Source organism: Lutra lutra, chromosome 1 (assembly GCF_902655055.1).
Source record: "Lutra lutra chromosome 1, mLutLut1.2, whole genome shotgun sequence".
NCBI classification, from domain to species: Eukaryota; Metazoa; Chordata; class Mammalia; order Carnivora; family Mustelidae; genus Lutra; species Lutra lutra.
The window spans coordinates 205,340,404-205,475,143 of record NC_062278.1 but is presented as its reverse complement, the minus strand read 5'-3'; the positions used below and the strand labels follow the sequence as shown (position 1 = coordinate 205,475,143).

At 57.2% G+C, this 134,740-nt stretch overlaps 7 protein-coding genes across 28 annotated transcripts; all 7 read right to left on the bottom strand.

The window, feature by feature from the left end:
• Nucleotides 1-4,917: 4,917 nt before the first annotated feature.
• On the bottom strand, nucleotides 4,918-39,234 carry PFKFB4 (6-phosphofructo-2-kinase/fructose-2,6-biphosphatase 4). 9 transcript variants are annotated; one of them, XM_047694747.1, is made up of 14 exons: nucleotides 39,091-39,234; nucleotides 30,345-30,461; nucleotides 30,099-30,195; nucleotides 25,972-26,038; nucleotides 23,231-23,305; nucleotides 22,811-22,867; nucleotides 21,990-22,183; nucleotides 19,386-19,593; nucleotides 18,629-18,775; nucleotides 11,754-11,858; nucleotides 9,892-10,021; nucleotides 9,723-9,785; nucleotides 8,754-8,818; nucleotides 4,918-6,671 (listed from the first exon to the last, which is right to left on the bottom strand). In XM_047694747.1, exons 1-14 carry the CDS (start codon nucleotides 39,152-39,154, stop codon nucleotides 6,612-6,614), a joined length of 1,449 nt encoding a protein of 482 aa, XP_047550703.1. In that variant the 5' UTR covers nucleotides 39,155-39,234; the 3' UTR covers nucleotides 4,918-6,611. The 9 variants fall into 9 exon arrangements, with proteins under 9 accessions (XP_047550703.1, XP_047550749.1, XP_047550678.1 ...); XM_047694793.1 differs by having other exon boundaries at nucleotides 21,990-22,111; XM_047694722.1 differs by lacking the exon at nucleotides 39,091-39,234 and adding an exon at nucleotides 35,348-35,528.
• A 1,466-nt stretch (nucleotides 39,235-40,700) lies between these two features.
• UCN2 (urocortin 2) lies at nucleotides 40,701-41,027 on the bottom strand. Its single transcript, XM_047694898.1, has one exon. The coding sequence runs from the start codon at nucleotides 41,025-41,027 to the stop codon at nucleotides 40,701-40,703; it is 327 nt and encodes a 108-aa protein (XP_047550854.1).
• A 2,437-nt stretch (nucleotides 41,028-43,464) lies between these two features.
• On the bottom strand, nucleotides 43,465-73,680 carry COL7A1 (collagen type VII alpha 1 chain). The gene is made up of 116 exons (XM_047694651.1): nucleotides 73,618-73,680; nucleotides 73,428-73,513; nucleotides 72,751-72,931; nucleotides 71,959-72,118; nucleotides 71,790-71,883; nucleotides 71,536-71,697; nucleotides 71,141-71,304; nucleotides 70,934-71,063; nucleotides 70,707-70,823; nucleotides 70,449-70,595; nucleotides 70,247-70,363; nucleotides 70,023-70,172; nucleotides 69,803-69,931; nucleotides 68,892-69,035; nucleotides 68,677-68,802; nucleotides 68,431-68,574; nucleotides 67,728-67,847; nucleotides 67,422-67,565; nucleotides 66,968-67,093; nucleotides 66,725-66,871; nucleotides 66,402-66,524; nucleotides 65,919-66,065; nucleotides 65,538-65,672; nucleotides 65,306-65,452; nucleotides 65,088-65,224; nucleotides 64,468-64,594; nucleotides 64,235-64,381; nucleotides 63,979-64,151; nucleotides 63,844-63,879; nucleotides 63,733-63,759; nucleotides 63,595-63,639; nucleotides 63,460-63,522; nucleotides 62,969-63,040; nucleotides 62,836-62,871; nucleotides 62,668-62,703; nucleotides 62,431-62,502; nucleotides 62,242-62,319; nucleotides 61,985-62,011; nucleotides 61,849-61,902; nucleotides 61,644-61,706; nucleotides 61,497-61,556; nucleotides 61,357-61,392; nucleotides 61,112-61,156; nucleotides 60,997-61,032; nucleotides 60,600-60,644; nucleotides 60,481-60,516; nucleotides 60,322-60,354; nucleotides 59,938-59,970; nucleotides 59,718-59,771; nucleotides 59,582-59,641; nucleotides 59,449-59,484; nucleotides 59,262-59,342; nucleotides 59,119-59,154; nucleotides 58,888-58,932; nucleotides 58,639-58,710; nucleotides 58,396-58,440; nucleotides 58,117-58,143; nucleotides 57,885-57,914; nucleotides 57,686-57,766; nucleotides 57,574-57,609; nucleotides 57,462-57,497; nucleotides 57,292-57,372; nucleotides 56,997-57,032; nucleotides 56,563-56,625; nucleotides 56,309-56,353; nucleotides 55,285-55,320; nucleotides 55,176-55,211; nucleotides 54,977-55,072; nucleotides 54,820-54,855; nucleotides 54,685-54,720; nucleotides 54,530-54,577; nucleotides 54,192-54,227; nucleotides 53,933-54,055; nucleotides 53,646-53,846; nucleotides 53,521-53,556; nucleotides 53,388-53,441; nucleotides 53,136-53,204; nucleotides 53,015-53,059; nucleotides 52,829-52,891; nucleotides 52,609-52,653; nucleotides 52,228-52,263; nucleotides 52,063-52,098; nucleotides 51,879-51,923; nucleotides 51,650-51,682; nucleotides 51,509-51,571; nucleotides 51,383-51,418; nucleotides 51,223-51,303; nucleotides 51,025-51,093; nucleotides 50,863-50,898; nucleotides 50,745-50,786; nucleotides 50,543-50,587; nucleotides 50,409-50,453; nucleotides 49,688-49,723; nucleotides 49,545-49,604; nucleotides 49,303-49,410; nucleotides 49,047-49,118; nucleotides 48,868-48,903; nucleotides 48,169-48,228; nucleotides 48,027-48,071; nucleotides 47,771-47,806; nucleotides 47,625-47,660; nucleotides 47,489-47,545; nucleotides 47,270-47,341; nucleotides 46,704-46,775; nucleotides 46,453-46,488; nucleotides 46,061-46,141; nucleotides 45,769-45,822; nucleotides 45,641-45,694; nucleotides 45,506-45,568; nucleotides 45,001-45,062; nucleotides 44,780-44,896; nucleotides 44,607-44,684; nucleotides 44,456-44,509; nucleotides 44,241-44,289; nucleotides 43,666-43,698; nucleotides 43,465-43,524 (listed from the first exon to the last, which is right to left on the bottom strand). Exons 2-113 carry the CDS (start codon nucleotides 73,510-73,512, stop codon nucleotides 44,458-44,460), a joined length of 8,334 nt encoding a protein of 2,777 aa, XP_047550607.1. The 5' UTR covers nucleotide 73,513; nucleotides 73,618-73,680; the 3' UTR covers nucleotides 43,465-43,524; nucleotides 43,666-43,698; nucleotides 44,241-44,289; nucleotides 44,456-44,457.
• Nucleotides 73,681-77,302: 3,622 nt separating this feature from the next.
• Nucleotides 77,303-86,059, bottom strand: LOC125080688 (cytochrome b-c1 complex subunit 1, mitochondrial). The gene is made up of 13 exons (XM_047694664.1): nucleotides 85,901-86,059; nucleotides 85,509-85,649; nucleotides 83,575-83,661; nucleotides 82,131-82,260; nucleotides 81,719-81,917; nucleotides 81,098-81,177; nucleotides 79,571-79,686; nucleotides 79,195-79,338; nucleotides 78,917-79,077; nucleotides 78,722-78,807; nucleotides 78,331-78,419; nucleotides 77,941-78,016; nucleotides 77,303-77,496 (listed from the first exon to the last, which is right to left on the bottom strand). Exons 1-13 carry the CDS (start codon nucleotides 85,967-85,969, stop codon nucleotides 77,432-77,434), a joined length of 1,443 nt encoding a protein of 480 aa, XP_047550620.1. The 5' UTR covers nucleotides 85,970-86,059; the 3' UTR covers nucleotides 77,303-77,431.
• An 8,807-nt stretch (nucleotides 86,060-94,866) lies between these two features.
• Nucleotides 94,867-96,877, bottom strand: TMEM89 (transmembrane protein 89). Its single transcript, XM_047694637.1, has 2 exons — nucleotides 95,424-96,877; nucleotides 94,867-95,057 (listed from the first exon to the last, which is right to left on the bottom strand). Exons 1-2 carry the CDS (start codon nucleotides 95,808-95,810, stop codon nucleotides 94,872-94,874), a joined length of 573 nt encoding a protein of 190 aa, XP_047550593.1. The 5' UTR covers nucleotides 95,811-96,877; the 3' UTR covers nucleotides 94,867-94,871.
• Nucleotides 96,878-97,019: 142 nt separating this feature from the next.
• On the bottom strand, nucleotides 97,020-107,080 carry SLC26A6 (solute carrier family 26 member 6). Of its 12 annotated transcripts, none has more exons than XR_007121446.1 (22): nucleotides 106,347-106,964; nucleotides 106,198-106,249; nucleotides 104,917-105,075; nucleotides 104,696-104,835; nucleotides 104,362-104,472; nucleotides 103,646-103,809; nucleotides 103,277-103,441; nucleotides 103,045-103,197; nucleotides 102,638-102,720; nucleotides 102,406-102,553; nucleotides 102,037-102,150; nucleotides 101,815-101,892; nucleotides 101,394-101,489; nucleotides 101,062-101,168; nucleotides 100,842-100,911; nucleotides 99,792-99,884; nucleotides 99,605-99,703; nucleotides 99,101-99,193; nucleotides 98,204-98,383; nucleotides 97,957-98,011; nucleotides 97,544-97,720; nucleotides 97,020-97,308 (listed from the first exon to the last, which is right to left on the bottom strand). XR_007121446.1 is itself a non-coding variant. In XM_047694552.1 (22 exons), the coding sequence occupies exons 3-22, from the start codon at nucleotides 105,033-105,035 to the stop codon at nucleotides 97,294-97,296; spliced, it is 2,220 nt and encodes a 739-aa protein (XP_047550508.1). In that variant the 5' UTR covers nucleotides 105,036-105,075; nucleotides 106,198-106,249; nucleotides 106,347-106,962; the 3' UTR covers nucleotides 97,020-97,293. The 12 variants fall into 12 exon arrangements, 11 of the variants coding, with proteins under 11 accessions (XP_047550508.1, XP_047550555.1, XP_047550514.1 ...); XM_047694552.1 differs by having other exon boundaries at nucleotides 97,544-97,680; nucleotides 106,347-106,962; XM_047694599.1 differs by having other exon boundaries at nucleotides 97,544-97,680; nucleotides 98,204-98,380; nucleotides 106,347-106,962.
• Nucleotides 107,081-107,464: 384 nt separating this feature from the next.
• CELSR3 (cadherin EGF LAG seven-pass G-type receptor 3) lies at nucleotides 107,465-134,523 on the bottom strand. Of its 3 annotated transcripts, XM_047694529.1 has the most exons (36): nucleotides 129,766-134,523; nucleotides 127,604-128,254; nucleotides 127,012-127,237; nucleotides 126,675-126,790; nucleotides 126,204-126,292; nucleotides 125,939-126,096; nucleotides 125,248-125,411; nucleotides 124,857-124,982; nucleotides 124,597-124,766; nucleotides 123,987-124,172; nucleotides 123,310-123,426; nucleotides 122,749-122,920; nucleotides 122,459-122,600; nucleotides 122,242-122,362; nucleotides 121,760-121,943; nucleotides 121,336-121,437; nucleotides 121,101-121,115; nucleotides 119,828-119,922; nucleotides 119,393-119,602; nucleotides 118,978-119,173; nucleotides 118,573-118,728; nucleotides 118,001-118,175; nucleotides 117,223-117,390; nucleotides 116,858-116,984; nucleotides 116,563-116,769; nucleotides 116,176-116,350; nucleotides 115,893-116,005; nucleotides 115,385-115,464; nucleotides 114,826-114,952; nucleotides 114,259-114,375; nucleotides 114,016-114,164; nucleotides 113,639-113,754; nucleotides 113,171-113,329; nucleotides 112,435-112,635; nucleotides 111,155-112,043; nucleotides 107,465-109,822 (listed from the first exon to the last, which is right to left on the bottom strand). In XM_047694529.1, exons 1-36 carry the CDS (start codon nucleotides 133,952-133,954, stop codon nucleotides 109,795-109,797), a joined length of 10,416 nt encoding a protein of 3,471 aa, XP_047550485.1. In that variant the 5' UTR covers nucleotides 133,955-134,523; the 3' UTR covers nucleotides 107,465-109,794. The 3 variants fall into 3 exon arrangements, 2 of the variants coding, with proteins under 2 accessions (XP_047550485.1, XP_047550491.1); XM_047694535.1 differs by lacking the exon at nucleotides 121,101-121,115 and having other exon boundaries at nucleotides 129,766-133,523; XR_007121433.1 differs by lacking the exons at nucleotides 107,465-109,822; nucleotides 111,155-112,043; nucleotides 112,435-112,635; nucleotides 113,171-113,329 and having other exon boundaries at nucleotides 114,259-114,335; nucleotides 129,766-133,523.
• Nucleotides 134,524-134,740: the final 217 nt, after the last annotated feature.

The window sequence follows — 134,740 nt, the reverse complement described above, 5'->3', positions numbered from 1 at the left end:
TATGCCTTCATCCAAACCAGCAGCCAATCTTGGCTCTACCTTCACACTTTAGGCAGAATCCGACTACTTCTCAAGAGCCCCAACACCAATGTCAAGTTCTCTTGCCCAGATTGTCACAGTGGCCTCTGGACAGGTCTCCTGGCCTCCACTCTGTCCCCCTGAAGTCCATTCTGAAGTCAGCAGCAGCCAGGGGGACACTTTAAAAACGTTCATCAGGGCGCCTGGGTGGCTCAGTGGGTTAGGCCGCTGCCTTCGGCTCAGGTCATGATCTCAGGGTCCTGGGATCGAGTCCCGCATCGGGCTCTCTGCTCGGCAGGGAGCCTGCTTCCCTCTCCCCCTCTCTCTCTCTCTGCCTGCCTTTCTGTCTACTTGTGATCTCTCTCTGTCAAATAAATAAATAAAATCTTTATAAAAAAAAAAACGTTCATCAGATCAAGTCACTTGGCTCAAAGTAGGCTCCTGTTTCCAAGGCCCCGTATCGCCAGCACCTCATGACCTCTGACCTGGTCCTCCTCCTCTTCACTCCTGCTTCTGCAGCCCCCCAGCGTCCCCTACGTTACTGGAACTTAGCCGGCACAGCCCACCCTCAAGGTCTCGCACTGGCTGTGGAATGCTTCCCAGCCTCCTCCAGGCTTTCAGTCACCTTCCAGTGAGGCCTTCGTACACGGCCTGTCCCAGCATCCTGTGAAGTGATTCTCTCTCTCTCTCTCTGATCTTGCTTTTTTTTTTTTTTTTTAATTTTATTTATTTACTTGACAGAGAGAGAGAGAGCTCACAAGTAGGCAGAGAGGCTGGCAGAGAGAGAGGGGGAAGCAGGCTCCCTGCTGAACAGAGAGCCCGATGTGGGACTCAATCCCAGGACCCTGGGATCACGACCGGAGCCGAAGGCAGAGGCTTTAACCCACTGAGCCACCCAGGTGCCCCTGGTCTTATTTCCTCACTGTGTCCACCACCATTAGAATGTCAGCTCTGTGACAGCAAGGGCTTGTCTGTTAGGCTTACTGCTCTGCCCCCATGGCTTAGCCCACGGTAGGCACTTGATGTGTTAGCAAATGACACGGGATGAAGAGAGATAGAAGAATGCAGAGGAATCTGATTACCACCAATGGCAGCCCCTCTGCACCCCCTGCGCCCGGAAGCAAGGCATCCTCCTCCGAGACCTCGTGAGGGAGTCAGTTTGCCAGGGGAAGCCGACCCTCCTGCCCCTCTTCCCAAACTCCTTAACATCCCCGGTGCCTTAAACTGTAGATGGGTTCCCACAGGGCACCTGACGGGCTCAGTCAGCTGAGCACCGTATGTGACTCTTGGTCTCAGGGTTGTGGGTTCAAGCCCCACGCTGGGTGTAGAGATTACTTAAAAATAAAATAAATAAAAAGATGGATTCCAGCATGTCTGGAGGTCTTATTACCAAGTCAAACCTAGAGGGGAAGGCTTACATATCAAAGGAATTGTAAGACTTTGTTACTTTACCTTGGTCACAATATGAAGAGTATGTGTGAGAAAAGATCCAGGTCCGGGGCCAAGGAGATAAGAACCGAAGTTTAGATGGGGCTGAATTTATCAACGCAGGTGCATCTGCCAGAAATCTGGGATTCCGTGTGCTGGCTTGAGCTACAAGGGGTCGTTCTGTGTATCTATTTGGCCAGAAGGAAAGCCGAGTCTCACTAAATGCAATCGAGATGCCGAAAGTTCCCTGGTCTCATGTAGAGGAAAGAATCCAAAGCCTCAGAAAGATTCGCTCTTCATTGAAAACAAATGTTGGACTGAGTTTCTCAGACAACTCACCCAGAGATACGCCCTTCTCTGTCGTTTAGAAGCTCGTTGCTGAGGGGAACGTCTTTCAGAAGTTTGTCTGCCAGGGCAGCTATAACACACCAAGTGGCTTAAACAACAGAAAGTTCTTGTCTCTTGGTTCTGGAGCCAAGGTGTTGGCAGGGCCACGCTCTCTCTGAAGGCACCGGGGAATCTGAATGAGGGCCCAGCCTACCTCAGTATGACCTCACCTCAACTCAGTACATCTGCAAAGACGCTATTTCTTTCTTTTTTTTTTTTAAGATTAATTTTATTTATTTGAGAGACAGCATGAGTGGGAGAGGCAGAGGCAGAGGGAGAGAATCACAAGCAGACTTGGTGCTGAGTGTGGAGCTCCACCCGGGGCTTGATCTCAGGACCCTGTGATCACCACCTGAGCTGGACACTTACCCAGCTGCGCCACCTAGGCGCCCCCAAAGATTCTATTTCTAAATAAGGTCACATTATGAGGTATCAGGGGTTAGATCTTAAATGTCTGAATTTTTTTGTAGGGGGGACACAATTCAACCTTTACTTACTTTACTTACTAGGCACTGTTCTCCATGTGGGGGATTTTTTTTTTTTTAAGATTTTATTTATTTATTTGACAGAGAGAGAGAGACAGAGGGAACACAAGCAGGAGGCCAGGGAGAGGGAGAAGCAGGCTCACCATGGAATAGGGAGCCCCATGCAGGGCTTAATCCCAGGACCCTGGGATGATCTGAGCCAAAGGCAGAGGCCTAACGACTAAGCTACCCAGGTACCCCCTTTTTATTATTTTAAAGATTTATTTAGGGGCACCTGGGTGGCTCAGTGGGTTAAAGCCTCTGCCTTCGGCTCAGGTCCTGATCCTGGGCTCCTGGGATCGAGCCCCACATTGGGCTCTCTGCTCAGCAGGGAGCCTGCTTCCCTTCCTCTCTCTCTGGTTGCCTCTCTGACCACTCATGATCTCTCTCTCTCTCTGTCAAATAAATAAATAAAATCTTTTAAAAAATAAATAAAGTTTTATTTATTTGAGAGAGAGAGAGAGCATGCACACACACTCACAGACCAGTGGAGAGGCAGAGGGAGAGAATGCCAAGCAGACTCCCCACTGAGCTCGGAGCCCAATGATGCAGAACTCAATCCCAGGACCCTGAGATCATGACCTGAGCTGAAGTCAAGAGTCAGATGCCCAACTGACTGAACCACCCAGGCGCGTCCTCCATTTTTCACTTTTTTTTTTTTTTTATATTTATTTATTTGCAGAGAGGTCACAAGCAGGCAGAGGCAGGCAGAGAGAGAGGTGGAAGCAGGCTCCCCGCTGAGCAGAGAGCCCGATACGGGGCTCGATCCCAGGACCCTGAGATCATGACCTGAGTTGAAGGCAGAGGCTTAACCCACTGAGCCACCCAGGCGCCCCTCCATTTTTCACTTTTAATAAAATAGTTTTGTTCAAACAACAACGTGCCCAGCCCCACACATGACTGGTCTAAGCCCAACATGCCAACACTTCCTTTGCCAAGTGATCACTGTATTTTCATTTATTAATATATAGTATGTATTTGTTATATTATAAACCTAACTCAAATGTTGCTGAAACCTATGTTGTTGTTTTTTTAAGATTTTATTTTTAGGGGCGCCTGGGTAGCTCAGTGTTGGGTCTCTGCTTTCGGCTCAGGTCATGATCTCAGGGTCCTGGGATCGAGCCCCGCATCGGGCTCTCTGCTCGGCAGGGAACCTGCTTCCCCTCTCTCTCTGCCTGCCTCTCTGCCTACCTGTGATCTCTGTCAAGTAAATAAATAAAATCTTTAAAAAAATTTTTTTTTATTTTTAAGTAATCACTACACCCAACGTGGGGCTCGAACTCACTGCCCTGAGATCAAGAGTCACATGCTCCACTGACTGAGCCAGCCAGACGCCCCTGCTAAAGCCTATGCCTTTGGAACAGCATTTCTTTCTATCCAAATGTCCTCTGACTCTAACATCCAATGATGGTCATTGTTTCCTAGCAACCCAAAATGCTATACAATTTTTCAATACGACAAAATATAATCCCTCTTCCTACGCTGTGGTAGAACGTTGGACCTGAAGAAAAATTCTCATAGTGTTAGATCTTATTCCTTCTGCTGTTGCTTTGCTATTAGAAGTCTTTAACATCTCCCAAAAGTGCTGAGGCCTCTCAGGTCAGGTGTCCACCCAGGACCTCAGTGTCCAGAGACGGGGGGAGGACCATCAAGCTGTCCCCTAATCTTGACCGCCAGGAAGACCATCGCAGCTGAAATCGCGCTGAACTGGGGGATGAAGGCCAGAGGTTTCTGTTACTGATCGTGACACAATTGGCAGAGCCATAGCTACTAGCAACACCGGACCTGACAGAAGCAGCCCGGCCACAGCTACCTCCATCCCGACACACTGGGAGAGGTGCAGATGAGCAGCCAACATGTCCAGCCCCATCGTGTCCACCGAGGAGCAGCCCTGCGACTTGCCCTCCACAGCCTGGCCCCAGGGCAGGAGGCATGCAGAGTCCAGTGAAGTCCTGGACCAGGGGAAAGGGAAAACCCTGCCCGTTACCATCTTCCCCAACCCAAAGGCAGGCGACAAAGGAAACAGGGCAGAACCAGCCAACACGCCCCCACTCACAACCCCCTGGTGCCCCTCCATCCTTGACCAAGCCCCTGGTTTCATCCGCTCCCCAAAGATGCCACGATCTGGGACCCATAATTTCCCCTTAACGGTCCTCCACCTCAGATGCCCCTTCACACATCTGCTTCCTGCTCGGGGGCGAGGACCCAGAATCCTAGGTTGGCCCAGAGAAAACTCGGCCCTGTCCCTGCCCATGGGCATTAGGCCCCAGGACTCACTCCGGGACAAGACAGCTTCCTCTCCAGAGAGGGGTAGGCATGGAAGTGGGAGCTGGACCGAAGATCCCAACACAGACCTATGAGAGACCTCAATGTGGGAGTCTTCAGAACCAGCTGAAAATACCTCAGAAATGGAGAGATGGCCACAAGATACAACCTTAGATTCTCATTTTTATTTTTTTTTAAGTAAGCTCTAGGCTCAACATGGGGCTTGAACTCACAACCCAGCGATCAAGAGTCACATGCTCTACTGACTGAGCCAGCCAGGCGCCCCAATTTTTTCTTTAAGTATTTATTGCAAAGAATGCTGGACACAGTGTGATGTGCAGCTGAGATCCACCATCACCCATTCCAAGGAGAATGGGAAAATGTCTTTGACGCAAGCACATGTGTCTTCGACACAAATGTTTTGACATGAGAACCGTCATGGCTAAAAGCTGGCAGCCAAGCAGTGGGTGGCTGCCCATGCAGAGAGCACTCCAGGCAGAGGTGGAGAGGATCTGCCCCAAGCGATACCATGCCCCCGACTTCCCCCTGCCCAATCCCAGTCCTCGTAACACTCTGGTCCAGCAGCTCCTGACTGCCCTCGCTGGTTGTGCCTTGCTGGTCGTGACTCGGCCAGCCGGTCCTGGAGAGGTGGGGACGTCTCAACGTACATGGCGCCAACCGAAGAGACCCACCATGGCCAATAAGCAAGCATGTCCAAGTGACCAAGTCATCGAAACTCGGGGGGACATGGAAACAAGGGCTGTGGTCCCCATGTCCCAAAGGCAGTGGCATGGTCCTCTGGTCCTGACTTCAGGGCTAGGGGCTCTGGCAGGCATAAGTCCAGAAGCTCCTGCCCCAGCCCTCCACCAGGTCTGTCCACGGCCACTGCAGTGCACAAGGCTGAGACGGCCAGCCAGGGCGGGGGCACATGTTCCCCTCAGGGGCAGGTGGTACCTACAGGCTACAAAGCTCCAGGAGGCTGGGAAAGATGGGCTGTTCTGCCAGGGAAGTTTCCAGGTACAATGTGGGCTCAGAATCCCGGACCAGGACCCAGTTGTGGACAGCAGGGCCTCGGACTACAGACCCAGACACTTCCTCACGCAGCTTCTCAACTTGCCAGCCAGGTCTCCTGCCCAGAGACAAGATGGAGCCCAGACCCCCTGGCCAGCCTGCCTCCCTGGGCCCAAAGGAACTCAGGGGTGTGTGACAGATGGCAGCCCCCCGGGGTGGTTCTCACGCCAGGCTCCCACACACGGGAAGCCGAAGCTGTGCCATCCTGGGAAAATCCTCCCCTGGGCAGGGTGCCCCCACCTTCTTGCCGGTCCCCTGCTCGGTCTCACGGGTGGAGGGCAGCGAATGCCAGGACAGGCTTGTTTCTCTGAATGGTTCACAGCAAATGCATTTCTCGGCCACCAGGGTCCACTCCTGTGTGGACACAGCAGCGACGGGGCAGAGGTAGTGAGGGGAACACAGTAGGGGACGGAGAGGCGGGATGGCAGCCTCTTCCTCGAGCACCTGGGTCGGCACAGGGAAGGGAGTTTGCACGACCACCCCGACTTCATGTGCTTTCACCGGGACAGCCATGGGGCAGGGGTGGCTTGGGCCCCCAGATCCCCCAAATGTTCCAGCATATGCACGGTCGAGAAGGGGTGACCACAAGGGCCGCACTCCCTGTGGGCTTCTGCTGAAGTGAGCACACGGCGCTCACGAGCGGCTCCGACATGAGGGCCGGGCCTCGGCGGCTCTCCAGTTCCCGGTGGGGCAGGATGGGAGGGGCACCCCTGGGGCAGATCCAGTCTGGCCAAAACTTTACAGCAGCCCATCGGGCACGGCGTCTAACCCTGTCACCATCGATGAGGAAGCAGGGGGGCCAGTGCATGGCCTCTGGGATGTTCCAGCAGAGAAACTGTCACACGGGCCAGGGGGCCTGTCATGACAGCACCGGCAGAGCTCAGTATCTGCCTGGGGGTGGCGGTGGAGGAGACACGGTCACTGGTGCGCAGGGACCGTGACGAGGGCTTCCTCCGGGGGCCTCGAGATGTCTACATTCTGCAAAACACACACACAAAACACAGAACGTTCACTCTGTGGCCAGAACAGATAGACACCCACTGTCCTGCTGTCTACTTTACTCATCACTGCAGTCTTCTAGGTTCACATACTCACCATCCCAGAGCCCTGGCTGTGGGACTCCAACCCCCAAATTTCCCTAAGAGCAAGGTGCCCAGGAGCCTCTCCACAGGTGAGTGGGTAGACAAGCACAAGAAGTCAAAGGAGGGGAGGAAGGTGCTTGGGTTCTGCTCGCTCCTTGCTCACGGGACCAGCAGTGCCCAGAACGAGGCCATCCCACCTCCTGCCTCAGACGTGAGGCAACTGGGAGGGAACAGTGGCTGGGGGCTCAAATCCTCACCGGTGGGGGCAGGGAAGGGAACCCCCTCCTGGAGGTGCCCACCTCCTGGTCTAAGTCTTGGTGGGCAGGTGTCTGATGAGGCCCCAGGAGCCTGTGTACCCCTCCTCGTCTGCAGCCTGCTCTGTCCTCTCAGAGCCGGGGTGCAGGGCGCCCTGGACCTCCCAAAGCTGTCAGCTACAGACGGGCCTCACCGAGCCACAAAGACCGGCCCCTTCCATGGCCTGCAGGGCTCAGGCCTGAGGGATACGGGGCCTGATACTTTCCTCAGCTCCATGAGACGGTCCTATGAGTCCCCCAATCCTGGTGGCCCATCTTCTTGATTGTGGGCCCTCACAACCAGCACCTGCTGAAGCAGGTCACCTGGGGCCACCGTGATGCACCCGGACCCACAGGGAAGAAGAAACGGCCCCCAGGGGCCCACCTCTGGGTTTGCTGAACCAGCCACTGCAAGGGGAGGGACAGGTATGACTCTGATGGGGGATGGGGCAGGCTTCCTGGGGGCCCCTTTCCCATCTCAGTTTGCTCCCAAGAATGGGCTATGGGCTAGGGCCTGGGGATCCTGCCACCTAAAGAGAACCTGTGGTCAGCGGAAGTTGGCCTCTCGGAAGGCAGCATGCAGAGGGGGGGCAAAGGGGCTGCCAGGGAACCTCTGGGTCCCACCCTATAGATGTGAGGTTCAGCCCCCAGTGCCTGCCGGGTCCAGGGGCTTCTCTTACCATCACCCTGTCAGTCAGAGAGGGCCCACTGCCTTCTGGACTTCCCTCAACACAAAGGGCCCCTGTTAGGACATGCCTTCCCCAGTGACCTATGCGGGCCAGAGGGGGCCTGCAAGCAGAGTCTCAGGACAAACAGGGAAGAGGCCTGCACGGTGGATGGTCCCAGTGAGGGGGCAGCGCCTTAAGAACATCCACACATCTCTGCTGGTGGGGATCAAGGCCAAAGGGCTGCAGGTGAGCAGCCCAAGTTGTGCACCTTTGGCAGGGACCCAGAGCCCCCCCCCCACACACCCCCTTAAGGGGGCAGCAGGCACAAATGAGACCCCAGGAGCCTTCTTGGTGCACCCGACTCCAGGAATGGGATCCAGAAGGGCCGGTCCAGCCCTTGGCCTCAGTGGAAGAGGTAAGCAATGTGGCAGAGAGACCTCCCATGGGCATGGAAAGGGGTTCTAGGCAATGGTTCCAGGAGCTTCTACCTTAAACAAGGCACTGGGGGAACACAGGGTCATGAACTGCTCTATAGCAGGACCGTCTCTGTCCAGCACCAAAACACTCTTAAACCTTTCCCCAACAAAAAGCACATACCATTTTAGTTTTTAAAGGTGCTCGAAGTTGGAAAGGATGCCCATGAGGCCTGAACTTGGAGGGGATCATGGAAGAATCTCCACCCGTCCCCTTGTAGGCCTCCTGCTTCCTTCCCAGCTGAGGTTCCCTCTCCCGCTGGCTCAGACCTCTATGGTAGGGCTGCTGGGAAGCCACCATACCCAGGGTCAGGCACTTCCTACCCTGGTGGCCCAGCTCCAGGGACTTCCCCAATCCCAGGGCAGCACCCTTGGGAAGGCCTGGTCCAGAGCCATGACCTTGCCCTGACAACAAGACAGCAGGCTTGGCACAGAACTCAAGTTCTCTCTGGCAGGCACCCCAGCTGGCTCTGGGCCTGGGAGATGCTGTATCTGGATACCCCTGGGAATAAGCTCACCACCCCAGCCGTAACCCCGTTGCTACCTGAGGCCTGTCCCGGTGCGTGTTCACAGCCATCACATTCAGGAATATGGACTCCACTTTACAACCTGCCAAAGGGAAGATGTAAATCCATTTCCCCTCCTGGAGCCATAGAGGGTAGAGGCTTCTCTTGGGTGGCAGTCCTGGGTGTCACAGAACAGGCAGCCATTCTCAGCCTCATCCAGTCCTCCCACCTTAGGCAGCTTTGGGGAGCACGTGAGGAAGGACAAGACACACCTCAGCCCTGTGTTTATCATGTGCCACCGTGCAACCTTGGTGAGAAGCCCAGACACCCAGGAGGGCTTCACCGAGGACACAAGCTGTCCACTGCCAGGGCAGAGCCGTCTAAGCAGCCCCAGGCCTGAGCTCCACATGTTATCGTTCCGTGAGCCTTCAGGGCCCCTGAACCACTCATACCCCAATCCACAAACACAAGGCCAAATCCACATCACACCAGGTGCTCCGTGCAATGGGCACGAGGGGATGGGCACACAGGGGCCTGACATCAGCTGTCGCTGGGCTTTCTGGTCATTCTCCCAAGGACACGACCCCTTGAGGGGTGCCTCGTAGCATGTGCTGAAGGTGACGAGTTGAGACCCAGGAGCTTAGGAGGCGGCCTGAAGTCCCTTGCAGGCACAATGAAAGGCAGAGGTGGGGCTCGAATGAGTCCGCCCTCAAGATACTCTGAATATTTTAAGGCCCAGGTCCTGGGGGCCATCGGGGTTTCAGAAAAAACCAGAAAAGCCCGTCATGCGGGCGGACGATGGTTAAGGATCGCTGGAAAGGCTCAAGTGGCCACAGAAATTAAAACAAAAAAAAAAAAAAGGAAACTAGGAAAGGCAGTGAGTGGACAGAGGAGGAATGAGCCCCTAAGCCCCTAAGGGGATTTTCAAGGGATCTACAGAAACATCATGGAGCCCCGTGGAAAGCCAGTGTCTGGCAAGCAGGCCAGTGTTCCAGAAGCTTCCTTACCGTAAGCCACAGGGGTCAGCTTCAGGACAGTGTGCAGTGGACACTTGAGGTAGGGCAGCTGCTCTGTGGACACAATTGGGCAGGGCTGGCACACCAGGGACGCCCACATAACAGTCCCTCTGTCTCCCTCACATACACACACCCCACCTCCCTGGGGGCTGGCCTGTACCTGCTGCCTTATCAAGGAAGTAGGCCAGGAGACAGCGCATCACGGCCTGGTGACAGATGACCAGCACATTCTCTTGCCTCTCCAGCTCCATGATGACAGGCTCGAGGCGCTGGACCAGGTCCTCGTAGGACTGCAAGGACAAGCAGGAAGGGTCCCTCAGGCCCTGCTCCAGCGGTAGTGATGGATATGTTCTTGGTAGCAGGCTACCTCCTCCCTCCCAGGACCCTCACTGTTTGGGGAGGCTATGGCTAGATATCCTCCAGCCTGGCACCCCGGCGGCATGGGCAGTGGGGGTGGGCAGCTCTGGGCTAGGGCCTGTCTCTATAGGACAGTGAGATGTCCAGCTTGAGAGGGAAGCTGGGAGGGGAGAAGAACTGGCAGTCTGGGAAAGAGAATGCATCCTCTAGCCCAGGGCCAGGTCCCAGGAGGACTGGAGGGCTGGGCTGGGCCTCAGGCTGCCAGCCAAAGGGGGCCATCTCCCTGCCTACCCACAGGGACCCCAGTGGAACCCCCAACTGCTGGAAACTGAGGACTGGGAATAGAGATGCAGCGCCCTTCCAGCCCACGGCAGATGTAACGCAGAGAAAGAACCATGGGGGTGGGAGGAGCAAAGACCCCCAGAACTTTCTGGAACATAACCCATCGGCATGCCTGAGGGCCCAGGAACAGAGATCCTCATGGTCGAAGTGCCCTGGGCCTCCCCTGGGTGCTGCGAGGTAGCCTATGAGGGAGCCCTTGGACCAACCCGTGGGCCCTAAGGTGTAGAGCTTCCCCTGGAGATCAAGCCCTCTTTGCACACAGTGAGCAGGCCTTCAAAACATTCAAAACACAGCCCCCCGCAGGCTGACAGGGAGCAATGCCCCGTAGTTCCCGGGGAATCCTAGATCAGTTCTTTCGGTAACTGTAATTTCCCTATTTCCCTGCTGTATTCTCAACTCTGAACAGGCAACTGCTTTGCTTCTTTCCATGGTTATCTGGGTTAGTTTCATTTTTTTTTTTTAAAGATTTTATTTATTTATTTGACATACAGAGATCACAAGTAGGCAGAGAGAGAGGGGGAAGTAGGCTCCCTGCTGAGCGGAGAGCCCGATGCCCAGGACCCTGAGATCATGACCTGAGCTGAAGGCAGAGGCTTTAACCCACTGAGCCACCCAGGTGCCCCACTGGGTTAGTTTTAAATCTGAGCTCTGCCTCACAGTACGATGTGGGGAATAATTAATGCTCCCCGGAGCCTTACTTTTCCTGAAGATAGTCTAGCGGCGGGGGGGGGGGGCAAGAGCCTGGCACCTGGGGTGGGGGGCAGCTTCTGCAGCTGTCCATGTATGTGCGTACATATGTGGGTGTCTTTATCTGGCCACTGTCCCAGGCCACCTCCCAGAACGGGGAGATACCCAAGTCAAAGGTGACTGACTTCTGACCTGGGCCCTGGGCTGAGGCAGGAGCCAGCCTGAGGGAAGGTGTCTGAGCACATGGCTTCTTGTGGCCACGACTCAACTGAGGAAGGTCTTCCTAGCCTGTATTCAGGGCCCTGTGTCTGGAGCCATGGGGAGGGCATGCGTGATCCCTGTGATACCCTGGGGAAGGGGAAAGGCAAAGATGGGGAACATCGGAGAGTAGGAATCTAACGAGTCTCAGAGTTGGGAGTCCCGTGCAGCCATGTCCATCCACCGCCAAAGGTGGGTGGGGACCGCGGCCTGGGTACCATGGAAGGGAAGTGGCAGAGATGACACACACACACCCAGCCTGGCCAAGCTCTGAGGTCAGGCCCCACCTGCTGCCCACGCAGCCTCCACAGAGTCCCCCAGGGGCCCTGGGGCAGACGGCAGGGGGCAGCTGGGGCTAAGCCCCCATATCCCACCTACCTCCCCCTTGGGGTACCGGTACCGGTACTTGTCCTGGTCCCGCAGGGCAAATTCCAGTGGATAATGATCTTGAATTTCTTCATAGGTCATCTCCTCACAGACACCCTAAGGAGATAGGGAAGTCGTCACATCTCCCATGCCAGGCCCGGGGATCAGCCCTGTGTTGGGGACGCAGGGGAGGGCAGGCAGAGGGGACCAGGTTTACGGGGCATTTCCTGGGCCATGGGGGCTCTCCCAGCTTGGAGCTTAGAATCCCCCTGGAAAGAGCAGGCTTGTGGGGACACTGACCAAGGGGGCAGCCCCGCGTTTGTAAAGAGCTACCACAACAATCTTTTTCATCCATCCAGTTTATGCCATAAAAATAAACAGGAATGTTAACTATGTGTCTTTCCTTGTGTCTTTTGTTCTCTGTGCTGTTAAAATATGTATTCTGAATTATAGATGTCGTACAAGCCATAAAGCAAGATTTCACTTGTATCCTTCGACACACACACACTCACACATAGTGTAGATTACCTTCTATAAATGCTATTTTTTTTTTAATCCAGCAAAGAACACTGGTTGACAACACATAAGTGTGGTTTAAGGGCCCCAAGAGGGGAAGAAGCCATAAAATGTCCTAATAAAAAGTTGCTGGCCTCTGCCTTTGTTCTAAGTTGTTTTCTAGACCAAGCCTTGGGGCAAAGGTGTCTATTAAGAAGGAAAAGCCAAGAGAAAAACTTTTAGCTGTAAATGTCTATATGGGGGGAAAAAAAGAAGAAGAAGAAAGATCTCAAATCAATAATCTGATCTTCCACCTTAAGATACTGGAAAAAAGAAGAGCAGGCTAAAGGCAGAGCAAGCAGAAGGAAGGAAGTAATAAAGACCAGAGCAGTAAAGGAACGTAACAGAAAACAGAAGACAAGGAAAAACGATGGAAGCAGAAGTGGGTTCCTTGATAAGATGAACAGAATTCACAAACCACATATTGACAAGAGAAAAAGCTCTAGTCACTATGATTAGGCATCACAGAGGAACAGGACTACCAAGCTTCCAGAACGAGAAGAGACTCTAAGGGGCTATTGTGAACAACTCTGTGCCAACAAATGAGATAACTTATGTGAAATAAGAAAATTCCGAGAAAGACAAACCATATTTGTTGAGTCAGATGTGCCCCTCCTGAAAGAGACCATCAAGTCCTAATGCATGGTACCTGTGAGCGCAACCTTATTTAGAAGTAGGGTTTTGGGGCATCTGGGTGGCTCAATCGGTTGAGTATCGGACTCTTGATTTTGGCTCAGGCCATGATCTCAGGGTTGTGAGACTGAGCCCTGCGTCAGGCTCTGTGCTCAGTGCAGAGTCTGCTTGAGATTCTGTGTCTCCCCTTTCCTCTTCCCCTCCCCCAGCTCACACGTGCTCTCTCACCCTCTTTCTAAAATAAATAAAACACATTTAAAAAAAAGATTTTATATATTTATTTGACAGAGAGCGAGAGAGCACAAGAGGAGGAGTGGCAGAGGGAGAGGGAGAAGCAGACTTGCCTCTGAGCAGGGAGCCTGACCCAGGGCTTGATCCCAGGACCCCAGGATCGTGACCTGAGCTGAAGGCAGACGTTTAACCAACTGAGCCACCCAGGGACCCCTAAAACAAATAAAATCTTTTAAAAAAAAGAAAAAGAATGGGGCACCTGGGTGGCTCAGTGGGTGAAAACCTCTGTCTTCGGCTCAGGTCATGATTTTAGGGTCCTGGGATCGAGCCCCACATCAGGCTCTCTGCTCAGTGGGGAGCCTGCTTCCTCCTCTCTCTCTGCCTGCCTCCCTGCCTACTTGTGATTTCTGTCAAATAAATAAATAAAATCTTAAAAAAAAAAAAAAGAGTTTTTTCAGATGTAACCAAGTAAATGAGGTCACCAAGGGTGGGCCCCAGTCCACTTACTAGACGTCCTTTCAAGACGACCAAGTGAAGACACAGAGAGACACACACAGGGAAGAAGGCCATGCGAGGACAGAGATTGCAGCTGTAAGTTAAGGAATGCCGAGGGCTGTTGGCAAGCACCAGATACTCGGTAAAAATATGGGCATTTAGGGGGCACCTGGGTGGCTCAGTGGGTTAAAGCCCCTGCCTTCGGCTCAGGTCATGATCCCAGGGTCCTGGGATCAAGCCCCACATTGGGCTCTCTGCTCAGCAGGGAGCCTGCTTCCCTTCCTCTCTCTCTGCCTGCCTCTCTACCCACTTACGATTTCTGTCTGTCAAATAAATAAATAAAATCTTTAAAAAAAAATATGGGCATTGAGAGTGATTCTAGTAAAGGCTCAGATGGAAGTGAAGCATGGTAGAGAGAGCTTCTATCATCTTAGAAATACATATATCCTCACGAGCATAATACTGCTAGAAATACGAATGTTGGGGCACCTGGGAGGCTCCATCGGTTAAGCAGCCAACTGGAGACTTCAGCTGAGGTCATGATCTCGGGGTCCTGGGATCGCGCCCCATACCGGGCTCCACACTCAGCAGGGAATCTGCCTGAGATTCTCTCTCTCCCTCTTCCTCTGCCCCACTGCCCTCACTCATGCTCTTTCTCTCTCTCTCTCTCTCTCAAATAAATATATAAATCTTTTAAAAAAAGAAAAAGAGGGCGCCTGGGTGGCTCAGTGGGTTAAGCCGCTGCCTTCGGCTCAGGTCATGATCTCAGGGTCCTGGGATCGAGCCCCGCATCGGGCTCTCTGCTCAGCATGGAGCCTGCTTCCTCCTCTCTCTCTGCCTGCCTCTCTGCCTGCTTGTGATCTCTGTCTGTCAAATAAATAAATAAAATCTTTAAAAAAAAAAAAAAAAAAGAAAAAGAAATATGAATGTGAAAAGTACTTCTGGTGAGGCCACAGAAGGAAATGGAAATGGTAATTTACTGGACACTAAAGAAAAGGCGATCTTTGTTAGAAAATGGCAGAGAGCTTGCTGAAGGATGTTCTACTGTTGGTAGGTTATAAAAAAAAAAAAAAAGGCAGATGATAGCGAGAGTTGGTAAGGATGCGGAGAAATCACCCCCCTCAGGCACTGCTGGTGGGAACGTACAAGGCTGTGGCCTGGCAGTTTTCCACAAGGTTAAATACAGAGTTTACCATGTGGGCCCGCAATTCCACTCCTCCATATACGCCCAAGAGAAAGGACAACGTGTCCACACAAAAAGCTGCACACGAATATTCACAGCAACATCATTCCTAGGAGCCCCCAAACGCATATCCCGCAAAAGCCCGTCAGCTGAGGACTGGATATGTCGTATGGGGTACATCCGTCCAACAGGATACGGGACAACATAACGGGATGAAGCTCGGACACTTGCTACCACACACATGGACCTTGAAAACATGCTAAGTGAACGAAAAAAAACACTAAGTCACACACAAAAAATTCCATAGTGTATGATTCCATTTATATGAAATATCCCCACTAGGCCAGTCCACGAAGACACAAAACAGATGAGTGGTAGCCTCAGGCTGGGGGGAGGAATTGAAAGGAAATGGAGGGATGGGGTCAGGGTTGCTTTTTGGAGCAATGCAATGTTTGAGATTAATTGTGGTTGTGGTTGCAGAGCTGTGTGACTATACTAAGAACCACTGAATTGTACGCGTTAGGTAGGTGAACCAGATGGTATGTGCATTATTTCTCAATAAAGCTGGTATTTAAAAAAAAAAAAAGAAAGAAAGAAACAGAGAAGGCCGTGAATTGTGGACTGAACTAAGGAAAAAAAAAACACCCCAGTGTTGAAACAGAAGGCTAGCCCAAGGCTGTTTACCAGAACCCAGGAAAAGAACAAAGATAAACACAGAAGAATGGTGACTAGATCACAGATATTAGGAAAACTGGAAAGATAAAGAAGAGAATCCTCCAGCATCTAGGAAAATAATCAGATTAACTACAAAGGGAAAAAAAGAAACAACTGGGGTGGCCTAAGGCTTCTGTGTGAAGCCCAGGGTTAGAGCTGCAACTGAGCCCCTGCAGGTCACACGCCGGCGGAAACATGGCCGCCAGCCTCCATGACTCCCAGCAGTCCCAGCTGATGGGAGCCTACAGGACGGTCAAAGGAGCTACAAGAGGGTCACAAAAAGTGCTTACCCTTTTCAAGAGCTCACCAGTTCTCCCCCAAACTCCCTCCTTCCACTCAGTAGATAAATATTTAGCGAGTCCCCAACGTGTTGGACACAAGGAAGACACAGTTCTTGCTCTCACGTGACCCAGAACCCCTCCCAGGGGCCGGAAACCCGGAATGGTTCTGGACGCTTGTTTTCTTCAAAGTTATAACTTTTTTCCCCTTTCCCACATGTTGGTTCCTTGCACCTGGTCCAGTTCCAACCACAGGGCAGGCTGGCATAAATAAGTGAATAAATGAGTAAAGGGCCTGCAGATCCCTCCACTCCTCTTTCTTGCTCGGCTGCTAGCCACATTCCAGGTGTCACCTTACCATTCTAGTGTCACCTGGTAAGGTGCCACTGCGGGCACCTCTCACTGGTCTCCCTTCTCCACCCTGTCCCCCTTCCTCACCCCCAACAACCCGTTCTCTACGCCAGCTGGGGTGACCTTTCTACAATTCAAATCTGCTCTCATTACCAGCCTGCACTTCAGGCAATGGTGGCCTCGCCTGTTTCAGAGCAGCCCTCCAGGGAGAGCAACTGGAAAAGCCAGACAGAAAAAAAAAAATTTAATTTGCTTGATATTATCATAGAGCAACAAGGCGGAGAGGCTGTGAGGGGCCCAGATCTTGGAGAAAAGGGAAGCCCAAAGATAGAAACCTGGTACATGGCATCATTTCTCCCTTTGGGGTTGTGTTGCTTTGAAAGTGGCAGTTAAAAGGATGAGAAGTTGGGGGTGAGGGAGATGGGTGAAGGTGGTCCAAGGGTACAAAATTCCAGTGATAAGATAAGTCTTGGGACACCTGGGTGGCTTCAGTTGGTTAAGCGTCTGCCTTCAGCTTAGGTCACAATCCCGGGATCCTGGGATTGAGTCCCGCATCAGGCTCCCTGCTAAGCAGGGAGCCTGCTTCTCCCTCTGCCTGCTGGTCCCCGGGCTTGTTCCCTCTCTCTTTCTCTCGCTCTCTCTCACACACACACACAAATAATAAAATCATAGATTATACATACATAAAAAAAGATAAATAAGCTTTCGGGATATAACATACATCATGGTGACTTTGTAATTAACATTTGTAATTAACAATTAACATTGTAATTAACAATACTTTGTCATATATTTGAAAGTTGCTGAGGGGCGCCTGGGTGGATTGGTCAGTTAAGCATCCACCTTTGGTTCAGATCATGATCCCGGAGTCTGGCATCGAGTCCCAGGATTGAGTCCCGCATTGGGTTCCCTGCTCAGTGGGAAGTCTGCTTCTCCCTCTTCTCCTCCCCACCACTCGTGTTCTCTCTCTCACTCTCTCTCAAATAAATAGACAAAATCTTTAAAAAAAAAAAAGAAAGAAAGTTGCTGAGAGATCGGATCTTAAAAGTTCTCACACACACATAAAAAATGAATAACTATGGCAGTTGACAGACGTTAACTTATTTTAGTCATTTCGTAATATATAACTCTACCAAATCCTCGTGTTGTGCACCTAAAAGTAACACGCTGTTACATGCCGACTATATCTCAATAAAACCGGGGATGAGGCGGGGAGGAGGAGAAGCTAAACAGGAAGTAGGGACTGAGTGGACAGAAGCCTGGCCGAGCTGGCAACCATCTTGGACTGAGGGGCCAGAAACAGAAGCTTGGGCCCACAAGGTTTTCAATCAGAACCTTACAGGTCACATTCTAGGAGGAGGAAGACCTGAACATTGATTGCCCTCTACAAAGATCAAAACTCAGCTTAGCAATTGCTCTATGCCTGAGTCGACTACGGTAACCCACCCCAACTGGCTGCCCAAAGTGAAAGTTAATCCTCTGGGGAGAGACAACATTCACCTGGGCCTAAATTATGTCCAGCACGGTTCATCCAAAACGTCCAGCTCCCAGTCAAACATTGGGACGTATCCAGAATACATAAAGAACTCCTAAAAACCCCCAAGAAAAAAAAGGCAGACAATCCAGTCTGGGAAGAAAAAGAACGAAAGACCTCACAAAAGATACCCAAATGGCCAAGAAACAGACAAAAAACTACCATAATTAAAATCATGTGATACTGTAGATCATACTTAATATAAAAGTAGATGAAATAAATCAACAGGGAAAAGATAGATGGGTGGTTATAGGTAAGTGAGTTACCTGGGGAGAGATCAGTTTTTTGTTTTTTGGGTTTTTTTTAAACATTTTATTTATTTATTTGACAGAGAGAGATCCCAAGTAGGCAGAGAGGCAGGCAGAGAGAGAGGAGGAAGCAGGCTCTCCACGGAGCAGAGAGCCCAATGTGGGGCTCGATCCCAGGACCCTGGGATCATGACCTGAGCTGAAGGCAGAGGCTTTAACCCACTGAGCCACCCAGGCGCCCCGAGAGATCAGTTTTTAAGGCTTGTGTTGGAACACCAGAAGAAATTTTGGTTGGTCGAGATAGTTAAATTCAAAAGAAGGAAAGTGGGGAGGGGAGGAATCCAATCCCTAAAAACTGAAGGAAAGTGAAGGAGAGAGCTCCCCCAGGGCCTTGGCACAGTCACCCTGGCTGAGCTCTGCTGAGCCCAGGAGCACCGAGCAGCACAGGGCGGGGGCAGTGAGGGTCCGTGGGGATGACAAGCAGATGGGGATAGTGAACGCCGGGCAAGGGAGGGGCAGGGACTGCAGCGGAAGGCGGGGGCACTGGGGACACCGAGCAGCAGAGGGTAGGGACTGGGGACACCCAGCAGCAGAGCGTGGGCACTGAGGGCACTAAGCAGTGGAGGGCGGGGGCACTGGGAGGGCAGCAAAGGGCAACTGATTACCGCGTCGATCTCGTTGAGGACCTTCCACTGCTCGTACGGCACACCCAGGGCCTCGGCTGTCTGGATGGTCCTCTTCATCTGGCTCGTCCAGACCTTCAGGTCCTTTATGTTCTGATCACGGATGAACTGGGCCAGACTTCTGGCAAACTGAAATGCATCAGAAACAAATTCAGACCCACAGGCCCAAGGCGGCCCTTCAAAGGACCACAAAGCCATAGGGCACAACAGAATCATGCCCACCCAGCCCCAGAACACAGAGAACTGACCTCCTGAGAGCACCCACACCCACGAGCGCTCTCGTTACACGTTCTCACCAGATGCTCCCAATTCCAGTTGTGAAGCATTATGCCCCTTGCCATCGCCCACCTCCCAACCAGATGGCCCAGACCACATGGCCTCCCCACAGAGGCCTGAGCATCTCCCCCAGACTGCGGGGCAGCCATCAGCTGCATTGCAGGGACTTGGGTCACTCCCATAACGGCGTGCCTCTCCAAGGAAAGGGGCTCAGCTGGTGACAGCTCACATGGAAGCCAGAGATCCAAGCGTGGTGCTTGGTGACTTTCCCTACATGATAGGAACATTTCAGATTGAATGAAGGTCATCCACCTTGATTACACATGAACTACGAGAGCTGGAGCCAGGCCTGTTGAACACATGCATACATGCACCCAGCTGCGCACGGCTCCCCCCACCACCCCCGAGCAGGCCAATGCATGCGTGCACACACACACACACACACACACACACACGCACTGACCTCCCTGCCCCGGGGGGACAGGCCCGGGTCCCCGCCGATCCGGCCCTTGAGGTTGAGCTCGCTTTCCCCGTGTCGGCAGAGGTAGATGGAGCGGGGGGTCACGTGGATGTTCATGAGGTAGTACACGATGCGGCTCTGGATGTGGTCCGCCACGCGGTTCACCACGTAGCTCTGCCCCACGTCCATGATCTTGATATAGGACAGATCCCTTTCCAGAGAGAAGGGCGACAGAGACATGTGAGTGTGACTGCGCCCCCCTGCCAGCCACAGAGCTGTGTGCTCCAGACCACCAGGCTCGAGATCACGACACACGGGACGGGCAGTGGGTGTGCAAGTGACGGGATGAGGAGGGAGCAACACAACACGTGGGACATCTAGACAGACCCCGTGAGAGGTGCTCAACACTTATCGTGTTTCTAAAAGGTGACATCGAAAGGGTCAGTCATACACATTGTGACTGTCACCCCAGCTCTGTGGCCCCCAGGCCCCACTTGCCTACCTCTGAGCTCTTAACGCACAGTCTGTAAGGTGAAGAAGAGAGAGTTTTTTTCCAGGCCTGACCTTGGGGTAGCTGGTAAACCTTCTTCGCCTCCGCTCCCCTGGCCAGCCACCCTTGGACCTGCTTCTCCTTCCCCCAGGAAGCCTGCTCCTGTACCCCAGCTCAGCCGCTTCCCTTGCTCACTCAGGCTGGGCAGCGGGGCGGCTGGGAGAACATGCTCACTCGTCTGTTTATGTTTGCTGGGTGTTGGGGTGGCAGCAGGAGGAAAGGCAGGGTTTCTCGGGCATCATGCTCTGCGTTGGCCTAGGGAGGCTGTCTGAAGGTTCTTAGCTGAGTTCTCACTGTCTGGCCCGAGGGCCTGGGTTTAGGGTTAGGGTTGTTACACAAACACCAATAAAAACAGCAGCAGCAGCAACTGAGAAATCCGACAGGAGCAGCTCCATCTGGCTAAGCCCCTCTTGTGCGGTTACATCACAGAACCACAAGAACCACTGTGCTGGGGTGACTGGAGAACACAAAAAACCACAGGGGCCCAGGCAGTGGGTGCTGACTGGCCTGGGCTGGCCACAGACACTCAGTCAGTGTAGGAACTGTTCTGTAAAGACACCCAGAAATCATCTCTCTTCCAGGCGCCTGTTCCCCCTGGTTTGTACGCATGAGATGTTCTCATATGATTATACTATACAGGACCCATGTCCAGGTTTATATTCCAGACGTTCAGGTAATGTTACAAAACTTACCCTTTCGCCTGTGTCTTGGCTATGATCTGTGACTATGCAATACTTTACCAGGGGCCACAGTGTTACTGACTTAACCACTGCCCCCACTAGGCTGTTACACAGAAGTTGGCAAACTATGGCCAACAAGTCAAATTCGGCCCACAGCCTGTTTTTGTAAATAAAGTTTTATGGGAATAGGAGTCATGCCCATTTACTGACATATTGTCTACGTCTCCTTTGCACTACAATGGCAGAGTTAAATAGCTCAACAGAAACTGTTTATTCCCAAAGCCTAAAATATTTGCTACCTTACCCTTTACAGATAGAGTTTGCTACTGTAAGAGCCTTAACTGCATGCCCCTTGCGGGTCTGAAGACCCCTCCCCACCCAACACTTACTTTTGCTGGGTTTGTCATTCCAGAAGGAGCCTGTGGAGCTAACCAGCACAGGCCACTGCCAGCTGTATGTAGACAGGATCTGGGCACTCCCCCTACCCCCACCGCCTCAAAACACAGACTGTGCGCTCACAGAACATGAAATGTTTGCAAATGCCCTGCGGGAAGGCCCTCCACACAGAAATTAGGCTTGATTTTATAAGAGAATAGCAGAAAATTCTTTCTTCCTTTTTTCTTCCTTTCTCCCTCCCTCCCTCCCTTCCTTTCTTTTTATTTTTTAATTTTTTAAAAAGATTTTATTTATTTATTTGACAGACAGAGATCACAAGTAGTCAGAGAGGCAGGCAGAGAGAGAGGAGGAAGCAGGCTCCCCGCTGAGCAGAAAGCCCGATGCAGGGCTCAATCCCAATGACCCTGAGACCATGACCTGAGCCGAAGGCAGAGGCTTTAACCCACTGAGCCACCCAGGCGCCCCCCTTCCTTTCTTTTTAGCAAGCTCTATGCCCAATACAGGGCTTGAACTTATGACCCTGAGATCAAGAGTCGCATGGAATAACAGAAAATTCTGACTTGCTGAGCCTCACATAAGGTAATAGGGGTTCTGCAAGTCACCTCTGGCCCACAATTTCTTCTTTTTTTTTTTTTAAGATTTTATTTATTTATTTGACAGACAGAGATCACAAGTAGGCAGAGCAGCAGGCAGAGAAAGAGGGGGAAGCAGGCTCCCCGCTGAACAGAGAGCCTGATGCAGGGCTCGATCCCAGGACCCTGGGATCATGAGCTGAGCCAAAGGCAGAGGCTTAATCCACTGAGCCACCCAGGCACCCCTAGCCCACAATTTCTGCCCGAAGGGAAGAAACAAGGATAAACCATCTCTGCCTGTTGGGGCGGCCCTTCAGCCACCACGCCGGCGAGTCACAAGGAGGCAGCCGAGCGGGACTCCCGCGCACCACCCATCATAGCTGCAGAACACGGTGATTGCTTCACTCACCTGTCCAGGTCCTCGTCCAGGGACTCGTACGAGTTCTCATAGCACTCAATGCGTCGCATGAAATCTTCCGTGGCCTCATCACTGTCATGGTTCACGTAGTCAGGGCTGCCCAGTTTCACTTGCTGTCGGACCAGGCACAGAGCAAGGACACATGAGGGATGGAGGCCAGGCAGGGCCAGAGACCAAGGAGGATGCTGGGCGGGGGGTGAGGGGACGCTGAGCCAGAGGCCAGGACAAGGATGGGGGCATGAGGCTGGAGGCCAACCCCAGGGGACTTTTCCATTAGGAAGAGTCCAGCAGTCCCCTGGTCTTCATTCCCACATTAGTGTCGGCAGACTACTACTGGGCAGCCGAAGGTGGGAGTCCTCATCTTTGTGGCAAGTGGAAGCCCCTTCCCAGCTGAACCATCTCCCCCAACCCAGATGTTCATTCCTTGAATAAGGAGATAGGGGACAGGGTGTAGGGGAGAGAGGTCAAATCTCTTTCTCTTTCAAAATATAAACATCGCTTCCTACCCCCCACTCCCTACCTGCAGAGGCTGAAACTCCTCTCCCACTGTCCAGGGAATGACGATGGGGAAAGGGAGGAGAAGGCAAGAGGAGGGAGCAAGAGTGCATGCCCCCCAGCTACGCGGCTCTCTACATGAGAGAGTCTCCGATCACCTGACCTGGCATTGTACAGCCTTCCCCTGCCACACCAATGTTCAAGAAGCCCAAAGCCAGGTCAGCCTAGGCACTGGCCCAAACCCGCAGATGGACCTTGCTGTCCCACGCCACCTCCGCTGCACTACGATCCCCCACAAGGTCAGAGACACCACTCACCACGATGTTAGCAGCTATGACCTCGGGGTCCACGCAGATGGACTCCACAAAAAAGGTCTACAGCAAGGACGAGGCCAGGCAGGAGGGAAGAAACCACAGACACATTCAGGGCACTGGGCCTGGCTCCATGGAGCTCCCACCTCCCTGAGGGCCAAGCTGACCCCAAGGCCCTTCTTCTGGGGTGGGGATAGGCTCGAGAAGCCCCAAACCAAACTAGGTGCCACCCTACCCAGAACCCTCCCACAAGACACCCTCCTCCCTGGAAAAGCCCAGGCGGAGAGGAAACAGCAACCGCTTTACCCCACATCCACCCAGAAGCCAACCTGCCTGACCCCCGCACACATCAGGAGGCTGTGACAGGGACCTGGGGGGTCCGAACGTGGCACAGCCCAACCGAGGAGGTGGACCAAAGACGCTCACCTTGTAGCCATTCTGCTCCCCAAAATTAAAGATGGTTGCTCTCCGTTCTCGGGTGGTATTCGTTGCATCAAAAACCTAGGACCAAACCAGGGTTAACTCGGACTCTGGTCCCAGAGCGGGGGAGGTGGGAAGCCAGCCAACGGCAGCTACACAGGGACCATTTTTCTCACAAGGACTAGCTGGTGCCCAGGCCACCTGCCTGGCCAGTTTCTGCAGGGCCTGGGCCAGGCCTCCCCTTCCTTGAGGAACACGCCTCAAGGAAGCTGGAAGGAGCGGGTGCCTGTGCTCCTGGCAGGCACTCAGTCCGTGCTTGGCCAACAGGACTTCCTGTAAAACCAGTTAAACATGGGGTGCGGAACCCCCGTTTATCGTCACTCTACCCCGAGACTCCACAAAGACGGGAAAAGAAGAAGAAAGAGAACAGGAGAGATATTAGCAGAATTTGGGGGACTAACTCAGAGAAATGGAGAACAACAAACACAAGCCCTCGGCCAGCCGAGCACACCCACCTGTATGGAACAGGGAGCATCAGGAAAGGGACCCAGGTGTCTCCGAGAAAAGGGACAAGTGTGCAGTGGAAACAGGGGGACTGCCTGGTGGTGAAACTAAGAGCAGGTGGAGCCCCAGGCCCTCTCCCTGCCTTGTCCAGGCAGGCTGACCCACCTGGGCCTCCTTGTGAACCGCTGGGGCCTATCCATGTGCCCTCAGGAGTGACCCATTCACTTGCATGTCTGAAACCAGGTTTTAAGGCATCATTTAAAAAATATATATATTTTACTTATTTATTTGTCAGAGAGAGAGAGAGAAGGCGAGCACAAGCAGGGAGAGTGTCAGGCAGGGGAAGAAGCAGGCTCCCCACAGAGCAAGGAGCCTGATATGGGGCTCGATCCCAGGACCCGGGATTATGATCTGAGCCAAAGGTAGACACACCCAACCAACTGAGCCACGGGGTGTCCTGAGCATCACTTTTTTAAGAGGGCATTCAACCAGGGCTCATGGGATGCTCCAGCAAAACCTCAACGTGAAAAACAGAGACTACATAGAAAAGAATAAAAGGAACTGTGAGGAAATGAAGATGGGACAGGGAACAGAAAGAAATGTCAAAAAACAAAACAAACAAACAAAAAAAAACGCTTACAACTATTATCTAAAGAGAGATACAAAATACTGTAAGAACCCTGAAACAGAAATAGAGTTCTAAAAAACTGGAACACTCAAAGATAAGAAATGTAGAATTTAGAGATTAAAATATGATCACAGAAATTCCTTAAAAATTCAACTGGATGCTTGTACAGTAATTTTGAGAAAATCTCCCTGAAAATAGAACACAAGTGACAGAGATAGGAAATCGGGAGAGAAAAAAAAAGATAACTGGGGCTCAGGTCCAGCATGAAACCACCAGGAGTTCTTGAAAAAGCAGCTCAGAAAATTGGGAGTGGAGCAGAGAATCAACTGTCAGAAACTGGTGGGGGTGGTTTATTAAAGCAATATGACATTTTCCCTGACCTGTTAGAAATGAGTTTCGAATTAGAAAGGGTGGCCCTGGGGGGCACCTGGATGGCTCAGTGGGTTAAGCCTCTCTGCCTTTGACTCAGGTCATGATCTCAGGGTCCTGGGATCGAGCCCCACATAAGGCTCTGCTCAGCAGGGAGCCTGCTCCCCCCCACTTCTCTGCCTGCCTCTGCCTACTTGTGATCTCTCTCTGTCAAATAAATACGTAAAATCTTTAAAAAAAAAAGAAAAGAAAAGAAAAGAAAGGGTGGCCCTGGGACCCAGCACAATGGAGAAGACCCACCACAAGGTCGTCAAGTTCTCCCCAGAGAAAAGGGCATGAGCAGCCCCAAGAGACGAAATTTTTGGGAAGATCAGCAAATCAGAATGCCATCAGGCTTTTCCACACTACTCTAGAAGCCATACTACAACAGAGCGATGTTGTGGAAATTCTAAAGGAAAAATACTTCCCACCTAAACCCAACCATCAGATAGTTGGATGAAAAGCCATTGCCAGACACGTAAGATCTCATGCAAGGTAATTCCCAAGTACCTTCCTTGGGAAGCTACTGCAGGATAAGCTCCAACAAAACAAGTCAGTAAATCAAGGAAAAAGAAGACACGGAGGCCAAGAGCAGGGCTTCAACTGGGGAGCCAGGACGAGGGAACTCCTGAGACTAAGAAGGGGACTGAGTCAGGTGGAGCTGGGAGATTAAGAGCTGCAGGAACCACACCTCTAAGAGGAAAAAGGAAGGAGAAAGCAGTTCCTGTGTTCTACTGCATAGGGTGAGGAGAGGGGCCTTTCCCATAAACACCCAGGCTCAACCTGGCCCCGCCCATCCATCTGAGGTATTAGCACATTGTTGGAATTCCATTACCGAGGATTCAGCAGGTTCCAGGAACAGCCACTAAATGCGCAGCAGGATTCTCTCTAGCCCAGCAGAAATCACACTTGCTCAAGATTTAGGTAACACGATAACCACATGTGGTGACCAACAATGTGAGTATCCAGAAGGAAGACCTACTAGGTCAAATGCAACCACAAGTCCAGAGGGAAATTCCCAGTACACATCCAGCCTCCGACTTCCTTCTGTATGGTGACTGTAGACTTCCTCCCAGGGCCTGGCACCCAGGGGCCGCTGCAGCCACAAACACCCTCCCTCCCTGCCAGGCACCTGACAAGCAAAAGGGTAGATGTAGCTAGGCTTCCCACATATCACTCCCAAAAGACACCGGGATGTCCCACTCACCGCCACATGGCCTCCCTCCTCACTGAGGAACCGCCGGACATCACGGAGGGCTGCCAGCGCACACTGCCTTCAGAAGAGAAAACAGGGTCAGCCCCACACCCGACCCTGGAGGCAGGAGGGCCACAGGGCTACAGTTCAGAGACACATCCTACCCTGACCAGGGAGGGCCCAGTCCCTGGGGCCCCTACCCTTCTCAAGTTCGCTTTCTCCTTGAGGTCCTTTTCAGTACTTTTGCTAACTCTGCTCCTATAACCGAAGGCTATGTGCTCCTGGCCACAGGGGATATATATATTTTTTAAGATTTAATGAATTTATTTGACAGAGAGAGAGAGCACAAGCAGGGGGAGCAGCAGGCAGAGGGAGACGGAGAGGCAGAGGGAAAAGCAGGCTCCCAGCTGAGCAGGCAGCCCAATGCGGGACTCGATCCCAGGACTCAGGGATCATGACCTGAGCTGGAGGCAGATGCTTAATCGACTGAGCCACCCAGGCACCCGCAAAATAAGCACGTTTAAAACCAGATGGTTCCTTGTGTGTGAGTGCTGGGGGCTGGTGGTAGGAGAGAAAAGACACTGTTGCTGGCCCCCAGGGCGACATTATACTTAATATTCCATTTGCTTTCCTGGAAGAGCGAATATGTGAAACTCTTATGGAGGAGGTTGCTGTGTCTCTGCCTCTTGCACCTATGTCCACGAACTCTCTGGAAGATGAAATCTTCCCCATAACTAACCATCAACTATATTGCCTTCAGAACACCTCAGCCTTTTGGTTTATTGCTGCAAAATGGGCTGTCATACTTAAGGTCTTCCTCATACTATCCTTTTCTTCTCTAATGTCTGGAGACAGGCAGGTCACTCGAGCCTTTTATCTATTACCTGCACTTTTTTTCCCCCAAAGATTTTATTTATTTATTTGACAGAGAGAGAGATCACAAGTAGGCAGAGAGGCAGGCAGAGAGAGGGGGGGGAAGCAGGCTCCCTGCTAAGCAGAGAGCCCGATACAGGGCTTGATCCCAGGACCCTGGGACCATGACCTGATCCGAAGGCAGACACTTAACCAACCAGGCGCCCCTACCTGCACTTTCTTGATGCAAGAGTAAAGTTAGAAAGTTAGATGTTCTTCCGTTTGTTTGATCTTCGGATTTGGTACACAAACCTGCAGCACATCCAAGGACGGAGCTATGGGGCCTTTTACCAGCTGGGCCCCAGGGCCTGAGCATGGAGGCACAGGCCAGGCAGAGCAGGGGGCCAGCCGCTGGGGTCAGGGGCAAATTGGTGGCACAGCTGAGTCCAGGTGCCCAGAAGCCGTTCTGCTCCTATGCCTCTTTGTGACCTTTTTGCACCCCGGCGGGTCTTTTGGTTAAAACTTTAAAGAGCTTTCTTCTGGGGCATGTGGGTGGCTCAGTGGGTTAAGCCTCTGCTTTTGGCTCGGGTCATGGTCTCAGTGTCCTGGGATCGAGCCCCACATCAGGCTCTCGGCTCAGCGGGGAACCTGTTTCCCCTTCTCCCTTTGCCTGCCTCTCTGCCTACTTGTGATCTCTCTCTCTCTCTGTCAAATAAATAAATAAAATCTTTAAAAAAAACAAAAGAGCTTTCTTCTGCCAAGAAAAACCCTGAATTCTGAGAGTCTGGGCAATGCATTGCTGGAGCCATTTCTGGCCAGCTGTGCGAACGCCCTGGATCCTGGACTAAGATTGGCGGTTGCTCTGGCTGAGGCAACACCAGGTGACGGGGATCTCGGGGCTCCAGTGGAGATGTGGGACCAGCAGCCGGGGAGCCTGAGCGTATGGGGGTGTGGGTGTGAAGCGGGGATGGTCTTGTGGGACTGAGCCCTTCCCCTGTGCAGACTGATGCTAACTCCAGGTGCACTGTGTCAGGACAGACCTGAATAGGATTGTTAGATGCACATGCATGTGCCCATGGGCATATGTGCACGCGGGCTCATGTGTGGTAGAAGACTAAGTGTGCCCAATGGCGCGTGTGTTCACGTGACCTGCATGTGCACACGTGACCTTGCATGCCCTTCCCTGGACCTTCCACGGTGCCCGGTGTCAGGGACAGACATCAACATTGTGTAGCCCCAGGGACCTCAACAACGTGTTGAGGTCACCCAGGCCTCTGGGCAATCTAGCCTTCCCTTCTCAGGCTTCCCATTTTAAAAACTCTGATCCTTCTGTGTTGCCATTTACCTGTGGGCATTTTGGGCTGGTTATTGGGAAACGGTCCTGAAGCCCAGGGGCCAGAGCTAGACTTCAGATCCAGGAAGGAGGGTTTCCAGGAATAGCCAGAGGGCCTGCCTGCAGGTAGGCTCCAGTGAACCCACCCCCAGCTTCTCCCACTGGGGTCTCTGTTCCATCTGGGCCACCCTAGCCTAGCTCCCCAACCTCTCCAAGTTGGCATTTCCCCCTCTGAGTTAATCCCAATACTCCTACCTTCGGGAGGCCTGAGCAGAATTACTGGTGGGCCCTGGCAGGGCCAGCTCCCTTATTCTTCCCACAGACACTCTGGATTTAGACAGGCCTGGCTTCAGATTCAAACCCTGCGTGATCCCAAGCAACACCATCGCTTTCAGACCATGCCTCCCCATCTGGGGGAGTGAGGTGACACCACCGGCCCTCACGTAGGAGAGGACAAACCGGCTAGTGGGTGCCCACAGCTTGAAGTTGTTGCAGAATTGGCACTGGATACAACCTCTGACCTACTAACTGGGTAACACTAGAAAGATGGACACAGAAGTCTTCGGTGGTGTGGGCTTAGATTCAAGACCAGGCTCTGGGCAGAAACATGTTATCTTGTGTGAGACTCCTGAGCCTCAGTTTCCTCACCTGTAAAATGGGCAGGAGTGACAATGGGCAGCATGCACCCAACACACAGCGGGAGTGCAAATACCAGTCCCCTCCCTTTTGTCTGGGTCACAGAGAGTCCGCCCCCAGTTTCACCCACAATTGGGCCACAGGCCTGAAAGACAGACTCCCCTTCCCCTTTCTTGGTGCTGCTGCACCAGGGCCACGCCCCACAGTGGGGAGCTCTTGCCCCCTGGTGGCCAGAGACGGAGCAGGCAGCCTAGTATCCAGGCCTAGGCGACAAACGCAGAGCTTCTGGCCTGGAGCTCTGCTTGATTTGGGGAGGTCACTAGAGCTGGGCCAGCCTCTGCTAAATGCCCTAGCACAATGGCCGAACCCCAAGCAAGGGTAAGGAGACTTCTTGATCCCTCAGCTGGCACCTGCCAAAAAGAGCACAGATCCCCAGACCACCAGTTGGTGTTCTTGGTTGGAGTCTGAAAGGGGCGGGGAGGGGAGGAGGTAGGGTATTGTCTGCAAATTCCCATCTCATGAATGAGAACAGGAGGGTGAAGTCTGAGCCACTTGAAAGCAAAGCCGAGGCCTGTCCTACACATGCCAAGAACATGCTAAGCAAGTGCCAAACATCCTCCAAATACACAGTTTATCAAGGAAAGGGTAGGAAGGGTGTGGTACCGGGCCCAATCCTTCCCACTCTGTGCCAGAAGGTGGTTCCTTGTTCCACTCTGCCCCATCCCGGAGGCCTGTGTCCCCGCACCCATTCAGGCTCCCCTCCTTACCAGAGGCCATGCCAGTGGAGGGCCTGGGGTAAGCAAGTGAGAGGTCTCTGCAGCCGGCCCATGACCTGTCCTAGGTCTCCTCAATCTCTGAAGCCCCATCTTCCCCTCCCTTAGGATGTCCTTACTAAGGGTTCATAAATCCCAGGGAGGGCCAGCCGCCAAGGTGCCACCCTGGTGCACCTGGGTGGCTCAGTAGGTTAAGGGTCGGCCTTGGGCTCAGGTCATGATCTTAGAGTCCTGGGATCGAGCCCCACCTGCGGCTCCTTGCTCAGCAGGGAGTCTGCGGCTCCTTCTCCCTCTGCCCCTCCCCACTGCCCATGCTCTCTCTTCTTCTCTCTGTCTCAAATAAAATAAAATCTTAAAAAAAAAGAGGCCCTATACCCTCGCCTATTATCCCCATATCACCAACCCCACCACACTCTGAGAGATCAGAAGACCAACCCTGTCATAGCCCAGTGGGGCACAGCAAGGCCAGGGCTCAGGAGCAGCTGGGCATCTGGGCTCCAAGGTCTTCTCTGTAAACACACATAATTACACACGTACACACTCACTTCCTGATCTTCAGGCCCTCTTCGTTGTCTGGAAGGAAAAACTCAAAAGACTTGTACGTCTTGACCATGTCCCGGCGATACTGGCCAACGTTGAATTCTGGGGGAAAGAAAGGCTCAGCTTTCACACAGCCAGCAGCAGCCCTCTCCAGTTCTTGACCTTGACCCACTCCAGGCCAGCCTTCTCTCTTCCCCTCCCCTCCCCCACAAAGCCCCCAGGCCCCCTTGGAATCCCAGGCCAAGTCTCACCCCGGGTGGGCACACCAATCCAGTTCAGGTAGCGAGTCAGCTTCTTAGAGATGTAGGTCTTGCCCCGGGCGGGCAGGCCGACCATGACAATGAGCGTTGGGCAGTTGGTCATGCAAACTGAAAGGCAAGAAGGCGGTGTCAGATAAGGGCTGGGACACCTCCCAGTGGGCCTCTCCCTCTGCTCCTGCCACAGGACCTCAGATGGGCCTGCCAGGCCTCCTGGCCTTAAGACCCTGGTGTCAGCCACCGCTGGCATAACCCTGCTGCCCAGGCCTGCCTGGGCTCCAGCAGCTGCGGCAGAATCTCCTCAGCCCCTTATCCTGATGGGTACTGCGGATATAAAGCTGGACCTGCCCCGCCCCTGAATGAACAGGCAGACAGAGCCAAAGCCCAGGAGACAGTCAACGCCCACCTGTCATCCCGGAACCCACACCCAGCTGCACGGAACCTTTTCAGCATTCCTGCCAGCACAGTTCCACTGCTTATCCTCCCCGCTGGGAATTTTGCCTCATCTGGTACAAAGCCCGGCTCAAAAGCTGCTTCTTCGGGGAGCCCTGCCTCCTAGCCACCTCCATGGTACCCCGGCACACTCCCTCAATCCTGGTTACCCCACCCATGGGTCCGCCCCCTGCACCTGACTACTTGGAGAGAGAGCAGCCCTGCAGCGCCAGAGCCATTCAGGATCACGCAGTCTGGCACAGAGTTGCTTCTCAAAAACTATGGGGCAAAGAGGGGGGGAGCGGCATCTCGAAATTCCCCAGGGTGAGTGCCACAGGGCTGAGACCAGAGACCCAGACCAATGTCCACAAGGACTGTCCCTTGCACAGCCCACTCGCCACCATCCCATGTGCCACCAGGTCAGTGCACACCCCCCGGAGAAGTTGCCGAGGCCAGAGGCGGGGACGGGTCTGTACACAGCATCCCCAAACCCTGGCCCACTGGGACAGACACCAGGACAGCAGAACTACCAGCCTCACGTGATCCGGCTCAGCTTTCAGTGTGGCCTCACCACAGAAACCTTAGAAAGCTTCCCTTTCACCGTCCCCAGCACCTAGGCCATGTGAAACCACAGCAGACAGACAGGTGGCCCATGTGGGGACCTGTCACTGTCCCTCTTTTGCCCCCAGGGCTCTGCAAATGCCGTCTCCTGGCAGCCCTTCTTGGGCAGCTTGCTGGGCCCTACCCCTCACTGGAGTTGGAGCACAGAGGCCCCAGGGGCAGCCCCGTCTGGGGCTCAGGAGTTAGGTCTGGGTTCCCATCTGGACTCTTGACAATGACTGGCAACTCTGAGCCTTGGTGTCCTCACCTGTCAAATGGGATGAGAATCGCTCAGTGAGGCCCCGCACTATCTCCAGGTAAAAGCCAGAGTGTGTCTGGGAAGCCAGAGCCACCTGCCCCACCCTGAGATGCAGGGGCACCTCGGCATCCACTGTCCTTGGGACCTGGGGGACAGAGGCATCTGTCCGTCTCCAGGCAGGTCCCACAGCGAACCAAAGGGCCCTGCTTGCTAGTGGGGGCTGCAGCGCTCCTGGACTGGATGTGACCTTTGGACAGATGTGACCCAAACCTTAAGCCTCAGGGGAGGGAAGGACAGGATCCCACGGAATACAGGCTGACAGCGAGCAAGCAGGAACTTGCAGAAAAACCTCAGCATTGGCTAAGGTGAGAGAGAAGCAAGTTAAGCAAGGCCCTGCGTCCTGAGGGCCAGTGACACTGGGGCCTGTGCTGTTTGCACAACTGCTGGCCAGGGCTTGCAAGCAAGCCAAGGGCAGTGAGTCGGCCGCTAAGCACAGGGTGGTGGGGGGAGCCTGCACACCCAGACTGCTTCCCTCCTTCCCAATGCTCCCTGAAGGGCTCTCCCAGGCCTTCAGGAGTGGGGTTCTACACCCCCTCTTCACATCTCCTATCTTCCCAGAGACAGCCCTGGCCTCCTCCCCCAGTGTGTGGTGACAGGATCCCCTCCCCAGCCCCATGCACGGCCACCTGCAGAAGGCGGGCAGGGCGGTCCACCAGGGTTGGGAGCAAAAGCAATAAATTACCTATCAACACTGTTCCTCAAGATAAGCTCCCAAGGAAATGACCCTAAGAAAGCTCAAAGTACACGTGTATTTGCAATAGCTCTGCTTACAACAGCAAAACATAAGCAAGCTAGCAAAAGAGGAATTACAAACCGAGGCCCACAAGAGGGAACACACTACTGGGCCTGAACAGAGAGCATAAGCACCAGGGAAGCTGGGGTTCTGGGCCCCTGGAGAGCCTCGGCACTGGGCAATTAGACAGCAGAACATGAGGCTTATGTGCCCAAGGAGATTTGCAGACATGTCCAATCAACTTACCTCACTGGTTCCTTCTCCTATAAATTTGCTTAGGGCCACAAGAGCCCTAGGAATCAAGGGGCCCGAGACAAGGCTGGTGCTATCCTGTGATGACTTTCTGGTGGACCACCTCAGGGGCCGCCACAAGCCCTAAAGAAGGTTCCAGAACTGCACCTGCTCCTGAGCATGTCTCCTTGGGCCAAGCTGGGGAAGGGAGAAAGCAATCTGGCATGACTGTCTTGTTCAGAGGGGACAGAAAGTCATCTCCCTTGTTGTCCTGTGCCCATTCCAGTCATGTCCTTAGCCAAGAAGTTCTTGTTACCTTATTGCCAATAAAAGCTATCTCAAGTGCCATTCTTTCTGGCATGCTCTGAGTCCTTTCTTCAGCCCCTGCCCCACCTGCCCCCAGTGCTCCTCCAGGGCTGAGCTGAGGGGTCAGTGATGAAGAAAGGTAACAGGTTCCATGCCCTCATGTGAAGCCTGAATTTACCCAAAGGAAAAAGAATTGCTAACAGAGAGTAGGGGTAGAAGAGGCACAGCCAAGCAGTCTCTGGTGCCGTCAGAGGCCAGGGACTAGGCACCCAAAGATAACCCACTGCACAGCACAGACCAGCCATGGGCCTCTACAGCCTCTTCTCTATACAGCCTCTGATCAGGTCAACTTCCACCCATCCCCCACCCATCCTTGGGGTCTTCCACCAAGTTATAAATTACTACGCAGGGGGTAAAATGCTACATGGCTACATGCACAGGCTCTGGGGACTGTGGGTGCTGCCCAGACAGGTTCCATGTTCACTCACGGCTTACTCTCCGCTGTGAACTCGGGGACCTTCGCCCGGGATCCAAATCCCCATACAATCTGCAGGTCTCATCTTTGGTTTCTCGGGTGCCTCCTCCTCCAGGAAGCCCTCTTGAGCTAGGCCAGTCCAGAATCTCACCTACTGTAACAGCCTGAGACAGGGCCACACACAAGCCCCTGTGCTCAGGCCAGAGCCATATTTTCACTGCATCCTTGGAGCTTGGAGAAACACAGGCCCCTCCCCACTGAGCCTCAGCATCTTTGCCATCTGGAATGGGGGTTGGCTCACAGCTGATGCTTCAGTTCCCGACTCTGAGGTACTGAGAAGCAAAGAAGGGTGGTGACGAAATGACAGCATCACCTGCCACCACTTATCAAGCATCTCCCCTCAAAGAAGCTCACAGCAGCTCCTGGGGGCAGGGACGATGACTGTCTCCATCCCACAGATGAGGAACCCGTGGCCTAGCAAGAGTATCAGCTCCTTGCCCAAGGTCACACAGCTGAGCAGCTGAGCAACAATGTGGCTCTTCAAAGCCCAGGTTCTGACTTCTTGCCCTTTATATAATAACAGTGGCCACCCCCTCATTAGGACAACACAGACTGGCTAGAAGCACAAGGGCAAGGGGCCTTGGCCTTGGTCCCTCCACAGAAAAGTCTGGAAGGAGGGCTGGCTAGGCACTCACTATTGCCTCTCAGGACCAAGTATTGACTGGAAAGCCATGGCCCCAGGCCTAAGAGCCTGATCATCACCTAAGAATCCTACCAAGACCTAGATCATGGTCAGAGCCATGACCCACCAGAATGCCTGGTCAAAACCACGGCCACCCCCCCAACAGGACCCGGTGTAGTAAGAGACACACACAGCCCACCCATAGGACTTACATCTTGGTCAAAGCCAAGGCTTCCAGGCTGGCCTCAAAGCCAAACGAGAACAGAGCACTCTCCCCTCCCTTATCATGCCCAAGCAGAGGTCAAGGAGTACAGAGAGACCTTAGCACATCGCACAATCTCCTGATCTCCATTTCTGTATCTGTTTACCCAAGTTGGACAAGATGTTCTCTGAGGTCCTTGCCAACTTGTAAATTCATTATAATGTTTGCTACTCCTAAAAAAACAAACAAAAAAAACCTTTGTTTTTCTTGGCAATAAGAGGTTGCAGACTCATTTAAGAACAAGCAGAAAGTCAAGTAAAGTGGATTAGACATCGGGATCCCAGGAAAGGTGAGCCCCTTAACAATCCCATGAATGTCAGCAAGTTTCCTGGACGTTTTCCCCTCTAACTTTACCATTCCCCCACAACCCCGCGGGGTGCACATACCCCATGGACACAAAGACAGGTTTATATGAGACAGTGTTCCCACCTTCTTCATCCTCAACACAACTGCACTTCCCTGAACTTCTTCTCAAAGCTTGGTTTCAGCCCCAGAGGTGGGTAGTTAAGGCCAAGGGGCCACCTCCCTCTCACTGGAGGACTGGCCCACCTTTGGGCCTCTGAAAGTTCTGGGCTCAGAGAGGTCAAGCGATTTCCATAAGGCCAACATAGCTCAGACACCGTCCACGCTCTCTGGCCTGAAGTGAATGGTAGGGGGAGGTTCCGAATCCTCCCCAGGCCTGACTTGGTGGATAGAGACTCGGGTGAGAGCGGGCCGGCGCCTCCTGGAGGTGATGGTAGCCAGACCTAGTCCTTAGCGAGGGGAGACAGGGCTACATATCTGCCTCCGCCCCCTGCTCTGCCACACCTGTGCCCGGCTCTCGACCAGTTCCTGCTCCCCTGCCATCAGTCACGGCAGCTTCACCTGTCCCCTGTTCCCCACCTGTTCCTGGCCCAGGCCGCCTTATCCACCCATCCCAGGGCACCACCCTGCCCTTCTCCACGGAGCCCGCCTCACCACGGCGCTGGCAGGCGTGCAGAGCGGGCCGCCCATTGCTGTACGGCATCCAGATCTTCTTCAAGGGGTTCTGGGTCAATTCCCGTGGGGACGCCATACCCTGGACGTGATGAGTCGGACTGCGCGGCTTCCGACCCAGCAGCCGGGCCACCTCTGGCCACTCGAGGCCCCGCCCCTCGGCCCCGCCCCTCGGCCCCGCCCCTCCTCGAGCCGCGGAGACGCCGCTCCAACTCCCGGCAGGCCCCGCCCCAGAACCAGTAGGCCCTACCCCAACAGAAGGGGGCCCGGCCTCCGACCACGCATGCCCAATCGCCTACCAGCCGGTTTTGTACCCGGCAGGCCCGCCCTTCACGCGGGGATCGAGGACGCGCATGCCCAGCTCCCCACAGGTTCAAGGCCGGGATGGTGCCGAACCTGCCGGGGATGCAGGAGCCCAGCACGCCCGCTCGGACCGTGCAGACTTGCATCGGCCTCATCCACCGCCTTGCCTTGCACAGCCTTGCCCCCAGGCACCCGGGTTCCGCTCACTGCTACCACTGATCTGGGGCAGGGGTGGGTGGGGGCGGCCAGGAGGGAGGGATCTGCATGCCAAGGAGCTGTCCCTGATTGACCCGCAGGTCTCAGTTGGTCAGGACCAGTCTGGTGGCCCCTGCGTTAAGCCAGTTTCAACCACCGCGCCCCTGAGCCGCCCCTGAGCCGGGCGTCCCGACCCTCTCTAGAGCCCCAGGACTCTTCCTCTCCCACTGGAGTGACCGGCTCAACCACGCCAGAAAATCTTTTACCTCATGGGCAGGGACATCCCAAAATTGTTTCCTCTCTTTACCTTGGCCACTGGGGAACTCAGGCTAAACTCCAGCCCACCCGGAGCACGTGAGCAGGACCTTTTAACCAAGCTTCCTGGGGACTCCCTGAGCTCTGGCACTATCTTACTTCTTACAGGATTTCATTTTTACCAATTAAATTGTAAATTGTAAATTTGCATATTTTAAAATTAGGAAAATAGAATGTGGACATCATTGACCTGACAGGATTCTGGTATAGATTAAAATGTGTCAGTGTCTGAGAAATCCATTCTGAAGCACATTAGTGATATCATTTATATTACTTATCTCTCTCCTGTCTCTAAGAATGCAGTGGAAGCAAAGGGCAGGGGAGAAAACCATAAGTTCAGGAACCCTGGGTCATTCTCCTTTGTCTCCTCAGCCCAGCTTCTCCCAAGTTCTGTACACTTTCTGTCCTGGGGCCTCACTGACCCTGCTCAAACCTGCCCTCTAGCAACGTCCTCCACAAAAGCCCCAGACAGGATCATGGCACCCTCAGGTTCTCTCTGCCCAAAGTGTGTCCAGCCAGGAGCCAGGGCTAGGGGCACGGAGAAGAAGGCTCCAACCAGCGCACCCCAGGTGTGGCACCCCCTCCTTCTGACCTCCCTGCCACACACTTGTCTCCACCCAGCACTTCAGAGCCTGGCAAGGACCCTTCAGATAATTCTGATACAGATGTCTTGCCCCCTTCACAGGAGATGAAGTTTCAGGAGGCAGAAGCCCACCTAGACCCTCCGTGAAACCAACTCTAGCCCCCTACCCCGGGAGGAATGCCCTGCCCCAGCCAGAGCTGAGCACTTCCTCCTTCATCCTTCCTCTGCTGTGTTCAACGCACCGCAGCCCACCCCCCACCCACGAAGAGACAGCTCCGAGCACACCCGTGGGCAGGTCCTGATGAGCAGGACTTGAGACAACCCGCCCACTTTCCTACTTCTCCAAAGCCACTCAGGCTTTGACACAGGCAGCCTTGCTGTCTGTCTCCTAGCTATTGCCAAGGCCATCTCGGGGCCACCTTGACCTCACAGACCTTGTCGCCACCCACGCCCTGTCTAACCCCCGGCACTTATTGCAAAAGCTACATGCTCTACCATCCAAGACAACCAGCACTTCCTCCGGCCCGCCCATTCTCCTCCTCAGCCCTCTTGGGATGTTAGTCAAAGGCTGGAGGTAGGGGATAGCCAGAGCAGGGCAGGATGCCAAGGTCATTTCGAGGAAACTGTCCCCACACCCAGACAGTCTGAGCTGAGCCTCCCAGGAAGAGGGCGGCTCTGTACCTCCACTCTTCCCCAAACAGTCTGACCTTGGGCTGACCCAAACACACCTTCCCAAGTCCCCATATCCAGTGGAAGGCCACAGGTTACCAGCAGGAGAAGTGTGGGGCTCCTCCCCAAGGCCACAGTCTACCTCTGCTCTAAGAATATTCTTCATCTCCCTGCCCATTTCTCGAGTAGGAAACTGAGGGAGGGGAGAAGGAACCAGGGTCACAGAGCCAGCCCACAGTGCAGGATGGACTCAGATGAACTCCCAGCCCTTCAAAACCTCATCTCCCATATCTTCCATGTCACCACATTTCCCCACCACTACGCCTGGGCTCTGGTTTATTCCCTCCAGGGCTCTCTTGGCTTTCTGCTTTCCCAGCATCCGTAGATGCCCAATAGAACAGTCAGCCTTTATGGCTTTCCCCTCCTTGGGGCATCCCAAAGTGATGTGGTGGAAAGTGTATTAGGGTGTCAGCAGGCACTGGTGTGTGACGATGGGCTCAGCCTCCCTGCTCCTCCATGAAGCTGTCTGGCCTGCCCGTGGTTAGCTCCAGTGGTGCCCTCTGCAATGACCTCTAGACCGCTCTCCAGTGTCCCTGGCTACAAGCTCTAGGGTGGCTGAAGTCCTAGATCCTCAGTTCTTACTGCTCAAACTCTTCCCCATCTCTGTATCTGCTGGTCAGTCCTGGCCAGACTTTGCAGCATAAAGGCCCAGGGGCCTCAGTGAATGCCACACAGACCCACGTGCCCATGCATGGAAGCATGCACACAGAGCCCAACGTGCACGCACACTAACAACCCGCGCACTGACAACCCAGGCCTGCACAGAGACAGGCAGGCTGCAGGGGCCTGCTGCTCTCTACTGCCTCCCTTCCCTTTGATTTCCCTCCTCCTCTCCCCTCTGCTGCCACTGGGAGGTTCAGGGAATTCCCAGGAGCTCCAGCTTCCTCTGGCCACTTCAAGCCAAGGATCATCCCTGGTATCTCCCTGGGCCCAGAGCTCATGGGGGTTGGGGGTGAGGTTCCAATTTGGCGGTATGGAGCCATGCGACTGAGCAGCCTGTGAACCGTGGCCCGCTTGGTCTGACTTGCTGATTCCAGCTTGGCACAGAGCACACAGTAGGTGCCCGGAGTGACTCAGGGCCAGCCAAGGCACACAGTAAGGGCTCAGAGAGGTTCATGACCAGGGCAGAGCACAGAGTGGGTGCTTAGAGCAGTCAGGATCCACACAAGGCACACAGTAGGTGCCCTAGAAATTCTGGTTCAAGTGCTAAAGCCACTTCATATGAAAAATTTCCCAAATGAGCCTCTGGGCCTCCCCAAGATGATGTGTGACCCCTCGGGGGGACCTGGACAAACATGACCCCTTGGAGGCCAGCAAAGGGCAGAGCAGGAGGGCCGCAGGCAGCTCCAGCTGGCTGTCCCTCTCTCTGGGCTGGAGGGGGAAGCTATTTATAGTTCCCCCTTGACCCAGCTCCCCCCCACTCCCCTGAAAGGCGACGGTGTCCCCCCTCCTCCTTGCCACTGACAGGCTGATGCCCCCTCAAAGCACCCCTACACCTAGAGAGACCCCCCAACACCCTCGCACCTCTTCCAGCACCACCCCACTGCGCCCTGGTCTTTCCCCCAACCCCCTCCACCCGCTCCCCGCCGCCCATGCCTACCCTGCCTGCTGCTCCCTGACCCGGGGTCCGTCAGGGCGCTGCCTCCCTCCTCGTCTCTGTCCATCCTGTAAGCGAACTGGCCCTGGGCCGCCGCCCCCTGCAGCCTGGAGCCGGGCAGCCCCGCCCTCCGGGCGCGGAGGGAGCTGCGGTGTGCCCCGTGTGGCCCCGCCTTCCCAGCCCCGCCCCCGGCCCGCCCCGCAGGGCCTCACAACTTGAGAGATCGACAGTGCCCCCAGCCCAGGCAGCCGTGCTCCCACACTGTGTGGCCTCCCTCTACAGCCGGAGCAGTCCTTACTGCCCAGGGTCTGCCCTTGTCTCCAGCCAGAGCTGTCCACACTACCTACAGTTTCTGCCCCATCTGCAGGCAAGCCTGTCCACACCGTTCAGAAGGTCTGTCCCATCTCCAGCCCCACAATGGAGCTGGTGGTGTGAGATTAGAGAAAACCTATTCCTTCCACACCTAGGGGACCAGGTCGGTGAAATGGGGCGGGGGTGGAGAGAGTAGGCAGAGGGGCAGCGTAGCCAGCAGTGACTCAGCCCTTGACTGTCCCTGCCTGGGTGCACACGACCGTGATCCTCATTCATCCCATTCTCCAGGCATGACGTTTATTGAGCTCTTTCCTGCATGCCAGAACCTTCACGTATACCATCACCAGGTGCTCACGAGAAGCCGCTGGCATCACTCTGCTCTCCAGAGGAGGAAGCTGAGGCTTGGAAAGATGAGCACCTTTGCTCCGGACAGTTGGATGAGGGAGGTGCAGAGCTGGCCGTCCCAGTGCAGGCTGGAGTCCCAGCAGCCTGAGCCACGTGTGTCCAAGGGTCATGGCTGGGTGTGCAGGCATGTGGGTGGGATAGTGCCTGGCTGTGCGTTGAGCGCGCTTCAGGACAAGCCCCTGTTCCTCACAGCCCCCTCACATGCCCTCACCTTGCCCACACACAGTCACAGTTGTCAGAGCCACAGAGAAGCAGTCATCCATGCACGCATACACCTGCCACAGGGCAAGGCTGCCCCCGCCACAGTCTTCCTGCATTTGGCCACCTGTGCCTGGAGATGCCCCTGACGGCCCCTTCATCTGAGATGGGTGCTGCCTCCGGGAGCAGGAGACATGTGTGTGACCCTCCACTGGCACCTCCCTGTGTGGTGACCTGTGGGGGGCGGGGCAGACCGGCAGTTCTGGTCTCAGGCAGACTGAGATAGGTCTCAGATAACATGTCGGGCCGCTGTGTTGAGGTTCCTAAACGCGGCACAAGAGTAAGCACACCGAGCGCCCGGATGTCCTGACCGTGGGGCACCCAGACATGGCGAGACTCCTCCCAGCACTGACATTCCGCTGTAGTGTCCACACTGTCCAGACATATTGGAAGTCTGCGGGGCTCCAGGCGTGGCAAGACTCCATTTGGCCGCCCCCCAAACTGGCAACCTTCGGGGCTGTCCAGACACACCGTGGCTCTGAGAGGCACTCAGCTGTGATATGACACCGCCTGGCAGGGACCCCACAGGGCGGTGGCCGGGTGCCCCATGCCCCAATGTAGTGCCATCCTGCTCTGCCGCCGCCTTCCAGGTCTCCTGATCCAGGGTGGCCCCATCATTGTGACCCCCATTCTCCAGCTCAGCGGCGGCCAACCTGGGCCAGGATGCGAGCATTGGTGGCAGCCCGCTCCCTCAAAGCTCTGGCCCGAGCCTGCTCCAGTAAGATCTGCAGGAGGCCAATGGGGACATCCAGTGAGAGGGTGATGCGGGGACCCGGGCGGGGGCCGGGGCTGGGGTGGCCCCAAGCACTGGAGGGGCCTGCGGTGCTGGCTGAGGTGCTCTCCGAGGTCACGGGGTGGGGAGTGGCCTGGGAAGTGTTCTGGAAGGCTGGCAGAGGGGTCGCAGGGACAAGCAGGGCCCTGCCCCACGTCAGGACCATCAGCACCAGCAGAACCCACCTGGTCATCGTGTGGTCAGGCTGCGAGGAAAAAAGAGGCTCAGGGCAGGAGCTCTGGGCAGCCGTGGCACATGGATGGAGACAGATGGGGAAAGCAGACAGACAGGGAGACCGAGGGAAAGAGACAGAGATTAGAGAGGCCAGGCAAGGAAGGGAGAGAGATGGAAGAGACAGAGATGAAAGGACTAGACAGCCAGAGCAAGACTGAGAAAATGAAGACAGAGCTAGGCAGAGCAGGAGATAAAGAGAGCACAGCTAGCTCTAGATGTAGAGATAGAGATACTCTTGGGGAGGGGAACCGGAAGAGGGAGAAAGGAGAGGGAGGAAACAAACCAAAATAGAGGGAGACTGGAAGAAAAAGAGGCTGGAACCACCCCAGACACTGACAACATGATAAAAATAGGGATGCAGGGGCCCCTGGGTGGCTCAGTCAGTTAAGACCTTTGGCTCAGGTCATGATCCAGGAGTCCTGGGATGGAGTCCCACGTTGAGCTCCCTGCTCAGCAGGGAGTCTGCTTCTCCCTGACTGCTCCTCCCCCTGCTCGTGCACACAGATTCTCTCTCAAATAAACAAATAAAATCTTTTAAAAAAATAGGGATGCAGAGACACAGAGAGAACACAGAAGGGCAAAAGGGGAGCCTGAGTTCTGAGGGAGCTTGCCACAGATCCAGGACAAGGAAGAGCAGGAAGGGGGTCTTCAAGCCAGAGACTCCAAGGCCCCCTCAGGTCCAGAGACCTCCACCAGCCCAAATCCCAGATCCACTCAGCCCCCAAGGCCCTGCCCATCCCACCCAGAGCCACCCCAGTCCTACCAGCAGCAGCCTCCTCCAGGACAAGGTGGGGCCAACGGGGCTGCCCGGGGCTGGGGCCAGGCTGTGGAGTGCTGTGGTCCAGCCCTCTGCCCCCATCACAGCCCATTTATCTCTCTCAGCCCCCTGAGGTAGGAGCTGGGGCATGGCCCCTGGCAAGAAGCAGCCCCCCACCTCTGACTCATCCCTTCCTGGGGGGCCGTGAGGACTTGTCCTCAATCCCCACTTGGTCTACGCCTTTCTGGGGACAAGTTGGGGACTGAGGGTCACAGGACAGAGGCCAGGGCCGGACAGAGTGACTGTGCACCCATGCAGGATAGTACTGACCTCCCAGGGCAAACCTGACCCCTGCCACCCCCATCTCCCCAAAGAGTCACAACGGGGGCCTTTTAAAACAGCAGCTTTAATGCCCCCCCCCCCAAAATCAGCACCATGTCATCACAGGCCTGCGTCAAGGGGCAGGTCAGATGCAGTCACATCCACTCCCTGCCCACAGCCACCCCCACACTGAGTCATCTGCTGGGGAGGCAGGAGCCACAATGGGGGTTTGTCCACAGGGGGGAAGGCTAGACCCACGGACCAAGTCACTGAAATAACGGACACACTCATGCACGCTCACGTGCACACAGGCCTCTAGCACCAAGGGGAGGGACAGCAGGACTCCTCCAGGGGACGCTGAGTCTCAGCTGGTCATCTAGGCCTCAGCTCCGGGCAGCACCTGGTGGGGGGTGCAGTGTGGCAAGTGGGGAGCTGTCTTCAGCCATCTGGCCTCACCCAGCACGTAGGTCCCAAAGAGGCACTGGGCAAAGGATCGGTGGGGCAGCTAGGGGCACGACAGGAGTGGGGTCTGACCTCACAGAGGGGATCCTCACTCAGGTCCCTAGAGGAGGGAGCATGGAGAGGGCCCCACAGCGAGGGTTCTCTGTTCAGCTCCTTGGTCTGGGGGTCTGTCCCAGGCCCCCTGTCTGAGGGGGCTCCTGACCCAAGACCCTGACCAGGACCTGATCTGGATGGGCTCAGTGTCCAGGATGGAGGGCTAGGCCCATACCTGTTCCCTGGTTCTGGACCATGCGGGGCGGGCAGCGGCGCTCACAGGCCTCACGGGTCCCGAAACGGTTGGCATTCCCTCCACAGCCGCCATAGACAAAGGGGTGACAAGCCTCTGTGCCACCTGCCGCCGCCCGATGGTACCAGCGCAGGGTGTAGGCTGTACAGGAGCCCTCGTCCAGAGGAAGCAAGCAGGGGTCTAGGGCCAGTGGGGGTCAGGAGGTCAGCAGGGCCGGAGGCCGTCAGAGAAAGACTGGGGTCTGTCGCCTGTCCCCGAACCCTTCCAGGCCCGCCCCCGCTCTCACCGGTGCCGGCCGGAGCAGCTTCTGGGTCCTGGTACTCCTCCACGGAGTACTCAGAGTATTCGTACTCGTCGTCCTCAGGGGGAACCTGACCTGCACAGAGGGTGAGGGGTCCTGGGAGCGAGGCTGCCGCAGGGCCACGTTCAGGCTGCCCAACCCTGGCCCTGGGGGCAGGGCGGCCAGCCCTGGTCTCCCACACATATGCCGTGTCTGCGCTCTGCCCTCTGTGCTGCCCCATGCATGTGTCCAGCTGTCCTCACCTTCCTCCTCCGCGTGAGAAACCCGGAGCACGGGCACGGCGTGGAGCTGGGGGCCCGCGGTGTCTGCAGCATAGCTAGGGAGGGGTCCTGGAGCAGGGGGCACAGGGCCTTGGGGTCATAATGATGGCCACCCAGCTAAGCCCCTGCTGAGTGGACCCAGGTGATGGGCACAGGAGGGTCTGGGATGAGCAAAGTTCAGGGAGCAGAAGATACCAGAAAATGACTCACGTGATCCAGATGCGATGAACTGGCCCTGGCAGGCTGGAGAGGGCAGAGAAGGGCAGGGACAGAGATAAGGACAGAGAGCAGGAGACAAAGATAGAACAGCGACAGGGGGAGAGACAGAGGGACACACCCAGGGAGGCAGAGATGGACAGAGAAGGACCGCAGGAGAGAGGGACAGAGAGACCGATGGAGGGAGAGAAAGAATGGGTGGGAAACAGAGAGAGAGGAAGGAGGACAGAGAGAGAGAGAGTCAGAAACCGCGGGGTGTGGAGGAGGTATGGGAGCAGTCAGACAGACGGACCGGAGCACACAGAGCTTCACTCTCTGACGCCCAGCGGGCTGCTCCCACCTCCACCCTCTATGCACCGCCACACCCGGCTGCTAGGGACCCTATGGGAAAGTCCTGTCGGCATATCTGTCCGGAAGCACAGGCGTCCTTCTGCCTTTCTATCCATTTCTGTCCATCTCCTTGACTACGCCAGCCCCCTAAGTTCTGGGGACCCTGCCTGCCCCAGTCTAGGGGAGCTGGGATGGAATAGGAACGGGACCCAGGAGGCTCTGGGCTGGGCCGCACTCACCGCAATGCTGACTCATCTCCTGACGCACCAAGCCTCGGATGTCACCCTCCTGGGAGCACAAGACCACAGGGGATCATGAGGCACCCATGGATCACGGGAGAGACAGGAGGCCCATGATCCAGGGAGCATGGAGAGACAGCCCTGAGTCAGAGGCCCAGGCCCAGGAGGTCCTGGGTGCAGGAGGTGGGGCCCAGCCCACCCAGGCCTACACTTACCGTCAACGCGGCTTCTCCCTTCTCCCCGCGGGGGCCGGGGGGCCCTGGCCGCCCCTATGCACAATGGATGGGACCTGGCTGTGACCTCTGATCTTAAGGACACCAGAGGTCACCCTGGTCTCCGGCCCTATGCCCAGGAATCCCCACTCACCTGCTCTCCTCTCTCTCCAGGGGTCCCAGGGGCTCCAGGGGCACCCACCACTCTCTCTCCAGGGGGGCCTCGCTCACCCTATCAGACGCAAGGACCAAGAGACCAGTCAGAGACAGCAGAAGTCAGAAGTTGGGGAGGTTCAGGGGTCAGGAGTCAGATTCAGAGCTCTTTACCTTCTGGCCCTGAAGTCCTTCAGGGCCTTTGGGACCAACACTGCCGGGTGGCCCAGGAGGACCACTAGAGCCATCACTGCCCCGAGGACCTGGGAAGCCCCCAGTTCCTGGGGGCCCCTGTGGAGAGACAGGTCAGAGTCAGTGATCAAAGCCCCCAAAGATGGAAGCACTTCCAGAAAGTACAGTCTCCTTGGCTTACCATGACCTTGGTCTTAACTTACCCGCTCCCCTTTCTCCCCTGGTCACCCTTGGGTCCCAGCTGCCCATCAAAGCCTCGATCACCCTGGGGATGGAAAGAAGGATGAGAGACCATCTGCCTTGACCTCCTCAGCTCAACAACCGCAAGCCCCTTGACCCAATGGCCACAATCTTCCATGCCCCAAGCACCTGTGACCCTACCCTCCCAGGACCCTCAGTCTGCCGTGCTCCCCGTGACCCTGACTTTACTATCATACCCCTTATCCTAATTTCACCTATTTTCTTTATATGGACACTCCAGCCTCCCGTACTGCCCCCTAGCCCTGATATACATCTCCTCACCATCACCTCTCCCTTAATCCTAAATCCCCACTGTGACCCCGACCTAAACCTCAAGACCAACCTCACTCTACCCCCCCAATGTCCCAACTCTCCACAACCCTTTTGACATGAAACCCCCATCACCCTACTATGATCTTCCCTGCCCCATTCTGACCCCCTTACAACCACTCTTGAGAGACCCCATACCTTGGGACCGATCAGGCCCTCCTTCCCAGGGGCCCCCGACTGGCCCGGTACCCCTGGCTCCCCCTAGAAAAGAGAAAACATGAGCTGGGCCCTGGCCCACCCATCCTCTTCCCATCCCAGGTGCCCCACACTCACCATATCTCCCTTGCGTCCTGCCAGCCCGGGGCGGCCTGGGGCACCAGGTTCTCCCTGTAGGCATCAGGTGGAGGGGTCAGACGTAGGCCCAGGCCCTGTAGCCACCCACATCCCCATCACCTCCATACCTTATCTCCCTTTTCTCCATCAAGGCCACAGGCTCCCTTTACCCCTCGTTCACCCTGTGGGGAAGAAGCAAATGGAAAAGTCACTTCCAGATAGATCACCTTATAACCAAGCCCCTGATCACATAACCACTTTCCAAATTGGCCTCAGACACTCTAACCGCTGACATTCCAACCCCTAACCTAGTACCCCACATCTGACCCCAGATATCTGACCTCTGACCCCAGATACCTTGCCCTCCAACATCATCCCCCCCCGCCCCGGCCAGGAAAACACCTCAGAGCCCTTTCCCACCTTGAGACCCCGGGGACCCATGAAACCAATATCTCCTTTGTCTCCCCGGACACCAGGGGCTCCGTCCTTTCCTGGGGATCCCTGGTGAGGAGAGGGGTCAATATGAAGTCAAAGAAGTAGAGGGGGATCCAGGGGAATCATTGTGGATGAGAGGAACAGGGAACATCACGGGGTGAGAGTTACTGCTGGAGGCCAGAGCTGCTGCAAGGGCAGGGCTTCCCGAGGGCAGGGGTTACCATGTGCGATCATCACAGCAGTTACTGTGAAGGTGGGGGCCCCCAGGCAGCATGAGCACACCACGAGAGCACCAGTCACAGTAAGGTCAAAGGCCACCACATGAGGACAGGGACCCTGTGGGGTAGGGCATCTCTGTGGGAGCATGGGCGACTTACCGGGTCACCCGGGCTCCCTGCAATGCCAGGCTCACCCTGTGGGAAGCACAGATGGAGGAGGGCAGTCCTTCAGTGTGACTGTCCCCCATGCCTCACGGGGACTCCCAGGCTGCACACAGATCCCATGAGAACACACAGGTGGCCAACAGCAAGGGAGGCTTGCTATCCAAGCTATCCAACGATCAGAGGACACCCACAAGACAGATGTGTGTGATGGGTGGTTCTGGGTCTATGCCTGGGGTGAGGCTGACCTTGGGTCCCGTGAGTCCACGAGCTCCCAGCAACCCGGCTGAACCCTTGTCACCAGGCTCTCCTTTGGTGCCCTGTGGGTGTGACCGGGAGAAGGGCACAATCAGGACCAGACCAGGCTGGGGGTTTGGAGTATGACAGGAACCTGCCAGGTGAGGGGAGCTATAGCCAGAGCTGCTCCCACCCACTGCCCCCAGTGGGGCTCAGTTCTCAGCCCAGGCTCTCAGATCTGTGTCCCTCCCTCCTACCATGGGGCCCCCAAACCCACCTGGAGTATCCCTGACCCCTGAGAAGCCCCTTGTCTGTTCCCAGAGGGCCTCTCCTTGAGCTATGTTCCACAGAGCTACCTGATGACCTCACATGGAGGTCCTCGACCCCTCCAGAGAGCCCCCATCCTCTCAGCCACCCCACAGCGTCGCTATAGCCTCCTGAACCTCCTTCCCTCTAACCCTTCCCCAAAAGCCCCCCATCCTCCCCTCCTATCCTCACAGACCCTCAACAGAGCCCCCACAGCCCATAGAAACCCTCTCCTGACCCCACACAGAGTACCCCACCCTCTTCCCTGTACCTTCTCTCCAGGGTTCCCACTGTCTCCACGAGGTCCTTTGTCACCATCTATGCCTGGAAGGCCTCGTTCGCCCTGGGTCGGGGGTCAGAAGTCAGGATCAGGGGCTGGAGGGTCCTCACCGTCTGAGCTTTGGCTCTCGAATCCCCTGGCCCAGCCCCCCGAGAAGTCCCTCCCACACCGAAGAGAGACCCAGTTTAGACATGGGCCAGATCTACTCACCATGTCCCCCTTGGCACCCCGTGGCCCTGGGGGCCCCACAGCCATGGCTGCGTCACCCTGAGTGGACAGGGGGCTGTCAGAGGGGTCCAGAGCACCCTTAGTCGCTGCCTCTGCCCTCCCCTGTGCCCACACTCACCTTGTCACCCTTTAGCCCTGAGGCTCCGGCGTCACCCTGTTGGGTGAAGAGTGTGAATCTCTCCAAAGCAGAGGGGTTCCAGGTCCTGCATTACAGGATCTAGCCCCACCCCCACTCACCCCAGGGGCTCTTGCCCCCATCCTTACCTTCTCCCCACGCTCGCCCCTGCTGCCCGGGGGCCCCTGTATGAGAAGACAACAGTGAGCTAAGGGAATTCGGGGACATTGGTGGAGAGACCGCTCAGGGTGCAGGGGAAGACCCAGGGGACCCAGGGGATAGGAGAGATAAAGGACCAGAGAGTAATAACGAGTGTCAGAGGGGACAGAACGTGTCCCAAGGGCATAGAGGGTACAGGCAGGGGACAGAAGGCACACCGCTGGCTCTTTCCCCAAGGGGACCCACCATGAGTCCTCGGGGTCCCTCTAGGCCGGGCCGGCCATCTTCACCCTGGAAGGTGACATTAAGTTCATTGACTCAGAAGTTGGAAATCAGAAGTGAGAGCTGTGCTAAAGGGAGCCGTGGCTGCAGAGCAGGACATACATACCCGGACACCTGGTTCCCCACGCTCGCCACGGGCCCCAGGCAGACCTGCTCCAGGGTCTCCCTAGAGAACAAAAGGGTTCCAGGGATATCCAAAGGGAATCAGTGGGGGACAGAGGGGGACAGATATGGTGATGGGGGTCAGTAGAGGTGAGAGGGGGTGACAGGGGTCAGTGGAGATTGTAGGGATGAGGGGGTCAGTGGAGGAAGGAGGGGTGACAGGGGTCAGTGGATGCGGGAGGGGGTGATGGGTCAGTGGAGGTTACAGGGGTGACAGGGGTCAGTGGAGGCAGGAGGGTTGATGGGGGTCAGTGGAGTAGTTGTAGGGGTGATTGGGGTCAGTGGAGGCAAAAGGAGAGACAGGGGTCAGTGGAGGTGGGAGGGGGTGACAGGGGTCAGTGTAGGTTGTAGGGATGGTGGGGGTCAGTGGAGGTTGTAGGGGTGAGGGGGTCAGTGGAGGCGGGAGGGGTGACAGGGGTCAATGGAGGTTGCAGGGGGTGATGGGGATCAGTGGAGGTTGTAGGGGTCACAGGTCAGTGAGGTTGTGGGGTGACGGGGGTCAATGGAGGTTGCAGGGGGTGACAGTGTTCAGTGGAGGTAGGAAGGGGTGATAGGGATCAGTGAAGGTTGTAGGGGTGATGGGGGTCAGCAGAGGTATGGGGGGTGATGGATACAGGGAAGCCAGCAGCCTTGTCCCGTCTACCTTGTCTCCTTTGAGTCCAGAGGACCCGGGCGTTCCCTGCGGGCAGAATAAGGTGAGGGTTCTGTGCCCCTCAAAGGCACACGCACACACCCAGCCATGCAGTGTGTCCCAGTCCCCATGTGGACAGACCTCAACCCGCAGGAATCAGACACATGGGACCTTGGGGCTCTTCTACTCACCGTTGACCCTGGTGGTCCAGGTGGCCCTAAGGGACCTGGGGCTCCCTCTCTCCCAGGGAGACCCGCCAGACCCTACCGGAACAATGAAGGAAAGCAGCAGAGGGTGACTTGGGGTCCTTCCTCTCCCTTGGCCCCTCCAAGACTGGGAGCCCCCAAGGTAGGGCCTGGGCTCCCTTCTCCTCACCTGCTCACCCACTACCAGATTCAGAGGTCCTGAACTCACCAAGTCCCCACAAGCTGCTCCCAGCATGCTTACCCGCTCTCCACTGGGGCCTGGCTGACCCATCTCTCCTCGAGGGCCTGTCTGACCGGGGAATCCGACAACACCAGGAGCACCGGGGGCGCCGGGAGGGCCCACGTCTCCCTGGAACAGAGACAGCAAAGGGAGGCGTGGTCCCCACAGGGCTCCTTCCCAGAACTAGCCCCCGAACGCAGTCTTCTCCACTCTTCCAGCGGGTTCCCTGCCCACTGCCCACCAGAGATGGGGCATCAACTTACCTTCAGACCTAGAGGACCAGCTGGCCCAGGAGGGCCCTGGACCCCCACTCCTGGGTCACCCTTTAAGGGAGAGAAGAGTCAGGTCAGGCCCAGGGAGTCTCAGGAACATGACCTCCACCAGAGACACTACAGGGTACACGTACCTTATTACCCTTGAGTCCAGGAGCCCCTTTTTGACCCTAAAATAGTGAAATAAACAGCACTTAAGAGGAGGAAGATGAACCCAGAGCTGAGACGTTGCCCAAGAATATTCCCAGGGCCGCTTAGATGTGCTCCTGGAGACACAGGACTCAGACATGTATACAAGGACTGACTCACAGGAGCTCAGAGGTGACCATGGTTTTTTGCACAGAGGGCAGCTCAGCTGTGAGCACAGATACAGGGGAGTTCGGGCGTGACTACAGACACGTAGTGCTCACACAGGACCAGGGGCTCGGGGACCTCGGATGTAAGCACAGATGGGACATCCTAGGAGCATGCCAGCGCAGGAATTCAGAGCCACCCCAGCTCAGGGAGCTGAGAGCAGGAACTCCAGGGCCAGGGGACCCGGGAAGCATAAGCAGGTGACCAAGGAGAAGCCCCCAGGAACTGTGCTGTGTCCTGAGCCTGGGGGCAGTGGATAGAAACCACACACATGCGCTCAGACACACCAAGGAGCAGGAGACCGGAAACAGGCACCAGGAAGCAAAGATGGCGCCCCCACCCCCCGACCCCGGGAGCATGGAAGCCAAGAGGATTGATCCCTGTGTGCCCCCAGGAGCAGGATCCTGAATGCTGGAAGGTGCACAGGCCTGGGAATGCAGCCTCAGGTCCACAACTGCACTCCTCCTCCCAAGCTCAGACTTGCCCAGACCCCAGACTCACATCTTCCCCAGGGTCTCCAGGCTCCCCTGCACGGCCAGCTTCACCCTGCACAGAAAGGGTGGTAAGGGGGTCTAGCCACCTGACCTGGCCCCCCTCGACCCAGTGCTCTGGCCCTGGGGCCGGGCCCAGCTCACCTTCTCACCCCGAGGCCCTGGCAGTCCTCGGTCACCTTTGGCCCCCTGTAGAGAGGGACAGGAAACAACACGGGCACTGGGGTCACTGATAGAGGATACTCAAGGAAGGAGGCACGAGGCCCAGGGTCAAATACGACCCTTATTACGGAAGCTGAGGGTCAGGCAGATGGGTGAACAATGCTGTTGGAGGCTCGACACTCACCGGCTCTCCTACCAGGTCTCCCGCGAAGCCTCCAGGTGCTCCCTGATTTGGGACACGGGTCAGGCAGATGCCTCGGCCTCCAGCACTTGGCCCCCCCCCAGGACTCCCCCATACTCACCTTCTCTCCCTTTGCTCCAGGGAGCCCGACCACAGCCTACGGAGAATGCCCAGTGAGTTACCTCCTCCCCTGCCTTCTCCCCGGCCCCATCTGCCATCCCGGATGGGAGGCCGGCACTAGACACGGTGAGGCACAGAGGATCGGGGTCAGGGTCAGGATCACCTGTCCAGGAGCCCCCATGGGTCCAGGCTCTCCTTTAGGTCCAACAGGGCCGGGCAGACCTGGTGACCCCTGTGACAGAGCAGAGAGAAGGACTCAGGGCCTCCCCCTCAACCCTGGTCCTGGGGCCCTGCTCTCCTCACCCTCCCCACATAGGCACCCGTCACAAGCCTGAAGCGAACCTCCCCCTGGAACACACACCGGCACGCCAGGAGCTCCTCTGTCCCCATCTTTTCCACCGGCACCATCACGACCTGGGGCTCCCGGCTTTCCTGTCTCCCCCTGCGAAGGAGGAGCTCTGTCAGGGGCCTGCCTGCCAACTCGTGACCCCTGGAGCCCGGCCTCGACCCCCAGGACTCACCACTTGTCCGGGCAAACCTGGCGCCCCCTGAGGACCCTGAGGGAGACAAGTCAGATGTGAGGGGGACAGAAGAGAATGTGGGACTCAGAGGGCAGGACACGGTGTCCCTGCAGGGACCTCACTCACCACCAAGCCTGAAGGTCCAGGAGGGCCGGGAAGTCCCACGGCTCCAGTGGGTCCAGGCAGACCCTGGGCGAAGAAAGAGTTCAGAGCGAGGCCTATGCACCCAGCTCCCGGGGGCTCTCACCCATGAGCTGGGCCACTCACCCGTCCTGGTGGTCCCGTCTCTCCAGGCTCCCCCTGCCAGAAACCCAGAGAACGCATCACCCACAGAAGGACAAGAGACTCCTCAGCCCCTGTCCATGAGCAAAGGCCCCAGGGAGAGGACACCGCGGTGCTCAGCCCTACTGCAGGGCAACAACATCTCTGGTGTGGACATGGCTCCGATGACCCGCCTCTTCCTGTCAGCCACACACCCGCACATACCCGTACTCACCTTCAGGCCAGAAGGACCCTGGGGTCCTGCGGGACCAGCAAGGCCCTAGAAAAAAGTAATAAGACTAGGGGACAGGTCCAGAGTTATCCGCCCAGGCTTGGGGAGTCACACAAACGAGGCCAGGCTCATCAGTGGGGACCAACACCCAGCCCACCCCACCAGGCCGTGGTCTCCTGTGACTCACCGGGGCACCGGGTGGCCCAGGGTCTCCATGGCCACCCTGTTGGAGAGAGAAGGAGTCCGATGAGGGGGAGCCAGTGCCAGCCCACCAGGGAAACTCAGGGAGTACATCCCCTGTGGGATGGGGTAGGATAGGGGCAGGAGCAGGGGAGGATGCTAGGGTACTTACCGCTGGGCCAGGGGTCCCCCTCGGACCTTGCAAACCCTGGATAGAGAAGGGGGCTGCTGAGCCTCACTCTGGGCCTCACTTGGGCCTGCTCCCACCTTCTGGAGCCCACCTGTAGGCTGCCACTTTCCCCCCAAGGTGTAGATCACCCCGCACCCCGCACCCAAGGACTGTTCCTCAGGGATAATACATACTGGCCTACACACACACACACACACACACACACACACACACACACAGATGTCACATGTCTGCACTCATGCCCAGGCTCGTGGGCACGACGCCCCTGTCACTAGTGACATGAGCCCAGAGTAGCCAGCACATGGCACAGAGCGGCTGTCCCCAGGAGCCCGGGCCAGGCTGCGCCCCACCCCCACCACTTACCGGCTTCCCTTCAGGTCCAGCCACCCCACGCTCTCCCGGTAGGCCCTGGAGAGAACAGATTTAAGGCCACACGGTCCCTCTTCATTTCCCCATCCCGGCACTCCCCCTGATAGTCCCAGGCAGTGCAGACTCCATGCCAGACTGCTCTGTAAGAGACTGGGGCTGGCACGGGCCAGGCTGGCGGAGGGGCTTGGGGGGCTGGGCCATGGCGCAGACTCACCGGGTTGCCATCAAGACCCCTCTGTCCAGGCTCTCCCTGGTCTCCCTTGAGGCCCGGCACACCCTGCGAGGAAAAAGGCAGGTCCTGAGCCCCTAGTCACTACCGTGCACCCACGGACACACCACCCCTCGTGGGCTCCCTTAAAGGAACGGAAAGCACGGTGTGGGGTGGGGGGGCAGGCCTCACCCGGTCTCCCTTGGGGCCTCGGTCGCCATCACTGCCTGGCTCCCCCTGTAGGGATGACACGTCAAGCTAGGCCCTGGTGCCAGGGCAGAGGGCGGGCCCCCAACTGATCCCACACACTGACCTTGGCGCCCTTGAATCCAGGGGGTCCTTGCATTCCAGAGAGTCCTGGCCCTGGCTCTTCCCCAACCACCTACACGTACAAGGTCACAAGGGAGAGAGGCATCTGTCACAGAGTCATGGAGGGGTCATCCCTGCTCATAGGATCCCCCAGTGGTTTGGGGCAGAGACACCACATGGAGCTTCTGGGGCCTGAGTTAATGGTGGCCTCGTGGTACCAAGAGTCACAGGCCTAGGGCAGGGCTGGGATGATCACCTTGGGGCCAGGGGGCCCAGGAGGTCCAGGGAGGCCAGGAGGGCCATCTCTCCCCTGCGGAGAAGAAGGAAATGGCAGGGCTGTCCCAGCACAGTGCCCAGGCAGTCCCGCCCTGGAAGCCCCCTCAGCTCACCTGTTCTCCGCGTTCTCCTTTCTCTCCCCGTTCTCCCTGAGGTGCAAACATCGGAGTCATGTCCATGGGGCGTCCAGCTCCTCCTAGGCCCACATCCCCAGCCCTCCTTAGCTAGCCTCACTCACCCTCTCTCCTGGCCTCCCTGCCTCCCCCGTGCTCCCAGCCCGGCCTGGGAGCCCAGGAATGCCAGGCTTTCCCGGCTCCCCAGCAAGGCCGGGAGGTCCGGGGGGGCCCCTTTCTCCAAGGGCTAGGCCTGGTGGCCCCTGAGGGCCAGGGTTTCCACGATCTCCCTTCAGCCCGCGTTCTCCAGAGAAGCCGGTGGGGCCCTGGGTGAACAGAAGAGTGAATGTGTGGCCAGCTGAGCAATGACACCATCCCCAGGGCACCCCCGCCAACCTATGGACACACACACCTCCTTGCCGGGCGGCCCCCGCTCGCCTGGCTCCCCCTTAGGGCCACGGCGCCGCTCAGAAATGGGCAGGAAGCTGCCGGAGCTCTCATTCCAGGTCTCCGTGATCTCCCGCAGGGTAGACGTCTGAGTGATGGCAAGGTCTTGGGGAAACAGGGCCTGACCCTGCACCCACCCAGGCTCCCCCAGCTCGGCCATGTGGGCACCACTAGCTCCATGGGGTTCCCCATGCATCCCCACTCCCAGCCCCCAAACAACCTACCTTGATGCCAATCGTTTCCAGCAACCGCTCCACATTCTAAGGACAGAAGCTGGGGTGAGGGGCGGCCCTCAGAGAAACTTCCATACCTTCTTCCCCAGGCCTCTGGCCCACAGGACCTTTTAGCACTGGTGCAGGTGACCCGGGGCTCTAGAAGCCCCTCCCTGGCATGTCCCCATTGCCCGGCACCCCAAATGTCAGCTGTGGGAACTCCAGGAGGGCAGGGGACTGAGTGCACGGCACAGAACCCGTGGGGACTCGTGACAAGGGGGAGCGGGGAGGGGCGGCTCCCTCACACCTGCAGCTTCGAGTCAAGGACCAGGTCCCAGGGCTTCACTCACCCCTATGCTCCCGGGATCTCCTCTCAGGCCGCGCTCTCCAGGGAGGCCCTGGAGACACCAAGAGACAAACTGCTGGACCCAGTTTCTGGGGGAAGTGTGTGTGCCTAGCTGCGAGCTTCAGCTGCCTAGACATGTGAAAAAGGTAGGGACCTCACCTGTTCCCCTTTGGGTCCAGTCTCCCCACGGTCACCCTGAGAAGGAAGAATAATCAGGTGGGAGAAATGCCCCAACCTTACTTAGCCTTCACCATCCCCCTAACCCACCATACGCACCATACGCACCACACTCACCTTGGGGCCTACGTTTCCTGGAACCCCAGGAAAACCCTGAGATAGGACAGAACACAAAGTGGTCACATAGGATCACGGCATCCCAGGAGGGTGTCTGGTGGGAGCACAATGGCCCCTGTCACTCCCAAGTCCTGGAACTCCCCTCCTGGGTACTCACCTGCCCAGAGGGGCCCATCTGCCCTGGGAGGCCTGGGGGGCCCTGGAGTCCCGGGCTACCAGGAGCACCACGCTCACCCTTGGGACCATCGCGACCCTGTGGAGGAGAAAGCCAGCATCAGGACCCTGAGACCCTGGGGTCTGCCGGACACTGCCGAGTCGGGATCTGGGATCAGACTGCAGAAGAATCCAGCACTCACCTCTCTCCCAGGGGCACCCGAATCTCCCCTCTCTCCCTGAGGAAGACAAGAGCGCTTTACACAGGGCCCTAATCTGGGGCCAAAGCAGACTCCAAGTGAGGGGCTTTACCTTCCTCCCATCTTCTCCAGGGTCTCCAGGTTCTCCCTGTGGGCAGAAGATTCACATCAGCCCCCAAATTCACTTTCATTGCTGTCTGGCTGCAAGACACTGGCGTGGCGGGCCTCAGATGACCTTATGTCTGGGCCGGTAGTTCCAAGCCTCCATGGCTCAGAGCAGGGCCTGTGACCATCTGAGTGCACTGTGGCACTTGGAGAGCACACCTACGGGGCTCTGCTCACCTCGCAGGTAATGCCCATGGCCTCGTCTCTGGCTTTCCAGATGTAGCTCCACATCTACGTGCCTCTGGACATGTGTGTGCACGTGTGTGTATTAGCGTGTGTAGCCTTGCATGGGTCTGTCTGTGTGTCCTGGCAGGTGACACTTAGTAGGTGTCTTTGTCTGTACGCCTTCACCCACGTCTACATATGGCCACATACACGTTTATGTGGGACAGACGTGTGTCCACGTGTCCCTGGTGCCTTGAGAATCATCTGTATGTCCCAGGATCTGCCCGCAAGTCTTATGCATGTCATCTCGATACATCTGGCCATATGCATACGAGTGACTGTGGATATAACTGCGTGTGTCACACGCCAGAGCCTTGGATGTGTGTCTCACCATACTTCAACGCAAGTTCACATGTGGCCCGGGTTTCACATACATCTTGGCACCTATGTGGGCAGGGTGGAGGTGTCTGTGTGCCAACACATCTCCAAGTATCCCTGAATGTGGCTTCACACCAGTACATCTGCACCCCTCCGTCTGTGCCCATGGCTCTTTGCCTGTGCCCATGGCTGTGTGTGATCGTGGCAGCTGTCAACCCATCTGGGCATCGGTTAGCGTGGCCCCGTGGCTCACCATCCGTAAGACTGCATGTGTGTGCACGTGGAGGTGTGTTTCAGGGAGTATGTGTGGGTCCGGGGTAGGACCGTGGGTGTGAACGCATCTCAGCAGGGGTCTGCGTGTGTAGCCCCTGTGTGTCTGCACACCTGGGCTATGTGCATCCGTCCCTGTGTCTGCTCTGGACACTCACGTTTTTCCCGTTCAGGCCAGGCTTGCCGTCCTCTCCGGGCTTTCCCTGTGGGGACAGATCACTGATCAGGAGTCAGGGCCTGGGGGAGGGCAGGAAGGGGGTGCCCCGCTGGCGCAATTGGTAGTATGTGACTCTTGAACTCAGAATCATGAATTCAAGTCCCACGGTGGGTGTAGAGATTACTGAGGTCATTTAAAGAAGTACGTAAATGAACTTTAAAAAAAAGAAAGGGTACCATGAAATCTCAGTCTCACCTGGGCTCCAGGGGGGCCAGGCGGGCCAGGGGGGCCATGTTCTCCTCGGAGGCCCGGAAGCCCCTGGAAAAAGTCTTTGCTAGGACTGAAAGAGCCACTAAGAGAGCCCCCAAAGCACACCCATGGACTGGGGAGGACCCCACTGAGATCCTCCTTGAGGGCAGAGACCCCTAAAATTTGGAAGTTTCATTGAGATCCCCTGAGGCAGAGACCCCATTGGTTAGGGGTCCCCTGCTAAAACTCCCCAGGGAAGAACCTCCAGGACTTGGGGGACCTCCTCAGACCAAGGCAGAGAAGGTCAGAAAGCTGGACCCTGCTAGAGTCTGCCTGCCAGGCACAGGGCTGGACCAGCTCCCACTGCTCCCACTGATGCTGCAATGTGATGACCCTGAGCTGGTCATGAGCCCTCCGTCCTGACATCTCCCATCACTTACGTCTCTCCCTGGGTCTCCAGCTTTGCCCGTAGCACCCTGAGGAGAGACTCAAAGTCAGGGAGTCTACAGTGATCATGGGCTCAGGAGGACCACCTGCTGACAAGGCCACTAGTTCCTGTGAACTCGGGGCCCAAGAGGCATTCACACCCCCCACCCGGGAGGGGTCGAGGAGAAGCCACAAATACCCCACAAATACCTCTGTCCCCAGAGCTCAAGACCAAGAAGACCCAGATGAGGCTGGGGTCATGTGAAAAGGGAAGGGGGGCATGACCAGGCAATGACCGTCACAACTCACGTTCAGCCCAGGGGGGCCAGGGGCTCCTGGTTTCCCATCTAGCCCACCACGGCCATCTAGGCCAGGCGGACCCCGATCACCCTGAGGAAAAAAGAGAGGTAAGAGGCCACAAAGGATAAGACAGACCTAAGAGCCTGGCTCACGGCTAAAAACCCTCCCTGCCCTCTCACCTTCTCTCCTGCTGGGCCTCGGACACCTGGGTCTCCCTGGGAAGAATAAGGTCAGATGAGAGGTGAGGGGAGGAGGGGGACTGAGGCTGCAGAGGCAAAGAGCATCACTCACCTGCGGGCCTGGGGGCCCCCGAAGTCCACTGACACCCTGAGGATAAGGGGAGGAAGAAATCAGACCAGGCCTTCCCAGACACACACTTCCTCCAGGGACCAATCACACTCACCCTCTCCCCAGAGGCTCCAGGGGGGCCTGGGTCACCCTTGGGTCCTCTAGGACCCTCCTGTCCACGGTCCCCAGGTTCTCCCTGTGGCAGAGACAAGCTTGTTGAAGGAACAGCCCTACGGTCGCAGTCACGCCCAGTCGTGGAGGCACTGGGATGCTTCCTGTGCTCCGAGCCCCGCTCCACACCCAGACCCTGATACCTTCTCTCCAGCTCCAAGTCCCGGCTCCACCTGTTGGGAGGAATGGCCGGTGAATGGTTCAACAAGGAGAAGCGGGGCCAGTGAGGGGCTGTGGGATCACTGGAGCTATCAGGAGGCCATGGGGGACACGGGAGCCATCCCATCCCACTGGAAGGAGTGAAGGGACACCATACAGCATCAACAGGGGCAGGCAAGGGAGAGGACAGTGGACCAGACTCAGCTCAACCCTTACCGGCCGTCCAGGGAGTCCTGGGGGACCCTGGGAAAGGAAATGATTATGGGCAATAAGGAGCTCCAAGGTCCCAGGGCATGGTTCAGCTCTGCCCCAGCCTCAATTCTGCTCCTAGATTCCCTGAAGCACCCCAATGCCAACCCCCAGAAGGCAGGTCGGGCCCGGAGGTGGCCATCAGTGCTCCGAATCTTGACCTTCAGGGCCCTTACATGGTCACTGACCAGACCAAACACTGGAAATCTGCATTCCTCCAGAGCCCAGGACACTGGCACTACTCACCGGCTCCCCGCGGTCCCCCTTGGGTCCAGAGGGTCCAGGACTCCCCTGCAGAGAGTCAGGGCGTCAGGATCAAAGATAGCCCGCAGTTTCAGGGAGTTTGGGGCACAAACTGAGGACTCATGGGGATCCTGGAGGCCTTTGGGGGTTGTGATGAAGGGGTCCCAGCAAATTGTGAGGACCTAGCATTGTAGGGTTGGGCGGGGAACCGGATGGTTGAAGTTGGGGTCAGGGGTTAGGACTCACGTTTCGTCCATCCTCTCCAGGATCTCCTTGGTCTCCCTTCTCACCCACAGGCCCCCGAGCTCCAGGTGCCCCCTGGGAAGAGCAGCTGGCCTGAGACAGGCCCTCCCAGCATGTCGCAGGCTTCCCATGACCCACCCCCCACAATGCCCCAGGTTCCCCATCACCCCCAAACCATGTCAGAGTTTCCCATCACCCCATGCCTCCTTCCAGACTCTCCAGCAGCCCCTCACTTCGCCCTGCCAGCCTCACCCGAAGGCCACGCTCGCCAGCTTTTCCGGGCAAACCTGGATCACCCTGGTGACGGAGAGAAAGCCACACTGAGCGGGTGGGTTGGACTCAAACTGACTCGGGGAGAAGGGACAGAGAAGGGCCTGGCCCCAGCTGGACAGCAGGCAGGGGAATGGACTGGATGACCTGGTGGCGTCCCCTGCCCAGTGGGATCCTAGTTCAAGGGTAGGGGTTTGAGGGAAGGAGTCTCACCGGGGGGCCCTCGTCGCCTTTCTCTCCAACTTCACCCTGTGAGACAGGAGAATCAGCCCTGGTCCCCAGATCCCCCATGAGGCTGACAACACCCTACTTCCCTGTCCCTCAGAAACCCCCTCCCCCAACTCCAGCTTTCTTACATCTCGTCCTCGGGGGCCAACAGGTCCTGGAGAGCCAGGCCTCCCAGGGTCTCCCTTCTCTCCAGGAGGCCCCAAGTCACCCTGTGGAGGAGGCAGAAGTCAGGTGACCGGGACGCAGGTAGCAGCCAACTCTTGGGGGGTGGTAACCCCAGAAACCTCCAGGTTACCCAACGTCACAGGTACTCACCGGGGGTCCTGCTCTTCCGGTGAGGCCAATGGGACCCTGCAGGGCATGGAAGAGGGGTACGGGACTCATTTGGAGCTCCCAGGTACTACCTCATCTCCTTCTGTCACACCCCCCCAATCCCACATTTACTCACCCGGTCTCCAGGGTCTCCCTTGGGGCCAGGGTCTCCAGGAAGAACCGAGCCGGGTGGGCCCTGGGACGGAAGGATCAGAAGTCAGGCAGCACAGCCTTTACCTGCCCGACCCCCTAGACACTGTCCCCTCACTCACCCGCTCCCCTTTGACTCCTGCTGCTCCTCTGGGCCCAGGGGGCCCCACATCTCCCTAGAGGTGACAAAGGTCATCAACCATCAGCACCAGCCCCAAGTCCCAGGAACCAGCCCCCACCACCGCCCTGATCCAGCAATCCTGCCCCTCAGGGGCCTCCAGCAGGCCCTATGACCTTGACCTCAGCCCTGTGTCAGCCTCCTTTCCCTCTTGCCAAAATTACCTTTTCTCCTTTGGCCCCAGCACCGTCAGGTCCCTGAAAACAAATAGGACAGACACGCTTGGCCACACCTGGGCACTGCAGTACTGTGACTGACTGGGGATGGGGTTATATCGAACTACAAGTCACAGAGCTCGTCTCTGTCCCAACATCTCTGCCCGGTTGGGAGCCAGGCAGGGGTTACATGGAGCCAATGACCTATGTGATGGTCACAGGGTCACAGGTGACAGCCAGGAGTCAGGAGGTGTGTTAAAGCATAAGGAGAGTCACAGAGCTCTTAGCCTGCCCAGGGCCCCGAGGTTACAGGGTCCTGGCCTGGAACACTGGTCTACACACAGGCCAGTGTGCAAGGAGCTGTGCCCAAAGTCCCGCCCTCCCTTTGCTCACCACTCCAGGGTCCCCAGGGCGACCAGGCTCCCCCTATGGAAAAAGGACAGAGGCGAGGATGGGTCAGAGACCCACCTAGGAATCTACACTCCCAAAATCCCTAGTATGGAGCAGGGGTGGGAGGGTGGGGAGAGGACCAGTCCCCAGGCAATGACCCACCTTCTCTCCTCGGCGGCCGGCGGGTCCTGGTGGCCCCTGCATGTGGAAAAAGTGTGAAGCCAGAGTGGGAGGAACATGTGAAAAGCCCTCTCCCAGTCCCACCACGGTCACAGACTCACTTCGGGCCCCTCGGGTCCAGGACGTCCAGCCACTCCAGGCAGCCCCTGGGGAAGAAGAGCAGACATGCTGGTCCAGGGGGTGAGGGTGGGAGATCATGGCAAACAAGGGCTAGAGACTGCAAGGGTGCTGGAGAGAGGGTGCGAAAGGCCAGGATTCAGGTGGCAGGGGTCAAACTCAGCGGGACGACAGAGACCACATCAGTGGAAGTCAAGGTCAGTTCAGTAGAGTCAATTAGTTCAAAGCAGGTCCCAGGGGTTGAGAGTTAGAGCCTGCAGGAGCAGCAATTACGTGAGCAGAGGTGGAAGGGCAGGGGGAGTCTAGGCTGAGAAGTCAGAAGCAGGAAGGGGCACAGAACTGGAGTCAGCTGGGCACTGGCTTTGGGGTCAGAGGGCTCACCTGGGGTCCCACTGGGCCGGGGGATCCACGTTCACCCTGATGGAACAGGACATCTCAGAGCTGAGTCTGACCCCAGACCCTCTGGGGCCCAGAAAGACCCCTGGGGTGCACTCACCTTCTCTCCGGCATCACCCTCAGCTCCTTTCAGTCCTCTGTCACCCTAAGGGGAGACAGGGAGGGTGCCTTGACTGTCAAACCCCAGAGAAAGTGTCTCAACCTCTAGCCATCCTGCCCTGGAAGCCACAGCCTCTGACCTGGTGAGAATCCTCTTCTCCTGACACCCCCACACTGCCCCCAGACCTATAGCAGTCCCACCCAGTATGTCACGTTCCACACCTGACCCCCCAAAATGGCACTTACTTTGGGGCCAATGTCTCCAGGAGGTCCTCGTAGGCCCTAGGAGGGGTTCAGGGATTTGGGTTTGGGCATAAGGAGAGCGTAGAGGGTGGGAGGCCAAGGCAGCTGGGGCCTCCCCTCAGAACCCTTGCCCCTACACTCACCCGCTCACCCGGGCTCCCAGGTTGTCCTGGGAGACCTGGGGCTCCGTCCTCACAGTCACCCTGAAGGAGAAACAGATGAGTAGAAGACCCTGCCCCTGCCCCCGCCCCCACCCCAGAACTGGGACACCAAGGCGTCAGGCTTCCTACTTTTTCTCCTTTCTCTCCGGAGGGGCCAACTGGGCCTTGGGGTCCGGGGTTTCCAGGAAGACCCTAGGAGAAAGTGGATAAAAATGTGAGCCCCAAACCGTGAGGCCAAGCAGCCCCCGCCACTGCCCAGCGGAGCCCCAGCCCCAGGATCCACACCCCTGAGCATGGCCCCAAGCTCCCCAGCAGAGCCTCAGGGCTCCCTTACCGGCAGCCCAGGCTCGCCTGGACCAGTGCCGCCATCACCTGATCCTGGAGGGCCCTGAGACAGAACAGCAGGTGAGGAGACGACCAAGGAGAACCAAATACCAAGCCACCCCCAGGACACTTTGCCCCTCACTTACCCGCTCCCCACGATCGCCTTTGTCACCCTGAAAGACAGATCATGGCCCCATGACCCTGAACTACAGCTCCACTCCCCAGTGTAAGGGGAAAGGTGAAGGTCAGGGACAAATCGGATCACGAAGGTCATGGGGGCACTGAGGAGTCATGGGACGCTAAGGGTTACATGGAGTAAGAGTGACTAGTAGGATTCAAATGGGGTCACTAGATCACTAGAGCACACGGAGGTCATGAAACCATACTGGGGTCATGTTGTCACCTTCACAGCTGTTCCAGGAAGTCCTGGAAGCCCCTGGGGTCCTGGGTCCCCCAGTGGGCCACGGGATCCAGGAAGGCCCTGATGGAAGAGATAAAATGTAAAGTATGCCCCCACGGACCCCTGCTCCCACCCTGCCTTCCGTTGGTCCCCCACCACATATCACTTGCCACCACACATTCTGAAACTTACCGGAGGTCCACGGTCCCCTTTCTGCCCAGGAAGTCCTGGGCCCTCGCCTCCAGTGACTCGTCCAGGCTCTCCCTGCAGGACAGAAAGCATTGGACAGGATTCAGGGTATGGGAGCCTTGAGGCGGGAGAAGCCCCTCGAGGGGCCTCAGCTATCCCTTATCATGCGGGAGGCCCTGCACAGTGTCCAGCCTGCTCCTCCCTGGGCCACCTGGCTCCCTCCCTCCCCCCTGCACCTACCGGCTCCCCCTTCGGGCCTCGAGGTCCTCGCTCTCCCTGAGGACAAAATAGAGCAAAGGGTGACGCCTGGGCACCGGCGCTCCGACGCTGCACACCCCCACAGCCTCCCACCCCGCAGAAAGGACTCTGGGAAAACACTGGATGAGCAAAGAAGGGAAGACAACTTACTGGTTCTCCGCGAGGACCAGGCCACCCTGGGGAACCCTGTTAATGGAAGCGGTCAGGACAGTCAGACACCCACCACCCACTCAAGCAAAGAGCCTGTCCCAACGTGGGACCTGCAAGGACAAGGCTTGCTTACCTTTGAGCCAGGGCTTCCCGGAGTCCCAGGGAGGCCAGGGCTGCCTGGAGGGCCCTCTGCCCCAGGGAAGCCCTAAGGAGGCAAAGAGGTCAGGGCAGGAAGGGTCCCTCCCTCATGCCCCTGGTTTGCTGGAGGAGCCCAGAACCCCACAGGTCCCCAAGTGTTCCTGGGGCGGAGCAGTGGGGCACAGAAGCCACCCTTCTGAGCTCAATGGGGCCTCATCCTGGGCTCAAGGGCAGGGACGAGGCAGAGGGCCTTCCCTGCCTCTGGGATTTAGAACTTACACCCAGGCTCTCTGGGGGAAATCTCAAAACTCCCCTGGCTGTTCTGCTTTAGGCCCTTTCCTGAAGTCTCTGGTGCGGTTTACAATGTCCACTTCGGCTTCTGGGAATATCCTTGTGGTTCTACCCCCGTTCTTTCTTTCTGTCTTTTAAAAACCCAGAGGACACTTGCAGGAGTGTCTTAGGGGAACCTCAGTGGTTTCCACTCACTCTGTCACCCTTTGCAGCAGCACTCCCTGGGGGCCCTTGGGGGCCAGGAACACCAATCCTGCCCTGAGAGGAGAAAGCAGGTAAGGACCTGTGTACCAGTCAGGGAGCAGAGGACAGGTGTGGGGAGGCACTCACCGGAAGGCCGGGGGGGCCAGGAGGCCCAGCTTGTCCTTTCAGGCCCTAGAAAGGGTGATCAGTGAGCTCTGTACCACCAGCCTTCCCCCAGCCCCACTGACCCCCAACCATTCTCTGCCTCTAACTAGGGTCACTCACCCTCTCTCCAGGTTCCCCCTTCTGGCCCTGGGGAAAGATATGTCCAATGAGGGTCAGAGGGGCCGGCCCCGGGTGTGGCCCTCACCCACCCTCTCAACCCTGGACATTTACCTTTGGACAATGCACCGTGCAAGGTTCTGGCTGTGGCTGTGGATATAAGATCTCCTGGAGGCCGGGCTCTTCTACCAAGGGTCCCCAAGCCCCCTCCCCCGCCAGCAACCCCTCCCCCGGAGGCCCCTTGCAAACCTGGGTGGCCGAGCCTATCTGACACAAGGATGTTGCCAGACTACTGACTGCCCGCTCCAAGCTTGGACCATCATCCATAGCAAAGAAAGTCTGGACAGGGTCCACGCCCGGCACCAAGCGACGCAACTGTTCTGGGTCAGCTCCGGCTTGGCCCAGAATCATCACTTTGAGCCCTAAGGAGGGGTCCAGTCTGCATGACAACTGCGCCAGAGCCAGGCCGTCCCCAGGCCCCATCCCCACTGGCCCTCCTCCTCACCAGCAGCCTGGGCCTCACGGATAGGGTTGAAGATGTCACCTCTCAAGGGCTCATCAACTAGCAAAACCATTACCCCTGGTACGTGCTGGCGGCGCCCGGGAGCATCCGCGGCTAACAGATGCCTGTGAGCAGTGACCACAGCAGTGCCTGGGAGAAAGAACATGTCAGAAGCCAGGGGCCACCAGCTCCCCGCGGGGAAGCCCCCAGAGTCCACGTCCAGTGTAGTTCCTCACCCAGGTTGTTCCCACTTGGGTCCACGTAGGGGATGCTGCGGATTTTCTGCAAGATGACGCCAGGATCGTAGGAGCTATTCAGCGGGAACAGTGGGGAGGGCCGATGACTGTAGGACAGGAGGCCAACCTGGGGTGGGAGGGGTATACAGAGCCTGGGGAGGATGGCAAAGCAAGAATGACAGGGCCTGGAGGTGCCTGGGTGGCTCAGTGGGTTAAAGCCTCTGCCTTCAGCTCAGGTCATGTTCTCAGGGTCCTGGGACTGAGCCGTGCTCTCTGCTCAGTGGGGAACCTGCTTTCTCCTCTCTCTCTGCCTGTCTCTCTGACTACTTGTGATCTCTATCAAATAAATAAATAAAATCTTGAAAAAAAAAAAAAAGAATGACAGGGCCTGTGGGGGGAGATACAGAGCTCAGGGTGTGGGACTGCACCTGAACTTGGGGGAGTCAGCAGTGATGGTAGGTAGGATAAGGAGCCAAGAAGCAGAAGGGGAGATCTGGAGCCTGGGGAGGGCTGGGATACAGCCTGGATCACTGGTAGAGGGGCCTGATGATAGCTGCTGTGAAGCCTGGGTGGGGGAAGGGCTGGGATTGGAAGGGGTCTGGCGGTCTCTGGGGCCAAACCTGCACTGCCTGTGGCCCGAGAGGCCCAAGTGCAGACACCAGACGCTCCAGGGCTCGCTTTGCAGCCTCCGCACGATGAGCATTGTCCTGAGTGGCGTGCAGCAGGAACACTACATCCATCAGGCCATGCGCACACACTGCAGGAAGGGGGCTGAGTTACTGAAGTGTCTGGCCCATCTGGCTACACCCTTAGGCCCCTCCCACCATGCCTATCATACCTGGGATCTGTGTGACAGAGGCCTCAGGACCCCGTACTCCCTCCCGGATGGGTATCAGCGAGAAGATGTAGGAGAGGCCAGGCTCTAGCCCCGTCACCTGCTGGGAGCTCGAGATCCCTGGAAGTGTCTGCGAGGCCCCAGGGATGTCTGCAGAGGATAAAACCTGGTTAAACGGGAGGCCTCCTGTGGAGTCCCAACTGCCAGCCTATCCCAAACCTGGCCTCCACTTCACCTTGGCCAGGGCGTCTGAGTGGCCGCCAGGACAGGATGTAGCTAGATACTCCAGACACTGGAGTCCAGGCCAGGGTCACTGAGTCGACTGAAGTGTCCACCACACGCAGTTCAGTTCTTGGGACACGGGGTGACTCTGAAAAAGGTATCAAAGACCAGGGATCAGAGTCTATGTCTTGAGAACCCAAAGGGGAGAGATCATCTGAGGAGTTTCTTGGGTTAGTGAAAGAAATGTCATGGGAGATCGTGCTGGGGGTCACGCAAGGGACAAGAGTGGTAGGAGGGCTACAGGAGGGTCACTAAGGGTCATGGGGTGCAGGAAACCAGGGTGAGTCATCAGTGGGGGAAAGCTCACACCAGGGAGTGGACTCTCTGGGCTCACCAGTGTGTGCAGTCACTTCCGTGGGGGGCCCTTCTCCAGCTGACCCCAAAACACTCAGCCATATGCGATATTGGGTGGCTGGTTCTAACCCATCCAGTTCATAGCTGCTGAGATCGGGCCCCAGGACCCGGGATTGTTCCTGGCCACCTGGGGCAGGCATGAGAGTGAGGACCCAAAACACGTGGAAGGATGCTGCAGACCAGCATTAATGAACTTGCCCACCTCACCGACTGACCCTGCCGACCAGATCCACTCTCCTCATTGATCTTCCCCATTCTCGCTGACCCTGTTCACTTTCCCGACCCTGCACGACCGACCTTTATTGATCCCACCCACCGGATTGACTGATTCCGCGCACTGTCACTGATCCAGCAAACCACAGACCCTGCCTACTCACGGACCTGGCCTAATTCGCCAACCCCGCCCCCAGCCCCGCCCCCTCTGGTCCCTAAATCCTCCCCCCCACCCGGGGACAGCTCTCACCCTCGGGTCGCCAACGCAGACGGAAGCCCTGTGCCCCGGGCACCGGGTGCCAGCGCAACCTCAGCGAGTGCTCCCCTCGCTGCACGATGCGAAGGGTCTCCAGTGCTGGCGGAGCCTCAGGCGCTACAGAGAAAGCCCCGGCATCAGGGAGGCTCCGCCCCCACTAGCTCCTGAGCCAATGCCAGGCCAATGCTGGAACGCGCACCGCCCCAACCGGCTCCTCTGCCTATCCGAGGCTTCATCCCTCTCCCCGCCGTGCACAAACCCCGCCCCCAAACCGTCCACGCCACCAATCCTGGAGCCCCAGCCCGAGCTCCGCCTACGTGTAGTGACGACAATGGAGACTGGCGCGCCCTCGCGGTCTCCGACCAGTGCGGTCACTCGCACCGAGTAGCTGACTCCGCCTTCGAGGCCCCGTATTTCTGCGGAGTCCGTGTTTCCTGGGAGCACCTGCTGTCTCGTGGGGCCACCTAGGCAGGCAAACATGGGGCAACAGTCGGGGTGGGGATGGCTTACCAGAGAGGGCAGTCCCAGCCGGAGAGACAAGGGTGGGTCAGGAAACATACCCTCGCTGCGGCCCCAGGCCAGTCTGTAGGCTGTGGCTCCAGGGACCCCTACCCAGGTGACCCGCAGAACATCACTGGAAGCATTGAGGATCTGCAGCTTGGACACACTGCCCACGGGCGCAGGGTCTGGGGGCAGAGGCAGGGTAAGGGGCCAGAGGGCCCTGGATGGCTGGAGGAGAACAGGGTGGCAGTGCCAACATGGTCCGTGCAAGGAGGTCTGAAGGTCAGTGTGAGGTTAGTATGGACAGGTCAGTGCAGGCAACCTCTGAGAGGGAGGAGGTCAGTGCCCCAGAGTGGGCAGGGTGGGGTGGCCAGGAGGTCGCTGAGGAGGGGCACTTAGTCAATGTGGAAAGGTCAATGAGCCGTGATGGAGAGGGCAGCTGAAGCCGACAAGAATACACAGTAGGCTGGGGTAGCTGATGAGATGTTTGCCAGCTGGCCAGGATCCACTCACCTGTCCTCACAAGCACGGAGGTGGGGGTCCCATCCACACCATCCACACGGGCCCACACACGCACCGTGTACTGAGTATCTGGCTCCAGCCCATCCAGCTCAGCCACCGTGGCCTCTCCAGAAACCAGCTGGGATTTTTCTGGACCTGGGAGTGGGAACAGAGGCAGCTCCAGGGCTGGATAGACTCTACCTCCCAATGCCCCACCTGGACCCCTAATTAACCCCCATCCCCCATTCCACCCAGACTGGCACCCATCCCCGTGACTCTCCAAAACCTCCAGTCCCCTCCAAAACCCCTGGTCCTCACCACGGCCTGAGTGCCAGGAGATCCTGTATCCCGTGGCACCAGGAACCCTGCTCCAGGCGATGGTGACAGATGAGCTGCTGGTGTGCGTCACATGGACAGTCCTCACTGGGCCCAGTGGGTCTGGGGGGAGAGGCAATGGAGAGTCTCATGGAGGAGACAGTGGAGGGTCTGATGGGGGAGGATTGGGGGACCATCTACCGGAAGGCTATGGAAATCTAAAAGGAGACAGGGATCTGATGGGGGAGGTGGTAAATGGGCCAGATGGGGGAAGAAGTGGGGGTTCTGACAGAGGAGACAGTTGCAGTCTGAGTGAAGCAGGTGATAGGAATCTGAGAGAGAAGAGGGTCTGACAGGGAAGACAATAGGGTCAGAGGAGGCAGTGAGGGGGTATAAGCATAAGTCTTAGAGGAGAGTCAGGTGGAGCAGAAAAGGCCGTGGGAGCCTGAGAGATGAGGTAGTGGAAATCTGAGGGCAAAGAGTGTGGGATCTTTGAGGAGAGGCAAAGGGGTCTGAGGAAGGGGGCGCTTAAAAGGAGACAAGGGAGGCCAAAGGGGAAAGCAGGACTCTGAGGGAGAAGGCAGAGGGAATCTGAAGAGGGAGACTGTGACTGATCTGGGGCGAAGCAAGGGTCTGAGAGGGGAGTGCATGGGGGTCCAAAGGAGCACTGGAGATAGATAGCCAAGGAGCTGGGTCAGGCCCTGACCAGTTTGAACCACGATGACCGCAGGGGGACCCTCCTCTCTTCCTCGAAGTGCTGACAAAGCCACCTGGTAGGACGTGCCAGGCCGTAGCCCTGTAATATCTGTGGAAGTGGATTCTGGGGGCAAAGTCTGGCTGGACTCTGGACCTAGGGTCAGAGGAAAGTGTTGACATGGCTCTTGCCTGCCCCCTCAATCCCCCATACCCTGACCGTTCCTCTCCATAACCCTCCCACACACTCCACACCGACCACTGTCCGTCCTCCAGCTAATCCGAAATCCACTGGCTCCAGGAACGGGGCCCCAGGCCACCCTCACTCGTGTAGCATCCGATGCCACGACTCGTAGCCCTGGGATGGCAAGTGGGGTTTCCAGTTCTGGGGGTGAAAGATAGAGGTCAGAGGTCAAAATCAGGACTGCAGTGAGCCAGGCAGCTGTCCCCCCACAGCCCTTCTGCAGTACTCACCCCGGCGGACCGTGAGGATGCTGGCGCCCCCCTCGCGGGCGCCCACCCGAGCAGACACCCGCACAGTATAGCTTAGCCCAGCCCGGACATCATCCAACTCAAAGGCTGTCTGACTTCCAGGAAGCACCAGAGTCCGTTCAACCCCTAAGAAGGCAGGGTAGGCAGGCAGGGGTCAGTGAGACACAGAGATGTGGGATGATGGCAGTCAGTGACAGACAGTGACACAGGATAATGGACCAGTGATGAATGCAGACCCAAGATGATAGAGGTCTGTGGACAGGGACGTGGAATGTAGGACGAGAGAAGTCACTGGACAGTCATAGGAATTGACAGGTCGGGTGCCTGAGTGGCTCAGTCATTAAGCATCTGCCTTTGGCTCAGGTCATGATTCCAGGGTCGTGGGATCGAGGCCCACATTGGTCTCCTTGCTCAGCAGGAAGCCTGCTTCTCCCTCTCCCACTTCTCCCTGCTTGTGTTCCCTCTCTCTCTGTCAAATAAATAAATAAAATCTTAAAACAAACAAAAAAAGGAATTGACAGGTAATCAATAGACAGGGACATGGGGTGACAGGGGCCAGTATTGGGTGGGGACAGGGGCTGAGAGCTCAGCATGGACAGTGGTTCCAGCTAGAATCCCCAAAGGACAGGGACTGAGCTTGTACTTGTGGAGAAGGGGGCGAAGCTGCAGCCAGGGATGTGGGGCAGTGAGTGGAGACAGACCCCGGTGAGAAGAGGGGCTGAGGCAGGGCTGGGAGCAGACACCCAACGACAGATCTGGGCTCAGTTGCCACCTCCGGCGATGGATGGAGAAGGCTATAGAAACCCGGAAGCAGAAAGAGATGGGGTGAAGGTGCAGTCAGGCCCCAACAGCTGGATCTTTAATGTGTGTGGGTGTGGCTGTGACCCCCTCACCGTGGGTACTGCGCACAGCAATGCGGTACTCGGTGGCCCCGGGAACTGGGCTCCAGGACACTCTCACCCGCTGCCCGGGCAGCTCGGTAGCCTGTAGGTCCGTCACAGGACCCACAGGCAGCTCTGGCCCTGTTGGAGAGTGCAGCATGAAAGTCTGCCCGGCCCCCTGCACCCCCCTGTCCCTTCCCCTGTCACGAGGCCAGGCCCACGGAGCCCTCACCAGTGGGGACCACGGTGGCAGGTGTGGCCACCTCACGGCCCTCCAGCAGCGTGTAGAGCGTGAGGCGGTACTCGGTGCCCGGCTGCAGCCCATCCAACTGGTAGCGGGTCACGTCAGGAGGCAGCACCACCTTCTGCGGTGCCCCCAAGCCTGCAAGATGACAGGGTCAGGCCAGCTGAAGCCAAGCCCAACCCTGCCCACCCACCCCTCTCCCCTGCACAGACCACTCTCACGCCGCCATTCCAGCCGGTAGCCACGGGCCTCAGGCACCAAGTTCCAGGAAATGAGAATGGACGTGGGGCCCAGGATGACCGGGTGCAGGGTCTGTTCAACAGAGGCATCTGCCCAGGACACATGGGACGTCAGCGGTCTTGGTGCCCTGCCCTCCTGCCTGCCCTGCCCGAAGAAAGCCCCCGGCCCTCTCACCGGTACGGGCAGTCAGGGAGGTGGTCGCCCCGACACTCCGGCCGAGCAGGCTGCTCACAGTCACCTCGTAGTCTGTGCCAGGCTCCAGGTCATGTAGCAACACTGACCCCTGCCCGGGGCCCAGCTCCTGCTGCTGTGTGACACCGCCTACACGGAGGGCACAGGAGGGCACAGGGGGACACGGCAGGGGTGGTCAGTGTGCCTTACAGACTCAGAAACCTGCCATCCTGCCTGACGTGCGGGGATCCCCTCACTCACCACTGAGGACCCGCCATGTCACACGGTAGCCAGTGGCACCCGGCACGCTCCGCCAAGCCACCAGGAGGCTGTGGGTCGTGGTGTTCTGGATGGTCAGCTCCGGCCCCTCCAGGGCAGCTGGGGGAAGGTGCACCAGGCGTTAGCAGAGTCAGGGGTGGGGAGGAGTTACTGGGAGGTTAGGGGAGCGGGGTGAGGGGTTAGGGTCAGAGGTTAGCAGAAGTGCTCACTGGTCCGGGCTGTCCCACTCACGGCCTCCCCAATGCTATTGGCGTAGAGGGCTACCACGGTCACTTGGTACTCGGTCAGTGGCCGGAGACCCTGCAGCTGCGTGCTGGTCTCACCAGCGGAGACGCTCACCTGCCCAGGGTCAGAGGTCACTTTACCTTGCCCAGCCAAATCCCCAGCCCCCCACCTGCCATCCCTGACATCCTTACCTCCCGCCGCTCGCTGGACAGTGGCTGCCCCAGCCCTGTCAGAGGAGCATACTGGACCTTGTAGCCAGTCACAGGGCCACTGGCCGCGGTCCACTGTACTCTCAAGGACTGACTGCCTGCCTCAGACAGCACCAGGTCTCGGGGACCGGAGGTCGAGTCATCAGCTGGGAAGGGCGGGGAGTCAGTTAACCAGGCAGGAGGATCAGGGGTCAGACTTAAAGTGGAGCATTGGGGTCAAAGGTCAGGAGCCCCTGGGGTAAGGTCAGCACCCCGAGGGCAGGATCGGAGGATACCCCCAGCCTGGTGTCAGGGGTACATGGGATGGCATCACCACTCCCAGGTGGGGGGCAGGGACAGGGGTCCAGGTCAGGGCACAAGTGTGGGCAGGAACTCACTGGGCAGGGTCACGGGCACACCCCCTGCAGTCGTGCACACTCTCCGGGAAATAAGAGGCAGCAGGGTCCTCAAGATACTGAAGTCGTTGACGAAGAAGAAGAAATCACTGGTGGGCTGTGAGGCAACTCGCCTCAGCTCCTCGGGGTCGGCATTCTTGATCCCTGAGGGAACGCCCAGTCAGAGCTCAGGGGTTCCCATGCCCTCTGACTGGCCCCTGCCACAGCCCACGTTGTCACCTCAGCTTGGCACTCACCCACGGCAAACAGCTTGACCCCCTGCCCCTTCAGCCGCTGGGCAGCTGTGTCCACCAGATCCTGGGACTTCCCGTCTGTGATGAGGATACAGACCTGGGGCAGGGGCACGGGGTCAGTCAGTGTGCCTCAGCCAGCTAACATGGGGGGCAGGGTAGGGGAAGAGATCACCTTGGGGACACCAGGTCGGGCCAGCTGGGGCAGGAAGACGTGGTCAGCCACGTGGAGAATCGCAGCCCCCGTGCGCGTGTTGCCCCCCTTGTAGCTGAGCTCACGGATGGCTCGGATCACATCGCCCCCTGAGCCAAGCGCATCGAGGCCAAACTCTGTCCTGTGCAGGGGAGGGAAGGTGGCAACAGGCTCGGGGCCAGGACCTGTTCTGGCCCTGCCTTCTAGGAGGCTTCTGGGGTGAGGTTTGCGAATATCAGGTCCCCTTGAGGGTCCTCTTGGTTCTGTGACTCCTGTCCTCCACCTCTGAAGCCAGTCACAATCTCCTTTGGTACCCCTCTGTGCCCTGCCTGGGGTTGGAGCCCTTGGGGCTCCCTGCCTCTGGGAGCAGGATGTCTGGTTAATTCAGTAATTGTGGGAGGAAGGGTCCGGTTGTAGGGAGGTGGCCGTTGGCCAGGCAGGGAGGCCCTGTGGGAGGGGAGAGGCCGAAGGCATCAGGAGTCTGAAACAGGGACAGTCCGGTAGGTAGGCAGGGGGCATCTGAGGCCCCTGAGCTTCCCATCTCCAGACCAGAACACACAGGGCTGTCTTTGGCAGGACACCAGCCCAGAGGTGTCTCAGGTATAAGGACTCTACCCGGGAGATCCTTGCCTGTCTCCAGAGGAGGTCGTGGCTCGGGGAAGAGGGGTCTGGGTTCCCCAAAGCCTGGCCTTGGGGTTTCTGGGCTCCCTGCTCCTGTGGGGGGAGAATCCTGGTGAGAGTTCCGGGTCCCCAGCTCCAGGGGCCACCACTCACCGGGGATCATCGCTGTACTGCACGGCAGCGAAACGCACGCCCTGTGCGCTGGCCGCCCCCGAGAAGGGCAGCACCAGTCCCTCCAGGAAACCTCGCACTTCACGGAAGTTGCCTCGGCCGATGGACGAAGAACCGTCGAGCAGGAACACGATGTCAGCGGCGTAAAGGCGTGTGCAGGTCACTAGGGCAGGGAGGAGCCATGAGGCTCTCTCCTTGGAGACCACCCACCCCTCCAGGCACTGTGGTCTCTTGGCATTAGGGATTGGGGAGGATGGAGTAGGCCGCAGAGGCTAAGCAAACCGGCTTGGGCTGGCTGGGTCCTGGGAGCCTCTGAGGGAGGGACAGAGGAGCCCCGAGCAGACTCTGTCGGGGACTGGTGTGTGCAGAGAAGGGAAAGCCTGGCCACGGGTGTGGATCTGGGATGAGGTCGGCCTGGGGGGGGCCAGCGTGGAGTGACAAAGAGGGGGTGACACAGCTTGCATTTGGGGAGCCAGAGTTTGGGATCCAACAGGATAGGATGAGGTTTAGGAGACCAGCAGGGGGAGCGGAGGGTTTGGGGAGTCTGGGGAGAGTTAGCAGGGATGCAGGCAGGGTTGTGGAGGTGGGAGGGGTCCCAGATGAAGGTCACGGGTGACAGGGTGAAGCGCCCGTATGAAGTCCTTCCCGGCGGTGCCCACCTCTCTCCCTGTGCTGGGCCCGCGCGCGGAGCGCCCCTGCCAGGATCCCGGCGCAGAGTGCGGCCACCAGGAGCGGCAGCCTCATCCTGGGTGGAGGAGACGGTCAGCCAGGCCCCCCGTCTCTGTCCCTCATCCCCCGCAGCTATCGCGATGGGAGCCCAGCGCACCCCTACCCCAGTCCCGGTCTTGCCTTCCCGTCCACCGGCTCCCGCTGCCAGCCGTTGCTACAGTCCCGCCGCCACAGCCGAGAAAAGTCCCCGATCGGGGGGCGGAGCTGCGGGCGGGGTCCCAGGAGGCCCGCCCCCCACCCAGCGTCCCGGAGGCCGCGCCCCCACTACCCCTGCCTGGTTAGACAACTTGACTCTACTAAAGTGTAAAGCCCCCCACCTCCTGTGGCTTCCGGGACTCCCCCCAGAAGGTTCTTGACCCTCCGGGACTCACCCCAGAAGGTTCTTGACCCTCCAACCCTGCCCAGGGTCAGAAGCTGTGGCTGCTTTAAGGTCAGAGTGACTAGTGTCATGACCGCTGGAGGCAGGAATTTAGATAGGTTACGGGGGATGGAAGAGACGGCAGGATGGTGGTGGGGGGAGGCTGCAGCTGGAGATGACTCACCCCCCACCCCATGGGGGTGCCCAGACAAGCCTTCAGGCCATGAGTCCCGCCGGCCACTCCTGTGATTCAGCCATCCCTGTCTGTCTCGGATCTCCTGTGCCCCACCCCAATGCCATTGACAGCTGGAGCAGCCCCCAGCAAATGAGGGGCTCTGGGCTCATCCCAGGGAAACCAAGGCACCACTGGACTGAGGCTGCAAAATGCGCCCCCCCCTCACCTTGGGAGGAGGAAGCCGGGAGGGGAGAATCAGTGTCGTGCATATGCATACGGCACCCCACACCCCCTGCCATGCCCTGAACTAGTCCCAGGCAGATGCCATCCAGCTGTGTTTGCACGGAGGGGGACTTGTCCATATGTGTAGGGTGGGACCACCCACAGTGACAGCTCAACTCTCAGGAATCCACCCCTTCCTGCCTATACCCCCACTGGTGGCCCCGAGTTCCCCCAACTACTCGTCCTCCTTTTGGCCTGCCGGAGTCTCCTCCCTCACTCTATTCTTCTTGAAGACCCCCTTCTACCCATCATCCCCACCAGGTCCAGAGGTCACCACGGGCCCTCCCTCCTCTCCTTGCCTCTCTCAGGGCCCACCTGCAACTGCCACCTTCATAAGTACCCTTGTGCCACTGCTCTCCCCTTAACCAGTCTGACTTCCCACCCATTTCCCTAACTGGCTTTTGTGACTTAGACAGTCCCCTTTGACAGATCTCCAGGTCACGAACGCTGCTGTCCTGAGGACATGAGTGTTTTTATGTGTGTGTCTTCATCATAGCGGAGTGGTATCAAGGCAGTGATGTTCCCAAGAACAGCAGGCCCCGTGTTTTGTTTGTTTTCTGAGAAGCTCAGAAAGTATGTCTACACCCACCACTGCCACAGAGTCCCTTCCAACATCCGGCCCCCCGGGCCTCTCCTGGGTCAACAGGCTGAGTGGGGAAGAGATGGGGACAGCTCTTCTTCATCTTCCTTGGGCTCCATCTGGGCTGGTGTTGGCAGTGCAGGGTGGGGAGGGGTGGTCTCCGGTATGGCCAGAGCTGGAGGCAATGAAGACCATCCAGGCTGCCTGTTTTCCTATTGCCCAGATGGCGGAAGCTACAGAATGGCCCCTTTTATCACTGATCCCTCCCTCATCATAAGATACAGGGCTGTGACCCACTGGGTCCAGAACTTTTTCCAAGGTCATGGTGTCCCCAGCCCAGCCCTTAAAGCTGTCTGTTGGGTGAGAAGAGCAGAGAACCAGACACAATCTCCTTACGGAGCAGCCCCTGCTCCCAAGACCCCCCCTCTTCTTGCACATCAGAGGTCACCGTAAGGTCATAGACACATGGTGGTCCAGCCTGGAGGGCCGACTGGACAACCTGCTGAGAGGGTAGCAGGACCGTGATGTGCCCTGGAAAGGAAGGGCTGCCTGCTGTGTGGGGATCCCTCAAAGGGTGCTGGGAGAGGCTGTTGGGGCGGTTCTAGCACAGGGGCGATGTGTGAGACAGGAGCCCCCTGAGGCCACGAGCGGGTATGTGACCATCCGAGTCTCTTGACTTCAGCCTCCTGGCAGGTGCACAGGCTAGGGCACAGCTCCAGAGCCCAGCACCTTCCATCTGAAGAGTGGGGTCCCAGAGCTCCGTCCTTCTCACGCTCCCCCAGAAACCTCCTTCTCTGGCTTCAGTCCCTACCTCTGTCAGGTGTTACCACATCTTTAACTGGGGCTTTTTAGAATTCCAGCCCCACACATCCTACTGTCTTGGACACCTCCAAATTTCTCACCACAACTACGGCCAAAGCTAGGCAGGTCGTCCTCTTCCAACCTAACCCTCCTTGGGGTACCCCAGCGTTGCTGGGGCTACTGTCCTGCTTGTGTACCCTGCAGCCCGCTCCAGCTCTTCCTACGGCTGTGACCTCTGCTCTGCCATAGCACAGTTCCCTGGGGTGCCACAGAAATCCAGCCTGAGTCCCCATGCTAAACCTCAGGCTGCCCAAGTCACTTCTCTTCCCTGTAACCTCCATGGCACCTCCCTCAAAATGTCTCCAGAGCACAGATCAAATTCCCTGGCTTGGTGTGCAAGGTCTGTAGGGACCAGATCACATCCAGGAGTGCTCAGCACCCCCAGAACCTTTCTAAGCCTGGGCTTAGACATCAACACCATCTTCCGGGAGCTCAGACTTACTCCCTGGACCCAGTGTGCCACATCTATAAGCACCAGGGGTGGGCCTGTCAGGGTTCTGTACTGTCTAGTAGGTTCTCTCAAAGTAGGGGGATGACCTGGGACCTCCCGCTCTGGGTTCTAGCGGGCACTCGATAGTTATTTCCTAATTGACAACTGGTGACAGCAGAGATGAGGGAAAGGCACTGGGGCAGGGCAGGAGGGATTCAAGGATTGTTTGGGGCCACTGCAAGGTTGATGCTGGGTGATTTCTCAACCACCCACATCCTGTTCCTGACTGCCAGTGGCACTCCCCCAGGAGAATCAGGCCCCTCACTTCCACTTCCTTCCTGGGCTCCCAGGGAACCTGACTGCAGAAGGGATGGAGACACAGGAAGAGGGGTCTACCTGCTCACCCGCCTTGTGGGGCCAGGGCCTGAAGGGGGACCAGGCAGCACTGAGCTCCACTGGCTCCTGGCTGCCACAGGTAGATGGGAAGGGGATCATCAGGCCAGCAGCTCAGGACTTGCCTGGGACAGATCTAGTCAAGGGAGGGGGCTCGGGCCCCACTGAGCTCAGGGCTATTCTCAGAGCCTGAGTCAGTGGCAAATCGAGGCAAAGGATTCCTGCCCTGCCTGTCCAGGCAACAGTCAGAAATCAGATGGGAACACTATGCCCCAGGCTATCATCCTCCCAGGATCCCGAGTAAACATTCGAAGGAGGCTTCCTCGGGGACTGTCCTTGGCCCTTCCTGGTCCGTCCAGGAGGCCAGGAACCGCCAGAAGGCATACTACATGGGGCCCACACCAAAGGGCTTCCCTCCTGAGCCACAAGAATTCCCAGGCAGGGACCTCTACCAGGGCAAAAGCATGGGTTCCCACACCCTACTCTTGGGACAGACTAGCTAGGAGCATCCCCCACGTGGCTAAGTGGAAACATCTGGCTTCAGCTCCCTGCAGGCATCAAAGGCTTCCGGCCTCCATAATGCAGCCCCCACGCTCGCCCCTGGCTGAGGAGACATCAGCCTGTGGGAAGGCGGAAGGATCTGGGGCATACATAACTGGAGGAAAGTCCCTGCTCCCCCATCCGCTGCCCAGAGGACTCCACAGCAATGCCCAGGAAACAAAACAGTTCTCAATACAAGCCTTTATTGGAGGTAAGGTCATCTGCACACAGGTCTGAAGAACCGAGGTGGTATGTCTGTGGCGGGGAGGGACCGTGAACCTTGGCCCAGCCCTCTCGCCCATACAGCCGTCTTGCCTAGAAACGCAGCCAGTACATGCCGCTGCGGATCCGGTTGTAGTCTGGGAGCTGCTCAATGGGGCCTGTGGAGAGAGGGTGGGGCGTCAGGGCGGGGTACCTGGCCTGTGCAGGGACACCTGGCCCTGTGCCGCACCCAACTCGGAGCTGCCCAGAGCAGCACAAGACAGGCTTTGAGTGGAAAAAGGGAAAAGAACATTCCCCCAGGGGTGCCGAGCCTGTCACTTCATGCTCTGGCTCTTGGAGCCCCACCCCACACACGGAGGTGTCCGTTACCTGGCGGGTGTGGAGTATTGATGGAGGCACCTTGGCAGGGAGTCAGGGAGCTGCTGGGACAAGTTTTCTGAGCAAGAACTCCCTGGCAGCCAGTCTATTGGGCAGAGCCTCTCGGGGGCCTCAGTTTGCTGCTGCCAGTGCAGGCTGGGGGGTGGGGGAGGGCAGAGGCAGAAGAGGAGGCCAACAGGAGGCCTGAGGAGACAGATAAAGAACAGGGCCTCTAGGCCACTCACCAAATCCAGCCACTGCTGGACACTGGTCATAGAAGTACTTAGAGCAGACCTCACGGACCACGCTGGCATCCACTTCCTGCAGGAGAAGCAGAAACCACATTGACGGGCAGATTCCGGGGACCACCTCAGCTCAGCCCACCAAGATCTTCCACATGGACCGAGGAGCTGCCCCCCTCAGCCAAAGGAGAAAGGCAGACCTCCGCAGGCCCCACCCAGGCCCTCAGGCTTCAGCGCCTCTGCCCCGCCCTCCAACGATGCACCCTGTTGGTGCCGAAGACACCAGGGATGCCTGCGGCAGCAGACTGCCCCGTGCACTGTCAGGCCTCAACTCCCCGCCCTAGGAGTCTGCCGGGTCAAGACTCCAGAACCTCTCCCAGGGGCCCACGTTACCGCAATGCGGCTTTCCCACTCAGCCAGGGGGATGCGCCGGCCATAGGTCAAGAGACTGCGTCCGATGTCTTCACACACAGGAGTGGTGCCTGCAAGGATCAGGGGAGGCTTACGGCCCCTCCCCCCCACTCAGTCCAGTCCTAGAGCACCGATGCTCACGGAGCCTCCAGCTCCAGGCTGACACCTGCACTGAAGGCCAACCCCAGATCCCAGCCCCCACTCCCATCATCGGCTCCTCTAGTGCTGGGCTGCAGCTGACCTGGCCGTGGCAGCAGGGATACAGCATGGCCTTCAAAGCTCTCCTCTCCCATCCTGGCTGGAACCGTAGCTACCCTAGGGCTGTCCCTGCCAGGCTCTGCACCACACCCTCCCCACAGAGTGCACGACTCACCATCCAGATGAGCCACCAGGGCATTTCTGAGGACATTTTTGCCCCGCAGCACCTCACTCTCTGTGGCACTGGTGCACAGGCGCATCCTGAAGCAGGCGGGGGTAGGTGGTCATCGGAGGGACGGGGCTGTCCCCGACCCCCACTGTCCTGCTCAAAGGCCCCTCCAGAGCCTAGCAGCACTGGGCCTCCACTCACCACTGGCCCTGCAGGAAGAACATCATGTCGTCAATGTTCATGCGATCACACACAAAGTGTGCGCCCAGCAACCCAGTCTCCGCGTAGCAGATGTTGAAGGTCTGGAAACTCTGGCACAACTTGTTGGTCACGGAGACGGCGGCCAGCGGGCTGGACAGGTGCTGCCAAGGGTGAGGATCGTCAGCAACCACCTCCCTGTCTGCGGCCCACCCCGAGCCCCACGGTGCAGGAGCTCCGGGCCTGGCACCCCTGCTCCCGAAGGTGAGCCCCACACTCACTGTGCCGCCGCCGTAAGTGCAGTCGTAGTGGCCAATGATGGCATTGGCCACTTGGAGAGCTATGTTGTCCGGGTTGGCCCAGCCAGGCCCCTCTACCGCAATAGCTACGTGGGCCAAGGGCAGAGCATCATCACGGTGACGGATCTGAGGAAGAACATGGCAAGACTGAGAGAGCCAGCACGTCCAGGAGACCGGGGAGGGTAGCAGGTGTGGGTGAAGCACGCACGTGCATGTGTGAACACGTGTGCTTGAGGCAGCGGCCACAGGACCCGTTCCCCACTCCCAAGGATCTCTGGCCTCATGAAGACAACCACGTTCATGAGGGTCCTTCCAGAGGCCCAGGCTGGGACACCACCCCTGCCCACAGGCGGCCCACCTCGCTGCCCGTGAAGCGGCACGGAGCCAGGGTAGGCACGGTGTCCTCGGTGTACACCTCTGAGACGCTGCCAAAGTGCTTCTGGGCAAGGTCGAGCAGCTGCCGGTGCTCCACCCCTGCCGAGAGATAGCGAGCGCCGTGACTGGCCGGGCAGCAGGGGCCACGGCCCAGGGGCAGGGGAGGCACGCATGGGCAGAGGGCCCCATGTCCTAGCTCGGTGGGAGCCGGCGGAAGGCAGGCACATCAGGACAGGTAAGGGAAGAGAACCCTCCAGAGAGACTCTGCCTCAAGGGGCGGGGCGGGTACCTCTGGACCCAAGAGCCTCCATCACCTCAGCCCCAGGGAAGCAGTGGCATGCCGGGCTTGAAGATGGGTCCCCGGGGATGCATTCTCCCCCACAATAAGGACAAGCCTGGAGCTCCCCAGGCACCAGGCCAGCTGCCCTCCTTTTCCCTCTGATCCTTCCTCAAGCAGATGGCTTGAGGCTGCTGCCCTGGGGCGGGGAGGGGAGGCTAATAAGAGGGCACAGAGGTGCTCCTGCAGGGCCGGGACTCATTCTGGGGACATTCACAGATGTTGCGACCTCAGTCCCTCAGGACCCTGCAGGACTTTACATCCTCACCTTTACAAGAGGAGGTCTCTGTTGCTCAAGCATCCTGACCAGCTGGCAGTGTGGCCATAAGCAGCCTGCCAGGTACCTCAGCCTTTACTCCTTGCTTCCCCGAGCTCACACCCTGCTGGACGCAACACAGCCTCTCATGCCGCCCGCTTAAACTGCCCTTGGTGCCCCAGGTCACAGGCCCCACGGCCACCAACCATGCCCTTCCCAGCAGTCCTTTTCACCCACCCGGCTGCCAAGGCCACAAGCTGGAGAAGTATCCTTAACCCCATTCCTGTCCGCTTCCCACCATGGCCAGACGTCCTTCAGGTTTCCATCTATGAAACCATCCCTCGCTCCCGCCACTTCCCACCAGACGTTTGCCACAGACCCTCCCTGGTCTCTCTGCCTGCGCTCTGGCCCCTACATGGCAGCTAAGCCTTGGCCATGACATCGCCCTGCCCCTCTGCTCAGGTTCCCCACTCCCCACCTGACCCCCCCCATCCTTCAGACCTTGGCTCCCACAACACATGCTTCAAAAGCACCCCCTAACCTCCAACTTTGCACTTCACGGCCTGTCATCAAATGTGCATCGTCACACCCCAGTGTCCGGCCTGCCCACTAGCAAGGCTGCAAGGAACCAATCTACTAGCAAAGCTTACAGCTCCCACCGGCCTGCCATGTGGGTCTCTTGAGGGGCAAGGCGGGACTAAGAAAGACCTGTACTAACAAGGCCGAGCGGCATCCCTACATGGCAGGCCCCAGCGGGGGCAGCAGGGCAGAATCCCACCCCACCTTAGAGGGCATGAGACCGAGCTCACTGTCCTTAAGGACAGGACAGGAGCAGGATCCCCAGGGGTGGAATATCCCCTACAGTCAGAAGCAGGAGAGCTGGGCTCTGGTAACCAAGGATGGTGCCCAGTACTCACCTCCGGCTGCTGCCAGCACCATGCGAGGGGCCTTGTAATGCCTGCTGAGGTACTCGGTCAGGTCTGCACGAGACAGCTTCCTGCAAGACACACAGCCAGTGGCTCAATGCCTCTCCCAAACCACAGCAGTCTGATCCCATAGAAGCAGAGCTGAGGAGACAGACAAGGAGAGACATGGCTTCTCTGGGGAGTGGGCCCTAGCACAACCTTCGATCCCCTTCCCCATCTCTGCCACCCGCCCTCCGGCCCCCCTCACGTCAGCCAGAGGAGGACAGGCTCAGTCCTTCCTCTCTGAGGAGGCTGTGAGCTGATGCTGGGATGCTCTCAAGGGGCGGTGTCAGAGCTCGTCCCACCAGAGGACAAAAAACCACGCAGACAGAATCCCCAACACTCCCTCCCTCAGGTTGTCAGGACACACATAGAATCATACCCTACAAGGAGGCCCCTAACTCGAGTGAAGACCACACAAGCATTCAAAAAGACCCCCAGGGACCATATGGCAACAGAGAAAACATTTCCAGTTGTACAAATTAAGAACATACGATAGCACAGGCCGCCTAAAAACAAACTCATGTGGACAGCACTTGAGCACGTGCCAGCACGGGCCCAGCCACCCCTCACCTGATGTTCCCGCTGGGCCCCTCCACAGCCTGGGCTAGAGGTGTGCCCTGGAACGCTGTGGCATGCAAGTAGTCAAAGACCACATCCCGCATACACGCATCGTTCTCCTGCAGCTCCTGGAGGATCACATCCCGCTCCTTCTCAATCTGGGAGTCTTCTAGACTGCAGTTCTGCACAATGTCGGCCAGGAGCTCCACAGCTGGATGCAAGAAGGGCAGGTGTGGGTACCAGGCGGGCCACTGCGGGCCAGTAATGGCACAAACCCCCCAGGCCTGGCAGGCCTGCTTGCCCTGCTGCAAGAGGATACTGCTGGGGTAACCCCATTCTCCGGCCAGTCCAAGCTCCTGGCACCTGTCCTCTGCACCCTGAAGTCCTATCCCCGTCCCTGCCCTCTCCTCTGTGCATTCATTACCTTTTGGCAGGTCCTTGGACAGCGCCTTGATGTAGTAGGCCGTGTGCTCCCGTGTGCTGTAGGCATTGAGATGGGCCCCCATGCTCTCCACCTCCTTTTCCAAGGCACTGCCAGGCCGATTCTTTGTTCCCTTGAACCAGGTATCAACAGGACCAATCAGGGGCCACATGGGAACTCAGGATCCCTATCTTGAAAGGCCAAAGTCCCAGCAGGACCACTCGTCCATAGGCACCACCTTCAACAAAGACTACAGGAATACTGGGCCTACGATCTGTGTTCACCAAGTGCTGAACAGGCCACGGTATCACAGGCTAATCAAATGGAGAGAGCCAGGGGCCAGGAGAGAAAGGCATGGCCAGTTCAAGTATGGCCTGAAATCCACAGCCCCACAGCAGCCTGGCCTTACCAGCATTCTCTGTCACTTCACTGACAGTCACAGTCAGGTCAGCTCACATCAATGTTCAGGTGATGCTGCCATGACCCACTCCACCCCCACACCATTCACATGACTGTGCGTGTGTTAGTGGACAGCTCTGTGGGACTCAACCCCAGTCGTGTGTGTGCGTTTGTGTGTTGCTGTCCACTGGCACACACACCCATGTTGAGATCTATACACACACTTGTGATGCTGCTGCTGCTGGCTAATCCGCCTGCCTGGGTGGGTAGTCACCCACCCAGGATGCTCCACACCCCCACCCATCCATAACTCCTTCTCCATTTCTTCATTCATTTAAAAAACTCAAGACTTCGGGGTGCCTGGGTGGCTCAGTGGGTTAAGCCTCTGCCTTCGGCTCAGGTCACGATCCCAGGGTCCTGGGATCAAGCCCCACACTGGGCTCTCTGCTCAGCAGGGAGCCTGCTTCTTCCTCTCTCTCTGCGTACTTGTGATCTCTCTCTGTCAAATAAATAAATAAAATCTTAAAAAAAAAAGATAAAAATAAAAAAAATTAAAAACTCAGACCTCAGGCCAACACAGTCTGGCTGAGGGGCTGAGGGTGGATACTGTCCCCATCTTCAAGACACCTCGGTATTTACGTTTATAAACAAGAGATGCCCAGGTATTCTGCCAGAGGAGAGCATTTGACAATAATGCAGGCCAGCCCAAGTCTAGGAATTTGTTAAAATGCACGTGTCTATCTACGTGTTTCATGCTTCTGCACCAACGCACACATACAACACAGGCCTAGCCTCTCTGGTGAGGAGTAGGGTCCTGCGGCTCCATGGGTTTTTTTCTGGCTCTGGGGGCCTTATGCAGGCGCTGACCAGATAGGTGCTCACCCAGCAGAGGCTAAGCCCATGTGGTTCCTTCCAGAAGAGCCAGCCAGAGATCGCCCCCCCAGCTGAAGCCCGTAACTGAGGAGGCTGACTTTGCTAACTCGAGTCCTCAGAAGGGATAAGAGGCAGCCCTAACCCCAAAGGAGATATAGGACTTCAGGAGCCTCACCTTGAAAGCCAGATGCTCCAAAAAGTAACCTGCCCCATTGTTCTTCTCAGTCTCGTAACGGCTGCCAACGTCAATCCACACCCCGACCTGGACAAGAAGCCATCAACAAAGGTAACACACGAACTATCCCAGCCCCCGCTTACACCCTATCCTAGATGACTCATCAGAAGCCCTAGGTAGGTGGTCACAGTCCCAGAGTAGAGGAGAGCTGTTTCAGTAAGACCCCTGTGCTTGGAGCTACAGCTGTGCTCTGGGCACAGGAACTGGCTGAAAGAAATACTATGTTACCTTTCCTTCCCATATTTGTGGACTGGTTCCCAAAGAAGTTTCTAACTGTGCACACTCGCCTGACCCCATTACTATATGAAATATTCTTTTATTACTTTTCAGTTCTTTTTTTTTTTAGGCAAACAACACTTAGTTTGCAAACAACAACTTATTTTCTCCTTTCTAAAAATTATACTCTGTGGGTGCCTGGGTGGCTCAGTGGGTTGGGCCTCTGCCTTCAGCTCAGGTCATGATCTCAGGGTCCTGGGATGGAGCCCTCCATCAGCAGGGAGCCTGCTTCCCTCCTCTCTCTGCCTGCCTCTCCGCCTACTTGTGATCTCTTTCTCTCTCTATCAAATAAATAAAATCTTATTTTAAAAAATAAATAAATAAAAGTAAAAATTATACCCTGCCTTTGTTCTGACGATTTTGTCTTTCAACATTAAGAAAGGAGGCTATTGGTTTAGACACTGAACATTTTCTCTTATTAAGCAAGGAGTTTTCATTCACAATTAGTTTTAAAAAGTTTTTAACCAGCCTCGAATACTTAACACTGCCAAGTGTCTCAATGGCACCCAATGAGAATCTCACAGTTTCCTCAATAGCCCCCTGGTGTGCTATGAAACACACACCACCTCACTCACCCCACCCAGGCCACATCTATCTAGTTTTTTAATATTTGCTCACAGCTGATTTAAAATTTTCACATCTACTTTCCCAAGAGATGTGGATATACATACCATATCACAAATTCTTACACTAGTATTTGTTACACAACTAACATCTCAGAAAGAAAAATTAATCTTACGACCCATGGTAGCCTTTGGGTATCACCAACAGCATTCTTTCTCCAGCAGTGGTGTTCCTTACAATCTAGAGCATCTCAGGGTCCATGAAATACAGCAATCTCTCCCAAATTTTCTTAACAGGCTTTGGGTGAGTTTATATAGGCACCATGTAATATGGTAGCTGCCCATGATCTTTTACTGTGTTCACTTATATCAAACTTATATAACTTGTAACAACTTATATCAAACTTATATCAACACTTACATCAAACAACTTATAACAACTTCTATCAAAGGACATTATTTGTTCCTGGAAAACTGAAAGAATTTACCAATAAAATGACTTAGCCCTGGAGTTTAGGGTGCAGAGGATTACGCTTGAGAATCCTCTCATCTATTCACGTATCTAGCCAAGATTTCTCTCCGTAAGTCAATTTAGAGGATTTGTATCTTTTGGAACATCACGTTTCTTTGGAATCTTCAAATGCATTCCTTACACAAGTGCATAAGCAGTCTAGCCAGGAGATACTTCGGGCTGAGTCTAGCGGTCACCTTATGTCTCTGAAACCCACTTCCCTCACGGTAAAATGAAAACAGGATCACTTCTCTCATATGGGCTACTTAAGAAAACGCTGCAAAGAACTTGGCCTCCTGCGTGGCAGGCATCATATGCTAAATGAGTGTGGGTTATAGTGAGGAAGGCCCCAAGAAGCCAGGCCTAGCCGGAGTAGGGATTAAGGTGGTAGAATCAATCCATAGGTGAGTGAGGAAGAGTCCGACCCAAACCACAGAGGACTCGAGACCAAGGTCACACCCTGACTTGGGAAAAGACGCCAAGCGCAATATGAACGCGGCCTCCCGAGAGGGGCCCCCGCTCACCGTGCAGGTAGGCTGGGAGGACTGCTCGGAGGCCACTCGCAGCCCGTTGTCCAGCACGCTGACCTGTGTCTCTGGCACGCTCTGAAGAGCTTGGGCGAAGGTGGCGGTGCTGCGCAAGGCAGGCGACCTCAGCAGGACCGGCTGCATAAAGGGACGACCAAGACTGAGGGCTGGGTTGCAGGATCTCTCCTCGGCTCACAAGCCAGCAGTGGGATCCCGGTCGCCGCCCCCCCGCCAGCCGCGAGACTACCATCCCCGCTCAGCGCCGTGACCTTCGCACGGCCCTGACCCCGGAACCTCCCCAATCTCCACCCTCCGCCGCTAACAGTCCGCTCCCCTCCGCGTGCCGAAGCCCCTAGCTCCACGGCCTTGTGCTCTCGCTGTCGCCTCACCGAGCTGCGGGTGCGCAGCAGCACTCTCGTCCCGACCCCCGCCGCCCGGCAAACTGCGGAAGCCGCCATCTTCTAGCTCCGGTCGGCGTTACGTCGCTCCGCGCAAGCGTAGAGTGGACGTAGCGGCGCCGAGGCGCAGGCGCACTACGGCAGACGTGGGGCTCGGCCGCCTCCTGGCGGAGACCAGGAGTATTCACGCGGGGCTGATACGTGGTTCTGTCCGCGAGTCCGTCCGTACCACCGCGTGCGTCCGCCCACCTGGCTGTCCACGGCCACTGCCGGCCCATCCGCGGTCCAGTATATCTTCCCTTTTCGTGGGAGGCAAAGAGCGCGATGTTTCTCACGAACCGCGGGAGTCCGAATCCACTGAATGCTCGGAGCTGCCGCGCGGGCCAGGGGCGCCGCTGCCGCGCGTGTCCAGGGATGGGAGCCTGGGGGCTCAGGCCCCAGCGTGGGATGCTGGGGACTCTGAGGTAGCTGCTGATCACGGTTTTCTTTAAAAGGGTGAAGTCAGGGCGCCTGGGTGGCTCAGTGGGTTGGGCCTCTGCCTTCGGCTCAGGTCATGATCTCAGGGTCCTGGGATCGAGTCCCACGTCGGGCTCTCTGCTCAGCAGGGAGCCTGCTTCCTCCTCTCTCTCTCTACCTGCCTCTCTGCCTACTGTGATCTCTGTCTGTCAAATAAATAAATAAAATCTTAAAAAAAAAAAAAAAAGGGTGAAGTCAGTAGATTCAGACGGTTGACATCGAAGGAATTTAACAAGATATCGCTAAGAAAAAGGAACAGTTTAGAGACTGCTTATTTGGGTGGAGAGAATATGGATTCCGTTTGTTCGCGATTGACACCGGCACTGTGCGTGAGGCACTGGACTGTGGCACTGTCACCATGCGCCCTGTGAAACCGACTTCAAATTCAAAGTCATCGGCCTTGAGCCACCTTTCGGAGAGGAACGTGAGAGAAGGCTGTTGCTCCCGGTTCCCGACTTACCCGGCTTCCCTGTGCATTGCACACCGTAGAACAAAGAAAACTCCTAATTTGGGGTGTGTGAAATAGCCTTCCTTGTTTGCAACACAAAACCTGCACACACAAACAAAACAAAACGATGTGGTTTTTCTAATAGATCTCATAGAAAAAAAATCCGGAGGAACTCACTCGAAACTTGAAGCCGAATGACTTCTGAAAAATGGATTGAAGGATAGGAGAAGGATGCTACCATATTTACGTTTACATTTCTGTGTTAATACAGAATTTTTAATTTTTACAAAACAGACGTTACTTTTGAAAGAGCATACCTCTGAACTCCACTTTTACATGATTTATGTGATTTATCGTACTAAGATCTTTGTAATCTTTCAAAAGAAGTCGTACTTAAGATATAATTTTTGTAAAAGCAGACCAAAAGACGCTTAAGTGTGTGTTTATTAATATTTTGTGGTCTAAAATTATATTATGATCTAGAAGTGAAAAATAAAAATGCAGGGGTGCCTGGGTGGCTCAGGTCATGATCCCAGGATCCTGGGATTGAGCCCCGCATCGGGCTCTCTGCTCAGCAGGGCTCCTGCTTCCTCTCTCTGCCTGCCTCTCTGACTACTTGTGATCTCTGTCAAATAAATAAATAAAATCTTTTTTTTTTAAAGATTTTATTTATTTATTTGACAGAGAGAAATCACAAGTAGGCAGAGAGGCAGGCAGAGAGAGAGGAGGAAGCAGGCTCCCTGCTGAGCAGAAAGCCCGATGTGGGGCTCGAACCCAGGACCTGGGATCATGACCTGAGCCGAAGGCAGCGGCTTAACCCACTGAGCCACCCAGGCGCCCCTAAATAAATAAAATCTTAAAAAAAAAAAAAAAAAAGAGAAAAATGCAATAGAATTGTCTAATTAGTCCTTCTTCCCATTTTTAAAAAACTTTAAAGAAGTTTTATATTTACAGAAAAGTTGAGCAGATAGTAGAGTTCCCATATAGTTTCCCCTGTTACTAACACCTTACATTATTAAGGTACATTGGTTGCAATTAATGAGCCAATATTGGTACACTATTATTAACTAATATATATTCAGATTACCTTAATTTCTTAATGTATCCAGATTACCCTAATTTCTACCTATTATTTTTTTCTCTTCTAGGATTCCATCCAGGATACAATGTTACATTTGGTTGTCACGTCTCCTTCGGCGCCTCTTGCCTGTGAAGCATCCTCCTCCAGTGACCACCACACTTCCCCCAAGAGCTCACTGCATGTGCTTCCTCTCCTCCCATTCTCTCCCAGAGCCACTTCAGTCCAGTCCTCACATCACTCCTCCAAGTGCACACCTGTCATGGTAACCAGTGAACTTCATGTTGCTTGGGCTCCTTTAGCATAATTAGCCACTTCTTCCTCCTCCGAGCTTCATCCCTTCTCCACCTTCAGGTTCCCACACTCTGCTGTTCTTGTCTCACCACCCTGGAGCTGGTTCTTCTTCACCTCCCGATCTTAATACAGTCCAGGGCTCAGTCCTGGCTACCTCTTCCCTTCCCGATCAAAATTTGCTCTCTGGTCATCTCACCCAGCCTCATGGCTTCTGTGCTCTCTGTACATACAATATTCCTACCATGTACTCACCACCTCCCCTAGAGGGCCAACGTCTCAATAAAACATGTCTAACACTAAACTCTTCACTCTCCGAAACCTGTTCCTCCCACAATTGCCTTCGTCAGTAAATGACACCTCCATTAACCCAGTTGCTCAGACTAAAAATCTAGGACCCAATCTTGTTGACTCCTCTCTCAAAATTCACACCCAACCCTTTAGTAAATTCTGTTCCAAATAATTTCTATATCCAGTCTTCTCCAACCCCTTCCCCCACCCCCACAACTACCTTAAGGTGAGAAGGGAAGGATAATTATAAAACCAGGAAGTGCGTGATGTTGTAGAAGTCCTGGGGAAGTATGCGTTTCAAGAGTTTGGTCAAAAAAGGAAATGTTTACCAAAAGCAGCAGCCATTGCAATGACTTGGCAAGAGTCTTTGATGATTCACTGATCTTTGGAATTTACTTGGTATATGGAATGAGGTGAAGTAAAAATATCCTTTCCCCCCCACTGAATTATTAAGTAACTTTATGCCCAACGTGGGGTTTGAACTCATGACCCCAAGATCAAGAGTCATACGCTCTACCGACTGGGCCAGCCAGGCGCCCCTCTAACAGCATTTCTTTCTTTCTTTCTTTCTTTTTTTCTTTCTTTCTTTCTTTCTTAAGATTTTATTTATTTATTTATTTATTTTAAAGATTTAATTTATTTATATGACAGAGAGAGAGGTCACAAGTAGGCAGAGAGGCTGGCAGAGAAAGAGGAGGGAGCAGGCTCCCTGCTGAGCAGAGAGCCACATGCGGGCCTTGATCCCAGGACCCTGAGATCATGACCCGAGCTGAGGGCAGAGGTTTAACCCCCTGAGCCACCCAGGCAACTTAACAGCATTTCTTGTCCAGACCTTCTTTCTCTATCCACCTCTACCCATATCCCCTTTATTACCCACCCCAGGGATTCTCAAACCTGTAAGCAGGTCTATGTGGGCTGCCTGAGAAGGCTGTGGCACTAACCTTACTCTTCTCGTTCAATATTTATTTGCTATACTCATCAATTTATTATTTTAGGCTTTTTTCATGTTTTTTTTAAATTTGATTTTATTTTTTAAAAGATTTAGAGAGAGGGAGAGAGAGAGAGCAAGAGCATAGGGAAAGGGACAGAGGGACAGAGAGAGAATCCTGCAGCAGACCCCCTGATTGAGCAGGACTCAGTCCCAGGAGCCTGAGATTAGGACCTGAGCCAAAAATCAAAAGTAACTGACTGAGTGAGCCACCCAGGTGCCCCTGTTTTGTTTTGTTTTGTTTTTAATTTTAGATTTAAATTGTGCTAATATTTATGTAAAATTTAGTATCTTAACTATCATTAAGTGTACAATTCAGAGACATTGGTTACATTCAAAATACTGTACCACCACCATCATTATTTCCAGAACTTTGTCATCATCCAAAACAGAAACTGTACCGATTAAGCAATAATTCACTATTTCCTCCTTCCTCCAGCCCCTGGTAATCTCAATTCTACCTTCTCTCTCCATAAACTTGCTTATTTTAAATATCTTGTAGAGGTGGGATTATACAATATTTATTGTTAAAAACAAGAAACCCAAAGTAGAGTCATTTATGCTAAGCCTCAAACCACCAAACCAAACTTTGTAGTTGTCTGTACTCATGTTTTTCACCAGATTTGGGGGGGGAGTTGACTGTGATTTATTCAAATTTTTTCTTCTGCCCCTTTCTCTCTTCTCTGTTCGGAACTCCCACTCTACATAGGTTGTTCTGCTTGATGATACTCGACAGGAACTGCACATTTTTTCTTCATTTTTCTTTCTGACCCTCAGACTGGATAATTCCATCTGTCTTACCATCAAGTCCACTGATCTTTTCTTCTACCTGTTCTAGTCTGTTGTTGAACCCTTCTAGTTCTCCATTTCCATTATTGTAGTCTTCAGCTCCAGTGTTCTTGGATCCACTGAGAATTTTCTCTTTATTGATATTCTAATTTTATTCAGATGTTGTTTTTCTGATTTCCTTTGGCTCTTTGTCCATGGTTCCCTTTCACAAATAATTCCACTGCCTGGGCTTACTTAGGGATGTTTTCTGTCAAGTTCTTCCCCCCCACCCCTGCGAATGGGCCATACTTTCCCATTTCTTTGCATGTTGCATAATATTTTGTAGAGAACTGGACATTCTGAGTATGGCATGTGGTAATTCTGGAAATCAAATTCTCTCACTCTTCAGGGAATCCTGATTTCAGCTCGTTGAGGGGGTGGAGCTGTCTGTTTATGACCTTTCTATACTGTTTTTACAAAGTGTATATTCCTTGTTATGTGCAGTTGCTGAAGTTTCTATTCTATTTTCACTTTGGGCAGCCAGTGATCTGACAAAGATTTCCTTAAATGTCCTGCTCCCAAAGGCAAGGTGGGATGGGAGGGTGAGGGAGTGAGGTCTACTTAAATCCCCTGCACCTGGGAAGCTGCCTCAGCATGGGGTGGAAACAGGGAAATTCACTGAAGTTTTTGTTTTTTTTTAAAGATTTTATTTATTTATTTGACAGACAGAGGTCACAAGTAGGCAGAGAGGCAGGCAGAGAGAGAGGAGGAAGCAGGGTCTCTGCTGAGCAGAGAGCCCGATGCAGGGCTCGATCCCAGGACCCTGGGATCATGACCTGAGCTGAAGGTAGAGGCTTTAACCCACTGAGCCACCCAGGCGCCCCATGAATTGAAGTTTTCATCAAACTCTCCCTTGCGTGCTGCAAGTGTTCAACTAGACTTCAGGGTTCCAAAAACCTGCCACATGGTCTTTGCAAGTTCAGTAATTATTTTGGTGGAGAGAAGGATTCCTGGAGAATCTTATTCTGCTATCTTTTGTGATGTCACACCCTGTTCTAAACTATTTATAAGAATAGTCCGTTGTCAGCCTAAAAGCAAAGCATGGATTGATTAGAAATGTATCAATGCCAATGATTTGGGGGGACAGTTGGCCGAGAGTTTCTGGTATCAATATCCTGGTTCTGTTTTAACCCTTTTCCTCTCAATCTTCCTCCCTCCTCTTGCATTTTACCATAAATAACAAGAGCTGAGGCTGTGTTTTCCATTTTACTTGGAAATCTCTTCTATTTAATGTCCATGTTCATCATTTACAAGTTCTGTTTTCCACCCACCAGCTATTCCACTAAGCTCTCTACAGCTACTTAGTGTCCTGTTTCCTCCTGGTCTCCAGTAACATGTTCCTTGTTTCCTTCTGAGCCCTCACGGGCAGGAGTTTTAAAGTCAAGAGATTTCCGCTAATGGTTGAAGGTGGTTTTGGCTTTTTCCATTATGCTCCTTGACCTTCTTCCAGGTTTTCCTCACTGCTCAATTCCAAAGCCGTTCCCATATTTTTAGAGTTTGCTACAGTAGTACTTTGCTCTTGATACCAATATCAGTATTAGTTTTCAATTGCTCTCATAACAAATTACTTGGAACTCTATGACTCAGAACACAAATTTGTTACCTCACCATTCTCTAGGCTCAAAGTCCATCATGGATCTCATTAAGTTAAAATCAAGGCATCAGCAGGGCTGTGTTCCTTTCTGGAGGTTCTAAGAGAGAATTGTGTGTCCTTGATCATTTGTGGTGTTGGCAGGATTTAGATCCTGGTGGTTGTAGGTCTGAGGTTCCTGTTTTTCTTGCTGGCTATGTCTGGAGGGTCATTCCCAGCTTCCAGAGGTCACCTGAATTCCTTGGATTTTTGGATGGTGGAAGGTCCCTTCTACCATCTTCAAAACCAGGAACAGAGGATCAAGTACATCTCACAATTTAAATCTGACCAAGTCAGCTGCCCTCATTGTCACTTTTAAAGGCTCATGTGATTACATTAGGCCCAAGAAAATAATCCAGAATAATCTCTCTACCTGAAGGTCTTTGACCTTAATTCCATCCACCAAATTCTTTTTGCCATGTACTGTAACATAGCCGCAGATCCCATGGCCCTCTTGAGGGGCCATTATTCTGCCCAACATGCCCTCACTAGGAGGTACGGACCCCTCCTGCTCCCCAGCCTGCTCCTTCTTACTCTCCAGAGCCCCTTTTTCCACAGAAATTCTGACCATCTTCTAGTTCCTGGATAAGGCCAAGGTCTGTCCCCACCCTCTTACCAGACTTGTCATTCTGACTGGGGCACTGTCCCCTACTCTAGTCACCTCATTCTTCAGGTGCCCACAGTTGGCCCACGTCTTCTCCATTCTGATAGGCCAGCACACCTCTCTGCAGAGTAAGTGCTTTTTCTGAACTGATTTCACCACCACCACAGCCCCCCCCACTTATGAGTAAGTAAGGCGGAGCCCTTTCTGTTCGGGACCTCACTGGATCCCGGTATCCGCAATGGAACCAGCAAACAGTGGGTGCTCACTGAACCTTGTAGAATGTAGAGATGGGCCTAGCAAGAGGCTGATGAATCCTAAGCCTCAATGCCCTTCTCTTCCAGGCCTTGGGGAGACTCCCAGTAGTGTGTCCATAAAGGCAAGTCTTTTTTTGTTTGTTTTTTTGTTTTTTTTCCAAAGATTTTTTTTGAGACAGAGCACAAGTGGGGAGAGGATCAGGAGAGGGAGAAGCAAACTCCCTACTCAGCAGAGAGCCCAACATGGAGCTCAAACTTAGGACTCCAAGATTACGACCTGAGCCAAAGGCAGATGTTTAACCAAATGAGCCACCCAAACACCCCAAGTCTTTTTTTTTTTACACTTGCAAAATGAAGATATTCTAACTGTATTCAGTTAGAACCTCTGTCTTTTCCCACTCAACCCCTCCACCCTACCTCTTCTCTTATAGGGAACACGGAAGAAGTATAATTTTGGGGGTTCAGGCAAGAGGAAGGTGGGTTGGGGATTGTCCCAGCAGACTCCAAGAGGGAGATTAGGATGTTTACCAGGGAGTCAAGCTAGGTATCTAAGGGAGGGAGGGAAAGGGTTGGACCAAGGGCAAAAACTAACTGTGGTGAAGCGCTTCTGTGGCTGAGCTAGACGCACTTGCCGGTCTGCCCTCTCAGTGCCTGGCGGCAGGCTGGGATCTGAGGGCCGCAGCTCCAAGTCAAACTCAGGGACACACTTGGTTTGGGTTTAGAGAGACCCAATGTGGTTTGCTCCACTCCTGCATGTGGTTAACTAATTGTTCCTGTCCTGGTACAGGAGGCCCCCCAGGAACCTCCTGTCAGATCAGAACTCCTGGTCAGGACAGAAATACAGGATCCTATCGCATTTGCAACCCTAGGTGCCCCCACAGTGCCCAGCGCTAGAAAAATTGTGGGCCACGAAAAGAAAACAAGTTTTGAAATGTCTGGGGAGCCCGAAGCCCATCCTGGAGAAACTCCTCCAGATTCCACAGCTTCTATATGAAGGCAAGTTGATGAGCGTTTTCCAAATATGAAAACCACCCAGACCATTGATGAGACATCATCAATAACAGGTTAGGAGAGGAATTTTCTCAATTATCAAAAATTAAAACACAAATGCCAATCAACCATGTTAGAAGAAAGACTGAGTTCTTTTTCTGTTTTCTGTAGAGAGTATGTCCCCCTTATGTCAAGCCCCTCATCCTATATGGAGGTTTTCAGAGTCAGCAGCTGGGGGTTCAGAAGAACACACAGTCCAGAAACACGTCCAGACATCACCGCAAGCACATCATTGGTCTGGATTTTGCATTGTAAGGTCAAGTCTTTAACATTTGTAATCTCTCGTTTCTTTCCTCTTGTGAATGCACCTGTTTCTATTTTTGAATATTCTTTTTCCAAAACAGACCTTCAACACGTACAGGTCTCAGTACCCACTCGGCCTGGGTTGTCTGCAGTAGAAGGGAGGGAAGAGGGGGTGAAGTTCAGCCCTCATTCCACTTCCAGGGGACTTAGGGCGGGGGCTGCCCAGGCGCCAGACCATGTTTGGGGCTGCCACAAGGATGAAGGCAGCCAGGGCTCACCCTCCAACCACCATCCACCCCCCTACCCAATTCTCTGCATCACCAGCTGGGAGCCCTCATTGACTCAGCCAGGTTATCACCTCCTCTGGGAAGCCCTCCATGGACTACCCAAGTCTGCCCTGATGGTCAAGTCTTGTCCCACCACACTGGGGCCCCTGAGGAGCCCCAGAGGAACAGCTGGATTTGTGGGTGAGACCTTAGGGAAGAGGGGTCTGTTGGTAGGGGCAATGGAGCAGTGTGAGCCCATCCCATCTTCCCACCCATCCTGGACACAGAGGCCTCCAGTCTGCTGCCTGCAGAAGGAAAAAGGGAACAAGGGTCCAGGCAGGCCCGGAGAGGAGACACACACACACACACACACACACACACACACACACACACACACACACACACCGAGGCCTGAGGCTGGCCCAGAGCCTTAGGCCATCCTCAGGTCATCAGGCAAAGGGAGGCATATGTTGGGTCACCCACTCTGGGCAGATATCCCCTTTATTGGGGTCTTCTGTTGGGTGGATATACGCTGCAGGTGGCCCTCAATATGGACCAGGAGGGAATCCAGCATGTGCAGGACCCCAAGGAGCAGGGCGCGGTCTGAGATGTGGGTCCGCCGTTTCCAGGGTCCACTCGGGTTAGTGGTCACCTGCGGATGCTGAGGAAGGACCAAGAAGCAGGAGTTAAGAGCAGGGGATAGGGCGGGGGTGTGGGGAGGGGCAGCGATGAGACCCGGGAGAAGGGGATGGGAAGGGAGATGGTCATGGAGGGTCAGAGAGGGTCTGCTGTGGGCTAGGGTAGTCACAGGGGGCTGGATGAGGGATAGGGATAGTAAACGGGTGGACAGATGGGGGCAGAGTACTGGCCACAGGGAATGGTCAAGGGCTGATGGGTATGGACCGGTGTAGCGGCCATAGGCTGTGAGCCAAGGGGTAGAGGACGCAAGGCCTGGGTGGAGAATGTGAGCTCACAGGGTGGGAGTGGAGGCAGGAGGCTGCGGAGGACCAAGCAGCACTGTACTCACCTCGGACTTGGTGGCCTGGGAGCGCCGCCGCTGCAGCACTGCGCGGCCCATCATCAGCATCATGGTGGTGGTGATGGTGACCCCAGCCACGGGGTAGAGGCGGTTCATCCCCAGGCCCATCCAGTGGCCGGCACAGCCCAGGCTGCCCCCGCAACCTTCCAGGCTGTTGGGCTGGCATCCCCAGGGCTGAAGGTCCAGCCCCACCTGGTACCACAGGGGCCGAGACCAGGCCTGGGAGGGAGCTGGCATGGCCAGCAGTAGCAGCAGTAGCAGGAAGGATGGTGCGAGCAGCATGGCGGCGCCAAATGCCCAGATAGAATCTGGGTGCCTGGCAACGGGCAAACACCCCTCCCCCAGCAGTGAGCTGTGGGTTCCAGCAGGATCCATGGCCTTTCAGGAGGGGCAGCCTGGCCAGGAAACACTGCTCCCTTAGCCTCCCTCCTGTGACCCTGCTAGGCAACACAGTCCCTTCTCTCTTGTGTGACCCCGTTTTGTTTCCTTCAAAGTCGTTCTAACAATGTGCAAGTTCTTATTTGAGGTCTGTCTGACCTCCGTTCTGGCCCAGAAGTTTCCCTCACCCAGTATTTGCCAAGCATACCACAAGCCAGGCACTGTTCCTGTGGTCGGGACATGGCGTGTCAGAGTGGATTAAGAAGCCCTGACTTCCTGGCCTGTGATTCTGGGGGGTGGGGGCAGGGCAGATGATTCATGAACACAGAGCAGGATGCTGCTGCCACACACGATAAACACTGAGCTGGACAAGGGGCACTTTGGTGACAGGAAGGGCAGTGCGGCCTCCATCCACTGGCCCAGCACTGAGCAGGGCGCCTGGGCAGTACCTGCGGAGGGCAGAGCTCCCGGGCTCTGAGCAGGGAACACTGGTCTTGTTAAGAGCATTCCTTGGCACTGCCTCATCTAATACTCACCAAGCAACCCATGATGTGGGAATGGTGACATGACCATCCCTGCTATTCCACCACGGAGACCCAGAAGATTCTAGCCACCACCCCCCACCCCCCGCCTCCCCTCATTCAGGGCTTCAGCTGTCCCGGAGGAAGGCCCATGGCCGCCCACTGGGCGACATGCTCAGATGCTGACCTTTTAAGGTAGAAGTCAGCACATGCTTCTGGGTGGAGAGTGACCTGCACAGCCCGAGTGACCTAATGATATGAACAGACTTTTTTCCCAAGTAAGTGAATCCTCCACATGCTTACTTCTTGACACAGGCTAGTAGCACCTGTGGACACCTCGCTTCCCCAGCGGGTTGCTCAGCTTCACTCTCCGCCCTCCAGGGGCCGCACTCACCGGGACCATTCCTGAGAAGCAGATTCCATGGTCTTCCGGCTAAAGACACAGGCGCCGAGGGTTGTGCATGGCTGGGGAGCGTGAACCCGGGGTGCCCCCACCCTGGCCTTGGGCCCCATAACTCTCCGTCTGGCTCTTTATTCTCCCACCTGACTCTGCCCTTCCCAAGCCTTCCCCCGCCAACTTCTGACTTCAGCCCACCATGTTGGGGCATAAGAAGGGTGTCAGGAGCCAGGGCTGTGGATCACTGCCCACTCCACCAAGCCCCCACCAAGGCACAGCAGAGCCTGGTGGTAGGCAAACAGGTGTTTATTTCTGGGGCTAAAAACATGGATCTTTCCCCAGCCCAGCTGGTGCCGGTCTGACTCCAGTGCCCCATCCCAGGCCCAGGCCTATGGCACTGAACTTGGGAATTCCAGGACCTCCATCCCTGAGCTTGTGTGTGTGTGTATATGGAGGGGACTCCTGGGTGACGTCTGGAGGCAGCCCGGGGGCAGGGAGTTTCTCATAAGCGCCTGGTCACAGCCTCCAGAGGTGAGCAGTGGTAGGCAGGGCGGAGGCACTGTCAGAGTTTGGTTGTCTGAGTAGGTAGAGAGGGAAGGCTCCAGTCAGTTTCCAAAAACACATAGCAGGCCCGTCCCCCAGGACAGCGACCCCTGCCCCGGGAGCAGCTTCAGCGGAAGGCGGGAAGGGGTACCAGTGGGTCCACTGGGGACAGAGCCATTCAGAAAGGGTGGACTTCGTGGAGGCGGGGGTCAGGATAGGGACAAGCAGTAGACAGACAAAAAGAGCACAGGAGCCAGAGGCCAGCTCACCAAAACAGGGCTGGCAGGGCTGGACCGCGGGTGCTGGAGGGCAAAGAGCACAGCATCGTGGACAGAAGCAAAGAGATGCTGCTTAGTGACTGATGCATCGAAGAAGTGCCCAGCCTCAAGCTGGGAGACCACAGGAGCTGTGGGCAAGGAGTAGGTCTCCCCTGACTTGCGGAACCACCAGGCACATCAAGCCCACAAACTCAGTCACCAGAAACCCTGACCCATTTCACCCGTGACCGCTATGCCTGAGGTTACAGCTAAACCCCCAGTCACTCCTCACCCTTGGCCCCTGCCTCCCAAGACCCCTCTGACCCCCAGTCTCAGAGACTTTTCTTTGTGCTGCTCGGCAGACTCCTTGGCTAGAAGAACCCCACTCCCCGACCAGACCCCTTGTGCCGTTGCCCCCCACGCACCGTGGCAGGCAGCCATGTACACCTCCACCTCGATCTCTCGGAAATCGCGGAAAATCTGCAGCCAAAAAGTGGGGGCTAGACTCAGAGGGAGGTTCGAGGGCTCCGAGGAAGGACTCAGGCAGGTTGAGGTGGAGAGAGTTTTGAGATGGAGCTCAGAGGGGCTCTTGGATTTAGTTATGGGGTCAGGAGGCTTGGGGGGACCTTGTCCTCTCCCATGGCTCTTCTTAGGAGCACCCCAGCCCCTTACGTTCTTCAGGCTCTTGATGCACACAGTGTCCACGAAGGAGAGGGCGCCCAGGTCCAGAACGAGGCTGTGGAAGTGTGGCTGAGGCAGGCCCAGGGCCTTCAGTGTGGACCCGTTTGCGGCCTTGGCATCTTCTTGACCGCTGCTTGTTGTATCCTCTAGCTCTTTCCCTGCGCTCGCCTGCTAGGAAACCAGACACCCTGCAAAGGCTGCCCGTGAAGGGGTGATGGCAAAGAACACAGACAGGCAAGGGCCACACAGGATCAGATGTGGGACCCCGCACGCAAACACCCGCCTATATGGGACGTGCAGGGGACATGCGAAAACCCGGACATGGGGGAGCCTCTTGTATGTAAAGACAGGAGGGACACATGGGGACGCAGAGGAGAGGAAGCCCAGACTTAGAGAGCACGCAGAGATGTGCATATACTGCTCTGTTACCTCCCAGGCCCAGGCCTAGGGATGCTTAAAAAGGTGGGGCGCTGGGCGATGGTGCCCCATCCTCAGCCAGCCAGGGTGGGGCGGGTAGGGGGCCCAGGGACATATGAGCACACACAGACAGCGTGGCACCCCACCTAGGTTTCTAGTTGAGTTTGACGTCCCTTTTGATCCCATATTTTTCCCCTTAACCCCAATTCCTTCTCTCTACCCATGAGCACAGACTATGGGGTCTTGTGGGCTCTACAAATTCAAGGTCTTTGGACAGCAGACCAGAGAGCCACAGGGAAAATCTATGGCAGATCACTAGGCCTCTCCCTATAGGGCACTGGACCCATCACAACCCCCCCCCCGCCCACCACTGGCACGACTACCTCGAACCCACGGCTTTCCCCGCAGGATGCGCAGACTACTCACATCTCTGCAGCTCACGGCTGCCCCCTCTCCCACCTCCAGCCTCACCCTGGCCGTGGAGTCGTCCACATTGTTGCTCTCCACGTCTCTGATGTTGGTGTTGACTTGGACGGAAACAGAAGTGCCCTCGGAGGCAGCAGTCTAGGCCAGGGGAGAAGGAGGACAGGAAAGAGTTGTCCCGGCTATCATAGAACAGCCAAGCCATCCCAGTCTGGTGTCACCCCCAGGCTTTGGGCAGCTAGGCAGGCCAGGGACTAAAGCTTGGGACCCAGGGCTGCCAGGCTGGGGTCGGTGGGGTTTTGACCAGTTCCAGGAACAGCCAAGAATGGAAGAGGTGGTCCATGCTGTCACTGGCATGGGGGCGGGGAGGAAAACGAAACTGCCCAGAGCGCTGACCTTGGGGAGGGGGGAGCTAAGCAGGGCCCCCGGGAGGGGGCATCAGGGAGAAAGAAGGGATGAGTGAGGCTAAGAGCTCAGGAGGCCAGGAGAAAGAGCATGTGGGTTCAGCAGCAGGACGGGGGGCAGGAATCCCCGGCTCGAAGGGGCCCTTGCCTGTTTCTGGAGGGTCTTCTGCATCCGTTTCAGCTTCTGCTCCTGCTTCCTGAGCCACTTCTTCTTCTTCGAGATGAGGTGGTCAACGTCCACACCACACTAGAGGCAAACAACCCGGAAGGGGATGTGGATGCTCTGGGGCGGGGAGAGACCCTCTGACACTCACCCTGGGGACCCCCGGACTCACCCTCTTCTTCAGCGCGTCGCTGTAGAGCTCAGCATTAGCGAAGTACAAGGTGGCCGAGGAGCGGAAGACCTTCACGCCTGGGACCTCCCTGGCCTGGGGATGGGGCAGGGTTGGAGTGGCTGAGCCCTCCACTCTCCTGGCTGTCTTGTTCTCCTCCTTCCCTCCCCCCGTGTGGCCCAGGGCCCCCCCATCACCAAGCCTCTGCTCACCAGCCAGCAAGGGCCCAGCCTGCAGCCCCTGCCCTCCCAAGATCTTAGGCCACAAACTTAGCCATATCACCCTAACTCCTCCTCCTGCTCCCTACCCCTCATCCTTGTCACCCAGGCCCTCAGCCAAGCCTGTCAAAGCTTCCTCCAGGGCACCCTGTGCCCTCCCTTCCCATCTCCCCCTACTTCTGCCAATACCCAGGTCAGGCTCTTAGGCCGCCCCTTGGGGCTCCACCGCCCACCCTGTGATCAGTTTCCTGCATGTGCACAGAGAGACACTCCCTGGCTCCCACTCCAACAAGGGCTCGGCACTTGGGCCTATATAATGCATCCCACCTCCCTTTCCATCCTGCTGAGCTGCCCCCCTCCTGCCCTCCCCTCACTCTGCCTAATTATACTATACTCAGACTCCAAGGCTCCATGTCAGCAGGAATGGGCTTGTTTTATTCCAGAACCCCACTATTAAGCATGAAGCTTCTCAGGAGGTAAATGGACAATTGGGATGTAGAACTCCACTGATCAGGTCAGCAAAACAGCCTCCCCTACATCCTGATGCCCCAGGCTCCTGCATTCCTGCCCCAAGGCTGCTCGGCAGGATAAGGCTTATACTGCTGGCTCCAAGACAGACCCCTCTCCCGGCTCCCCGGTCCCTCTCTGTCCACTCCTCTGTCCTTTCATAGTTCTAAGTAGGAGTCACGGACCCAAATTCCTTCCTTAAGTTCCCAGGACCAAAGCACCCTCAGCCCCCAGGGTCTTTGCCTGATGCAGAAAGGACTAATAAAGGCCCATTCTACCTCCATCCCACCCCACCAGGCCGTCCCCCTGCCTAGGCCCTGCCACCCACCTCTGAGTATTCGGCCACATCTTGGTAAATATCCGTGTCTGGTACCTGCCCCAAGACAGAGTAGCGGGGCCTGTGAAGGAGAGAGTGTGAGGAGGGGGCAATGAGGGGGTACCAGGGAGCCTCGGGCTACCCACGAGATGTGGGAAAGCTGGGGGGAGCCAGCGTGGCCTTCACACACCCCCCGCCAGCTGGGATGGGGGGACCAACAGGGGAGACTCACAGCTGCGTGCGGAAGACCACGAGGAGCAGGGAGAAGACGACAGCGATCGCCAGGCCTATGTCCAGGTTCAGCAAGATGGTGGCCACAAAGGTCACCAGCCAGATGAGCTAAAAGAAGGAGGCAACGTGGCTAGGGGAGTGGGAGAAAAATGAAACTCTGCCCTGAGCACTGATCTGCAGTGCTGGGGTTGGGGGGAGGGCCTCAGGGAGCAAAGCAGGGGCCCTGGGGGCATCAGGGAGAAAGGAGGGATGAGCGAGACTAAGAACTCAGGAGGCCAGGAGGCCAGGAGAAAGAGCATATGGGTTTAGCAGCAGGATGGGGGGGCCTCTCACCAGATCCATTCGATTTGACTTCCAGAGGGAAGGAATGTCGGTGAACTGCTTCAACATACCCTTCAAGTTCACGATAATGGCAGCCGCCAGCACAGCCTGGGGGAGGGGTGGGCGTGTCACAGGGGCTGCTAGGAGGTACCCAGATGCTGACAAGCCTGACCACCCAGCCATGAGCAAGACTGATGCTGGCATAACCCCACATGACGCTCACGGCCACCCCTGAGCCAAACACCTTGGATCTGAACCTGAAGGGTTCTAATCCCCTACTCTCCACTCCAAGTTTCACCCGAGAGAGAGCTCAACCTTGAAAAACAGGTCATGCACCACCTTGTATTCCTGCCCCTCGCCTTGGACCTGACTGCCCCTTGCCCCTGGCCTGGCCAAGTCCCTCAAGCCTGGCTGGCTGGATGTGGCCACTCACCTTGGGCAGATCTCTGAAGAGCTCCCCAAGTTTGACGATGATAATGAGGATAAAGAGGGAGGAGACAGCTCCAGCCACCTGCAGGGTGGGAGTGAGCAGGGGGGTGGGGCGGGGGTGTAGGGGTGGCGGGAGGAGCGGGGTGGGATTGCCCAAAGCTGTGTGTGCGCACGCGCACAGATGCTCGCGCACATGCACAGATGCTCACCCATGCCCAAAGCCCACCTGTGTGTTGCCCCCAGAGCCCTCCTGCACCAGGCTGCGGGACATGGAGCAGCTCACGGGGAAGCACTGGAAGATGCCCCCAATGAGGTTACTGAGGCCGAGAGCCACCAGCTCCTGGTGGAGAAAAGTGCAGGTGTGTAGTGCCTGCTGCCTGTGCCACTATGTCTAGGCCTAGGTGTCCCCAACATCCATCCACACTCAACGGCCCCCCGGGCTTGGCTGCTACTGTCCCGAATGCCTTGCTCTCCCGCCCTCAGTCCCCTGCACGGCCCCAGCATGTCTGTTTGCTATTTCCCTATGTCCCACCTGACACTCCACACCCCCTGCCCCCACGCCCTGGGGTCTCTGTATACCCAGCTACCCCCAGACCTGGTTGCTGTCCACCCGGTAGCCGTGCCTCAGGGCGAAGATCTTCCCCAGGGAGATGGCAATGGCAAAACCAACCACAGCGATGGTGAAGGCATATCCCACCAGGCTGGCGAACAGCTGGGGGCTGGGGGCCGCTGGGGGCACGAGCCTGTGAGGGGCATTTGTGAGGCCAAAGGAGGGAGCCGGCCCTGGTCCCCCAGCCCTCACTGCCCAGGCAGGGGCCAGAGCTCACCCTGCAGGGATGTCGCCCACAACATCCACCCCAAATCTAGACTTCAGGCCCACGCCATAGGAGATGCCTGTGGCCCCGATGAGCTGGGGAGAGAGGACAGAGTCAGGGGAGGGGTTCTGGCATCATCAAGGGGGTGGAGAAACCTCTATGGGGGTGAACAGCGAGGCCTGAAGCAAAGCCTTTGGCGGTTGGGGGCGGCTGGGGAGAAGTGAGCAAAGGGGTAAGCTACACCACCACCCTTTGGGGAAAGGAGATGATATCAGGGTCCAGAAGGTACCAACATGGGACCTTCCTGCTGTGGTCACACCCCATCCTCAGGAACTCTCCTGGGTGCCCACTCCAGCTGGTCGTTAAATCCCGGGGGTGCCCACTGGCCAGGATGTATCCCCCCCCAACAGATTCCAAACCGTGAGCAGCTCCCCAGGGATCGGCATGGGCAGGTATCGGTGCAGCTTGTCGCTGAGCAGCTTCAGCAGCACTAGTACCACCCCTGACACCAACGCAGTGACCACCGTGCCGACCACACTCCGAGGCAGCAGCGAGCAGACCTCCAGCACTGTCTGAGGGGAGGCAGGGTCACCGGCAGCACTCAAGGTCGTGGGGCGCGCCCCGGCTGGCCCTCCTCCTGCCCACACTCACATAGATGAGGGACAGCGGCCCAGAGCGGCTGCTCAGCTGGAGGCCAAACACATACTTGAGCTGTGAGACGAAGACCTGCACGGACGCGGCTGTGGTATAGCCTCGGACGAGGGGCTCCGACAGGTAGGTAACCACGAAGCCGAAGCGGACCAGACCCAGCCCCACCTGTGGGGTGGCCAGGGGCCATCATGGGAGGCAAGGGTCAGGGTCGTCAGGTTGACTACAGCAGAGCCCAGGGCAGGGGGTGGGGGGATGAGGGAGCAGCCAGGGGGAGGAGGAGGGCAGGGATGGGCAGACCCTGAGGGGAACTGGCAGGGGAAGGTCGGGGGGAGGGGCAGGGGGGGTCACGTCCTCCTGCCTGCTCTGCACCTGGAAGAGGCCGACAAGGACACTGAGCGTGGAGGCCAGCTGCACCCGGAAGTGGTCTCTGGCCACCTCATCCACGGTGGCATTCACACCCTGCAGGAAGTTCTCATCCGGGGCCAGGGATTCTGTCACACTGCCCACCATCACAGACATGACAGCAAAGGTGCCTGCAGGGGTAGGTCAGGATGGGTCTGAAGGGGACAGGGCACTGACCTACCCTGGAGACCTGCCCTTAAGGGGAGAGGTCAGGAGACAGCTGGTTCTAGACAAGTATCTTCAGACTACATCAGGCAGATAGATGCTGTGCTGATGGTCAAGTATGAACTCTGAACTTAAGGACTCTTGAGGGTGGCTAGGAATGTTGGTCCACATCACCTTCCCTGCCCCACCTGTGTCCATCAGCCCAGAATCACGCCCCTTGCAGAAGGTGAGATGGGGAAAAGGGCTCAGCCTGCCTCAGGCTGGTCAGGACTCTGCTGAGTTCTGGACCCTTCGAGCTGCCTCACCCACCTCCTCTTGGAGCCAGGGGCTGGAGCTCTCCTGAATCTGTGTCCCCACAGTCAGAGGCCTAGTCCTGCCTGGAAATGACCGTGGGCCCAGCACCAATGTTGTCCCCTTTCCTAAGTTCCCTTGTCCCTCCCATTCAGCCCTCCCTCACCCTGTCCTCCACAGGGGAAGGTGGACATCCTCCTGTAAGGCCCGAGTCTGGCTCCACTCACCCACGGAGATGTGCCGGGAAGTGCCAAACAGGAAGTAGACAAAGACAGGATAGAAAGAGCTGTAGAGGCCGAACACAGGGGGCAGTCCAGCCAGGAGGGCATAGGCTAGGCCTGGAAATGGAATGGTAGTAATGGAGGCTTGGAGGCCAGGGCCTTGAAAAGGATGAGGGAATCCCAACCCTAGGTCATGGGCCACAGTTCCAGGGGCAGCGCTCATAGCATCAGATTATGGGGGTGGATGAGACCACAGGGCTTCTGGCCCGGGGCCTTGAAGGATTGCAGATCACCCCCAGCCAGGACTCAGGGTACAGCATCCGGGTCAGGTAGGGCTCACCCTGTGGGAGCTGCATAATGGCCACACTCAGGCCAGCCAAAAGGTCGCCCAGGAGCCAATCACGCAAGGGATACCGGGGTAGCCAGGACAAAACTGGGAGGTACTGGAACAGAAGGGCTCGGGCCCGAGCACGGGAGCACCTGTGGATACAATGGTAGGTATCGGGGACAGGGTCTACCTAGGTCCTGCCAGGGCTCCCAGACCCCCACCCTCAGCCTTACTGAAACCAGGTTCGCCACTGGTAGGTCCTGGTGGCTGAAGTCCGTTGCCCCAGCTCCTCCAGCTGTTGCTGGTTCATCAGTGGCCGCTCCACATGGTAGTCTCTATTCCTCAGCTCCATGGCCTGTGTCACAGGCAACAGTGCCTGTGTGTCCCTCCGTCTGGGGTGGCGAGACCAGAGTCACAGTGAGTGTACCCCTGGTCCAACCTCCCCCAAACTTCCACCTGGGATTAGAGAGTCACCCACTTGACTTTTCTCGGCCTTAAGATCTAGGTAGCTGAGAGCTGGACCCACGCCCAGCCAGAGAAAATCTCTGAACTTTGGCTGGGAAAAGTCTCTCACTGGGCCAAAGTCCCCTATGAAGAGATGGCAAAATCAATACAATCCATACCTCCGACCCAGGTAGAGCTGCCCACCTGTGAGTGTTCTATCGGTCCCTATCCCAGGCTGACTGTCCCCCTGACTGTGCCCCCAGTCCCTCCCCCAGATAATCCCTGTCCAGGCTCTGAGTCCCCATCCAGCTGCCCCATGAGCTCAGTGCTGTCTGTCTGAGAGCTTGCACGAGGAAGGGACCCAGCAACCAGGGGTCCAGTTCTTCAGTCAGGTTCCTCTTTTTTTTTTTTTTTAGGATTTTATTTATTTATTTGACAGACAGAGATCACAAGTAGGCAGAGAGAGAGGAAGGGAAGCAGGCTCCCCCTGGGATCATGACCTGAGCCGAAGGCAGAGGCTTTAACCCACTGAGCCACCCAGGCGCCCCCAGGTTCCTCTCTAGAGTGGTTCTCCTCCAAGGGAAGGAAAGTACTGGGGCTAAGATTACCCCTGGGCTTCCAGCCTGGGGGTCCAGGCTACAGACAAATTCAGGCTTGATCTGGGAAAGCCAGGGGATGGCTCTCACATGGAAAGGCAAGCCCCCACCTGAAGTGGGCAGATTTCCCCTCCAGAGCTCCTACCACCAGGCTCTTTCTCCCATAGGGAAAACTCTCACTCGACAGGAAAGTTTGCACCAGCCAGGTATGTTCTGTGTTGGAGAATCTCTTATCCACCCAGAGGCTCCCACTTATAGGGGAGAGGGGAGGGAAGACGGGGACCTCCCTTGGGAATAGGCGATCTGTGGGGAGGGAGTTCTCATTCGAGGAAGAACATACTGGGAGGGAAGCTTTCTCCGGAAAGTTTTCACCTGCCAGGAAAACCAGGAAAGTTCTCATCCTCAGGATACTCTCCCCTAAGGGAAGCTCTTACCTGGCTGAGGCTCCCACCTGGAAGGGTTGAAAGCTCTCACCTGGGAATAGATCCCGGAGCAGGAGTCTTCCCTGAGGGGGAACTCTCCCCTGCTGGGAAAGTTTTCAGGAAAGTGCTGTTCTGTGGGCTCTGACCTAGGGTTAGGATCCCACCCGAGGGGTAGGAACTCGCCTGGGAAGAACTTCTAACCTGGATGTCCCGGTTGGAGAAGGGAGTGGAGTAGGTGCAAGGCAGATCCTCAGAGACTCTTGGCACCGCCGTCTCACAGAGATCTTTGAGTACCCTTGTCCCTTCCCCCGTGAGTCACTCAGGTCTTCTTAAAGGGCTCCCCCATTCCCCAGGCCACGTGCTTGGAGGGCGGGGTCTCGATCCTGGGCCCCTCCCCCTGGAAGGGCACTTCGGGCCCCTCAGTCCCGCTCAATGGTACAGCAGGGTGGGCTCGGGCCACCGCTATGGGCTCCTTGCGGCGACCTCCGGGCCTCAACGCGCCCAGCGTCTCACCTCCAGGGCCGGGTCTCCTCCACACTCAGCCGCCCTCCGCGGCCCGAGGCTAGCCCGCGGGCGGCGCTCGAGCGGCTTCCCGCACACCCCTCCGGGGCGGGGGGGTCGCACGGGCTCCCGCCCCCATCCCCCGCTTCTTGGGGCGGCTGCCTGCAGAAAATCCGCAGAGCTGCAAACCAGGGCGTCGCAAGGGGAGGATGCCTGCTCCGGACTTAGCGGTACCCCTTCCGAGCTAACCCAAGCCGGCGCCCGCACCGGGGCCACGCGGAAGTTCGCGGACACGGACGCGGGGAACCGGAACTGTACCCTGCACTCACCCTGAAGCTTCAGACTGCCCCAAGGGCAGCGGGCTGCCTGCCTGGTGGCTGCAGCTCTCAGAGCCCCGGCGGGAGGCCGCGACAGTTCGGGTGGGGAGACCCGGACTTACGGCGTGCTCCGAGGGGCCAATCCCTGGACAGGACGGGGCAGGGTTGGGCCAATCAGCGTGCTCGGGCGGGGCCTGAGGGACGCTGTTTGGGCGGTGCGAGCCCCCGGGGGGGGGGGGGGAGTAAGATTTAACCCCTTCCTCCCCTGCGGCCTGGTTTCCGCTACCCCTCTTGGCTCGCCTAGTCCTCCTCCCTGAGCCGGGTGGAACTTAGCTGGGACTAAGGATCCGCGCTCGGCTGGTGGAAGCAACGGCCCCGGGTACCTGAATATGACAAGGCGGATACCAAGTCTTGGCTTCTCTCGGAGGGTCCCCGCGGGATGGGGAGGGAAAGCCCCCAGATGGGCTGCGTGGGGACGCTGCTGGTAACCACAGCCTTAGCTCTTCTTAGGGTATCCCGGTCCCTGGGGCCTCTTCCGCCTCCCACTCAGGGCGTCCCCTTAAGACCAGGCACTGTCTGACACTGAAGGTGCTCAAGGCCTCCCTTCAACTCTGTACATCCAGACCTGAAGTGAGGCAGCCAGAGGTTTCTCTCCAGCACACCTGGCATCTCGCCCGGAAGGCTTGCGGGGAAGGAAGGCGATGTCCTGGCCAGCTGCAAGTCTGAGAGGCTAGTAGGGGTCAATGCTGTTAAGGGGCTCAGGGGTTGGCAAGGGCAGTTCCTAGAGGTGGTGGAGTCCTGGCCAGGGCAAATGCCAGGTTAGAATTGCAGGCCCTGAAGATCAAGTCATAGTGCTGACACCTTGAGGAGAGAGGGTTTCCGTGTCGCCTTACTTCCAGCACCTTTGCTCATACTTCAGGCCCCTGATCACACGGCACCGGTCCAGAACTCAGGGTGAAAGAGATAGGAACCTGTTCCAAATGTCAGATGAAATTAGCTAAAAATAGCTGAATATTGAGAGGGGGCAGCGCTCAGATTTCTCCCAAAGGTCAGGTTGGTTTGAATAATTCATAACCACCCTTCTACCCCACACACCCCACTCCCACCCCCAAACAGAAAGAGGCAATAACCATTTTCTATAGAAGTTTTAATCCCAAAACAGAGCGCGGCTTCACGGAACAATTTACACAGACAGGGAAAGGGGCCAGTGGGCTGGAGCAGGGGATCCCGGGAGAGGGGCATCTATAGAAGCTAGGACATAGCAAGGACAACCCCTTCTCCCCACAATGGGCCCCTCAACCCTTCAAGGGCTGGGGTCATTCTGGGTAAGGAGAGCTGGAGTCCTGGCTGGCAGGATTTGGCACCAGTCAGCAAAGTAGAACTTTTAATCTCCTTGGAAACTGCCTCCCAGGAATATGTGTGGGGGAAGGGGGGTGTCTGCACAGACCCCCTACAACCCTGCACAACCCATGGTTCCTAGCTATTAAAGGAGCCTACTCTGGAGGCCTTCTGGGTCTGCTGTTCAATAGGGGGCTCAGGGCTGACCTTTGGCCTGGGAGAGCTAGGAGCTAGAAACCCCTCAAGATGGCCAGGTCCAGGGTCCTCCAGCCCCTCTCCTGCCCTCTCAATCTTTTGCTTGTAAACAAGGGGGGGGGGACCACATTTTCAACTGTAAGCAAAGTGTAAAAATTTAAAGTTTTAAGTTGTAAACAAAGTTTTAAAATGTTTTAAATCTTGTCCTGTAAACAAAGTAACAAAATCTAAAAGTCCCCAGTTCTGGATGTCAAAGTAATAAAAGAGAGTTTTGTGAACAGGGTTGTAACAGTCATTTTTCCCTTTAGAAAGGAATAGAATAGGGTAGAACTAGCAGCCCAGGTGCCTAGGGCCAGGGAGGGTCCTGTAAACATGGGAGGCAGTGGCACCTACATTCTGTGTCTTCAACTCTCTTATTTCTGCTTCCTCTTGCTCCCCTGCCTCCCCCTACCCTTAGGAAGAAATTCTAGCACAGGGCAGTGTCAGGGAATCCAGTGGGACCACAGACAACGTTTGCCGGAAGCAGGGGCTGGCAAATGACCCCCTGGTCCACCCTCTCCAGGAATGTCTGAGTAGAGGCCTGAGCCCCTCCATGCGGGAGAAAGGGAAGCCTTGCTCTGTAAACATGACACGTGCGGCGCCCCACAGCATCAGTCCTAGGTCATAAGGCAGTAAGTGGCAGGGACTCCACATAAGAAACACACACATCCACGGGGAGGGGCAGCACGAGCAAAAGCCCCATGAGGAGGTCGGAGGACCCCTGTTTCCAAGACCAACCCCCAGTCCCTGAAGTTTGGCCCTTGGGGCATCTGAGAAAGAGCAAGGGTCAATTCTGTACTTTGGGCCCTAACAATATTCAGATCAACGGGCGGGGGGCTATGTGCCCCTCCTCTCTGAATCCACCCCAGTAAGATGAGAGGAAAGAGCGTGTGATTTGCCAGGGACCTGAATGGGGCCAAACACTGCACCTCTTACCCTCTGTCCCCTTCCCCCTCCCAGCCCAGCCTCAGAACCCCGGGAGACGGAAAAGCTGAAAAATAACATAAGCATATCTCTCTGGTTACAAAGGTACAAAACGTATAAAAGTCCTCCTTTCAGGTCCCTCCCCCTGCACCTGTTACACAGGCTCACAAGCTCACGGACAGAGCGAGGCGTCTCAGCACTGTGACAACAGGAGAGCAGGGGGTGGGGGTTGGGGTGGGAGGCTGCCTTGGGATCAGCCCCCGACTCCTGGAGTCTCTTCTGTTAGCTCAAATCCTCCATGGCCCTCAGCCGTTCCTAGTCCAGAAGTCTGCCCCTCAGGAGTGCCCCTCACTTCTGGGAACTCTGTAGAGTGGAATGCAATGGTCAGAGGTGGTTGGGGAAAGAACTCAGGGGCCTCTTGGCCTCCCCCATGGCCTGGCCCCCCACCATCTCCCTCCTCCCACAATCCCATCACCTTTTCCTCTCACTTCCCACCCCCTTACACCCATTCTGGGGTTCTCAGACCCCTTCATCCCTTCTGCACCCTGAGACCCATTAGCAAATCCCCCTGGTCCCCTGTCGTCTCTCTAGGCACTCAGCAAGCACCTGCTGTGGACGAACACTATGTTAGCTCTTGGCAGATTTGGCCTCAAGAAACCTCCACATCTCAGTTACTACAGACCCATTTTACAGATACAGAAACAGAGACTTGGGGAGGTCAAGAGTGACTCCAAAGCCCAAATCCCCGCACAGTTCCCCAGGAACTAACCCCCCACCAGCCTGACATCAAGGCTAGCTGTAGTTGGGCCCAAGCAATACTACTAGCTCTCCCTCAGCCCTGAGTCCAGCACCCTTCCAGAGTCCCTGGCACAAGGCCCTAAGCTCCCTGCTCCTCCTTCCTTTCTCCTCCTCTGACTCCCCTTGGGTTCTATTGGTCTCCTGCCCCACTCCTGGGTTCCCCCCCGCCCAAGCCTCCTTTCACCCTGCAGACCTCCATAGAGCCTGACCTAGCTCTTCCTCCTTCCTGAAACTCAACTCTTCTCTTGGCTTCCAAAGCCTGGCAACCCCTGGTGCCTCCCCACTCCCTCTCCAACTCCTGTGTATCCAGTGGCTTTCTGGGTATGGCTGCTGCTCCCTGCACTTCCAATGGCACGTGGGCCCCTGAGATGCACCAGGTCCCAATGTGTGCTCCACCCCGCAGTGCCTAGAGGCACGAGGAACTTCACAATACATGGGTAAATGATTTACTTTCAAGATTAGGGCTTCTGCCTGAATGAGATGCCCCCATCCCCGCACCAATTCTGGCCCCTCCTTGTCTGTTACCACCTCCTAGGCAAAGCCTCCCAAGCCATGATCCCTCCTTTCCCCTCGTCCCTTTTTATACCATGTTATCTCCTCCTTTTAGGCCTTGGCTCCTGCTCTCACCCCCTCCACTAGCTCAAGCCCTTTGGAAGGCATTTCCTTCACTTCCCTAGCCCGGAGGCGCAGGGGAGGGAGGCTGGCAGCACTCAGACACCCGGCGAGTCCCTTCTAACCACACCACCATTCCCTGCCTGTGGCCCGCTGGCTGCACCGAGCCTGGGTTAGCCCACGCTGCCAACCCACACCCCCATTCTGTGGCAAAACACAGGGCAGGGTCCCTAGAGGGTGCCCTAAACTGATGAGGGTGTGGGCAGGTGGCCACACCCTGCTTACTCTGAGTCTGGAGACAGCTCTGAGATGCTGTGGGACGTGGCAGAGCGTGGTGTGGAGGGCCCAAGCGCAGAGGCTGTGGCAGAAGGCGTGGCAGTGGTGTGAGGGCCCGAGGGCGTGCTGGAGGACTGCACAGAGGAGGAGAGAGCTGAGGAGTTGAAGGAGGCCAGGATAGAAGAAAGAATGTCCAGCTGCTCTGTGGAGGGGCCGTGGCTAGGGCCACTGGCTGGGTCGTCCCTAACTCTGAGCAGCTGTGGGGGTGGCCCGAGGCCTTCTCGTGAGGGGTGCCGGCTAGGCACATGGTCCAGCGGCTCCCCTGAGTTCGATCTCCTGGACAGAGAATCCAGGGGCCGGGATGGCAAGAGGGGGTCCCTTGAGAGTTGCCGCTGGGGAGACAGGGGCAGAGGCGGGGGCTGTGGGTCAAGATCCCGGGCACTGTGGGGCAGGGGCAATGTGTTCAACCACTCGCAGGGCGCCCCTGGGTCCAGAGCATCTCGTGACCCGAAGCGGCCGGCCCTGACCCCAGGGTAGTCCCTGGGTGGCTGCCTCCGTGGGAGGGTACTGCCCCGATCCCTGGGCTCCAGGCGTCCTGGCCTGGCATCCAGGCGTTCCTGGGAACCCGGCCGACTCAGGGGACGAAGAATGGGGGCAGGGGCGTCCTCCAGTCGCTCACGGCTCAGCTGCCGCCGGAGGAGCAGGTCCAGCTGTTCTCGAGAGGAGTAGCGGCTGGCTGGCTGTGAAAGGCTGCCTGTGGCCCCTCCAGCATAGACGCGACCATAGGAGGCAGCTGGCACAGCACGGTGGCCCAAGGTGGCTGCGCGGCACCAGGACAACTCAGGAGCGTCTCGGGTCTGTGGCACCAGTGGGTACTGCAATCGGTTCTTTAGGATGCCTGTGTGAGGGACAAACAGGAGCCAGGGTATGTATGGCTCCTAGGGTGGGGGCAGACACTCCCTGGGTCTAGGGAGGCAGCTGCCCCTACAATCCCTCTGACATGGGGCTGGGGGCAGAAACCCCTTAGGGAGCAGCAGAGGCAGCCCCTAGGGATTCCGTAGTGGCAGCAGCACAGAGCTCAGAGTGGGGAAGCAGCAATCCTCTGTCAGGACAGAGTCTGTCCCCATGGTGCACGAGTAGGGCAAACCCCCCTCACTTGAGATCAGAGGACGAACAGCCCCCAGAACCTGGCAATGCAGGCCAGGGTCAGAGGGCTTAGGAATCCCCTGGGTTGGGGTAGAAGCTGTCCCTCAGTTCCCTGAAGTATCGGCCAAATTCAGGGATTGTACCTTTCCTCTGGCGCTGGGCCCGGCCCAGGGAGGTTTCATCTCCACTGGTCAGGGCCAGGTCCGGCTGGTTGTTGTTGGCTGCGTCCTTGCTGGTGTCCAGCCCCAGGCGCCTTTCAGAGCCCCAGGTCTGCAGAGCACAGGGAGTGGCCTCGCACTCCCCCAGGGCTGGCCAGTAGGACAGGAGGTCATTGCCATCCACATCTGGGGAGCCAGAGCAGGTTACAGGAGCCTCTGAGTTGACCCCACTGTTACGGCCCCCACTCCCCCAAGTCTGACCCTCTTGCTCATGAAACCCTGGTCGTTCTGACTGAGCAGAGGTAGGAATGAGTGGGCGTCACTCAGAAATCAATGGAGAGGATTGCAGGTGAGGCTGTCACTTGAGAGGTGGACAGATACTAGGGGTGGGGGAACTTGGTGGCTGAGGGGTCAAGAAGAACCCTGAAGAACCAACCAGTTTGAACCCTAACCCTCAGGGAAGAAAAGGGGCTGGAGGAATGACATGTCACCCCGTAACATCTGACTTTGACCTTGTTACCCGGGCTGTTCCCGGGTCTCTAGCCAGCAGAACTGCTAGGAAGCTGGATGGGGAGAGGTGTGAGGGTGCCCGGTGATGACCCCACGTTCCCAGTAGGTCAGTCCCAGGAAGCCTCAGAGGATATCAGTGTCCCTGGGTCACACCCAAGTGGAACAGGGGGTGTCTCTTTTGGTCACTGATGGGGTCAGAGTATCCCCTCACCTTTGGGGTGAGAGAGGAGCCTCTCACTCTGGGCCGCACGGCGGAGTGGACGCTGGAAACGCCCGCGGGTCCGGCCATTGTCCTCGCTCTCCGAGGATGGGATGGACAGACTTCTCTCCTCCTCCAAAGACAGGTCACTGTCAGAGTCAGAGTCTGCAGCTGGAGTTGGGAAGGTCAGAAGAGGGAAGGCACATCAGCGGCTCGGGAAGACAAGGAACTTGGGGTTCAGCAAAGAGCCTGGGACTGAAGGTCTTGTGGTGGCTACAGTAGGGAGCTGGGGCTGGGGACCTAGGTAAAGCCTGGAGTGGGGGTCGGTGCAGAATGGCTGGGACTTGGCAGGAGAACCAGGTGTCCCCCGGCGCAGTGACCTGAAGGGAGCTCGCCGCACCACAGTCAGCTGCTGCTCTCAAGAAAGAGAAATGGGGGAGAGATCCTCCGCCTCCCCCGACCCCCAGCCCAGGCCCCTACCTCCACCGGCATCTCGATGGAACATGGCCACGTCCAGGTCAGTGGGGCCAGCATGAGCCTGGAGGCTGTGGTCAGTGTGGTCAGCAGTTGAGCCGTGTCGGACCAGGACGTTGTCCCTAGAAATGCAGGAGCGGCCCCACCCCCACCGTCAAAGAGGGATGTGATAGGGTGCTTTGGAGGCTGGGGTGTCTGTGCACACACAGGCCAACTGCTGTGGAATGGCTCCGAAGGCACCTCTGGGTGTGTGGCCAGAGGCGTATGGGCCCAGGTGCCAAGACAGGCAGAGCTGTCACCCCGGGACCTGGAACACCCACCTCTGGTCCAGTGGGACCAGTCTGAGCTGTAGAGACCCTGCCCGAGAAGGCCGCTCTGCTTACCTGAGGTAGCCGCAGCCCCGCTGGCTGTCTTGGTCCTGGGTCCGGCCAGAGCGGGCACTGCTCACCGAGGACACAGTAGAGGCACCCAGGGTGATGCGGATGAGGCCACTCTCTTCAAAGAGGGCTGTGTTGTTGTAAGCCCCATGCCCCTGCAGGAGGTGGGCGCCCACAGGCATGTGAGCCAGCTCTGCAGAGGCCACCTGGGGCGCCCGCCCCAACTCCCCAGCCCCGAGAGCCCCTCACCGTGCCCGGCACTGGCCTCGCTTCCTCGGGAGCTGCCTTCCTGCCCAGACAGGCCGGTGTCCAGGCTGCCCGAGCATCTGCATTCAGGACACAGAAGAGCAGCAGCACTGCCAGGCCCTGGGCCAGCGAGGGTCAGTGTGGGGTCAACGAGGGGTTAGCGAAAGTCAGTGAGAGATCAGAAATGAGTCACAGGTCAGAGCAGGGCCACCGGGAGGGGGCAGTCGGGGCTGGGAGAAGTCACTGCGGGTCAGCAAGGGGGACCAGTTACTGCAAGTTAGTGTGAGGGAGTGAGGAGCCCAGGGCTGACCCAGGAAGGGAGTCGGGGAGAGTCTTGGAGGCAGCAAGGGCTCAGAGGGGCACAAGTGACCAAGTCGGTGGAGGTCAGTGTGCGCCAGTGAGCGGCCAGGAGCCACAGCGCTGGAGAAGGTCAACCCAGGATGGGCAGCCCGCCTATCATCAGCCACCCAGCAGGAGTCAGCCCTAGACCAGGGCTCGAGGGCCCGCCCAGGGTTGGGGCCACCCGGCCGAAGCCCCACCTGGCCCAGGGCAGGGCGGGGTGCCGGTTACCTGGAGGCCGCAGAGCGCAGCGTGGAGGTAGTGGAAGGCTAGGACACTGTGGTTGACCGCCAGGAGGCCGAAGAGCCAGGAGGCACTGACCAGGAGAAGCAGCAGGAAGCAGCTGCGGAGGCTCCCGCTGTGGAGCATGGGAGGACATGGGGGACATGCAGACGTCACGCGGGGCTCAGGTAGGGGACACACAAGGGACATGGAAGGACAGGCAATCCCACAGGAACATGGCAGTTTCAGGAGGACACGAAGGGAGATGAGAGGTCACCGAACAAACCAGAAGGGTACTTAGGGAACCACGAGAGGACACAGGGGTGCTATGAGAGAAATGTGGAAGACAGGGGGGCAATGCAGGGGGTAGGGGGCTAAGTGAGCCACCCAGGCCACGGGAGCCTCTGCGGAGACAGCAGAGCAGAAGCACATGCAGGGCTGGAGGGTGATGGGGGCACCAGAGAGGGACCACAGGCCAGGGCGGGTAGGTCTGTGTCCCTGTGCCCAGAATCCCAAGTCCAGCCTGCCCAGGAGAGGACCCCCCACCTTCCCCAGCCAGCCGACTCACAGCACAGAGGTCTTCTTGGCCTCCCTCTGCCCCGTGGAGCAGGTTGTGCGGGCAGCAAGGAGAAGCATGGTCCCATTCATCTGGACCCGCGGCCAGACATGTGGAGCAGGGGCGGGGCAGAGAGAGACAGAGACAGTGAGAGAAAGAGAGCAACAGGGACAGAGAGAGACTGAGCCATACAGGGAGAGGCAGAACCAGGGAGAAACACCCACATGATCAGGAGATCAGAAACAGAGAGGTCCTTAGACACAGAAGAAGCCTGAGGTAGGCAACCAGGGAGGGACTGATAAATGGAGAAGGAGGTTCGCAGGAAGAGGCAGTCGAGTTCCTGACCCAACACCTCCCATCTCTGCACCAGGGGAGCAGAGGACAGAAGTTGGGGTGGAGCCCTGCAAGGCTGCAGACTGTCACCTGGCACCCCTCCACGGACACTGCCACACCTGCTGCGGGGCCGTGCCCTGATACCTGCCATGGCACACCTGGGTGGCCTCAGGTGCAGCCCACTCACCACGACGACCAGGATGACAGGGCCTGCAAAGCTCCAAATGAGGGGCTCGTGGATGGAGATCCAGCAGAAGTCAGGGTTCCCATAGCCCTCAGGATCCAGGCCCACAGCAAGGCCTGTCAGGGAGGATAGGAATGACAGAAGGGGTATGTTCTAGAGCGGGTGCCCCTTTCATGCACAGGGAGAAGTTGAGGGGGAGGGCGGAGCACACGGCATGGGGGACTGAGGTTGGGTAAGGATCAGGAAGGGGAGTGCGTGACAGAAGCCAGGGCTGCGGGGCCCTCACCCAGCAGCACAGCGGGGACGCCCCAGCCCAGGGCGTGGTAGAAGCGCATGGCGCCACGGTCCACGTTGCGTGGCTCCACCTGCATACGGTAGAGGTGCAGGCCGTGCACGAGGAGCCACGCGAAGGTGCTGAGGAAGAAGTAGTGCAGGAGGATGGCGACCGCCGTGCACACCAGCTGAAGGCAGGGGGAGGGGGGCATCAGCACCGCTTCCCCCTCACCCCGCGCCTCGGACCCCTAAACCATGGCACCTTACCCCGGCGTCCTGCCCTGACCCCTGGGCGCCCCCACCGGAGCCTCCCTGACCTCTGACCCTGAGCTTTGGCTCCAGGACTTCCTGGGCTGGGTGGTGGCATGAGGACACAGGCCTCCTGGCCCTGACCCTGCACCTGGTTGTGGGTCCTGTGGATTCCCAGCAGGAAGAGAAGCTCGGCCACGCCCAGGGCCGCCGCCACATTGGCATGGATGCCACGCATGTTGGACTTGAGGCTGCGCAGGCTCAGCAGGACAGCGGCGGTCAGAAGCAGCGCGGCCACAGACACTGCCATGACCACGTGTGTGAACACCGCCAGCAGCTCCAGGTCACCCTCCAGCCGCTGTGGGGACAGGGACGGTCGCTGGGGCGTTGGACAACCCTCCCCTTTGGCCTGTCCACATTCCTCAGCACCCGGAACACAGTCCCACCTCACGGGGGGAGGCGTCCATAAGGACCCCAAAGGTGCCTGTCCGACTGCAGCGACATCGGGCGTGAGACCCGTTCCTGTGCACCAGCTCACAGTCCCGTGCTGTCCACATGCCGTGCTGGTCCGCCCTGCAGCCACAGGGCAGTTAGACCTACCATCCCTTGCGGCACTGCCCTGTGGCCATGCGGGGGCGGGGGTGGTTTGTGACAGTTGGGGTAGGGGGGGGTGGGGGTGGGGCTGAAGCTGGGGAGCAGCATTCCTCATGGGTCTGGGTGCACAGGGACATGGGTGGGAGGCCACCCAGGGCAGGCAGGGTGCTCCAGGGACCACCAGGGGACCAAGGGTTCCCGGAGCGGAGGTCCTCACGGGCCAGGTGGGTCCCACTGCACGCAGATGGCCTTGCTCCGATTCGCAGTCTGCAGGAGGCGGAACTCCAGGCTGATCGGGGACTCCAGGACACCCCTTAGGAAGTTGCGTCGGTGGAACACAGCCACACTGACCACCGGGGAGTTCATAACAGGGTTCTGGGGGAGCCTGAGGAGACACCCCACCTGGGCTCGGACACCGCTGACCTCCTCAAGCTCTGAGTACCTACACCTCACGGTCTTCATGCCGTTGGCATGGCTGAGAGTCCAGGACGCCCCAGGGCAGAAGCTCTTTCTGGGCCACTTCAAGACCCTGAGTCTGGTGGCCTAGATGGGCTGCCATGGTTCCACATAACTGGCAGGCTCTCTGCACCAGGAACTTCAGATCCACTGCCCACCCTGGGGTCTGCAGCCTGAGCAGCTCCAGACTGTTTGCCTTAAAGGCCCTCCCTGACAGCCCCCTCTGACCTCCGCCCGCCAGCCTGTGCTTGCCAGTCGCTGTCAGCCAGTTTGCCTGTCTGCACCTGGCTCCCGTACCCCGGCTTTATGCGACCGCCCCCACTTGTGGCTCTCAGTCTGTCTGTCACTGTGCACAACCCATGGACGTGAGTCACAGGGAAGCCTGCATGGACAAGGCTCCCAGGGGCTGGGCACAGGAGCTGTCTCAGAATGACGGTGAGCCTGTTCATTTGCCCACCAAGAAAGGGATCCTAGCTGGGTCGAAACTTGCAGGAAGCTCAGGGGTGAAGGACCTAGAAATAATGCCTTCCCCATGGTACCTGGCTCCCCGGCGCTCGGCCTGGAACTGGGCAGGGAGCAGCTCCCCCAAGGTGCGGTAAACGAGGAGGATGACAATGGAGATCCCAGGCTCCGGCTCGGGCTCCGGAGGAGCTGGAGGAGGGGCCACACTTGAGGTAGTGGAGTTTTCCATGCTGCTGCTGCTTGTGGACAGAGCTGCGAGGGGAGGGAGAGGAAGCACCGTCAGTGGCCTCTGACCCCAAGCACCCACAAACCCAGCTCTGAACCAACCAAACACAGCATCAAGCATGGGAATCTCTTTCCTGAAGGCCTAGAACTGAGAGATGGGAGGAGCAGAAGCCCATGTTCCCTTCATCCCCAGGGCTGGATCCTGAGTGTCAAGGCCTGGGAGAGATCATCAGGAATGAGGGAGAGAATCTGGTGAGGTAAGAGTGCTATGGGGGGTTGACATGGGAGGGTCTCACGCAGGGGTCTGATGTGGGGCAGGTCTGGCTGGGGGCAGGTGTGGGGGGACTGGCAGGAGGGCGACATGCTGTCTGGCAAACGGGCAGGGAAACAGGAGCTGGGCCAGGGGTCAGCCAAGGGCTCTCACCTTCAGGCGGGGATGGCCGTGGGGACTGGGAAGGCAGCAGCACATGTGTGTGAGGGTCCCAGGCATCCTGGCCCCGGAAAAGGTTGCTATGGTAACGAGGGTAGCGACGGGTCCCCCGGGTGGGACTGGGGTGCTCCATGCGATCAATGCTGAGCACTGCCCAGGAAGAAGATGGGTAAGACCCAACCAGGATCTCCTCCCCATGCCGAAGGCCCCACACCCTCCTATCCCCATCCCGTACCCGCGTCCCACAAGCCATCGCTTCACGGCTACCAGCACAGAGAGTGTCCCTGCAAAGCAGCTGAGGGAGGGGGCACAACCTCCTGCCACTGACGTTGACATCCATGTCCCCAGCCCCTCTGGCCTCCAGGTCCCTGCCCCCCCCACGGGCTAGCCACCACCTACTGATGTTGGGCGTCACCAGCCCCACGGGATTCAGGTACGTGAGCTCCATATTCCTGGCCAGGGTGGCTGCGTACTCCTCCAGATGCTGCACCAGCCCCGCGCTGCCTGGGGAGCCCCCGGGGACCCGCTGCCCCAGGGCTGCCCACAGGTCTCCGGTCTCCGGAGCAAGCAGCGCAGAGCCAGCCCACAGCAGATTCTGGAAGGAGGGAGATGAGAGCGGGCTCAGCGGCCTGAGGACGTGTGAGATGGGCAGGGTGGGGCTCAGGGGTCTGGCTGGGCACTCAGACCCCAGCAGGCAAGGGGCTGGGTCGGGAAAGGACAAGGGAAGAGGGATAGCCTGGGCTTCCAGTTCCCCAGGGTCAGGAGAGGACTGAGCAGGGGTCCCTGGGATGGTGAGCACAGGGCGCGGCCCTACCTCATTGAAGTGGGCGTCCTGAGTGGCTGTCAGACCGAAGCCCTGCTGGTGGCTCTCGAAAGCCAGCAGGTGGGCCAGCAGCCGGGCAGTGACTCGGACGTCCTGGCTAAAGTAGTGGTCTGTGCGGCCGGTCACCTCCCGCAGCCTCTGAGCCAGCTTCTTGGCCTCCACCGTGTCCAGGGCGGTCTTATTCAGCTCCAGGCCGTCCAGCTGCCAGGACAAAGATGGGCATGGTCACTCTCTGGTCCCTTAAGCCTTTCTCAAAAGCTTCACCAGAAGAGGGGTTTGGCCAGATTAAAGGGCAACCAGGAAAAGTCCAGGAGGTCCAGGGCTGGGACATGAGGCCTTAGGGCCCAGCACAGGCCTGAGGAGGCCAAGGCCAGGCCAAGGGCCAGTGCAGGTCCTGAGGGAAGGGTCAGGTCTGGGCAGTCTCACCAGCAGGTTGAGTTCTCGAAAGGCAGGGGAGGTACAGTTGAAGAGGTCAGGCTCCAGCCAGCCCTGGTCCTCGTCACACAGCCTCACAGCAACACCTAGGAGCAGACGACCCCTGTCAGGCCCAGGGCCTGGACACCTTCACTGAGGAGGTGAGCACAGCACCATCCCCTAATGCAGGGGGAGTTCTGAGGCAGAGACCGGAATAATTGGCATCTGTGGCTGGACCCCGGGACACCGCAGCCCCAGCCCCCAGCCCAGGCAGGTCCTAGCTGCCTATCCATTAATTCTAGAGGGGGTCTGTGGGCCATTGTGAGCCACTGGTTACATAAAGCTGAGTACCAGGGCTTTCTCTGTCTCTTTCTTTCTCCATCTCTCTCTCTCTCCATCTCACACGCACACACATACACACACATATACACACAAGCAGAGGCCAGGCCAGGTTCACAGACACGTGGCCCAGGGCAAGCACACACACGTGTACCAGCACTCACATCTGCACACACGTAGATATGTGGACTGGGACAAACACACAGACACACGTGCTCTCTCATGTACGCACACGCAGACATGCTGACACAGACCAGGTTTTCCAGGGGTATCACGTGACCAAAGTGAGGGTGGGGTGACAGTTCTCACACCAGTTTTAACTGCCCCAGTGGTGGACTTTGCTGCCCTCTCTCCCTCGTCTGTGCGACTGGGATGGCGGTTGCATGAGAACTGATGTGGGCCTTAACAGAGCTTATAGCCACTAGCAAGGAGGACCGTGACTTAAATAAAGAACCCCCTCCCCTGCAAGACGGACTCACAGACACGTGCGCAGGCACAGAGAGACACACACATGAGCATGCAAACACAGACCATGTCTGTCCAGCCACTGTGAAGACCTCAAGCAGCAGGGAGGGTTCTGCGGGGACCTCAGGCAATGGGGAGGGGTCCTTAGGCAGTGGGGAGGAGTCTAGAGGGTCCTCAAACAGAGGGGAGGGGTCTTTTGTGACCTCAGACAACAGGAAAAGCCCTGAAGACCCCGGGAGCTGAGGAGGGGTCTGCAGTGATCACAGGAAGTGGGGAGGGGCCTGAGAGGAGCTCAGGCAACAGAAAAGGCATCCTCAGAGAGTGGGAAGGGTCCTCCTGGGACTTCAAGCAGCTAAGAGTAGTTTTCAGAGACCTCGGGCTGCAGAGGATGGGTCCGCAGGGATTTCAGGCAGCAGGAGGGGTCTGCAAAAGCTCTGGCAGTGGGGGGGGCAGCACACCTGAGCAAACACGTACCCCTTACCTGCACCCCGCAATCCTGCCCAGAAGCCAAGAGAAACAGACGGAGGCTCAGTGAGGGCATGGGGAGGGACCCAGAGCCCCCAGGAGGTAGTGAGGAGCCCACAAAGACCCCCTCCCCGACTCCCACTTCTTTGCAGGAGCAGGGCCTCCCAACTCAGAAAAAGAAGTAGCTCCAGCAGTCAGAGGACAGGCCTACTCCCACCCTCACTGATGCCCCTGCCCACCCAGGTACTCACCCAGCGCCCCCCGAGGACAAGGCACTGAAGCCAACATGCCAAACTTGGTCTGAGGCCACCACACACCAGATCTCAGGGACTTGGGACAGGCATCATAGAGCACTAGGGAGAGAGGAGGCACTGAGGCAGACAGCCGGGGGCTGAGGCCAATGATAGCCATACCCACGGCTCCTCTACCACCCACAGCAGACCCACCACCCACCACCCACCACTCCACTGCTGACCTTATTACAGGAGCCGGCCTATCAGATTCTGTGACAAGTCATTGAAGTACGTGGGGCAAATGTGGTCCTTAGTTGCCAGCGGTCTCCTTTAGGAAAAACCTTCCAGAGCCCCTAGCTAGGGAGCCAAGCCGGCGAGGCGACTTGGTGGCAGCAGGCCAAAGGCGGCCCTCTCTATGTGGCACTGCATGGAACCCGCTCACCTCGGCAGCCACTGGCGGTCACCTCTGCAAAAGGACTGTCACAGCTGTTGCACTGGCGGCCGAGGGCTCCTGGGCGACAGGGGCACTGCCCACTGTGGGGTGCACATGAACGCGAGGTAGAGCCCACCGGGTAGCAGTCACACGGAAGGCAGGAGTCACTGCCCCGCGGTCGGTAGTGGAATTCCTGTTTGAGAATGGATCAGGGAACTGAGGTCAGAGATCAGGGCTTAAGGTCAGGGCCTCAGGCCTGGGGAATGAGTGGAATCAGGGGTAATCAGGGGAATCAGGCCGGAAGGAAGGTTGGACTTCAAACAAAACATAAGGGAGAGATCAGATGTCAAGGACAAGAGGCGGCAGTTAGGTGACAGGACAGAGTAAGAGGTTAGGGCTTGAGTCGGGTAGCAGAGATGAGCAAGTTGGATAAGAATCACAGATCATGGCTAGAGAAAAATTCAAAGGTCAGGGGTCGGGGCCAGGAATACCTTGCAGTGACACTGCCCATTTGTCTTATTACAGTTGGGGTCAAAGCCCTTGTGAATGTCGCAGTTGCAGGGGCCACAGCTTGGGCTCCCCCACCAGCCCCGTGGACACTGCTGGTCCATCCTGGAGGGAGAGGGCCAGGTGAGATGCCGCCACGTCTCAGTGACCCTCCCCACGCCCCACCAGGTCTTTCCATCATCTCAGCCTCCAGCCCCTCACCTGTGCTCACAGTGGTGCCCAAAATAGCCGCCCGCACAATCGCAGGTGTAGCCATGGGGGGCTCCTGGAAGGTGGCGGCAAGACCCCTGGTTCTGACAGGGGTTCAAGAGGCAGGCGTCCACACACCCTGGGCCATAGTAACCTGCAGGTTGGGTCAGCAAGCTTAGGACACCTGGCCACAGCATGAGTGGAAGAAGGCACCCGTTCTTCCCATACCTGCCTCCTCCAGGCTCTTCACCATGAGCCCCTGGTTCCCGCCCAGATCACTCTACCCTACCCCCAAGTCACACCTGGCCAGCAGGTGCAAGAAAAGGTCTGCCAAAGATCTCGGCAGTCCGCGTGGGGTGGGCAGGGGCCAGATGCACAGGCGTTGGTCACGGCACAACCAGGTTCCACGTTCACTCGGTGGCTGGGTGGAAGCAGGGCTGGGGATCCCAAAGGCGTGGAGCCAAGCCACACCCCCTGCGGACAGAGCCACCAAGGTGTGAGACCCATGTCAAAGCACCCCGGTCCCTGCAGAGCCAGCCACCTGATCTGATGACCCCTGACATGCAGTCTCCCTCAGGCTCCCCAAAAGACCCAGTCCCTGACCCCCAACATCCCCAATTCAGCCCCCCCATGGGACCCCTAATCATGCTGTTCCTGACACAGATCTCTAATGACCCTTGATAATCTAAGCTAGATCCTCACCTCCAACAGTGCAGAAAGGCCTGACTGTCTCTGATGGCTCTGGGTCACATCCCTCCCTGTGCCAACCCCTACGTGGATGCAGCTTTTCAGGTCCCAAGGTGCTCCTAACCTCTGACCACTCACCCTAATGGCCCATACCATGTTCCCATGCTGAACCCCACCTGGATACAGCCAACCAGACCCTGAGGAACCTCCTCTTCACTGCTGGGGGGCAGGCCTCCCACATGGAGTCGCTTTACTTTCAGACCCTGCAGTTCACTCCCCACTGCCATGGTGTCCTGGGGGAGGAGGACAGTCAGCACTGGGGGTGTGGGGGCACCTGATGGATCCCTGCCCTGCCCTGCCCCAGAGTCAGTCTTGACCTTGTCCTAGCCCTGCACAGCCATCCTCTGTCCCTCTGGACCAGGGGAACGGTCTGGGAATGAGCAGCCCCTGAGTATGGAGGACCCGGCTGGAGCATGAGGGATGCATAATAGCAAGGTTTTGGTCAAGAACTGGGCCCAGAGAGGCCTCTCTCCTGGACCCAAATAGAACCCTGACATTTCATGGCTTTGAATTAGGGAGGTCAGGGCAAGGAACAAAGGGGGTTTCCAAGAGCTCAGGAATATCCCAGCTGCAGAGGTACCCCAAGACCAGACCAGAAATCTGCATATCCTCTCTGACATGACCAGGCCTGGCAGCAGAGCAGCCTGGCTGGCAAGGTAGGCTCCAAGCAAGGGTATAACGAGGGCACTGCAGGGAGAGTGCGGTACAGTGGAGGGAACCGAGAGGAAATGGACCAGGGAGGGGGTCTAGTGGGAAGACTGAGAATGGACTACCGCAGAGTCAGAAATCAGACCTGAAAGAGGCTAAAGTCCAATGAAACCATGAGGACATGATGGCCCCGCCGGCCCCCTGGCTCCTCCTGCAATTCCAGCCGCAGATCATGCCACCGGCCATCACTGACAGTCACCTGGTCCAGGAGGAGGTGGGCAGCACGGCCCGAACCCCTGGTCACCGTCACGGACAGCAACCCCCGATCCAGCTGCAGATAGAGAAGCACAACCCTGGGGTCAGGGGTCCAAGATGGGCTGGGGCTGGGAGTGTCAGGAGGTGAGGTCTGGGGCCTCAGATGTCAGCACCGCAGGGTCAAGGCTATATTTAGCACACAGGGGATTGTGCCTGGGGATGTCATGTTGCTGAGAGGGAAGTTAGGGGCCAGACGTCAGGGTCAGGGGTTGGGGATCAGTGCAGCTAGCACAGAAGAGATATTCTGGGGCCCTGCACCTGCAGAGGATATTATGGTGGGAAGGAAGGTCAAGGGCTAGGGTCCAGAGCAGGGTCAAATACGGTCAGGACACCTGGTAAGAGTAAGCAGGATGACCAGGTTCAAACCCAAAGGAATGTTGCTGGCGGCATCTGAAGTTGAGAACTGGGGGTTGAGGGAGGGGCCAGGAGGACAGACACACCTGACAGAGGAGCGTGCTGTGTGGCCCAGCCTGCACTTGCATCAGGACTCCCTGCGTCGCCCGTGTCCGAAATGCCAGGCCCAGATACCACGGCACAGACACAGCCATGTCATTTCCGAAGTCCCAGCTCAGTGTGCCATTGCCTCGGAAATGATGGGGATGGGCCATGGCTGAGGGGATAAAAAGAGCAGGATCACAGGCCCCACCTCAGGAACAGACCTTACCCTGCAGGCCCCTCTTGCCCCGTGCTGCCCACTCACTGAGCCTACAGTCTTTGCCACCGAAGCCCACGGGGCAGTCGCAGCTGAAGCCGCCCCAGCGTTCTGAGCAGAAGCCGCTGTTCTTACAGGGGCCCGAGTCACAAAAGTGCAGCTTGGCCTGGCAGCCTGGGAGAGGAAGGCACATGGAGGATGTGAGAACATGGGGGGAGTGGGGGGCACGAGTGCTAGACAGGACACGGGGGTCCAGAGGGGCCAAAAGTGGCCATGATTTCTGCCCTGTGTTCTCTCAGGGTGGAGTTGGAAGGAGGCGGGCCCTAAAGGCTAGGCTATGACACAACACTTGCTCACAAAGGAAACAAGGGTAAGGTCAGATATGGAATCACTCCACGGAGCCCTCCACCCCCCTCTCTAATACGGGGGCACGGACTACCTGCCATGGTGCCGTTGTTCGCGACAAAGGCTGCCATGTCCACTCGGCGGCCATCAATGTACAGGTCCCTCATGCAGCCAATGAAGTCCTTGTGTGACACGGGGAAGTTCTCGGGGAGGTTGGGGACACCCCCCAGGAGCAGAGGGCCCGTTAGGTCCAGGGACCTGGGGATCAGGGGTCCGCATCATTGTTGGGATAGGGGCCAGGGTGGGGTGGTTCCTGAGGGCCATAGGAAGTGTGTGTGGGGAGGTAGGACTCAGAGGGTAAAAGTGATTTAGAGGGGAGAGTAAGGCCTGGTTAGGGAAGAAGCTGGGATCTAACTTCAGTTGTAGGGGTGCACAGGAGAGCTCATGATGCACAGATAGTCTAGGGAAAGGTGAAAGAGGGGTTGAGGGCTAGGATGAAAAAGTGAGGCATTTGGGTGGTTGGTGAAGAGTCTGGGGTGCCAAGGGGGGCTGTGGCACATTAAAGAGAAGCAGGGAGCATGTGCACTGGGGACTGGGGACCTGGGGAACATGTGCACGAGTGGGGGGGTCTGAGAACACAGGGATGGAGCTAGGATGAGGTGGGTTTTCAATGTCCTCAGGGGGAGAGGGAAAGGGTGATCTGGGGAAGGGTGGGGAGTGGGACATGTGAGGGGTGGGCTTCGGCAGGCAGGTAGAGGGCATGGGGATCGGGGCTGGGGTCTCACTTCTTGGAGCTTGTTTGCACGCCAGCAGCTGCACATGAGTAGTTGCCAATGTCAGTCCCGAACTGCAGAGCCACGGCCACATCGCAGTCATCCACGCTTAGCACAGCCACCTTGTCCTTGGAGGGGCCCTGAGCACCCCCCAGGGCATCTGTCCGGGGCTAGAGACCCAGGCACACCACTCAACAGGATCCCCACGGTGACCCCTGAAGGGCAGAACCTGGCCTCCCAGCTCCCCTCACACTCCCATGCCAAGGCTGGTGCCCACCTTGTTGTAGTATCTTAGATGCACTGTGTGCCACTGTCCATCACTCAGGCCCCCTGGAACTGTGGGGCTGACCACTGTGTTGGACTCACCTGTGGGGAAGATACACGTGGAAGGTTGTCTGGAGCTGCCTAGTTGCCTCTCCCTCCCCACCCCCAGTCATAGAAACACAGCTACTCCCAGGATGTAGCATATGGTCCTGGATACATCAGATCAGTCCCATCTACTAGTGACCGCACTGGCTGGACCAGAGTGCCTCAAGACAGATAGGAGAAGCACACACATTGGACAGATGGACTTTCCCCCAGGGAATGGCTAGAACGTCAGATCCTCACTGATGTCTGTTTAGCATGGAAGTAGGTATTGAGGGGGTACAGTGAGGCAAACCTGAGGGAACTTGAGGCTCACACCCCCCCCAGCCATCTCACCCACACATGTACACCCGCCCCGACACACATCCATGGAAGCACCCACCCGTGGAATAGGTAAGCCGCACTTGCCCGGCCACGAGCTCCAGGGCCAGGAAGTCGTGCTTCTCGTTCAGGCGCCCGTTGTAGAAGAGCAGCCCACTTGGCTGCACTGTGGCAAACCTGGGTGGGGTGGACAGGGAGCGATGAGAAAGGATGCCGTGACGTCAGGGATAGTGCAGTGACGTCAGGGACAGTGCCGTTCCAAGACAACCCGGTGGGGCATCCCGGGAGGGGTGGTGTCCTGTGGGGGATCAGGATGGGGCAGCTGGGAATCTGAGTCAGGGTCTTGGAGGGAGCAGGGACAGCGTGGAGGCGCGCGGTGATAAGGGGCTGGCACCTACGAGAGGGACAGCGTGAGGTGGAAGCGCTGTCGCAGGCCACGGAACATGACGAACGAACTGGGAGGGAAGGAGCGCGCCGCCACCTCGCAGCGCGGGCCCTCGAAGGCGCCGCCCGCCGGGCACTGGCAGCGGAAGCCGCCGTCGGGCCCGTCGGCACAGGTGCCCCCGTTGCGGCAGATGCCCGGGACGCAGCGTCCAGCCTCGGTGTCCAGCTCACAGTCTTCTCCTAGGGGTCACACCGCGGCGGGAGGTCAGCGCCCCGCCCGCGAGGACTCCAGCGGGCCCCTCCCCTCAAAGACTCCCAGCCCTCTGAAAGGGCGAGCTCCCTGTGGGCACGCCCCCTGTCAGCCTGGCCCCTCCCCGCGTTCCCAGTGGCCCGGCCACGCCCCCAGGGCCCGCCCCCCTCCGCAGCCACGCCCCCTTCTCAGCCTCCGTCCGGCCGAGCGAGGCCTCTCTCTATTTCTTCAGCGCCTCGAGCTCCCGCAGGGCCCGGCTCTACCACTTCCGGCCCACTCGACTCCGGTACGCTCAAGACCGCCGCCGCACCCTCACTCGCACTGTAGTTCCGGCCCCAGCCCCGCAGCCTGCCCACCTGTGAAGCGCGGCCGGCACACGCAGGTGTAGCCCCCCTCGCGCCGCGCGCAGGCGCCGCCATTCCGGCACGGGTTGGAGTAGCAGAGGTCCAGCTCTGTCTCGCAGAAGTCTCCCGTGAAGCCGGGCGGGCAGCGGCAGCGCAGGCCTGCGATGGGCTGGATGGGTCGGAAGAGCGTGGAGGCCGAGGCCAGGAAGGGCGCGGACGAGTCGAAGCGCAGCACCGACACGCACTTCATGTAGTTCTCACACGGCTCGCGCAGGCACACGTTGTCGTCGAAGGGCAGCACGTCCAGGAGCGAGCGGGCGGCAAGGGCCGCGCGGCGCACGTATAACTGCTCTTGCAGCTCCTCGGAGCTGAACCAGGGACCCGCAGCGCCCGCCCCGGCCCCTCGTGGCGCCAGTGCGGAGAAGCTCACGTTGAGCACGGTGCCCCCCACGTCCGTGTCGTTCTGAATGTTGAAGATGAAGACGTCCTCGGCGGGAGTAGCAAGCACCGAGGCCACGCCTTCCAGGAAGTGGCCCAGCAGTGGCGATAGGAAGCGCTCCTGCCACATGTTCTCAAGGCGCACGGTCAGGCTGTTGGCCAGCAACTCCTCGGTGATGATGACCACGCGCAGCACACACTGCGCGGTCACGCTGTGCAGCCCATCTGCGGGTGGGGATAGGGACAGAGGACAGTGTGGGCTCAGTGGCTGCCCCTCCCTGGGACTCAGAGGGCTGGGGTCAGTGAATGCCCAGACCCCCAGCATCTCTGAGTCAGCAGGCTGACCTTGCCAGGCACAGGGCATCTGGGGCTTGGGACCAGCTCCCCCAGCATCAAAGAACAAAGTTGCTGCTTCCTATGCCCTCCCTCCAACATCAGCAGAGATCTGAGCCAGCCCATGGGTCAGTAAGTCATTCATCCAATAGCACACAAGAAGATCCCTAAGTGGTCATAACCCACCCTCCCCCAGGTTGTCGTGGTCAGAAAGACACCTTCACTCAAAACTTAAAGAGTTGCCAGGGCCACTGACCACCCACCCCTACCCCCAGCTTCGCATAGACAGGAAAACATCCCCTCAAAGAGACAAATGGGGTTCTAGACCAAGGATTACCCCTCCCCTATCTCTGGTCAGCAAACTGCTTTCCCACGGCACTAAAAGGGGCTCTGGCCCTCTGGCCACTCAACCCCATCCCACAGAACCCTGGCTCAGAAAGCTCCCTCTCTCCAGGAAGGTCTTGGACCCCGGCCACCCACTCCCTCCTCAGCATTCTTGGATCAGAAAGCTGCCCATCACCCCAGACCTGGGTCCTGTGATCTCAGTGGCCACCTTTCAAAATGAGGACAAGCTGCTTATATACCTTGTCCCCAGGCCCTAGTACACATTGAATGCTAACTAAGGATTGGTTGTTGAGTGAACTGAGGGATAATGAAGGCTGTGCCTCCTTTGGCAGAGCCAGGAGTCCATGCTCCAGAACTGGGGAATGAACACCAGCAGAAGCCCAGCTCCCAACCTCTGGAGCAGCAGACAGAATTGCCAGAGCCTCTCCCACCTGAACCCTCCTGTGAGGGAGTGTTTGTGAAAGTATGGGGCTGGAGAGGTAGGAAAGAGGTAGGTGGGGGCTCTGGACATATTCCTGAAGGGCTGGGCTGCAGTCAGCCTCTTAGATGGCAGCAAGGCCAATGTGTGCCCACTCTTTGTCTGAAGCTGCCAAAATAAGCTGCTGCTCTTGACCATTGAGCTATTGGCCTCCCTCCCTGTACAGATGAAGGTCAGTTCGGACCCAAAGTAATGCTTCATCTGGACAAGGGTGTGCTGTGGGCTGACTGGCCCATGCTGGCTTTTCCTGTGACCTCCCCAGCATTAACCCAGGACCTGCAGCCTTCTGGGAGTGGGGGCACTATCTCTAGTGTAGTAGGCAGTTCAGATGGTCTTTATGGGGTCTGCTAGATGTCCTAGAATCTCTGGGGTTCTGTGGAGTCTACCCAAGACCCTAAGCAGAGATTATGTGAACTTAACCTGTGAAGTCTATGGCAGATCCTGTGGGATGCAGGAACCCAGCACTTTAGGGATTCTTGGAAGGCTTGGAAATCCTTCTTGGTTTGAGATGCCCTGTGGAGCCCATAAGGCCCTGACAGGTTGAGGTCACTGGGTCACCTGTCCGCCCCCCATCCCTTACCTGTGACAGTCACCAACATGGAAGCTACCAGTGGGCGGTTGTTGTCTAGCTTACGGCTGAGTCGAAGCTCCCCGCTGGTCTGGTTGACCACCAGCAGCTGCAGCTCATTGCCCCGCTCGAAAGAATAGAAAAGGTGGTCAGAGACATCAGGGTCATAAGCTGGGATGCGTCCAATAACACCTGAGGGGAAGGTGTCTGAACGGTTGGATACATAGTTGTTGAAGAGGATCTGGAAGTTGTTGAGCACAGGGCTGTTGTCATTCTGGTCAACCAGGCGGACGTGCACAGTGGCCCGACTGACCAGAGGGGCAGACGTGGCCTGCACCACAATCACATATTCCTGGCGAGCCTCGTAGTCCAGGTCAATGAGTGCAGTCAACTCTCCAGAGAAGATGTCCATTTGGAACAGCTCGGGGATGTTCCCTTCCACAATCTGGTACATTATGTGGGCATTGGGGCCTTCATCAGGGTCTACTGCTGTGATCTGAGCCACCACAGAACCCACGATGCTATTCTCCTTCACTCGCACCTCAAACTCCTCAGCTGGGAAGACAGGTGCATTGTCGTTTACATCCTGCACCGACACCTGGATGCTGACTGGAGTCCGCAGTGGGGGCACACCTCGGTCCACTGCGTAGGCAGTCAGTTCATAGACTGGCACTGCCTCCCGATCCAGCCTCCTCACTGTGCGGACAATACCAGAGGTGGGCTCAATGGTAAAATCTCCATCCCCATCTTCCCCATTCTGGAAAGTGTACTGGACCCGGCCATTGGCATGAGCATCCCGGTCAGTGGCTGAGATCTGCAGGACACTGGTGAAAGGTGGAGCATCCTCGGATACCAGCCCCGTGTAGTGGGAAGCCACAAACTGTGGAGCATTATCATTCACGTCATTGACCATCACCTCCACGTAAGTGGTGTCTGCCTTCTGTGGGATGCCATTGTCCCGGGCTGTGATAGCCAGTGTGTAGGTCACCTGGTCCTCATAGTCCAGGGGAGCCTGTAGCGTAATGGCCCCTGAGTCTGCATCAATTCGGAACTGGGGCAGGTTGTCCTCCAGAAGATAGGTGATACGGGCATTTTCACCCACATCATCATCAGAGGCACTGATGACCACCACAGTGCTACCCACTGGCCGATCCTCATTCACACTCACAGAGTAGTGAGCACTTTGAAAGACGGGCCGGTGAGTGTTGGCATCTGTGATGTTGATGTGCACATAGCAGTGATCATGAAGGGCACGGTCAGAGGCGGTTAGCACCAGTTTGAAGTAGCGTTCCTGCTTGTAGTCCAGTGGCAGAGCCAGTGTCACCAGACCTACACCCCCCTGGGTGCTGATGGCAAAGCGATTCCGGGTGTTGCCACCTGTGATCTGGTAGCTGATGGCACTGTTGGCATCACGATCTACAGCGGTCACACTGACCACGGTGGTGCCCACAGCTGCATCCTCATTTAGCCGTAGGTGGTACTCCTTCATTGTAAACTCGGGCCGATTGTCATTAACATCTAGTACAGTTACTGTGACACTGGCTGAGGCCGAGAGTGGGGGTGTACCATGGTCTCGGGCCTCCACACCAAAGAAATAATGCTCCACAGATTCACGGTCCAGGGGACCACTCACAGAGACCCAGCCAGTGGCACTGTTTATCACAAAGGGCATATCAGGTGTCACACCAGTTAGGGAGTACTCCAATCTGGCATTCTCCCCGTGGTCTGCATCCACTGCCTGAATGTGGATGACTGAATGGCCCAGGGGTGCGTTTTCCAGTACAGAGACCTGGAAGGGTGTGCTGACAAAGATAGGAGTATGGTCATTGATGTCCACTACCTGGATGCTGGCCAGGCCTGTGTTGTTGGACAGTGGTGGCCGGCCCGCGTCTTGCGCCCGGATGCGCAAGGCATACTCTCGCTCGGCCTCAAAGTCCAGAGGTGCTACCACTTGGATCTCACCCGTGAGGCTGTCAATTGCGAAATGGCCACGGCTGTTGCCGCTGATGATGTTGTAGTGCACCAGTCCATTGGCATCCTTGTCCCGGTCGGTGGCTGTGACGCGCAGTACCACCGTGTGGGGGCGCACATCCTCGCGCACCTGAGCCACGTAGCGCTTCTCGCTGAACTGGGGCGCGTTGTCGTTTTCATCCAGCACCGTGATGTGCACACGCACAGTTGCAGAGCGCGGCCCGGGCTCTTGGCCTTGGTCGCTGGCCTCCACAACCAGCTCGTAGCTTTCCATGTGTTCGCGGTCCACGCGACCGCTGGTGCTTATAAGGCCAGACCGCGGATCGATCTCGAAGGCCGCGGACGCCGCGGCACGCGCAGCTGGCGGCCCCACGAAGCGGTAACGCAGATTGGCGTTGGGGGGCGCGTCTCCGTCTGTGGCACGCAACTGAAGAATGGGGTAGCCCTCCTCCACGTTCTCCCGAAGCGTCTCCCGGTATTGCGCCTGCTCAAACACCGGCGCGTGGTCGTTGCGGTCGGCCACTGTAACAGCCACCATGGTGGTGGCCGAGAGGCGCGGCGAGCCGTGGTCCTGCGCCGTCACGCGCAGGTAGTGCCGTTCCATGCTCTCGCGGTCCAGAGCAGCCTCTGTGCGGATGAGGCCGCTCAGTGGGTCAATGCTGAAGAGCTCCAGCGAGCGGCTGTTCATGAGCGCGGCTAGCGAGTAAACTAGGCGACCCGCCTCGCCTGCGTCCGGGTCCTGCGCCACTACGCGTAGCACCGCGGTGCCCGCAGCCTCGTTCTCGGGCACTAGAGCCTGATAGTTGTACTGCGGAAACTGCGGGTGGCGGTTCGCGGCGCGACGGGGGCGGACCCTGCTTGCTGGGGGTATTCTCCAGACTCTAGGCCGAGCCGGGACCCCCGGGGGGCGCGGCCCGGGGCGCTGCGGGAGGAAGCGGCGGCGGAAGAGGCTACGCGAGCGCATGCGCTCGGGCGTGGGCTCGGGAGCTGTCCGAGACTCGCGCGGTGCTGAACCAGACTCGGGAGCTGTCCTCTCTGTGCGCGGTGCTGAATCCAGCCCAGGGCCAGATCCCGCAGCCCTGGGGGAACAGTCGGGCTGAGGGACTGTTCTCTCCGTTCGAGATGTCGCAGTTCTCTCGCCCTGACCCCTGCGCCTCGGCGCCCACAATTCCCCGCAGCAACGCATGGTTCCCACTTTTTTCGGGGTGCCTCTCCCAGCATTCCTCGGGGAGGACACAGGCTTGTAACCACGGGGCCGAACCAGAAGATCGGAAGGGAAGGGCGAGCTGTTCTCCAGGCTCGGGACCCCTGGGGACAGAGCCTCTGGAGACATACTATCTCTTCGCAAGGGTCCTGTCTGACCGCAAGAGGAGACCTCTGTGCGCCAGCATAAGAGAGACCCTGGTCCCTGTCCTGTTTCTCGCCCGCGGCTGTCTAATGCCTGGACCCCATATTTCGCCCCTAGCCCCCCGTCCGGATGCTTAGGGGGCCCTCGACCACTCTGGGCGCTTTGCCTTCCCCCTCGGAGACCCACGAAGACAGGCTCCCTGACTTCCAGACCAGGCTCTCCATCCTCCTGGACCCCGGGCGTTTCGGGACAAAGAGCTAATGCTCCGCCACCGGTCCGCGCCCCTGGCCCCGTAGCGGCAGCTACTCCTGGGTCCCAGCCTTGGCCCCCGTCGACCCCCAGCTCCTCCCGGCTGAGAGGGAACAAAGAGAAGAGGAGAAGGAGCAGGAGTAGTGGGGTCGTCGGCCCCCTGAGACTCCACCACGGCGGCCGCCTCGCCATCACCCCCCGCCTCCCCACACGGCCTCCACCGCCCCTCGCCCCGGTCCGGGCCTTGGGCCCGCCCCGCCGCTCAGGCCCCCTCCCGGGCCCCTGCCGCCGCCCCGGTCCCCCGCCTCTCGGCCTGTCGCTCCGCGCCGCCTCCGCCCTCTGGGCACCATCTACTCCGCGGCCAGAACCCCTTTGGCATGCGGCCCCGGCTTTTGCCGCCCCCACCACAGCATCCCCGACGCTGCTGCCGCCTCCCGCCGCTCCAACATGGCTCCCGGCCTCCGCGATGGTTCGTTCCACCTCTGCCCCGAAGCCCCAAATCCGGTGGTACAGCCCATTGCGCATGCCGATTCTGACAATTGAAGCTATTGCCGCCATCTTTGTTAAGGGCAAAGCGCAACTGCTGCCCGTGGTGCTGAACAGAGCTAGAAGGTTCGCCGTCCCTGGATCCATCCTCCTTGCTCTGAGCCACCGCCCTTACCCTCCTTCTTTCTTCTAGGCGCGGTCCCCCATCCTTTCTTCTACTTGCAGGTCTTCTGTCCTCCTTCCTGAGCACTCGTTCCGAACACTGTCCTAGATTTTGGTCTGAAAATGTGGTGCCCATGATGTGCAGAGAGCGTTTTCCTGACTCTTGGCAGGGGTACTAAGTGCAATCCTGGGGGTGGAAGGGACGTTGACTGGATGGGGACTTGGGACGCCAGACCCAAAGTTAATAGCTTGAACTATTCGATCAGTGAGTATTAACTCATGAAACATGTCGCGACCATCTGCCTGTTTGGAGCGTCTCTGCAGATCAGGGACTGTAGGTGACCCGCCCAAGGCATGAGTAGAGACCAAACTCTTCTCTGCCTTCCTGGATCCCGGCAGTCTCCCGCGCTGGGGACCCCTCCACTGGAGGCTATACCCTCCTCCAGGCCGGGGTCTCGAGTGCTCTGGGATGCCACGTGGAGCCCGACGTTGCCACAGGGCTGCAGCCACGGCTTCCTCGGATCCCCGCCCCTCGCCCGCCACGACCGCGTCCCTTAACCCCTTGAAGGGACTAGCGGAAGCTTAACCCTCCTCCCACGATTCAGTACAGTTCTCCCAGCGCTGAGCAACTCCGACGCCAATCGGTCCCAGCTGGCCAATGGACAGACACCGCCAAATTGACGTCACAGAAAACGACACCAGGTTAGGGGAGAACTATTGGCACAATGGGAGGCTCCGCCCCCGACGGCGGACTCATTGTCTGAGGGGAGG

Coding starts and splice junctions, on each gene's coding strand:
- PFKFB4 (XM_047694722.1), bottom strand. CDS start 35,444: ATGGCGTCCCCACGGGAATTGACCCAGAACCCCTTGAAGAAGATCTGG. Junction 10,022..11,753: donor ACCGGTACCCCAAGGGGGAG/GTAGGTGGGATA, acceptor TTGTCCTTGCAG/TCCTACGAGGACCTGGTCCA. Junction 6,672..8,753: donor CGCACCGGGACAGGCCTCAG/GTAGCAACGGGG, acceptor TGTGTTTTGCAG/AATGTAGACATCTCGAGGCC.
- UCN2 (XM_047694898.1), bottom strand. CDS start 41,027: ATGACCAGGTGGGTTCTGCTGGTGCTGATGGTCCTGACGTGGGGCAGG.
- COL7A1 (XM_047694651.1), bottom strand. CDS start 73,512: ATGAGGCTGCCGCTCCTGGTGGCCGCACTCTGCGCCGGGATCCTGGCA. Junction 72,119..72,750: donor CAGTACAGCGATGATCCCCG/GTGAGTGGTGGC, acceptor TCCCCTGCACAG/GACAGAGTTTGGCCTCGATG. Junction 60,645..60,996: donor CCGGCCCAGTGGGACCCCAG/GTGAGCCCTCTG, acceptor CTTCTTCCCCAG/GGGCTGCCTGGAGTGGCTGG.
- LOC125080688 (XM_047694664.1), bottom strand. CDS start 85,969: ATGGCGGCTTCCGCAGTTTGCCGGGCGGCGGGGGTCGGGACGAGAGTG. Junction 81,918..82,130: donor GTCCAAGGACCTGCCAAAAG/GTAATGAATGCA, acceptor TCTTGCATCCAG/CTGTGGAGCTCCTGGCCGAC. Junction 78,808..78,916: donor TTCTTCCTGCAGGGCCAGTG/GTGAGTGGAGGC, acceptor CGCCTGCTTCAG/GATGCGCCTGTGCACCAGTG.
- TMEM89 (XM_047694637.1), bottom strand. CDS start 95,810: ATGGATCCTGCTGGAACCCACAGCTCACTGCTGGGGGAGGGGTGTTTG. Junction 95,058..95,423: donor CCCAGGCCACCAAGTCCGAG/GTGAGTACAGTG, acceptor GTCCTTCCTCAG/CATCCGCAGGTGACCACTAA.
- SLC26A6 (XM_047694575.1), bottom strand. CDS start 105,035: ATGGAGCTGAGGAATAGAGACTACCATGTGGAGCGGCCACTGATGAAC. Junction 99,885..100,841: donor ATGTGGCCGAATACTCAGAG/GTGGGTGGCAGG, acceptor CCCCATCCCCAG/GCCAGGGAGGTCCCAGGCGT. Junction 97,681..97,956: donor GTACATGGCTGCCTGCCACG/GTGCGTGGGGGG, acceptor CCTTGCCCACAG/CTCCTGTGGTCTCCCAGCTT.
- CELSR3 (XM_047694529.1), bottom strand. CDS start 133,954: ATGGATCCAGGGACGGCGAACCTTCTAGCTCTGTTCAGCACCACGGGC. Junction 122,363..122,458: donor GGGCACCACTGTGAGCACAG/GTGAGGGGCTGG, acceptor CTCTCCCTCCAG/GATGGACCAGCAGTGTCCAC. Junction 116,770..116,857: donor TGGACGCCTCCCCCCGTGAG/GTGGGACTGTGT, acceptor CTGTCCCCACAG/CGGCTGGAGGGTGACCTGGA.